Source organism: Macrotis lagotis, chromosome X (genome assembly GCF_037893015.1).
Source record: "Macrotis lagotis isolate mMagLag1 chromosome X, bilby.v1.9.chrom.fasta, whole genome shotgun sequence".
NCBI classification, from domain to species: Eukaryota; Metazoa; Chordata; class Mammalia; order Peramelemorphia; family Peramelidae; genus Macrotis; species Macrotis lagotis.
The window spans coordinates 72,954,818-73,097,783 of NC_133666.1; the positions used below are offsets into that span (position 1 = coordinate 72,954,818).

The following is a 142,966-nucleotide window of genomic DNA, read 5'->3' on the forward strand; positions in this document are numbered from 1 at the left end:
CCAAAGCCCTGGGCTGTCCTTCTCTGCCACCACAGACACGCAGACACACAGACACACAGACACACACACACACACACACACACACACACACACACACACACACACTCACACAATCGGATGGCTGTGCAGAGACATCTGCCCCCTCTCCTCCTCCTCCACAATTCTATTTACTCATCCTCATCCAGCCTCCTCTTGCCCTGCCGGCCCTTGGGCCCGAGCGCATCCTTACTGGCTATCCAGGCAGGTCCGCCATTTTGTGTGCAAACAGCTGAACAGAAAACCCATCCATGGATTCTCACTATTTTCTCACAGCCCCTTGGTGTTCTTCAATTTGCTCATAGTTAACAAAGCTGCAATATGATATACCTGAGAGCCCATAGTGTGTATTTGATTGTCATTTGGTGTTGGGGGGTGGGGGAGGGGAAAGGGAGGGCAGGGAATGGAGGGAGGGGACGGGTTGGGGGATGAGGTTTAAAGTTTAGCTGGCATACTTTAAGCCATCTGTACAGAGCCACATGGGGGTGGGGGGAAGGAGTGGGGGGCGGGGCACGCCAAGTGTAAGACTTGAGTTGTATTTAGGATTCAATAGGACTGGGGGGTTGATTGAAATGCAAAAAGTATTTCAGAAAGTCCACTTTGTAAAAAGACATTCACTTCACAGATGCTCTTTCCTCCTCGGATGAGACTCAAGTAGCATCCCATTTGGGCACATTCTCTCTGAGAGTAGGCTGCCCATATGAGCACCATTCGGAGGAGTGATCAGGAGGCCTCGGGCTTCTGGGTGCCCATTAGCTCCACCCCAAGTGTGGCCAGTGGAGTGGCAAGTCAAGGGGCCTGTCCTTTCCTATAACTCTCCCATGTGTTCTCATGGACCCAGGATTGCTTCCCTGGAAGCAACTGAGGCATGGCAGGCACATGTGGGAAATCCTCTCCTTGCACCATTTCTGTGGCCATTTTAAAGGGGGGTGGGGGTAGAGTTAAGGGCAGTAGGGAGCCCCAGCACCATTAGTGATGCTGGGGCTGTAAATTTAGTGTTAGAGATTGTAGCTTTGGAGAGTCAGTGCATGATACATACATCCCATTCCTCAGTGACCTTGTTGACAACTTTCGAAAAGGAAGTCTTCTCTTTTTCTCGTGTCCCTCTCCCCTCCTCCCCCATCCTGAGCCCCAGGCTGTCTCTGGCCATAAATTACAGATCTGAGACCAATCTATGTGGGCAAAAAACCAAAAAACATTGTGCAACAGGCCCTCACTGCCATTGGCCTCTTCCCCGGGCACCCTGGGATTGAAGGTCCCACTCCCCTTGATGGTAAACCTTGGGCAAGCTGAGCCACCTTTTGCCCTTTGATAAGATTGGAGGACTGTGCGTAAGTCCCGGATGTCATCCCTCTAGGCCTGGCCAGGCCTACGAGGGGCCCTTAGGAGGGAGCATCAAAGCTTCCAGACCTTTCCAAGAGCTTCAGAGGATCAGCTTGGCCTCGAGTCCTTCACGGCTCAGTATTAGGAAAGCCGATGGATGCCGACAATAGCAAGGACCTTGGGAGGGGGTGGAGGGAGGGGTCTGCTCTCTCTTTCCTGAACAGTCCTGTAACATGATTGCAGGTTTGTTTTCAAACATAGCCATTAGGAGGGGTTGGTTCTCCCTTTGAGCCACCCCTTCTCTCAACTGCAGACTACTGGAGCCTGGCCCCTTTTTGCCTCCTGTGGCCCAAGGCTTCAGTGTCTCTGTTTTACTAAGAGGGTGAAGGGTGGCTTTGGTCAGGGGTCTACAGCAGTTCCCTCCATACAATGTTGTGTTCCGATGCCAGTGGCCAAAAGGTAGACTCAGAGACCAACCAACATGGCCACTCTACCGTGGAGTTGCTGGGATGCGGGCTTTTGCTCACAATGTTTGTTCTTCCTCATCTTCTCATTTCTGTGTACATTGGCAAGGTGTGTGTAATGTCATTTTCCAAAAATAAAACTTGGTTTCCATATTTCTGACTGACAACCCCTCTTTTTCATCATTAGGCCCCTAATAGTAGCTAATGGGCCAGCCTGGGGGTCGGACAGTCTAACCCTGCCCCCCTTCATGGAGGAAGATGTTGAAGGCCAGTGGGTACTGTGACCCCTCTCCCCCCTCCCAGAGCAAGGTGTTGTGGTTGGCAGCCCCTGGGCTCCAGGTGTGCCCAGTGAGAGCTGGGCAGAAATTCAATGACTGTCTCTTTCCATGGACTGACTTCCCACTAAGGCCGGCCTTACCCACGGGAAGCTTTTCAGGCTCCAAGAAGGCCCCCTGGGCTCCCAGCTCTTCCTCCAACCGCCCCAGCTGCTGACTCTGAGTGGCATTGCCCCTCTCCAGAACCAAGCCTTCTTTCCCAAGGGAACATTCTGTTTTAAGCTCTCTAGACCCCTACATCAGAGAGAGCCCAGGCCAACAATGACACTCCCTCATGGTGAGAGGCCTGTCCTTGGAACAAGAGTAGTTATTTGGGGGGGTGGGGGTGGAAGGAAGTTATCAAATGATTGCTTAGTACCTGAACCCAGGACCAGGGAGAGGGAAGGGGCCCAGGCACACTCCAAGGACAATGCTATTTTTCTAAAAGCTAGGACAGGACAGTTGTGTGGCCCTGAATTCTGGGTTGGTAAACAGGGGGGGGCTGCTCTGTACTCTCTGGAACTGGCAAGGATTGCCATGATTTGTTCCTCCAGGCCCAAGGTTTTGTCCTAGGGGCCCCAGGAACAGAGAAGATGGTTGATGATGGGAGGGAGCCGCCCTGCATCATGACTGATGAAAGCGTGTGACAGTCAAGGCCATTTTAGAGCCAGAGGACCTGGGACTGAAGTTTAACTCTGCAGGGAGCAGCCTGAGAACTTGGGGCTCCTCTGTTTGTGCCTCTGTTTCTCCCTCCGTCAGATGAAAGGGTTGAACTCCATGACCTCTGAGGTGCTTTCCAGCTCTGTTTCCCAACTGCTTACCTAGGCCAGGGCCTCCCCCCTTCCCACCGAGCCTTCCCTGCCTCCAGCTTCCCCTCCAATGTGTCCTGCTAGAATTTTCCAAAAGTACTGCTATGGAGTAAAGGAGAGGAAGGTTACCACCCTGCTTATTGCCCCCCATCCCAGAGCAGTGCTCCCCCGTGGCCTCCCACAGCAAGTGACAGTCACCACACAGAGCCCCCAGGGAGGCAAGTAGCTGAATCCTCTTCATCTCAATTCAGAGGCTTCTCAATATACTTTCTAGAAATTGTATAGGGCATTGGCCTATTTCCCACAGCCCAGACATTCTACATTTGGGTAAAAAACCCCTTGCACAAATGTGGGAGAGGCTTGAGTCGACAGCAGTTCTAATGAAAAAGAGCTGAGAGTCGGGACAGCTAGGTGGCACAGTGGATAGAGCACCGGCCCTGGAGTCAGGAGTACCTGGGTTCAAATCTGGTCACAGACACTTAATAATGACCTAGCTGTGTGGCCTTGGGCAAGCCACTTAACCCCATTTGCCTTGCAAAAACGTAAAAAAAAAAAGAGCTGAGAGTCTTAGTGTACCCCAAGCTCAATGTGAGTCAGCCATGGAGGATACAGCAACCAAACTTGTGAGAACTTGCCCTGTATCCAAAGGAGCACCATTTCCAGAAGAGAGGAGACAGCAGCCATTCTCTCTCCTACACTGATGTAGTCACAGCTAGAGGATTGTGGGCAGGACCACAAAAGCTTAGAGAATGTCCCATGGAGGCTACCACAATACCAAAGGTTCCATTGAAGGAAGTGGGCAGATTTAGCCTGGAGAAGAGGCAGCGCAGATGTGAGGGATGCCCCCAAAAGGGAGAGGTTGCCTCAGCTTCCTTATTGGAAAATAAAGAGCAGGTCCCAGTTGGTCTCCTCCTCCCATGGCTCCCTTTGGCTCCCTGGGTGACAGGCCAGGGATTCCTTGCCTGGGCTTCCAGGGGATTAGTCCAACCCTCAAGAGAAAGAATCCCCTGGATGAGGTGAGCTGCTGAACCAGGAGAGAAGAGCTCACCAGAAGCTTCTTTCTGCCCATCCCCCCTTTCTCTCCCCTGTCCTAGGAGCTAGTGAGAGTTGCTCTGGGGATGAGTCTGGGAGCCCTCAGTAGGAGGAAGGTCCTTATTTTCCAGCTGGGTGATTGAGGCCCGGCATGGTGAGGTGCCTAGCCCCAAGTCACCCACACTTAGATCAAATACATGTCTCCCCTCCTCTTCTGCAGGGGGAGGGCCTTTGATTTGGTTTTCAGGGGCCACAGACAGCAGGTCTAAAGCTCCCTCCTTTCCCTGCTCCTTCTCCACCCCACAAATACACTGTTCCTAGTCCTTCCAGGCAGAACAAGGCTAACCCCATTCTTTTCCAGTCTTTCCAGTCTTTTCCAGTTTCCAGTTTCTAGACTCCTCACCCCCATTCTGTCATCTGATCACAAGACCACTCAAAAATCAACTGAAGGCACTGGATGGGTTTAACCTAGAGGGAGAGGAGACAGCTCTTGTGGAGTGTGAGTCTGATCTCCCCACCCATGGACTTGTTCAAGGTCACTCAGAGAGTCAGCAGCTGAGGCCAGATGTACCACGGTCTGGTACAAGATTTGGACTCCAGGACTTGCTCTACAGATATGCTGTGACCTTGGGAAAGTCCCTTCCCATTTCAAGGCCTCAGTTTCTCTGTACATTGAAAGGGATTCAGATCTGAGGCTTCATGACTCCAAGGGGAAGGATGGTCTGACTAAGTGGCCACCACACTGCCACTTAGTGAAAAGGGACTTGATTATCCCCAGGGGCCAAATGCTAACAGTCCTTTCAAACAATTCAAGAAGGAACAAGAGGGTGAGTGATTCTGGTTGGGGTCCCTCAGGCCACCTCGACTTGGGGCAGAGGGTCTGCAACCAAGGTTGAACCCAAGCTAGCAAAGTTGGATTTGAACCCAGCTCTTCTGCCTTCAAGCCTCACCCTCTTTCCCGTTTGCCAGGCAGATAGTCCAGGAAGCACAGATATGTTTTCTAGGGTTCCTGCATCAATACAGTCATCGATAATATGGCAGGAAAAGCTCCCCAGCTGAAGGAATGAGGAGAATCAACCCCATTCCAAACTAAGTGGATCAAAGCTTCCCAAAGTACTTTCTCTTTGTGTCTCTGACAAATACTCTCTTTGTCTCTGTCTCTGTCCCTGTATCTCTGTCTCTCTGTCTCTGTCAAACCCTGTCTCTGTGTCCATGTCTCTGTCTCTGTCAAACTCTCCCTCTGTGTCTCTGTCTATCTCTGCAGCCCTGTGTGTATGGCTGTCCTTTGCTCTCATCCCAACCAAGGGACAAAACTAAATCTCCACACAGGTCCATAAGCCAGTCCCCAGATCCAAATGATCCAAGCTGACCCCACAGAGGTTCTCAAGTCTTTGCCACGGGAGAAACACTCAGAGAAGAGACTGGAAATGTTGAGCCCAGAGAAGAGAAGGCCCCCTTCTAACCCTGGCCTGTGCCCCCATGCTCTGTTTATCCTGGCAAAGAACAAGAGAATTCCCCATCAGGCCCCCTCTCTCTCTCTTGAAGAGACAACATGGTGGAGAGGAGACAGGCAAAGCTAGAAGGAAGAAAAGCTGGGGCTTTAGCCCATCTCTGGCCCTGTCCAAGCAGAAGTCCCTCCTAGGGAGCCCATCGGGGCTTCAGGTTCGGAGACTATCTCCTGGGGCCATCTTATCCCGAACCCCCATTCTCCAGCCTCATGAACTTTAGAGCAGGAAGGACACAGAAATCCTACCCAGGTCAATGCCCACATTCTCATTTTCTGAGTACATAGAGGATGAGGGAATTGGAGCCCTTCATTAGCTGTATGGTCTTGAATAAGTCACTTCCCTCTGAGCCCTAGTTTCCTCCTCTGTAAAATGGGGAGAGTAATGGCCAGTACCCCAACCTCCTCGGGTTGTTGGGAGGCTTCCAAGAGGCTCTGGGGTTTGATTTGTTCTCTAAATGTCCATTAGCCCTTTCCTTCTTTCCTTCTCTCCCTTCCTATCTCTTTTGCTTGCTTTCTTAGCAGATCTCAGTCCCCAAGGCAGCTGGCCCAGCCCTGCCCCCAGCCAGGGGGGCATCCCAGTTGGCCCCAAGTCAAGAATGTTGGGAGGCAGGGAGGCAGGGAGGCAGGGAGGCAGGGACATGGGAACACGGGAACGCCTTCCCCCTCTCCCTTATGACTCAAGATCAATTCCTGGCTGCCAGAGCTGGACAACGGTTCCCGAAGTGGCTGACCAGAGCTTCCCCTGCCCTCAGAGCTTGGGTCGGCCCGAAGAGCTGTCCAGCTGCCTGAAGCCACCTCTGCCTCAACTGGGAAACTTGCCCAGGACTCTGTGCATTGACCTGAAAGCAGGTAAGGCCAGGGGGGCCCTGGGCAAAGAGCTGTCCAGCTGCCATCTGGCTCTCCAGGGGAGTCCCTGGGCCACTGCTGCTTGGCCAAGGCAAGGCTGCCCGGGGCCCTGTGGCTCCCGGGGCTGGGGGGAGGGAGAGTGATCACTGGGCCCCCCGCCAGCCCCGGCTCAATACTCAGCCTACTGCCAAAGGCTCGGAGGCAGGAGCCATCCACAAGTTGGCTGACTTGGAGTCTTTCCCGATCCTTCCTTTGGAAAAGTGAGGAGAGGCCACTGGCTGGCTGCTGAGGGCCTCCGTGAAGAGCAGGCCGACAAAAGGAGATGCCTCAGCCCCTTTAGGGGCGCAGCTAACCACTTAGGCCACTTGGCAGATCAGCAAACTGAGGCCCTGACAGTCATTTGCCTCAGGTCACCCGGGGGCTAAGTGGCAGAACCCCAAAGAGGGAAGCTCAAGTCGGTACTCCCCAATCCGCCCAACTTGCCCTGGGCCCATGAACTGAGCAGCCTCTTCTGCACTCCTGAGGCTTGGGGGGCCCTGCAAACAGGACTGGATCCTCCCTGCCTCCCCGCACCCACCCCCCACCGAGCAGTCCTCAGTTCCTGAGCCTGGCTCCTAGAGGCCCTCATCACCAACTTCCTTTCTCCCCAGTCACGAGGCTTAGAGGGGGAAGACCCTTCGGGATCCCATGCCCCCATGCTCCCGTTAGCTATACAGCCAGAGAGCAGACCCCCAAAGGATGAGGCAGGGCAGGGCAGGGCAGCCGCCTCCTTTTTGATCCCAAGCCCCACAGAGCCGACTCCCGTGACTACAAACTTGGAGCTCTCCCTCTCTGTGTCTCTCTCTGTCTCTGTGTCTCTCTCTGTCTCTCTGTCTCTGTCTCTGTCTCTGTCTCTCTCTCTCTCTCTCTCTCTCTCTCTCACACACACACACACACACACACACAATCTCTCTTTTTGTTTCTGTCTCTCTCACAATCTGTTTCTCTTTCATACACACAAAATCTCACACATACACACACAAAAAAACCACACAAACGATCTCTCTCTCCTCTCTGTCTCTCAGTCTGCCTCTTACAATCTGTCTCTCATAATTTGTCTCTCTCTGTGTTTGTGTCTGTCTGTCTCTCTCACTCTGCTGTCTTTGCCTCTCTCTCTCTCTCTCTCTCTCTCTCTCTCTCTCTCTCTCTCTCAGGTTTTTGCAAGGCAAACGGGGTTAAGTGACTTGCCCAAGGCCACACAGCTAGGCAATTATTAAATGTCTGAGATCAGATATGAACCCAGATACTCCTGACTCCAGGGCCAGTGCTTTATCCACTGTGCCACCTAGCTGCCCCAATGTCTCTGCCTCTCTTGTTGCTGTAGTCGGGTCTTGCCTCAATTTCTCTAGGGTCCCATTCTGCATCCTGGGACCGCCCTCGTGAGTGCCTCCCCCACCCGCAGGTTCCTAAAGCCTCTGGGAAGTCCCAGCAGAGCAAAGGCGGAGTATGGCAGGAACTCGGGGCATCTAGAACATGGGGTCTAAGTGAAGTCAGAAGTGTGAGGAGCGTAGTAGAACATACTGCAGGAGAAATAATTTTGGACCTAGAGCCACACAGTCTGAATTCAAATCCGGAACTCACTCCTCTCTGAGCCTCAGTTTCTCCAACTGTAAAATGAGTAAACTGACCTCTAGGGTCCCCTCTCTCTCTAGACCTAGGGCTCAGTAATGAATGAATGGAGCCCCAGCCCCTCTTCTCTCCAGCTTCTCCCACCTCCCAAGCTGAATTTCTACTTCTCCTCTGGAAGAGCCAAAGTCTGGGGTGGGGGCAGGGGGGGGGCACTCAGGAACTGCAAGCTCTGGTCATACTTGTTGCCCTTCAGCATCCCTAAGCTCAGTACTCAGGCAACAGGCTTCCTCCCATGGGTGCCCCAAGGGTTCTTCTTCCCCACCCCACCCCCAAGGGCTTTGTGTTCCAAGGACCAAGGTCTCTTTTCGAGGTCTCTTCCTCCCCTCCTCTTTGCCCCCTCCCATTTGTTTTCTCTGTTCCTGCTCGGAGAGCTCTCTTGGTGCCATTCCCCCACCACCTCAGATCCCTAGCTATGGATCTGTTGAGGTGAACCTCTCTGGGAAATCAGTTCCCCTTCAGAAAAGACTTGGGGTCAATTGAACCCTTTTCTGGCCCATTCCTAGGTGGGGGAAAGCATGACCAGACGAAATTCAGGGGCACCCAGGAATGCTTTCAAGGATCAGAGGAAGTTGGGAGAGCCCTGGATTAGAAGTTAGGGACCTGGTACCAGTTCGCAGCTCTGCCTCTCCCTAACTGTGTGACCTGGGCAAGTCACATCCCTCTCTCTCTAGGCCTCAGTTTCCTTATCTGGAAAATGAGGAATCAGGTTAAATGCTAGGTAAAGAAAGCCCCTTCCAGCTCTAAATTCTACAAAATCCCATCAAGTTTTCAGGTTAGAAGGGACCTCAGAGGTTTTCTGGTCTACTCCCTCAGGTTTCAGGAGAGGAAGTCATTTATTCACAATTCCATAGACTGGACATATGTTCAACATGACTGTAGCCATATCAGAGCACTCCCCATCAAGGGGAGAGGAGAGGGAAAGGAGGGAGGGGGCAAAATGGAACATGTGGAAAACAGTCTTTACATGTAATTGGGCAAAAAGAACAATTTTTTAAGAAAGACCTGGAAGGGTCTTAGAAATCATCCAGTCCTGTCCCTTCCTTTATAAACAAGAGGGGCCCCAAGTCAGGCAGCTAGCAAGTGACTGAGACAGAATTTGAAGCCAAATCCTCCGACCTCCATTGTCCTCATTCCTTGGACTCCAGTACCATCAAAAAGCCTGGCCTCACTCGGCTTGCAGGGACCAGGGCCAGGACAGGGGCTAAGCACTAGAGTTTCAGAGGGCCAGGGAAGTGGGGCTACACAAACACCAGCTGTTGTGGACACACACACACATACACATACACATACACCACAACATAGGCATGTACACATAACACACTACATACATCCATACACCACACACTCACATCCATACATACACACCTACACATACCAAACCATGTCACACATGTATATACTTGTACACCAGCTCAGTCTTGTAAGGAAACATGCCTCTACCTCCTAGGGTTAGCTCAGCAGGCCAATGGGGACAGCAGGACAGTTGGCAGCCAACAGCAGGGGGAAGGTCTTTGCTGCCTCTCTAGAGACCAGGCTGCACCACAGAATAGCTCCAAAGGCAGCTTTCCCAATTGCTTCTTTAGCTTCTTCAATGTGCTGGGTCTTGGCAACCTTGCCAAGTACAAAAAGTACCTGATTCAAAGGGTCAAGCCAAGGGGTGCCTTGGTTAATTAGCTATTCTGGTTTTACTGGGCCAGCAGCGGTCCAGACTGGTTTCCTGCACAAGTTAATTAGTCTACCTTCCATAATGATCATCATAATAAAAGCCTGCCCCAAGCATCTTCCTGAGACTGTAAATTGCAGAGAAGGTACCTGGCACATAGTAAGCCCTTCATGAATGAATGTGCTTTAAATATAATCTTATCATCCCCATTCTTTAGATAAAGAAACTGAGGCAAACAGGTTAAATGACTTGCCCAAGGTCACACAGCTAGGCAGTATTTAAGACTGAATTCTGAACTCAGGTCTTCTGACTCTGGGCCCAGACTCTGACCACACCAGGCAAACCAAGGGGCTGAAAGAATCTTTTATCCCCCCTTCCCCAGTGGGGGTGGGGGGAGGGGAGTGGGGGGGGGGAGAACACTGGAATTGGGTCAGAGAGATTAGGCAAGAGCAAGAGTGGAGAGGGGTGGGGCTTATATGTCCCCTGCCTCCTTCATGGTTGACTCTGACCAGTCACCAAGCCTCAAGGGTGGAGTCAGGGGATAGCCACTGTGGTCTAGTGCTGGTCAGTGGACAGATCTTGGAGACCGGGGCACAGATAAGTCACTTCGGCTACATCGGAAGCAGGTGAGAGGGCTTGGGAGAGGACTTTGGGTGAGGGTCTAAATGGTTTCTAATATTGCTTTTATTGAGAGTTGCCACTAATATTGTGTATGCATTAGCAATTATCTGAGAATATCAATCTAATCCTATAGACTAGAAAATAGTAATGATGCCGAGCAGATTTTCATTTCCCACTCCTTTGTGTCTAGAGCATTTGACAAGTTTAACATGAATGGGTCTCCGGCAAAGTCTCAATCTGAACCAATATTGAGATCAAGCAGTAAATTAGGGATCCCTTCAGATGGGAGTCATCTGGTTAGTGTGAAATTGCACGGCTAATAGAGAGGACCTACTCATTCAGACAGCTGGCTTGGACTCAGGTTAATCTAGCAGTACACTAAATTTCTGTGAGCTCTGGAAGGATTTGTGGCGATATGAACAAGGTCTCTCTTAGCAAGCTTGGCTCCACATTAACCACTTTGGGGATTTTAGCCCTGGCAGGACTAGACTATAGATGAGGAACTAGATCCCTGAAGAATGATTGCCACGGCCAATGGGATCCCAGAGAAGATGTAAATTTCACCTGTTTGGGTCTCCTGTGGGGATTAATAGGCATCAAAAGACCTTATTGTCGCTTCGGAACTATTTTAAAATAAGATGCATTGCAGATCGTCATCTTCAAAAGTTGTGGAAAAGAGCTTAGACAGAACTGGGCACCATTTGTCCAGGGAGGGCAGTTCTGTTCTCTCCAGGCCAGTCATTTAGTGTGACATAGGAACATGTTTGCATGCCTTAAACATCGGGCTCAATCTTTCCTATAATTTCTTATTTCATTTTCATGCTTCCCCTTATTGGTCAAAAAAAGATTATCAGCTGGCCTTGGCCGGCTAGTTTTAGCTGTGTTTCTTGCTCTTTTGAGACTACTTGCCAGTCTTCTAACTAGCGCCTACCAGATCGTTTGACTGGGAGCTGTGTGCTCATTTATTAAATAATACCTTTCCTGTGGGCGACATAGCTTCCCGTGTAAGTGGAGGATTCTGCAGTCACAAACTATATAGCACTGCACTTGGCCATGACTCCAGACCAACCTCTGGCCAGTTGCACACTTGAGTGAGTTTGCTCACATTGCTATTTAGCATTTCCCCCTTTTCAAAGTACATTATAGACATCTCAAATGAGTTTCCAAAGCCCCCCCCTTCTTTTTTTTACCTGGACTTAGGCTCTTCCCTACTAAGGGAAGACCCTCTCCCAATGCCCAACATTTGTTCGGTGTTTTCAGATCTTGGAGGATCGTCCAGGAGATTCATAGGTATGGTGACTTGTCAGCCAGCCAGTACCCACAGGGATGAGTTAGCAGCTCTTTGCCCCAGCTTCCAATGCCCCCTGCACAATACCAGCCCACCCTTCTTGCTCATTGTCTGCCTCATTCTTCCCCATCCTGAAGTGAATGTTGCTCTCATTCTAGTTGGCATCGCAGTCATGTTTTCTGGGGTGAAGCCCTTTAAAGGCCAGAAGTACCAGGAGCTCAAGAAGGAGTGTCTCAAAGAGCGGAGGCTCTTCGAGGATTCAGAGTTCCTGGCTGGGAATGAGTCCCTCTTCTTCAGCCGCCGCCTGCCGGGACCAGTGGAATGGAAGCGTCCCAAGGTAATGGCCTAGAGAAGTGGGAGTGTTGGTGGCACATCAGGGAGCCGCGTGACCCAGGAGGTACCGACTGCAGCCCAGAACAAAGTTAGGAAAGGAAAGAAACCTACCCCTGATTCTCTGTTCCCTCCCTCTTTTCCAGGAGATAGGGTCACGATCCCCAAAATGAATTCTCCTCACTGGCCAGTCCTCAAAGAGCTTCCTTCTAGTGGAGGAAGGGGGTGATCAAGCAATGGGGCCATGTTAAAAATGGCTAGCAGGAAACCCACCCCCCAGAGATCCAAATACATGATCACTGACCCTTAAGCATCAAATGGTCCAGTCCCACTGCCCTTCAGGAGGCAGTATGGTAGAATGTGTAGAGAGCCAGGCTTCGGAGCCTGCTTGTGACTGAGGGCCTCACTTGCCTCCTCTGAAGAATAAGGGCATTGGACCAGATACTTTTGGGGTCCCTTCTAGCTAAATCCTCTGAATGAAATCTCAGATTCAAGTACCAAATGAAAAAGAGTGGGTGGGCTGCTCCAAGTTCCCAGGGAGCCAGCATCAGGTTATTGAAGGGTCCACAAGTTTATGCCAGGGAGCTCCTAACTGAGGGAGGGCCTGTGATGCCAAGGAGGCCTGGGCCACACAGCCATAGGCTTCATGGCCAGAATAACAAGGGTAATGGCAGTGGCTCACACAGACAGAAGGAGCATTTGAAGTCCTTTGCATTCTGTCTCCTGCCAAAACCTGGAGCAGTAGGTGTTGCTAAAGAGATCCCATCTGAAAGGTCAAGAGGGAGGAGTGGACAGTGATATAATCCTTCCCTGGCCTCTCTGGAGGCAAAGCCCATCAGGGGCTTGCCAGGCCCCCAGCACATGAGCAGGGGTGGCGGTGAGTAGATGTACTGAGTGATAGGACCATGGGGGAGAGGCTGAGAGGGCGAGGCCAGGGGCTATCCAAAGGGAAGGGTCCAGCTTATGCCTAGAGCAACTTTGACCCAGATGGGCTGAAATATGACCTACTAGGGCAGTGGGTCTCCTTCCCATGCCCACCCCAGCCTCTAGGCCCAGGGACTGAGAAGAAATAACTATGGACTTAACTGCTGAGCCATCTACTGCTGGCTCCACTCAGTGTCTAGTGGCCTAGGCAGGGGCAAGGTTTAGTTAAAGTCCATTACTTAAGCCTAGGTCCAGACCCAGGCCCAGACTCCTCTTGACTACCTGCAACTGGGCCCAGGAGACAGTGGGAGCCCTCCCTGGTGGCTGTGGTCTGACCACCAAGCCTAGGGGAGGCTATAACTACTCACTGAAACTCCCTATTCTGGGCTCCAATCTCGCGGCCACAGATAGGAGACTGCAGAAGCCATGGAGTCAGACCTTCTCATTCACAGAGAAGGAAACTGAGGCAGCCCAGAGAGGGCAAGAGATTTAACCAGGACAGCTAAGATAGGAATCCAGCTCTTCTAACTCTAAGAGCAGGACTCTTTCCACTCTATCTTCTTTGGGACAACAGGGGTCAGAACCCAGGGCCCACGTCTAGTCAGCTGATCACTTTCCCAGGTTGTCCTTAGGGCTAGCCAGGACCCACTTCTCTTGCTACAAAACTTGAGCCACAAGGAATCCATTCCCTAGGCAAAAGCAGAGCCTATATCCCAGCCCTTCTTCTGATCGTCCCCTTCATCCAAGCCCCTCCCTCCATCTTGGCACTGTCACCACTGAAGAGAACACTGGAATCCTGTCATGGATCTCAAAGTCCCCACTACCTCCCACACTGCCTTGGAGCTGTCCCTTCCCACGCCATCCAAGGGGTCCCAAAGTCAGTAGTGGCTTCCTCCCCTCTTTTTCATCCCCCTCCTCCTCTAATCCTTGCCAGCCTAGCCCAAGTCACCCTCCATGTCACGCTTTCCTATAAGTTTTGCTGAGGGGGCTCCCAGTCCTCCTAGAAAGGGGGTCAGGTAAGAAGGGAGCAGGGCAGGCTGGAGAACCCACTGATCCTACATCCACTGTGACTGGGAAGTTCTCAGCCCAGTCCTTTGATCCCTGGGACTGGCATCAAGAACTCCCATTGGCAGCTGGGGAGAGGGGAAACTGTCCCCGTCAGAGGAGACGGTCCCTCATCAGCACCTCAGCCCAGGGTCCCACACCTAGTGAGCGTTGGGAGTGGGGGAAGAGGAGGACTTGCCCCCAGGCCACTGGATCTGGGACACCATGCTGCTTCTCATTAGATCAACAACCATAGGAAAGGGAGAGATGGAGGCTGATAGCAATAATAACAATGATCCTTGAATGCTGAGTTAAAATGTTGCCTTTCTTTGTGGGGAGGCTGGAGCTTGGCTCAGCCTCCATGTCCTTGGACACTGCTGAAGGCTGAGGGCCCTGGACAGGGCGAGGTTCTGCTGAAGAAGCCAGGCCAGACCAGAGGGAGAACATTCATTTCAGGGAGGAGCAGGGAAGAGAACATTCTGGAGGCGTGGGGGGATGTAGAGGCCCCCTTGCTCTAGTTAGTGCAAGGGCTTAGGGGGTCATTTCACGTCTCTGCCTTGGTGTCTCCCCCTCCCCTCTACCTGAACTATGGGGAAGCACACAGTGGGTGCTTAATAGACTTTTTTAATGAATCAAACATGTGAATAAGAACAAGTTAACATTTTCCCGATTTCAGAATATTGTCTTATTTGATCCTCCCAAAAACCCTGGGAGATAGCTGCTATTATGATCCGAATTTTACAGATGAGGAAACTGAGGCAGGCAGCTCCAGGGTCACACAGCTAGAAAGTAAGGCAAGATTTGAACATGTCTTTCTGAATGAATGAATGACTGGCCTGTCACAGAATGAATTCCCACAGAGGGCTCCTGCTCTCATTTGAACCCCTTCCCTATCGTTTCCTGTCTCTACCTGAGAGGCTCCATAAGAGGCACCTAGAGATCACAGGATGTACAGTGGTCAGGTGCCACCTCAGAGACCTTCATTTGAGAGAGGAGAAAACCAAGAGTGAGAGAAGGGCTGGCCTTGGCCAAGGCCATAACATGCAGAGTTGCGGCAGCTCCCTACCTCACTCGTATTCTGCCCCCATTCATCTGGAAGGAAGATGGACCAGTGTGTGAACCAAGGACTTCTTGAAGGCATGAATGTGAGAGGGTTGGAGAAGAGCAGGGGGGAAATATGGCAGCTCCCTGAGATTAGACCCTGGCCTGGCCTGGCCTGCAGCCACCAGGGATTACAGAAATACTGTTGAAGAGGAAGATCCTAGCTGAGGAAAGAGTACTCACTGTGTGCCAGGCCTGACCAGACTTAGGGGGACTATAGTGATCCCTCGGGAAGAACCATCCCCATTGGTCTAGGCTCCCCCAAACATATCTTAGGTTCATAGATTTAGACCTGAATGGAACCACAGAGGCCGTCTAGTTCAACAGCCTCCCACCCATCCATTTCACAGATGTGGAAATTGAGACCCAGAGAGAGGTGACTTGCTCAAAGACACACAGGTGGCTAATAGAGACAAGATTTGAATTTAGGCCCTCTCTCGCCCACTCCAGATGACCCCACCTCTCCAGAAGTTTGCCACTACAATCCCAGCACATGATATGCACTTAAGAAATGATTGGTCACCTGCTTTTAGTACTGACCAAGCAAAACTGTGTCTACAGATGACCCCCCCCAAAACTGACCTTCCCAGGAAGTTGGACTCATAACTTTGACCTCAGTATCACCACATTCTCACTAACCCAACACATGACCCTGGACACATTTCCCCTCTCAGCTCTTTATGTCTTGGTTTCCTCCTCGAGAAAATTTTCTTTTGATGAGCTCTAAAATCCTCAGCTCCTGAGCCTCAGTTTCTCCAGATATAAAAACAAGGGACTGGACTCCAATGGCCCTCCTGAAAGTTCTGAATCCTCTTACTCTCCATTTCTCTCTATTGGATGGGACTTCTCCCCTGGCAGCCTTGAGCAAGCAGCTCTGGCTTCCAAGAGCAAAGGTCACATTCTCAGTCTAGGATCTCATCCCTCCCACCCAAGTGGTCCTGAGGGTTTTCCATAATGGACCAAACCCACATGGTTGGCAAAGACCCAGGCTCAGGGAGTCCTCCCTCCTTCCCATCTTAGATGCTTCTTGAAAAAGTTGCCTCAGGTTTGGCCCCAGAGGCTGTTTACAGGCTCTAGGCTGGGGCTACTGGTCCCTATCAACTCCTTGGCTCCAGGCACAGATCCAACAGAGAGGCAAGAGGACATGGAACCTGCATCTTGACGTGTGTGTGTGTGTGTGTGTGTGTGTGTGTGTGTGTGTGTGTGTGTGTGTGGAGAGAGAGAGAGAGACAGAGAGACAGAGAGACAGAGAGACAGAGAGACAGAGAGACAGAGAGTCTGGGTATGTGTATATGAGTCTATGGGAGTATATGGGAGACAGAGACAGAGCCAGAGACAGAGACCAGAGTACAAAAGAGCCAGGGCCAGGGTTGAACAGAGAATGACTGAGCTCCATGGCCAGTGGGGAGCTTCTGGGGGAAGGTAGCCTGACCCTGGCTGCTGAGGCTGAGCCCTGGAGCTACCCTTAGCTCCCAAGCACCTGCCTTGGGCTCCATCTGCTTGTCCCTTGAGGATGGTGATGGGGTGAGAGATGACCTGAGGCCAAGGGAAGAAGGCATAATGAGCATCTGTCTGGGAGAGATTCCATCAACAAGGCCCAATGACACTGGAGAAGCTTCCTCCCAAGGACAGCTGATTGGCCCTCTTCCCCTTCATCCCCTCTTTCTTGTCATTAGCTCTCCCTCTTCGGTCTGAGCCAAGCCAAGCTACCTCCTGATAAGACTGAGAGTGGACCTGCTCCCAGAAGGCCCCCCGGCGGGGGGACATAAGCCTGGCCCCTCTGAGCTTCAGAATCCCCAAATGGTCAAATTAGAAAGATCCTCCAAGGTCCCCTAATCCAGCATCCATTTTACAGGTCAGCAAAGTAAGGCCCAAAGAAAAGAAGGGACTTGTCTTCCCTGATCTCCACACTCTTCCCCAAGCCCAGATAGGAGCACAACCAAAAAGCCTGGACGATGAGAAAGGAGGAAGGAGGAAGGGAGAGGAGCAGTCCCACTCAATTTTTTGACAAATCTAGCCACTGAGATGCCATTCCATGGCTTCTGGGGCATTAGCTGTTCACCCCTTTCTGTGACCTCTGCCTTGCCCCTAATCACCTACCCAGCTAGGCGTGCTACAACAGGGAGAACACAGGCCTCAGGAATTTTGGCTCCATCACTGTCCTGTTGTGTGACAATGGACAAGTCTCTTCTCTGGGCCTCAGTTTCTCCAGGGGAAATAGTAGCATTCACACCACAACCCTCTCTCTCTCTCACCTGTGTGTGAGTGCGTATGTTGCTCCCTCACACTCATTTACACTCCACTAGTCACTCACTCTCCCTCCCTCTGTCCTGTGCTCATCTCTGGGGAGACGGGGGTCCTCACCGGCAGAGACCACCCTGGGCCCAGCAAGGTGAGGCCTGGGCAGAGGTGAGGCAGCCAGGCCTCCTGTGCTAACTGCTAATGGACCCCCTTTTGTTGTAGGACATCTGCGACAACCCACACCTGTTTGTTGGTGGAATTAGCTCCCACGACTTACATCAAGGGAAGTTGGGGAATTGCTGGTTCGTAGCAGCCTGTTCTTGTCTGGCCCTCCAAGAATGTCTCTGGAAAAAGGTAATTAAGAGCTTTGGCCGAGGATCGGCATGCACGCCCATCAGGGCCCCTTCCAGCCCATCATGGGCTCCATCCCATCCCAGGGATGGGGACCAGCTGCTCTCTTCCTCTCACTGACTGGGGCTAAGTAGACTTGGGGGGAGGGGTTGGGGAAGAAAAACTGGGAGAAAAGTTGGAAAAGGCCCACATACCAAAGGCTGAGGGCCCTCAGGGACTTATGGGGGCGGCAGGAGTGGTGACTGAATGTGTGAGACAATGAGGGGCCTACTTGTAAGTGGTTCTTTGTAGCCTTGGGCTCAGCCCTGGTCTGGCCTTGGCCAGCAGAGTCATTTCTTGGCATTCCAGTCAGGGGGCCCAGAGCCCCGGCCAAGGTGGCCCAGAATGACAGTGATCTCCTCATGGGTACATTTGTATGGCAGAAGGAGGGGGTATCAGATGCTGAACTGCCAATCCCTTGTGTCCAGGTGATCCCCAAGTTCAAGGAGCAGGACTGGGATGCCCGGAGGCCTGAGAAATACGCTGGAATATTCCACTTCCGCTTCTGGCATTTTGGCGACTGGACTGATGTGGTGATTGATGACCGTCTGCCCACCATCAATGGGGAGCTGATTTTCTGCCACTCCAATGTGCCCAATGAATTCTGGAGTGCCCTGCTGGAGAAGGCCTATGCAAAGTACGCTCTTCTGGGAGGGAGGCTGGGCTGCACCCGGGCCCATTGGGTATATAGGTGCCCAGACACCTACATTGGAGCAGAAGCTGGGCAAGAGCTAAGAAACAAGCTCCCAGATGTCCAAAAGAGCAGCACCAGTCCCAACTGGCCTCTCTCCAGTTCCTTCACTTATGCAAGGGGCAACTGAGGCTCAGGAAAGGCAAGGGGCTCCACGTCATAGATCATGTGAGATGGAAAGAGACCTCAGATGCCATATACAAAAAAATAAAACAAAGGGCAGGCAGGGTTTAGCAGTGTGATTTTGGGACTCCTGGGCAGCTCTTCCTCCCCCTGCCATGGGGTCATGGGCACCCCAGCCTTGGAAGCTAAGGACACGGGGTCTGGCCTTCCTAGCCCAGTAGGGAATCCCGAGAATTAGGGAACTCTTGAGAGGATCCCAAATCCTGTCGGGAAGGGAGTCCGAGGCAGGGGCCAGAGTTACCGAGGCCTCCTGGGTAGGAAGGGGCCCAGGGGCCCAGCACCAACTGCCTCCTTTCCTGCCCTTGTGTCTCTCTCCTCTGCCTCCACCTTGCACTCCCAGGTTGGCTGGCTGTTATGAGGCTCTCGATGGCGGGAATACTGCAGATGCCATCATGGACTTCACTGGGGCTGTGTCTGAATCCATCAACTTGAAGAAGGGCAATTTCAGCAAGCTCCTCATGGAGCAGACCAAACTCTTTGAGGATATGCTCAAGGCCCACAGCAGAGGGGACCTCATCAGCTGCTCCATTGTGGTACCTACTTTACAAGCCCTCCAAGCCAGGCCTTCGTGAATGGATGCATGCATGCATGGGGGAGTGAATGAATGAAGTGACTGTGTGAATGAATGAAGTGACTATGTGAAGGAGGCAGGGTGAAGGGAGGACACAGCCCTGGCAGCAAAGAGCAGACATTCAGATACACAGCATAGGCCCCGAGGCGGGGGTAGAAAAGAGGGTCCAAAGTCATCAAGGAACACCATGGAAGTCAAGACAGGAAGCTTTAGGGAAGAGGTAGCTGGTACCCCCCCCATAGGGCCCCCAGGAACACCAGACCGAGGGATGCCCTGGGGAGCCAGCTTGGGGCAGCAAGGGCAGGCAGCAGGCCCTCTGGGGAGCTTGACCCCAGGCTCAGGCCTAGATCGACTGAGATAACGCTGGCTGCCACTCCCTTCTTTGGCACAAAGTAATCAGTAAGCATCAGACTGGCCTAAAGAGAGCTACTTGCTCATGCCAGGCTTCTGGATGCCACCCAGAAAGGAGCCATGCCCAGGCTGACAGCGGGAGGAGACCCAGAATGAGGCTGGCTCTGAGGGAGACCAGTCTGCAGAGGCCAGCCCAGAAGAGCAAGTCTCTTTCTCATACATTCAGAGTAGGAAGTCTGTGACCGTGTGTGTGTGTGTGTGTGTGTGTGTGTGTGTGTGTGTGTGTGTGTGTGTGTGTGTGTTTGTGTGTGTGTTTGTGTGTGTGTGTGTATGTGTTGTGAGAGCGTATATGTCGTGTGTGTTGGGGATGCAGTGGGGAGCATCAGGATGAGGCCTAACTCTCTGTGCCCTTCTGGGTTCTCTGGTTGTAGCCTGACCTTGCCAGTGACCGTCAAGGAATCACAGAGCAGGGCCTAGTGAAGGGCCACGCCTACTCTGTAACCGCCATACGCAAGCTGCGCCTTGGAGAACAGTTCCTAAATTTCTTCAGGTCTGAAAAATTGTTCATGATAAGGATGAGGAACCCATGGGGAAAGCGCGAGTGGAATGGGCCCTGGAGTGACAGGTGAGCTCTCAGCCCTGGGCCCCTAGGTCCTGGCTTTGCCTCAATGAGGCAGGAGAGAATCACAATTGCTCTTGTTTCTCCACCATTTTCCATACTACAAAGCCCTGGTCTCACAACACTCCCAGAATATAGGTGGCGCTGGTATTATTTGACCTATTTACAAAAGTGTAAACTGAGGCCCATGGTCATACCACTAGTAAAAGAACCGTTGTCTCTTGACTACAGAGTTCCAGATCCTGCTTTCTAAATCTCTCAAGCTTGCCCCCTAAAGCTGCCCATAAAGTGCCAAGTTCCATCACTTCTGCCCCTAGTGACTATGGGCTCCCTGAGAGCAGAAGATCTAGCTAATCTACCTCCTCATCGTCTCCAAGGCCCAGGGTCAAGGTCTTGGACGCAGTGGGGATTCTCTTGCTCTCTATTCTGTCTTGAAGCCCCTTCTGGCTCTGGCATTCTAGATGCTAAGGCATGGCCTTTGTGAGAAATGCATCAGCCCTTGCCAGGGATGAGGTCCAGGGAAGGAGTGGGTTCCTCCTCTTTGCCATGGGCTGATGGTGGAGTTGGCCCTGGATCTGATCCCTCCATTTTCTATCCTTTAGCTCTGAGGAGTGGCAAAGAGTGAGCGAAGCAGAGAGGAAGAGCCTGGGGCTCAGTGTGACAGATGATGGAGAGTTCTGGTAAGGGAATGGGGCCTGCGGGCCCAATTGCCTGGGAGGCAGAAAGATGGCACAGTGGACAGAGCCCTGGTCCTGGAGTCAGAAAGCCCTGAATTCAAATATGACCTCAGACACTTACTAGTTGTGTGATCCTGACTATGTCACTTCACCTCTGTGATTTGAACTCAGGGCTTTCTGACTCCAGGGTTGACCTCTAGTTGCTAGCCTACATTTATTTGCAGCTTTAAAGTTGGGAAAGCTCCTTAGGGACATTCCCACACAAGAGACTTTGTCCTTGATCCCATAGCTGGGGGGGGGGCAGGGAGGAAGGGGGTACCTTCTCAGCTCCAGACCCTCTGTGGGAAGGGTGAATTGGTGGGATCAGGGAAGACTGGAGGCTAGGACAACAGTGGGAGCCAGGAGAGAAGGCATAAGGGACTCAGCTCTAGGGCAGTGGATATGAGGCTGAGATGGAAGGAACAAGGCCTGGTCCCCTCCCCAGACCCCAGAGCCTCTCAACTGGTCTTGCCCCCTTGAGGCCCTTCCAGAGATTGTTGTTCCAGACCCTTCTCAGGAATCTTTTTAGAAATGGCCACTTCCTCTGAGCCTCTAGGCTAGTCTCATCCCATTACAGAGAATGACATGATTGAGTCCCAGCAGGGCCCAAGGTAAGGCTCAGAGTCAAGGTTTGCTGCTCCTGCTAGGGGAATGGGGACACTGAAGGATGGGGGCCATTCCCCACAGTTCAGCAGAGAGGAAAGAGTGTTTGGATTGGAATCCTGACACACTGATTCCTCCTTGTGTGACAAGGTAAGCCCCTTCCCATCTTGAGGCCTCAGTTTCTTTCTTTGTAAAATAAGCTGGTTGTACTAGGTACTTCGAATGATCTATCTTGGCTCTAGAAAATAAATAAGGAAATGCCCCCTCCCTCCTTTTCATAGCAGGGTAGGGGATCATGGCTATAGAATGTGGATCCATTCTCAGAAGTTCATAACAATGTGAAGGCGTCTATCCAGAAACAATTGTGTTGTTACAAAGGAAAAGGCAACAGTAGTGGCCTTTTAGGGAAAAAAAGAAGAGATGATTTGGGGCTTTCCAGAATCCTGGTCCTCGGGTTCTAGGATCCTCCTGAAATGTCCAGCATCTTCACTCCTTTCCTATGGTTCTCCTCCTTAGGATGGCCTTTGATGACTGGTGCAGCAACTTCACCGACGTGGACATCTGCCGCAATCTGAACACCTCCTTCTTCAGCATCCGCAAGACCTGGGAGAAGGCCACTGTGCGAGGGGCATGGCTCCATGATGATGACCCACTGGCCAACCGGGCTGGAGGCTGCTTCAACAACCGTGCAACATTCTTGCAGAACCCCCAGGTTTGAGCCCCATCTCCCAGCACTCTCCAGGTTCATGGGCCCTTCCTGGGTTTGAGTTGTCCTCATAGGCATCCTAGGTGCACCCTTCCTCTTCTGCATGGCCCACAGTCACCTTTGGGGTGATCTTCCCTCCTTTGCTCTTTGTTCTTAGGCCCACTTCAGGCAGCCTGGGGTGATCACTTGCCAAGGGCCCACCACTATTTCACTCAAGGTGACCGAGGAGGAGTCTGGGAGAAAATAGCCATTTGTATCCCCTGGTTCTGCAGGTCCTAAAGCTGGACAACACCCTTATAAGGCTGGGGCAGTCACCTGAGTGCCTGGGCCCTTTCAGCAGACTGACTTTTCTATTCCAGTGACCTGGTGGAGCAAAACCTCTTAAGTGGGGTGCCACCTTGCCTGGAGATATTCAGATTCCTGTGGGAAAAGGTCTAGGGAGGTCCAGAGGACCCCAAGCTCAACAGCAGCCAAGAAAATGACCACAGAAGGCAATACCCCAATGTGATCTGAAGCTACATTCCAAGAGGCAGGATGTCCAGAAGGGCCAAGTGGCAGGCCTCCATCCTCTGCCGTGCTCAGACTCCCCATGAAGTGCAATGGTCACTTTTTGAGGAAGGTCACTACAGAGGGAGAGCAGATTCAGAGCAGTGTGGCCCGTTTGGGGAAGAAACCAAAGACCAGGCTATGGGGGGGGAAGACAAAAGAGAAGGCTCAGGGAGCCATGTTAGGCTTGTCAGAGGGAGTGGGCCTAGGGGACAGAACCAGGAGCAGCCATGGGGGAGGAGAGGAAGGTGAACAGTAGGAAATCTGCCTCCATGATGGAGGGAGCTGTCAGTCCATCCCTGCACAGCTTCCCCTCTTAAAATGAAGGCAGGGCAGGAAGGGCCTGGCCCAAGCTAGAAGTTCAGAGGATTCAGAGCAGAGAGGGCCTTCAGTCCAATCACTTCATTTTACAGAGAAGGAAACAGAGACCCAGGGAAGAGAAGTAGCTTTGCAGAGGTGACCTAAATGGATCTTGGAGGCTGGCCCCTCCTCCACTCCAGTCTGCCTGTGACCTTAGCAGTTGCCTACATATATCTAGTGTGAAAACTGACCAAGAAAGTCCTTTTCAAGTTGGGATCCTCCCATGGGCCTTAGAGTACAGGCTGTCCACAGAGGCCCCTCTGCCTGCCCTCTCCTTCCCACCCCCAACATTCACACATACCAAAGGGAGAAGAGAAGATGGCCTGACAAGTTAGAGGCCAGATAGTATGATCCAGTCAGCTCGTGAGCAGGCCCAGGCCTGAGGAAGAGACCCTAGCTAGGGCTGCTATTGGAGGAGGGCATAGAGGAAAGATCTTCCTCATGGGGAGAGCTGGCTCTGAATGGGAGAGCTTCCTCATCTTGGGTGGGGCTTGGCTGAAGTTGAGAACCTCCGTGTTCCTTTGCCTCTAAGATTGTGTGACTGTGTCTTTGTTAGTGGGGTCCTCAGCGGATGTGTGGAGCCCAGTGTCCCAGTAGGTCCTGGGGACAGAGAGCAGTAGACAGATCCTTTCCCAGAAGACAGGGTGGATGGGTGGAGGGACAGGAGACAGGACACAAAACAGAATGTCCTGAAGGATGATCTAGGTCAGACACCCTCCTCCCCTCCAACCCCCTGCTTTTTTTGCTTACAAATTGCCCCCCATCTTTAACCAAGTTTTTGAAACTCCCCCAAGAGATTGTGGCCCATGATTCCATTTTCCTTGATCTCAACCCTTCTCTGCCCTCCTTTCCCTAAAGAAGAGGTCTAAAATTTGCTCCTGCCTTAGCCTTATTTATCCATGTACCCTACTAATAACTAGCAAACCCATCTGCCTGTCCCCCTGTCCGAGAGTCACCTTCAGCATTATTCTGGGGAGGGACCAAATGATTGCGTTTCAAGTTGACTGTGGACCTTGGCAAAGGCTCTGTCCCTCTCTGAATCTCAATGTTCCCCTCAGCAAAAACAATAGTTTGGGCCTGGATGCTCTCTAAAGGAATTCCCAGCTCTGACCTTCTTTGTTCTAAAAAATCTTCCTGTCTCTGGGTCTCAGTTTCTCCTACCCCCTAAAATGTCTGGCAACAGAGAAGAAGGACAACTGGGGCATTTGGCCTCTGGCTGTCTTTGCCAATACATGGGATTTACCCACTGGGTCCCAGGTGGGCAACTGGGTTCTCCAAGAGTACCACGCAAGATTTTCCCCAAGAGAAAGCAAATTTCAACTGGTTCCATTTCCCAGAAAGTCCATACCTGGCCATGCCAGTGGTCCAAGCCAGGAACCCCTTTCTGGTCCTGTGGATACTGACAAACACTCTTCCCCAAGTCTACCTTGCCATGGCATGAGGGCACCCCAGCTGCAGCAGCTCCTTGCAAGCTGGAAGGGCTTTGAGTGTTGGCCAAATGATGGACTGTCTGTCCACTGGCTAAGATCCAGTCTGACACAGTTTTGCGAGGCTCATCACTAGCATATCCTAAAGGGGACACACATTTTCCAGTCAACGCAACTCTCAGAGACCATCTGCAAAGTCTGAAGCAGCTAGACTGATGAGCTAAATGATTTCCTTGGAATCCTGTGATCTTGGTCTGTTCTCCTGGGCCTGGCAGCCTGCTGCCTCCTTGTTACATACATCTGCTCACAGGGACTACAAGAACAGAGTGAGACCACTCTCCCCCAGACTGACCCAGTGTTCAGCTGGGCTCGAGGTCTAAGCTGGGTATTCCAGACAGAATAGTTTCAATCACAAATTGAAACTGGCTCAGAATCCAAACCATAAAATGTCAGCCTGGTGGGGACTTTAGAGGCCGGGTTGTCCAACCTCTTCCTATGACAGAGGAAGAAATTAAGGCTCAGGGAGGGAAAAGAGATGATCACCACAAGTGCTATTTCTCAGAGACCCACTCCCATAGGACCTCCAAACAAGCCCTGTGAGATGAAGAATGCCATAGGGGAGAGTAGCCTCCAGAGAAAGTATACACAGCAAGTCAACTGAGAGCTGGGCCTGGGGTTCCTAGATCTCCTGGTTCTGGGGCCCAGATCCCCATGCCTGCATGGAGCTCTTTGAACTTGGTTCAGAAGCCACCAACTAAGGTGCCTCTTATTCATCTTTCCTCAGTATATCTTCAACGTCAAGAAGGAAGAGGACAAAATACTCATCTCCCTGCAGCAGCGTGATCAGCGCCCTTACCGCAGAGATGGCCGGGGAGACAACCACATCATTGGCTTTGAGATCTTTCGCGTAAGTGCCCTCTTGGCTACGGCCACTGTACCTGTTCTTCTGAGCCCTGGCCTGGGCCTAATGCTCTCTGTCCCTTCCACCAGGTGGAGCTGAATCGAGAATACCGCCTCCATCAGCTACAGGTCCAGGACAGGGTGGTGGGCTCCACCTACATGGACTCCCGCACCGTGTTTCTGAAGACCATCCTGAAGATGGGCCGATACGTCATCATCCCCACCCTGTTCCAACCTGGTGACATCAGCGAATTCATCCTAAGGCTGTACACCGATGTTCCTTCTGAGCTCAGGTTCTCTTCCACAGGGGCCCAACCATCTGTCCACCATTTTCCAGAAACTCATGGGAGCTCCAGAAGAGAAGAGCACATGGGGTTTGGAGCTAGTGGGCCCAGCTTTGGGGCCCAGCCCCCAGACAATAATCTGTGGACCTGTCAGCTTACTCCTTGGGAAAAGGGCAGGGCTACATGATTTCAAAAGTCCCTTGGAGCTGTCGATCTATGAAATTAGGCCTCAGCAAGGCCAATGAGCCAGTGGCTAGCAGGATTTTAATGCAGCATCTCCTTCCCTTGCAGGGAGCTCACTCTGGACAAGCCCACAGCTGGGTGCAAAAGCTTCCTGTGCGGCTATCCCAAGCGTGTCACCCAGCTGAGCGTCCATAGTGTGGAAGGAATAAATAGACACAACGCCTCAAGAAGTATGTGGCTTTGGGGGTGGGCAATGTAGACTCTCAGGATGGGCTTGGCATCCTGACAGCAGCCTGGGCAAGAACAAGGGGTTGACTGGTCCCATGTCTGAGGTGGGGTAGGCCAGGCCTCAGTGGAGGTGGGCCGGTGGGCAGCATCAAAGAGGAGGCTACTCTGGCCCTCAATTGCCAGCTTTACTACTCAGTAATGGTGGAAGTGGGCCTTTACATCCCCAAAAGACTTGTCAAGTGCTTTCCAGACATCATTTGTCTCATCTGAGTTTCACAAAGGCCCAGTAACATAGGTGCTACATGATTATACCCATTTCCTGGATGAGAAAACTAAGGGTCAAAGAGGTTAAATGACTTAAGCATAGTCTCACAGCTAGCAAGGATTGGAGGAAGGATTTAGAACCAGGGCTTCACTATATCACACCTGCCTCCCACTTACTAGCTGTGTGAACTTGGGTAAGGTAGAGCCTCAGTATCTTCCTCTGTAAAATGGGAAGGAGTTGGACTAGATTGTCTCGACAGTTTCTTCCAGCTTGGGCCAGCCTGGGGAGGGAAAGAAGCAGTTGGCATCAGAAGCCATGGACTAGGTGGGTGGCTGGGTGGCTGAGCTGCAGTGCCCTGCCTCTGGCTGCCATCCAACAAAGGGCAGGACCCACATTCAGAGGGCTGGGCTCTCTGCCCATGGTTTGCCTCAAGCCCTCTGGGGCCGCTGCCAATAACTGTGGCTGGAACTGCTGCTGGCCCAAGCTCCCTGGGGGATATGCACAATGGCCACCAGGCAGCTGCCCACGTGCTGTCCAGGCCTGGTGGCTCATTCTCTGCCAACAAGCAGTTTCCTTTGGCTGGGCTGCTGCCAGTGGCAAGGTCAGCTTTGTTTTGGCTAGTACCCAAGAATGGCAAGGTCTGGGGTCTAAGGGGGCAGTGGGTGTCTCTGGGAGTGTGGGCCGGGAAGCTTATGTTGTCAAAATGTGAGAGAAAAAGGGGTCCTTAGAAGCAACCACTGGGATGTTACAACAGAGGAACCTGAGGCCCAGAGAGAAAAAAAGGCCTTGTGGTCGAAGCTGAGTTTGGGGTACAGAAGAGGTTGGAGGATACAAAGTGAGGGATGATGACCCCCCTCCAAGGGCTTCCCCCCTCAGTGATGCCAGGCCCCCAAGGCAGACAGGTCATATGAGCCTTGTTTCAGATGCCAACCCCTACCTCATCATCAAGTGTGGGAAGGAAAGTGTCCGCTCCTCTGTCCAGAGAGAAACCTTCGATGCCATTTTTGATGCCCAGGCTATCTTCTACCGCAAGAATCTCAATAATCCCATTGTGGTCCAGGTGAGAAGGGCAGCCCAGGAGCAAGGGGCTGCAGGCAAGGGGTCAGGCAAAGCCCAAGTGCACCCTGCCAGGGTCAGGCCCAAATCCCAAAGCCTTCACACTCCCATCCCCCCCTCCAGTCTCTCACCTTCCCCAAGCCCTCCCATGCCTCCATCCTCATGTCTTCAGGTCTGGAACAAGAATATTCTGTGTGACCAATTCCTGGGACAAGTGACCCTGATGGGTGAGCCAAGTGACAGCCGGGAGCTGAGGACCATCCAGCTTCGGGGTATGGGTGCTCCTGATGCCCCACCTGTGACTGGGAGCCTCAGCCTCAAGATAGTGTCCACCGATGATCTCCTGGAGCTCTAAAAGCCTGGCCTCAGGCCTCCCTCTGGCACCATCGCTGGCAGAATCCTCTGCTTTATCTGTCAAGGGCCAGGGGGAGAAGAGATGGGGGGGAAGAGGGGAAAAGGGAAATGAACAGGGAGGGGGAGGGGAGGGGGAGGGAAAAGGGGAAGGGCTAGGGGGAAGGCAAGAGGGGAAGGGGAGGGGAAAGGGGAGGGCTAGGGGGAGGGGAAGAGGGGAGGGGAGGGAAAAGGGGAAGGGCTAGGGGGAGGGGAAGGGGGAGGGAAAAGGGGAAGGGCTAGGGGGAGGGGAAGAGGGGAGGGAAGGGGAAAGGGGAAAGGGGAAAGGGGAGGGGAAAGAGGGGGAGGGGGAGGGGGAGGGGAGGGGGAGGGGAGAAAACACCTGCCCAGTTCTGCTGAGCTGGGTTGGAGCTGTGGAGCAGGAAGCTCACTTCAGCTGCACTTCCTCATCAGCCACAAATCATCTGAGAAGCCCCCAATTCCTAGCAACCTGACTTCCTCTCTCCATGGACAGGCCAGCTGGCCTTGTCCTGGTGATGAGCAGAGCAAGCCGGGGGCGGGTTCCCCAGAGGCTTGGGGGACCCTGACAATAACCTAGCTTCCCTCTTCTGGCACTAACAAAGCTTGCTTGGAAACTGCAAGGTAGAGAACCAGGAAATACTATTATGGCCAAGCCTAGAAGGAAGGAAAGAAAGGAGCTTGAGGAAAGCTAGCAGATGCTCTTCAAGGCTTTGGGGGGCACATGAGAGGGAGATGGGAAATAATAGTACCACTGACATTTAACTAGAGCTTCTACACGCAGTGCCAGGGCTTGGCACTACTCCTACCAAGTCATAGCAGTCTTCATGGGTGCCATGTTCCAGGCAAGGCTGCTGCAGCCTAGAGAGACCAAGGCCAGTGCTGTGCATAAGGTCAAAGGCCCCAAACCATCCTGCTGCCACTGCCATTCGGTCACCTGGGGTGGGGGGGGCTATATTTGCAAATTAGTTTTAATCTCTTTGTCTTCAAGGCCCTGGGTTGTGGGAGGGGAGGAGGGACAACCTGATGGACAGGTAATCGGGCTCCCCCAGGGGCCTACATCACATCTCATGCCCCCCTGGGCTCTGAGGTTCTGGAGCCAGAGGAGTAGCAGCACGGCAGGCAGCCCAGCGGCAGGCAACCCAGCTGGGTTCCCCCTTTTCGTACATCCCTGCCCACCTCTTCCTCCTCAAATCCGGCCAGTGCTTTCTCACCACTATCCTGCCTTGTATTCAATAAAGAGTTAGCAATTCATTCAGCCTACTCTTTCCATGAGCATTTTTGAAGGGCCACTTGTCCCGGGGAAGAATCTGATCTTGGATTTGGTTTTGTGTCTCTAGGGATGGGCTGGGGGGGGGGGGGGCAGGACGAAGTTTGTCCCTGAGCCTGTGGGAAGAAGGGGGTACTCCAGAGTAAGCCTTTAAGAAGTATCTAAGAGGGGTGGCTAGGTGGCACAGTGGATAGAGCACCAGCCCTGGAGTCAGGAGGACCTGAGTTCAAATCCAGCCTCAGACACTTACTAATTACCTGTGTGACCTTGGGCAAGCCACTTAACCCCATGACCTTGCAAAAGCCAAAAGAAAAACTGTTAAGCATCTAAGAGACAGGAATTGAGGCCTCACAGCCAGCTAGAATGGACCTTTCTGCAGAATACCCCCTCAAATACTTGGAAAAATGATCAGGTCTGCCCCTTCCTCCCATACCCCCCACCCTGCTTTCTCTGCAACTTGGGAATCCCCTCCCCTAAATGTGATCCTCAGAACTGAGCACCACCAGTAAATGCCTGTACATTCCTTTAGGGTCTACTATGCGCCCGCCACTGTGCTAGGCCACTGGTGATCCAGAGATAAAAGGGAGATAGGTCAAAGATACAGCCATGGTCTGAGCAGAGCAGAGGATGATGGTAATATTCCCAAATATCATCATCCCCCATCTCCATGCAATCCATTGAGCATCTACGGATGTGACACTAACACATAACTGAATGGTGCCAATTCCAGTTCCCTCCTTTGCATATAGGCCCTTAGATGGTGGCCACAGAAAGGCATGGAGCAGGACAATGCACTAACCACCAAGACAGACAGATGGGATGAAATCTAAGCTCTTCATTTGACAGATAAGGCAACTGAGACCTGGGGAAGGCCAGACCCTTGTCCAGTGGCATATGGGAAATAAGACAGGGAGCTGTGATTGAACCTTGGGTTCATATTCCGCTTGCTTTCTACTGCCTCCCAATCAGTTCTCCCTACCTTGGCCATCGGTCAAAGGGATAATCTATTGGCAACAGACATGGCCAAGGTGGCCTTACACAATGCCTGCTTTGGATAAGGGCCCATGACAGCTGAGTTGGGGCACCCGCCCCCCACCATGAAGCAAGACTTGCTCTGGACTAGCAACCAATGAATGAATCCGCCCAGATACATTCTGCCCCCCCCACCAGTTTGAGTGTTAGAGATGGAATGGGCTTATTGGAAAGGCAGAGAGCCCCCCAACCACACACACACACACACACACACACACACACACACACACACACAAACACACACACAAACACACACACAAACACACACACACACACCACTCTGCAGGAGCCTCCTTCACCAGAAAAGCCCCCAAACCCTGGGAGGGGGCTCATCTCAGTCCCCAGATCTGAAGTTCTGGCCTCCACCAGGTGAACCAAGAGACTCTTTCTGGAACCAAACTGAGCGAGAACTGAGAGGACTATTCCACAAGCTTCCCTTGGGTTTTTTTTTTTTTTTAAGCAATGAATTAAAAGATAATCCTCATTTGTAATTTTGTAATGGGTGGGTAGGGCTGTAGCTCCCGGATTTGGCCTGAAGATGGTGATGTTGTCACACGCCTGAGAGTCCTGAGGGGAGAGGGCAGCTGGCTGGCTCCCAGTGTCTGGCAGCTGGCCTTCCCCCATGACCACAAGCTCCACCCCTGCAGCTGTGGGCAGCCTCCCAGGATCCACCAGCCCACCGGATTCCTGGAGGGTAATGCACCAGGATGCCCAGCCTCGACTTCCCCCACCCACACCTCAGCCAAGGCCACAGGATCCTGGCATAGTATAGTGGGGGAAAGCCTCACAGGGATTTCCAGGCCTGAGTTGGTCCCCCCCCCCACCCTCGGTCCTGGGGCTAATCTCAACGGCCAACTAATGTAAGCCCTCAGCTGAGCACAATTCTCTATCCCCCACCCCACCCCATCCTTGAGGGACTCATGGGAACCCAAAGACAATCTGCCCAAGAAAGAAGACTGAATTTGGAGAAGCAGCAGCTGGGGGGGATAGCATCATGGGAAACTGGAATTAGGATTGGGGTTCATAGACCCCCCCAATCAATTCACTTAATTGCCTCTGTTTCTTCATTTGTCAAGTGATCATTCTAACGCCCACGTCAGAAGGTTATGGGGGGTTCAGATGACACCCTATAGGCAAGGTGCTTAACTGATTAGCCTAGAAAATGTCAGTAACCAAAATCACAAGGGGGGGGGTGACATCAGCAGTCTGGGAGTCCAGAATCTCTTTCAGCAAGCATTCATGAAGTCTGTTCTGAAGGGGAGGCACTGCCACTGGCTGCCAAAGAGACAGGGAGATAGGTGAGGTTGCTTTCTGTTGGGCGGGGGGGGGTGGGGGGGGGGGGGGGGGGGGGGGGGGGGGGATGCAAATCTCAGAACCTTGCCAAAATGATCATTGAAAACTCACAGTGCTTGTGCTTGGAACGATAAATAAAATCTTGTAAGTTTTTTAAAAAGTGAACCAATCAGTCCCTGCCCTGAAGCTTCCATTTCCTCGAAAGGGCTTTTCTGAGACATCTGGCCAGCACTAGCCCAGGTTCAAGGGGCTTTAAGGGGCTGCCCATAGCTCCCCAGCCCCCACTGGGGCACTGACCTCTGCAGTCTGCCAGAGGTCATAGCACCCCTCAAAGTCAAAGGCATTCACCGGAAGAGTTGGTAAAAAAAAAAAAGTTAGCCATGGAACCTCTCCTGCATCCACTCTGAGTGGGCTTCCCCAGACATCCAGAGCATCCAGGAGAAGGGTGGACACACACAGGCTTCCTTACTTGAGACACACAGGGAGGGGACTGGAAGTTACCACCCACTTCTGACTCCACAGCCCTAAGGGGCCATGGATGACCTCCCCCAACCTTGGCCTCTGCCACTGGTGGATGCTAAATGAATGTCACTCTGAAGAAGGGTGGCCCATGGCCTGCCCTAGCTCGCTCAGCTGACATCCTTACCTAGAGCACTGTTACCCCCTTTCAGAATGGTCCGGGGTCTACTCCCTGGGCCCAGAGGGAGTCTAAGGCCCTCTGGGGTCTGTCAGATCTGAGTTCCAGTGGCAAGACTCTCAGAATCCTGGTGTCCCTTGCTGACTCTGTCTTTGTGGACACTGAGCCCCAGATGAGCAATGCCATGGGCTTTTGCTAATGGGCAGTGGGGATGGGGATAGAAGTGAAGTGAAGAAAGAACTGACAAGACCTTCAGTAGCGGGATTCTTGCTCTTTTGTCCCTGGCTCCAGGGTAGTGGAGTCCCCCAGACACCCCCCTCCGCCTGAGGTAGAGGAAAGGGGACTGGCAGGGCCATAGTCTGAGGTTCCCAGATTGTAAAGGGCATTCAACTCGGAGAGGTTCATTTCCATATGAATGGGCAAGGAAACCCATTGAGGGTGGGCCAAGATTGGGCCTGGTGAATAAACTCGCTTTGATAAAGGCCGTTTTCTACTCCAACAGTAAAAGCATCAAATCTGAAAGGGGCCACACCCTTACATCTCACGGTCTCTGTTACTTGTCCCAAACAGCTCATAATTTCAAAGTGTGTCGGGGGGAGGGACCTCAGTTGAGCAAGGATCAACCTCGTCAACCCTCACAGTATAGGGCACTTGAATGGAAGCTCTGAACTAGAGCTTCTTAGAAGCAGGGCTCGGGAAGGAGTGCACTCTTGGCATGGGGAACAGCCTGTGCAAAGGCCTGGAGGGAGGTGTGGGGAAGAGAAGGGTTGAAGATGACTAGGAAGATGGCACAGTGACATCACTAATAAAAATTGATAATTTGATACCACCTTAAGAGTTCACAAAGCACCTGTATCATTTCAATAGTTTCACTAGCATCCTATGAGGCAAGAACTACAAATGTTTTCCCCATTTTCCAGATGGGAAACTGAGGCTCAGAGAGGGAAAGCAACTCGCCCAGTCACATGGCCAGTGACCGTCAGCAATGGAATTTGACCCGGGGTCTAGCATTCTTCACTTTCTGTGTTGGGCATGTCGAGTTGGAGATGCTGATGGCATGTCCAAGGGACAGACATGGAAGCCACTTCTCCAGCCACGTGCACACACTGGAGGAACTTCACACAGGCTACAGTTGTGAGGCAAGGCATGGGCACCTCTTGGGCGGGCGGGCAGGCAGGCCGGCCCTGGGAGGTGGCATCACCTTCCCTGGCCAGAGCCAGGACAGGGGCAAGGCCAAGGCAGGGGCAAGGGGAGGAGGCAGCCCAGGAGCAACAGAGAAGACGACAAACAAAAAGCGGGCACTGTGCGGTTCAGGTCATTTTTATTCACAGGACTGGAGGTCCAAGCTTCAAACGGCAATATTGGTTACACTCAAGATACAGTCATGCACTAGCCATAGTCAACCTCCAGTGCTTCAAGCACAACGTCAAATAAGTTCACATTGGGATTGGCCCCTGCTCCCCAGCCCCGGCCCGCCCGCCTCCCAGCTGCCCGCCAGCCTCCTGGCACCATTGGAAGAGGGAGAGCAGGTCGTCATGGGACGGGACGGGACGGGACCAGACAGGACACAGCCAACTCACATTTGCGGATGAAAGGAGATCCCTAGCTCCCCGGACCCTTCCGAGCCAGGCCCCTCCAGGAGCCCCCTGAGCCATGTGGAAGAACTGGGATCTGGCTCTCTCTCAGCTGGGGGTACATTATACACTCAAGCCACTAACAAAGTACAGGATTCTGGGGCTGGAGCACATGGTCAAGGGGTAGCAGCCCTGGATTAGGAAGCAGAGGACTTGGTACTTGCTAGGTGACCCTGGACAGGTCCCTTCACCTCTCTGGGCCCTTGGTTGCCTCCTCTATAAAATGAAGGAGGTCCCTCACAGCTGACATCCCATGATCCTCTGCTCCCCATACCCTTCCCTCCCCCCTCCCCCCAGGGGCCACTGAGCCCAGGACAGGTAGGTATCAGCAGCATAGCAGGCTGGGGCAATGGCTCCCTTTGAGCCCTCTCCCCCCCCAGGCTGAGATGAGCCCCTTTGTTCTCAAGTCATGCCAGCCAGGAAGCCAAAGCTGAACAGAGCCTGGGCTGACCCCGTGTGGAGAAATCGAGACAAGTCTCCCCCAGACCAGGGCATGGCCTCACTTCCTGGAAGAGGGACAGAAGCTGCCCATGGCCTGCTACTCCAAACCAGCCCTCCCCCCCCCCACATACCCCCATGAGAAGTGAGGCCCCTCCCCCACTGATAACCAGCTAACCAGGCCTCAGTGGGGGTAGGCTAACTATCAGCAGATCAACCTATGGGGGCTGTAACTCCTCCCCCCATCCCCCCCATTCCCTCCATCCCCACCCCCCACCCCCCACCCTGGAGTTTTTACCAGCCTCATCAGGCCTGTGGCTCACTAGCAAACAGAAAGTCAACATCAGGTGGGGATGGCTACTGCCCCTCACTAACTGGGAGGCTGGATGGGCAAGGTCAACCCTCTAGACTACAAAGTTCAGTGGAGCTCACTCCTAAACCCTGACCTTGCATTTTTCTCCATTACCATACAAGCCAAGGTGGTCAAGCTCACTGGAAAGTCTAGGCAGCCCTCCCCGGAGCAGTGCTCTTCACCTCAGGGCAGCTTGGAATTTCCTTGCAATTGCTTAGGCTGGAAGACTGATCCAACATTATTCTATGACCCCCAATATTCCAAGGTCTAACTTGGGTGCCTCAGCATGGAGGAGGCATCATCTGCAGACCTATTGAAATGAACTATCGGAGCACTGTCAATGGACAGAGCTGGACAAGCTTCCCAGCCACCAAGGTTGGCTCAACAGAGGCTCATGGGATCAATCCTAAGGACAGTTTCGACAGAAGGGTCATTCCCATCATCAAGCCTCTTTTTAAAGGCCTCATTGATGGAGAGTGACCACTCATCCTTTCCCCTCTGCCACTTCAGTGCATGCTGGGAGGCAGATCCCATTCTACCAACCTAGGGCCTGATCATCATGGCTGAGTTACAAAGGAGGAAGGGTGGATTTTGCTCCCAACCCATCCTGACACAGGACATGGGCTACAGAATGAATATGGTGGCCACACAGTAGGGATAGCAGAAGTCATCCTTAGCGAGCTCCATCTTGGGAGGGTCTAAAGTGGTCGAGCAAAGCCTAGTCTACTCTTGGGAGATGGGTGCAGTCAACTCCCAGAAGACCCTGCACTTGGGATTCTTGATCAAGCATGGCTTCCCCAGTTCAGCATCCCTGCCTCCTTTGCCTAATCACCTGGCCCTGCCGACCCAGCCATGGAGGACAGCCCCTGTTGACTGACTTGGGTCCTTGCTGACCGAGCCTTGAGAGACAGAGTCCAGATGCACTGAGAAGGTCCCTCACGTTCACATCACTGGAGCCCTCCCAACAGTGTGCAGTGTTCTCCGGGGAACATTTGCTCTCAGTGAAGCTTTGCCAAGCAGATGACATCTTCTAAAGAGGTCCCTCACTCCTACAAATCCCAAAGTTCAACATGGGAAGCTAAATATCAAGGAAGCCCCATGTTCTCAAAAGAATGCAAATAGTGGATGAGCCAAAGGTCAATGGCTACAGAGGTGAGCAGGCTGCACAACAGCATCAGAGTTGGCTTGGACATGAGCAGCTAAGGAGCAGAGTGGAACCACCAAGGATACCAAAAAAGGAGCCAAAAAATAACCAGGCCAGTCCCGTCACAAGTACAAAAGCACCCAGATGGGCAGCCCGAACACCAGCCTTCAGAAGGTAGGGGATACTGCCCCCATGAGGGGTTTTCAGAAAAGTCATGGCTTCAAATGGCCCAAGATGACAAGGCAGTGATCTGTGCTGGTGGGGAGATAATCCATCCTACTGTCAAGCTTAAAATCATTTTGGTGAGTGAGCAGGGAGCACCCCCACCCCTACCACCCCACACACACACATGCGCGCACACACACACACACACACACACACACACACACACAGTCTTTCTAGAAACCCTGCCTGCTGTGCTAAGCTAGGAGCACTGCCAGCCCTTGGCGGGTACCTCAATGCAACACCAGCCAAACATGTTGGAGTGCCAGCAAGCTCCCTCTGCCAGTGTCATTTGCCATCTGCCAATGTTTACCCACTCAGCCTTCAGTCCCATGCCTTCACTTCTAGGGAAATCAGCCCCACTTGACAATCTGAAATTAGGAGACTAAGAAATGGGACACAGAGGTGACAGTGACCTTAGCACCATCCCTTAGCATGTCACCTGCAGATGGACCACCCACTTCACGTACCCTCAGGTCATAGGCTTGTGACCGTTCTCCCTTTCATCCTTAGGGTCCTGAAAACAGACCACACCAGTTCAAAGGATGAAGCACAAGTTTCTGAATAGCCAATGATCCTGGGCTTGCTTAGCCTGCCAATGGCCTCAGTGGCCAATAATGATCCTGGAAGACACAATGCATGTGCCAATCAGGATGCAGCCCACATCCCTAAGCCACCTGCTGAATAGAGGATGAAAAGAGGTCCAATCTGGCTGGCTGCAGTGTGGACCTCTTGTCTACCCCTCCAAAAAGAGCTTCAGTGACATCTGCTAGGCAACATGGTGTGGTAGAGCCCTGGACTTGGGTTCAGAATTCCTGGGTTCAAGTCCCTAACTCTGCCACTAACTTGCTGTGCATCCTTGGACAAGGTATTTAAACTCTGTGTGCCTCAGTTTCTTCCTCTGTAAAATGTGGAGCTTAGACATTTAATGTTCTCTGCCTCCCTGATTCAATCAGAACAAACAGCCCAGAAGTTGGCTTGTTACAGACATATCAAATTCCCAAGATCCTTCTGCAAAATAAGCAACTCTCCAATTCTCAGGAAAGTTGTGCAACAAGCTCATTCCTATTAGAGAAGGATGGGTGTGAAGACCAAATGGTAACACCGAATTAGCTCACCAGAAAAAAAAGCTGAATTAGACAATCAAAGAATAAATATTTGACTCAAGTCTTCATATCCGGCCAGTCAGTGGCCAATGAAAGAGTACAAGACACACAGAAACTGACAAGGACAGACAGGCAGGGCCCACCGTGATGGCCAACGGCAGACATCATGATGGCCAACCTGTGACTACTGCAGGAAAGCAACAACTCACTAATTCACAGGGAAACATCAATGTTCTTTTTTCTCTCAAGTCATCTGAGTCATCTCTATTGTGCTCCTCAGTCCTCTCTGACCCCCACCCCCACCCCACCCCCGCCGGCTGAGTCAGGATCCCTCCAAGGCATCAGGAGCTGAGAGGTCCTGGAGTCACAGAAAAGAGCCTAGCAAATACACCGGGTGTTAAGGAACTACAGAAAAAAGGTGCGGAAAGGGGGAAAAAGTCTTTGCCATATGGAGGAAGGGATGTTTAAACATGTTATATGCTAGCCCTTCAGCAAAATTTTGGCAATAAAAACAGCTTATCGGTAATACTTCTTAAAAATATAAGTAGCTGTCCAACACCATGGAAGGATGGGTCTACACAAATGGATGACTAGCAGAATATCTCTATATGCATATACATCCATTTGTCTGTTGGTAGAGCATACCATGAGATATGGGTTACCATTGGCTTCTGTGGCCCAGCAGTGTTCCAAAAGGGCCTTGGAGAACCTAGAAGAACAGCCATTCTCTACATGCAGTGACCTGAAGGATCACTGTTGCAGGGTCTCCATGAATTGTTCTTTCTGATCAACCCAGATCAGAGTTCCCCTCTCCCCTCCCCCCAAGGATAGCACACCCATCCTTCCATAGCAACCCAACAGCAACTTATGCCTCTATGGAAACAACTAGCATCTATCACTGAGGGATACAAATACAAATTTTCAACTGAAATAAAAATTAAGGCCTCTCATTAGCTCAAGCAGCTGTCTGGAAACTCCCTGGCCCATCCTATCCCCAGAGCCTAGTACACACACAGGCTGCTTCAAACAAGGGATAGGAACCACACGCTTTCTTGGTTTTAATGCTTCTCTACTTTGTATGTTTCCTGGGAGGTCAAAGTTCCCCAAACTTTCTTTCTATGTGGGAATTAGGGAACCAGAATCACCTCCCCAGGAGATGACAGACACCATGGGCTTAACCTAAACTCCCAACAGACAGTGCTTTCATTTCAGGGGATGGCTGAGTGTATGGCTACAGGGATGGATGGATGAAGGATCAGTCAGAGATGAGGAGATGGACAGGTGGGTAGATAGATGTGTGGGTGAATCATGACTGAGGAGAGAGAGAGAGAGAGAGAGAGAGAGAGAGAGAGAGAGAGATTGAAATCTTGGAAAACAGATATGTGAATGGACATATGAATGGAGAATAGATGGGACAGACAAATGAATAGATGAATGGATGGGTAGGATAGACAAATGAGTTAATGGGACAGTAGATAGGGGACAAATGGGTAAAAGTGCAGCAGAATCTACCCTTCTATCATGTCCAAAGTCAAGAAAAAGGCTAGAAGAATGGGCAAACAAGAAAAGAATTCCACCACAATGAGCTGTTATGGTGGCAGGAATGGTCAGGACCCAAATGCAGAAGAGGAGAGTGATTCAAAACATCTACAAGCAAAGATTCAGAGAAAAACACACCTTGGGCATGAATTTCTGAAAGAGATGAAGCAAAAATTTAAAGCAGAAGTTTTTAAAATATTTTTTCTAAATGGAATGATAGTGCTTGAGGGAAAAAGTGGGGGAAATGAGATTTGGAAGAGTTCATTGGAAAGGGAATGAACGGGCAGGTGGCTGGGCAGATCATGAATGAATGGGCTTATGGTAGGTAAGTGAGTCACGTGAACAAATAGATGGATAGATAGTTGAATGCATGACTGGCTAAGTGAGTGAGTGGATGAGCAGAGGTATGGTAGGATGGACAAATGGATAGATGGGGTTTTTTTGTCTTTATAACCTTACTTCTGAGCACAGTGCCTTGAAAAAAGTGGACCCTTGATAAATTCTTGTTTGTACCATTAATGGATGATGAATTACACATTGGGTATGTTAATTTGGGGAGTCCTTTTGAGTATGGGTTGGACTGCAGTAGAAGACCACTCAGGTATACTCCGAGTCTGGGATCCTGTAAGTGGATGGAAGGATGGACGGACACATGGATGAGGAAGCAGATGGGTAGGTGGAAGGATGGATTGATGGGTGAATGGGTGGGTAGATGGGGAAATGAGTGGCTAAGTGGATGAATGGATAGATGGCTTAGGTGAATTGGCCTTTGTAATGACAGGAAGGAGTCCACAGACTAAGAAACCCTCACTTAGCCCTTTACTTCCTAGTCTGAATTCAGACACAGTTAATTCCGATGCCTGATATACTACAAATCCTGAGCCTTCTTCAACAGAAACCATGAGTTTCAGGGGCTCAGAAAACTATGTGTCCAAACCTTTTCAAGAGGCCAATGAGCTAAAAAAAGAAATAAGTCCATTCTCATCTCTCCCATTCTCTTCCTCCTTCCCTTACTCCCTCCATCCCCACCTTCCAGGGAACCAGAAAGTGTGAGCAGCTGAGTCTTTGAGGAAAGACAATGACAGTGCCACCCATGCCTCAGTGGGGTTTTCAAATGAAATTGTTTTGGTAACTCTGCTGGAAAAGAGCAGATTCCCACGGAGGCAGGTGGGTGGGTTCTTAAAATTCAAAATGCTAAATGGGTGGCATGAGAAACCCCCTAACCTGAAACCTGTCTGGGAAGACCCTGGAAGAGGAGAGCAGTACCCCCATTCTCTCTCAAGGGCCTCCTTGATGTCCAGTTCTTAAAAGGACATGAAGTCAGTGGCAAAGATCCCGCTCTGGCTCACTAGCAAAGTAAATGCTAACCAGGTCTCTCCTCACCATATTTTTTCATTAGTAAAAAGAAAATGCACACATCATTGCCTTGCACACTTATTGTCCAAACAGAAATGATTTGGCCCAGACAGTGGAGGCTAAGTCCCTAAGAGCCACCACCCATGGAGGGACTCAAGAGGTAGCATGGAGATCTTTCTGGAGAGCCCCAGGATTGCCTTCCTGGGCAGCCCTCCAGGGTCAAATTCAGGAACAGGCTTGGCCATGTGAATCTCTGCAACCTTCTCCAGGTATCTAGGGCCATGGGAAGCCATGGGGGGCAGTGGGCAGAAAGGAGAACCCCAAAAACAGGCCTTACAAAATACACTTATCCCATCTTTAAAAACTAAAATACATGTGATGAGCTAACTTTCCCAAGCAGATGCAGATGGAGAACAAGACAAATAAAGTTGATCCAAGGAAGGAGGCCCCAAACTCTGAGGGGGGTGTGGGGTGAGGAGGCCAAGGGGAAGGGAAGCAGCCAGCTCAAGGGCTGAGGTCACAGATGAGGGCTCATTCACAACACACTCATTCTGCCTCTTTGGGGACAGCCAAGCCATTAATTTCTGTCCATCCTACTGCAGGCAAAGTGAGTGTGGGAATGGGAGCCAGGTGGGCAGATGGGCTGAGAACTGGAGGGGCCCTTTCTTCCTTCTCTAATGCCAAAGCAGACCAGACACTGGGAAAAGCAATGAGCCAGGCATTCAACAAGGAAGGACACGGGCGGCTGGCCCGTGATGGAGAGCCGCTCCTGGCTCTTGGGGCAGCTGGTGGCAACAGCCAGGAGATGCTTTCCCCTCCAGCATGCTGCTCAAAAGCCCCATGGTGCCCTGAGCTGACTCCAGCTGGCAAAGGGTTATGAGAGGAGAGAGAGGGAGGAAAGAGTCCATCTCTAGGAAGGGAGGCTCAGCCCCTCCCCCACCCCGTGCCTTATGTCCCTGACACCAGGGCCATCCAAATTAGGTTTATCTGTCTGTCTGTCTGTGCAGAAGCACAGAAAGTGAGGTCCTACTGAGTCTTGGGAGGTCCGGCTCTACACACGCCAGGGCCAGGGCGAGTGAAGGCCCAACCTCTCCTCACTAGCGGCTGCTGTTCTTAATCGCTTCTTTCGCAGCAAGGATCAGAGGAGTCAGACTGGAGAGAGGCTTGGCTAGTTTTAAAAATGGATGCTGCAATAAAAAAGGAAAAGACTGAGCATTACTGAGATGCCCCAGGCCATTCTGCAACAATGAAAAGCACCTGGGACACCAACTAACACAAGACCAGACAACCAGAGGCTGTTGGAGAGCTGGAAGGGACCTTAGAAGCGGTCTGGGGAAACTGAGACCTAGAAAGAGGAAGGGACTTGACCAAGATCCATGCACTGGGATTTGAAGTTGGCTCCTCCGACTTCCAAGTCAGCATCCTGGGCCATCTCGTGTCCTTAAGATTTCTAGGCCTTCCCAGGATTGAGCACCACAGAGCCCAAAGTTAAAGGGAAAGACCCTAACTTTCACTAACTCAAGAGTGGAGTCTCTTCAATTAACCAAGAGCCCCGCTCGGGACTTCCAAGCTTGGGGGCCTGTCTCTTCTCCTGCCTCATTCTTGTGGCCCCACTGAGGACTCTCTTCTCTGCTACCTACTTTGCCTCCTGCTTTTTGTGGATATCCTCCAAAGGTTGGCCATTAGGCCCCGGCTCTTCTCTATCCACCCTGTATCTACTCTCAGACTCCAACAATCCCACCCTGATGCATGACCTCCAAATCTATAGCTTGAGTTTCCATCCCCTATGTCTGGGCTCAACATCTCCATTTGGAAGTCCCGCTGCTGCCATGACTCAAGGTGTCCCAAACCCGACATCAGTTTCCCCTTGTGTTTGCTGCATTCACACGCAGAGGATTTCCTGTCTTGCACTCTTTAGTCCTGACCCTTTTGACCTCCTCCCTGTTGGCCTGGGCTAGAAGCCTTCAGGTCACTATATGCACTTTCCCTATTGGAGGCAAATGGCTGGCTTGGGAGAGGGTCCAGACAAAGCTATCAGTGATTAGGCCCCCAAATATGTGTTGACCACATGGGGGTGACTCCTGAGAGACTCCCTGAGCCACTGGCAGGTGGCCAGGGATTCTACTCTAGCAATATCTTTGGCTTCTGTCTCCTCGCTTGATCTGTGCGTTAACAAACAGAACAAAGGCCGCAGGCTTGGTGTGGCCTAGGCTGTGGCCTCTGTAGCTAGAGAACAAAGAGCTAGGTGGCAAAAGTCTGGTCACTGCAGGTGCCCCTGGAATCCCAGCAGGCCCCTGGCACTGGTATTGAAGTTAGGCTAGCCAAACATGAGAGTCTCAGCACAGTTCCCCAAATCTTTAAAGGTTTTATCCCTTGCCACTAAAAGGCCTCACTCCCAGAGATGAACTTGGAGAACAGTTTACATTCTCTGAGTCCCTAGGGATGCTGGGCACCCTGTGGGAAGTCTCCTTGGGAAAATGAAAAAAAATAGGGGACAAGAATACAGCACATAACTGGGAGGTAGGAATCCTGGCTCCTCAGGATGGCCATCCCAGGCCTGGCTCAAGGACTACATACATTATCCTCCTCTTTGGCAGAGGGTACAGTGAGGCATGGCGGGAAGAACTTGTTCTGGAGTCAGAGGGTCCTGAGCAAAAGTCTTCCTTCCTACACACATGACCCTGGGCCAGTCAGGTCTCCTTTTGAGCCTCTGTTTCTTCCTTATGAAATGAGGGGACTAGGCTTGCTGACTTCTACAGACATAGCTAGGGTTAATTCAGTGCTCCTGAGATCCTTTGATACTTTCTGGACCTCAATTTGCCCATCTCAGAAATGGGAAGCTGAGCACAATAGACTCTAAGAAGGTCTCTTAGGTGCCCTCCACCCCTTAGGTCCTAAACCCAGCTCCTGCCTAGTCACAAGTGAAGCTCAGAAGAGTCCAACAGAAGTTGAGGCTGCTGAGGCTCTACAAAATGGAATGATGGACAAATCACATCAGACATGCAGTTATTAGAGAAAATCCAGTCTGACTCCCTCCCTCCCCAGAGTAGCAAATGAATGCCTGCCAAGTGAGGGGAAGCAACCTGCCCGAGGTCGCACAAACAGGAAGAGGCCAGGCGAGGATTCCAAGGCAGGTCCTTGAACTCCTAGTCCAGGAGCTTGGCCACCATGCTGGCTCCATGAAAAGGCCAAAGCTTTTTCTAGGAACAGGGTCCCATTTTGCAAATAGAACCTCACCCAATCGATCCCTGAAGCGACAAGTGTCACAGATATGGCCCTGTGGAAAGCCAAGGCCCAGGGTCCCAGGCAAGCAAGAAGGCAGGCAAGGAGGTCCCGCCATCTTTCCCATTGCCCTTCTCTTTGTTTTACCTGCAAAAGCTCCTTGGCAGACCCTCGCCGGTCCACATCCATCTCCAGACAACGGTTTAAAAAGTCTCGGAACACAGGAGAGAGTCTCTCAGGATTCTGGAGCTCCGGGGTGCCATTAGTAGCTATAAGGTACAAGGCCTGGGCAGAGACAGGAACCAGTTAGGCAAGAGAGGCCCTCCCCTGTGAGGCCTACATTTTCCATGGGAGAAAGCCCAATGTGATTAGCCCCAGAGCCCATGGGTGACAAAGGGCCCTGGAGGTGGGCTCCACTATTTCCATTCAATCCACCAAAGGTTTAACAGGTACCTGCTGTTTACAGGTGCTGGGAAGACAAACAAACAGAAGCCCCCCCCCCCACTCCACCTGGTACCCTGTGGACAACACCTGTGATCAAGAGTCTTCAGCTAGGCTAAGCACTTCCTTTAACAGAAGAGAAAACTGAGACTCAGGGAGGGGAAGCGATAAGTCTAAGATAATGCAGTCCATATAGAGCCAGAATCCAAGCCAAGGCCCAGTATTTAGTGAGACCTAGGGCAGTGTGCAGGACAGGGCACAGGTGAGATGGAGGCGAGATGTTTGGTAAGCACCCCTCCCACCCTCTAAAGCCCTCCTGGTGCTAAGAGGGCTAGGTGGATCTTGGTGAGGGGCAGGCCTGGTCCTCTCCTCTCTAACAGTGGCCAGTGGGGGTACTGAGCCTGTTCCTGGGGCACGTTGCTCCCAGGACACCTCCTATGTGTCCCTGCTTCAGTCTCTAGGTTGCAGGAAAGAGAACCATCTAGCCACAGTTCATAGACAGGGCCTCTCGCTTGGGAGGAAGCTATGGGAACAGGGCCCTGAGGGATCCTCTCTGAATGACTTCCCCGTGGGCACAGGAGCTTACAAACATCAAGGCAAAGGCCCAGACACGGAGCCTGACTCTCTGGGCTTTCTCCCTGTTCCTAGCCCAGTGTGGCGAGGGTCGATGCCAACAAAACATTCAAGGAGTTATAGCTCCACTGGTGCAAACTTTCCCTCTTACAGCCTCTCCAAGTTGGAAAAGATCCTCCTCCTCCAGGAGTCGGTCCACCCCTTGGTCACGAGACCCATCTGCCACCATTGGGCCCAGACTCCAGGCTGTCAAGGCCCTTAGAGGCCATCTCGTCCAGTCCACTCAAATTAAGAGAAGAGAAAACTGAGACCAAGAGAAGGCAAAGAACTGGGCCATAGTGGTAGGCCTGGGAGAGTAGACTTGCTAGCTCTGAGGAAACTTCTGGACCTGAAACTGTTCAGAGAACCAGCCTTGGTTAGCATTGGCCCCAAGTGACCACCACCTACCTCTGGGGAGGGTGGCAGAATGCGGAAGTCTCATCCCACTTACCCGGAGCGGATTTTCATTCAGGTATGGGGGTTCGCCCTCCACCATTTCTATGGCCATGATCCCAAGAGACCAGATATCCACTTTTGGACCATAGGCCTTCCTTGTCACCACTTCAGGGGCCATCCAGTAGGGAGTTCCCACCATGGTACTCCTTTTGCTTTGTTCAGGGGTGATTTGGGCACAAAACCCAAAGTCCGCTGTGGAGAAGAGGGCAGAGTTAGATCCGGTTCTGCCTGTGAAATGGGCCTCACAGCATGTTTAGTTTGCTCCTCAGCAGGTAGCAGACAAGAAAGGGAGCTCATCCTGGGCCAAGAGAAGTACCATGGCCCAGTGGATACAAAAGCTACAAGAGGTGGGTTCAAATCCTATCACTGATAGACACTGACTGAGTGACTTTGGGCAAATGACTTAACCTCTCTTAGTGCTCCAGAGCAAGCACCACCTGCATTGGTTGAAATAATTCCCACACCAAAAGAAAAATCCCAGGCCCAGGCCCTGTTGCTCTCATTGCCCAGGTAAGATCTTGGAGCAGGCAAAGCCAGGGAGGCAAGTTGGCACCAAAAGGTGAGACTCTTGTCACTGACTGGGAAGGAGCAATGAACTGGTAGCCTCTGGCCCATCATGTTGATGATTGACCATTCCAAGGGCTCACTCCCTCAGGTCCCTTCTGGGGGGATCCCCATGGAGTTTGGCTCCTGCCAACAAACACTGTCTCTGCAGCAGGCCCAGAAGAATGAACTCAATGCCAACAACTCTCCAAGAAGCTAGGCCTCCCACAGGCAAGTCCATGGGCTGGGCCACCCTTCTTTGGGAAGAGTGGGAGATGTTTCTCACCTGAGATTTCCCTCTACCTGACTATTTACAGATGAGGAAACGAGGCCAGGAAAAGAGAAGGCTAGGAGATCCTAGATCAATGACTCCCCATCTTGTCCTTTCTCTTTATGGGGTTTCAGGATCCTCTCCCCAAAGGGAAAAATCCCAGGCTCTGAGACACTTAGTGTCACCAAGGAGACTGCCTAGTCAAAGGGAGATCAGGATGAACCCCAACTTTCTTGAACTAGAGACCCACACAAAGGGAGCTGTCCAAAAGGTCTATTTGTCCATGGAGCACCCAAACTCAAATTAGAGCTGCAAGGAAATTCCATGGGCAATACGAGGAGGCCAAAGAAGTCATTTGTGAAGAAGAAAACCTGTTATAGGACTCTGGGCTCAATCATAGCTCAGCTGCCCTGCTTGGCATGCACCAAGATAGGCCTGCTCTGGGAAGCCAGACACCTGATGCAACAAAAGTTGGCCAGCCCCACAAGTAGAGAGTGGAAGCACCCTGAGAGCAGACTCTGTTCCATTTTTATCTCTACTTCTCCACACCTGGTATATTATAGACACCTATTGAACCAGCAGGCTTAGAGTAGGGTACATGGAAATAGGCTGGAACAGTGCCCAGAGACCAAGGCTCCCCATCTGCCAGCTTCTCTCTTCTGATCCCTCCCTTTTTCTAACTGCTTCTTTACAACAGCTAGGGCCTCACCCCCAATGTCAGGAGTTCCCCAAGAGACCACCCACACACCAGGGGCACCTACTCAGTTTGACCGAGCCATCCATCCCGAGAAGAATGTTGTCACTCTTAATGTCTCTGTGGATAACTTGGTTTGAATGCAAGAAATCCAAAGCCTGAAGACACTGAAGTAAAAAACATCCTGTTAGTTAAAGGGCTGAGAGTACTTCCTGGGTCCCACACAATCCCACCATGCCCAGCTGGGTACCCACTGGAATCCAAAAAACCCCACCGCCAACCCCAGCCATGGCAACAGTGAGTGTATGAGAAATGGGGATGGGGTCTGGGATCTTCCTTGTAGCACCTGAGACCCCTGGCTTGAAAATGGTGGGAAGGATCCCCTGGAGGAGACTCCATGTTCTGGCATCCATGGTTGGTCCATCGGTCTGCAAGGTCCTCAGAGGCCATCATTTCCTGGGCCGAGGACTCCTCTAGCTTGAGGCCTCTTAATCTCTTACCTCTCTGCAGACAGCTGCTATCTGGCCTTCATCCATGCAAGTCTCCGTGACGACATCAGTCAGAGAACCACCAGCCAAGTACTCCATCACTACCCACAGCTCATCTCCTACTAAGTAGCTGTGAGGAGCAAAGGAAGAGATGGGGCTGAGTGAGTGGCCCATCACAAATCCAGGACAACTGGCACAAAGCTCAAAGAACCTATATTTCAATCTAGAATCTGCTCCTTAGTGTTTGTGGGACCTCAGGTAAGACACTTAACTTCTCTGGCCTCAGTTTCCTCATCTGGAAAAAGGTCTAAATGATCTCTCAGGGTCTTTTACACTGACAATCCATGTTTTATAACCTAGAATGATGCTAAAGACAAGATAGAAACCCAGATGGTCCAAGGAACAGGTAGTTATCCTCTGGATAAAACACAAAGAGTGAGGAGGCAACAGGAGAAAAGGAAGGTCAGTGTTCAGGGCTGCAAAAGGTCAAAGAATCCCTGGGAAGAGGCAGTGAACCCTGGCAGTGTAGACTGCCCATCTGGATAATTCTAGCTTTCTGCACAGCTCAGACTGCAAAGGGTCATGCCCCTTGCAGCTGGAGGGGAGTCTCCTTCTAAGACCATCTATAGAGTAGCAGGGGGCAAGTCTGGAGTCCAGAGAATGGATTTCAAATCAATGTGACTGAATGGGCAGGTGGTCTCTCTGCTGTTAACAAAGTCAAAGAGGCTGAGGTAGGCACTAGCCTCTCTTCTCTTGTGGGGTCTGGAGGCAGTCAGGTGTCTAGGCTGGGATTTAGGAACTAGAGAACTGACTGTATCATCACAAGAGACAGTTCGAGCCCTAGGCGAGGCCTGGATGTGGTGCTGAGATATGGCCAAGCTTGGCCCTCAAGGTACATTTGTCACTGGGTGGGTGAAGCTCATGTCCTAGGCCCTGCTGGGGTCTGGGGCCCCAGAATATTCTCTGTTCTCTTGGGGCACCAGCAGTCTAAGGGGGAGAGTCAGATGCTCAGATCCTCCATCTTCTACGTCAAATGAAAGAGTTGCCCTAGCTGGTCTCTGATCTTCCTGCTCTAAGCTCATGTCCTCACGATGAACCTAACGCAAGACCCCATCATCTTACAAAGATGGTAACTGGAGTCCAGGAGGAAGAAGCAACTGGACCAAGGGCTCCAAGCCAATGAGAGGCAGAGACAAGACTGGACTGGGCCTGAAACAGACAGACCTGACTCTGTTCCACTCCCGATTCTCCCCACCTGATGACCGTGCTATTCTCAGGGCCTCTGGCTCATGAGTCTTGGGCAGCATGTGGAACACCTTGCCCCACAACTATTATCTTTAAGTGTTTCCCAACCAGGCACTTACCTGGGTTCCCAAAGCAAAGACCATTCTGGGCCCTCTCCTGGCATGGTCCCTGGCAGGGTGAGCAGCAGGGACCAAGCCTCAGTCTAACTGTGTGGAAACTGTACTTGCTTGGTACATGGAGCCTTGGAGTGTTCATGGGCAATGAGCCTTCTCCCCGGGACCACCTTCACTCCCCTGTGCCCTTCTCTGGGACTGCCTGGAGCTCCCAACCAAGTCAGATTCAGGTGTGGTTAGGCCATCTCCTTTCTATCCTGACCTAAGTAGGTACACATACAGGGCAGGCAACCGGCTGCACCAGTCCACCCAAATATAGAAGGGGAAAATGAGAACCTAGATAACACAGGGGGTGGAGTCACCATGAGCTGGATTCGAAGCCCACCCCAAATTGCTACTGCTAGCTCAGACACTCTGGGGCGAGTAACTTCACCTGATGAAAACTCAGTGTTCCTCATTGATGCCCATAGCCCTTGCCTTGGAGGATGTTGGGAGGCTTGATGAGAGCTCTCTAGAAAGGGTGGCTATGGTCATGCCTGCCACCAGGCCTGCCCACCACCACAGCCCCCCTGCAGAGACGTGCTTACCTGTCTAAATAATTCACAATGTTGGGGTTCTTATTTTCCCTCATGACCAGAATCTCGTTAATAATTAATTCCTTCTTGGGCTGTTGCTGAAGGTTCATCTGCTTTATGGCCACCTGAGAGGACATTGGAGACCGAGGCATGAATGTGATCCAGGAGCCCCCCCCCCCACTAGCCTCTGAAATAATCCCAACATCTCTGGAGAGAGGGCCAAGGCCAGGTGGGTCAGGGCTTGGGGTGGGGGAAGACAAGTCCAGGTAGGCCAGAACTCCAGGGGGGCAAGGCCAAGTGGATTGGGGCTCCTGGTAGAGCGGTTGGATGGTAGCACTCACCTCTTGTCCTGTGGCGATATCCAATGCAGTATAGACAGTACCTGATGCTCTGCGGGGTGGGAGAATGGAGAAAAGAGCTCAATGAACGACCAAGGAGATGGAGCACAATTGTTTGTATTTCTGCCCCTTGGCAGGAAAAGGAGAGATTGAGAATACCAAGTCCTACTCCCAAGTCTTCCTTTAGCCTCAGGGATTGAAGGTATGAGGGTGAGAGGGAACAAAACTGGGACCACGGCCTATCCACTCCTGTTATCTGCACACCAGGAAAGTATTCCCAAAGCTGCTAGGTGAGCATCTCTTGAAGGCAGGCTCCTCACCTTATCTGATCTTTCTCCCTCCCCCTGTGTCCTCACACTCTGTCTCACAACATCCCTCTGGCTGGCACACTACTCACTTTACTGGGTGGACACTTACACCTCAGCAGTCTCTACGCCCCAGGACTGGACTTACTGCTTTATTGGTTACTTCAGTGTCAGGCCATGTTAAGAATGCTATTAGCCCTAACAGTCTGTGTGCACCCATAGCACCAGTCCCACTGTTCTCTCAACACTGTCAGAGCCACTGGGGTCCATGGGAACAAAAGCACACTCGCCATCCATTCTCTCAAGGGAGCCTCCCAGCAGCCCTGGCCTGCTATCCTTCAGTTCATGCCTTCCTTGCTTCTTCCTCTCTCTCTCCCACATCTAGTCAGTTCCCAAGTTCTAAGACCAAGCTGGAAGGGATCTCAGAAAATACCATTTTCCGAGGGAAGGGTCTGAGGTCCAGGATGGTGAAGCAAGGTCTCACATGGAATGTCTCAGGTTTCTGGCTCAATTCCAACACCCTTGAATCTCCCTATAGGTTATCTCACCTGTGCTCACCGAGTCACCGAGCTAGTTTAGACCCTCACCACCTCTCCATCAACAATTCCAATTCTTCTGTCTATTCTATCCTCCATCCCACTGCCAAAGTGATCATCCTAAAACCCAGGATTCACCAAAACACTCCCCAGCTCAAGAAGTTTCAGGGACTCCCTAATGCATCTGGTATAAATACATTGTCCTCCATCTGGCTCCCACTGAACTTTCTGGGCTAATCACCACCCTTGATGTTCTCAATTATCCAGTCAACCTTCCCCAGAAACAGTATTCTATCTCCTACTGACACACTTTTTCCTGGACCTGGAATGTTGTCTACTCTCACCTCTGCCCTTGGAACTCCCAGCTTCCTTCCAGGGGAAGGAACCACTTCCCTCATGTCTCCAGTGCTTTAGAGTACCCTGCTCAGAAATCACACTGGATTTATGTTGCAGACATCTTGGAGTGACATCCCTGTAGATGGAGCAGGGGGGAGGGGGCCCCCAGATGGAAGGTAATTTCTTTGAAGGTCGAGATGATTTGATTTATTGTGTTTTGGTGTCCAATGCCTGGCCCATAGTAGGCTGAATGCCCATTCTTAGGGTAATGCCACTGACTTTCCATATCCTGACTTTGTCTGGTTGGGAGGGTGGAGGGACACAGACAGGGATCATATGGGAAGAGCTGAAAGGGGAGAGGGGAGAAGTACTGATCCCTTTTAGTTGGAGGGTGGGGAAGAGGACTTGGGGACTACTGAGGCCTTTTATCTAGGCCAGGGCTGGGGAACCTTTGTTCTGTCAAGGACCATTTGGGTATTTCTAACATCATTCATGGGCTATATGTGGTTAAACAATTAATTCATCCCTAAAATGTTTCTAGATTTATTGAATTTCAAGTCCCTCCTGCGATTACTGTGGTAGTGCCAGGCTTTATATATGGAACCAGGTCAGAAGTTACCCAGCTCTGACCTAGGAAGATCAGGAAAGGCTTCCAGGAAAGCAGGGTGCATCTATGCCAGGCCCTGAAACATGGTTAGACTTCGATAATGGAGATAATGGGGGGAGGAGAGCTCCCTTCCCACCCAGAGGCCCCAGGAAGTAAGAGAGTAGGTGGTCACTAGCACAGGATGACTGAAGGCCAGACTCCCCCAGCAGGGGCCTGGTCAGAGTAGAGCTGGACACCAGTGTGGCCCGTCTGAGAACAGCCCAGGGTTTAGGGTGCAAAGGATCTCAGGGATCATCTTTTTATAGGTCAGGAAGGCTATGCTGGCCAGAAGTTGAGTTATTGAGCAATGGCTCCATGGTGTAAAGTGACATGTCTAGGGTCTCCTGGCTAGGAACTGACAGACCTGGGGGCTTCAGGTGGCCCAGGTGCTGCTAGTTATGTTCTCAGCACCTCCTCTGATGTCAGACAACCACCCCAGATCCCAACCCTCCAGAACGGCTGAGACTACTCCCTGCTGCCCAGGGGAGCCTACAGGAGCTCATCCCTTTGCAATCTCTAATAAATCACTCTGCTTTGCTCCCTGCTTTGCCCTCCAATTTCCTGCTGAGTCAATTCTGTGTGCATGGATTGCCCACTCCTCCAGTATCCCCTCTCAATGCATCACGTATACATGTCACACACATGCACACATGTGGCACACATGTACACAAACATAGCCCATATGATCCAGATGCCAAACTACCCGAGCTTTGGGCCCTGGTTTTCTTCAGGCCTGCATGTCTACCCTCCTGTCCTTCACCTGCTGATTTCTCAAACATCTTTAAAAGCCCAACTCCAATGGCACACCTCCTCCAAGAAGCTCTGCCTGCTTAGTCCCTATCTCCCACCCCAGCCTCTCTTCCCCAGCACCCACTCACCCACACACACACACACACACATACACACACACACATACACACACACACACACACACTCCCTCACTCACCCTTGGCCAATTTTTTCAAATCTCGTGTATTTCTTCTTGGGATCCCCAATGCTCACAATGCTTCCTAGGAGGGAGAAAATGGACGAAGGCCACAGGCTGGTCAACAGCACAGGGGAAGGAGGCCCCGAAACCCCTATGGGGCCACTGCCTGGTTGGGAGGGACCACCCGGGGGGAATGAATGCCTTCCTCAGGGCCTCAGGCTGCTCCTCTGGGAAATGGGAGCAATTGCAACCTGAGACAGATGGCTGCTCTACCCTGAGGGTGCCTTCACATCCCTTTGGAAAGCTGGAGGCAGGAGGCCTCATTTAGACCATGTCACCCTTGAGTGGCCCCCAGGGGAAGCACTAGGAGCAATGGGGTTAAAGACGCAGGCTCCATACAAGGGAAAAATGGCACGGGCTGCCTAGAAGGGTAGTGAGTTCCCCGTCCCTGAAGTCTGCAAGCAGAGGCTGAATGAGGTTACAGAGAGGAGCCCTACTCGGACTATGGGTTGGAATAGAGGAGGGCTAGCACTGAATGTGGAGTCAGAAGAATTGTTTCTCCATCCCAGCTCTGCTGTTTACTAGCTGTGGGACCTTGGGCAAGAGTGTTGGGGTGGCTGGATAAGGAGTTGAAGGACCTGGGTTCAAATCCTGGCTCTGCTGCTTACTACCTGTATGACCATGGACAAGTCACTCTACCTCTCTGAGACTCAGTTTCCTCATCTGTAAAATAAGAGGGTTAGAATAAATCAGGGGTCAGCAGACTACTTCCCATGGGCCAAATCTGGCCGCTGTCTGCTTTTGTACATTACTAACCAAGAATGGCTTGGACATTCGTCAATCAAGTTTGACTGTATTTGAAAATGTCCAAACCATTCTTAGCTTGCAGGCTGTTCAAAAGCAGGCAGTGGGGGGGGGGGGGGGGAGGGGATGTGGGGGGGGGCAAGGAAGGGGGCAGATTAGTTTGCTGACCCCTGAACTACATGATCTCTGAGGTCCCCTCCAACTCAACCTGTGGCCCTAATGACCTCTCTAGGTCTCAGTTTCCTCATTTGTAACACATCAGGGAGGTTGATTCTGTCTTGATATCCCACGACTCTGTGGTCCCTCTGGGCTCTCCCTCAGCTCTGGGAGCCAGGGATGCGACAGAGAGGAGAGTCAGAAGGTCCACCAAGGTAATGTGTTAGGATTCCTCAGGCCAGGTTACAGTAAGCTAAGTGACCAACTTCTGCCCTTCCCCACCCCCTCCAAAAGAGCCAGCCAGTCAGAGAAAGAGCCAGAGAGACAGCAGGAGGAAGGGCCAAGCACTCACTCAGCTTCTCTAGGATCTCCTCATCAGTCATCTTGGATTTCTTCCTCTGCCGGTCAGCATTCCGGTACAGAGTATTGGAGGGCGAGTTCTCTGCTGTAGGGGCTGAAGCCTCTTTTGGGGGAGTCACCGGCAGAGCAGCATCCATCACAGAACGGGTATAAATCTGAAAGACACATGAAACCCGCATTCAAAGAGAACTTTGAAAAGTGACTCCAGAATTCCAGGGCTGGGGAAAGAGAGGGCAGGGCATCCCTGGCTTTGGAAAAATCTGCTGACAACCAAGATGGTCTGAGGGTCCTTCTGAGTGGTGATCTAGGAGCCCATCAGCCTTCCTCCCACCTCTCAGTGGAGAGGTGGGAGGCAACAGGTGCAGAATAAGGCATGTATCCCCTAAGTTAATGGATTAGGTCATTTTGCTAACTTACACTTGGGAAGCTTTTGGGCAAGGGGAGGGGAGATAATGTCCATCAGGAAATGATCATTAACAAGAATACCAAGAAAATTTTTTTCTGAAGAAAGCTATGCTGGGTTAATAGAAGCCCTCCCACCCCCCTTCCCCCTAGGCCCTTGTTCCTAACTCTCTCCTCTTGTTCTGTTCTCTTTAGGAAATCCCTAAGTTCCAACCTTTCTGCCTTTGCCAAGCATTCCTGACCTGACCTGGCCTGGCCTGGCCTGGCCTGGAACTCCAATCCTTCTGGAATCCTTCCCAGGCTGATCCCTTCCCTTCTCTGAACATCAACACCAACAGAGTACAAGTTTGAACACCTACTGGCTGTGTGACCTTGGCAAAGTTACTTAGCATATCTTGGCCAACATCTCATATTTGTGCCCCATGACCCTGGGAGGTAGGTGACTCAAACATTACTCTCTACATAGCTCACATGAGGAAATGGAAGGTCTCAGAGTAGAATGCTAGGAGAGAATAACCCCCAAAGAGACCGACAGTTCACATTTGAGTGTGTTGGCGACCCCAAGTTGTCCCTCTCTTCCAGTAGCTCCTCCCAGTCCAGAAAGCTTCTGAGGATATGCCCAGCAAGGAATCAGGCCTTTATCCAAGGGTAAAGTTGGGGCTCTACATAGGATTGTGGTACCTCGAGAGCCAAGCATCTCACGGGGAATACCTCCCACAGGCCTCAATACACAGAAGGACTTTGCAAAGAGGGAACATCAGGACGGCTCTGGGTGACTTACAGATTTGGTGTGTTCCGGGCGTGGTGCAATTACAGGTGGGGGCTCATTCTCTTCCTCTTCCTCCTCCTCCTCATCTTCATCCTCTTCTTCAGATACCGGAGGAGCCAAGGGAGGTTCTGATGCCGTTTTGGTACTCTACCAATGTAAACGCTATCTAAATACTCAGGATGAAATCCTTCCCTAGCTTGCTTCTTCTAATGGGGGCAATGACACATTTCAACAGACATGCTGGCCCATAGGCAGGAATTTTTGTAAGTGGATTGACATGTCATTTTAACATTGGATTCAAAATAGAGAATCATAAAATATCGGAGCCAGAAGGGGCCTTAGAGACCCCCAAGTCCACCCCCTTCCCAATGGATGAATCCCATTCACCAATATGAGACACAATCTAGAGCAAGATTCAAAGAACTACCAATACCTAAGTACAATGAGGTACACCTGGTCTTTCACAGTTCATAGAATGAGAGATTGTCTGAACTGGCAAGGGACCTCCGAGACCCTTTAGTCCAACCACCTCATGTTCCCGAGGGGGCAAACTGAGGCTGACAAAAGGAAAAGATCTGTCCAAGGACACAGAGCTTGGGCAGCCAGGTCTCCTGACTTCTACTTCAGGGTTTGTTCCACTGCAACATGTGCCCAAATAGGACTTGCCCAAAGTACAGAGAGAGGCTAAATATGACAGAATGTTTGGAACAATTAGATAAAACAAATACCTTAAGGTAAAAGGGAATCTTTTTTTCCCAGAAGGAACAGCACAATTAATTGTCTTTGAGTTTAATAATGGCAAAGCTATTTGATATGGGAGGCAGCACCAAGAAAGCAAAGAGTCCTGGCCTGGGAGTCAGAAGACTCGGGTTTCTAATCCCATGTCTGCAACTATGGAACTGATCATTTCCATCTGGAATTATCCAATGGATAACAGCAACAAGAACTGTAATAATAACGAGCATTTTATAACACTTTCACTTCTCCTCCCTCGGCCTCAGTTTCCTCCTCTGTAACATAAGGAGGGCTGAACTGGAGGATCTCTGAAGGCCCTTCTAGCTCTACCATGTATTTCAATAGGCTCAACCCTTTGGGGCGACCTTCCCAGAAGTCTCACTCCTCCCACTGCATTCTGTGCTCCAACTAGACTTGGTCCCCAGTTGTTCCCAAATCCATCCTGGACTCTCCTATCTCTGTGTCCTCTATTCACTTATCTCCCCAGATGGTTGTGCCCTTCCTCTTTAGAGCTTCTGCTTTGCATGTATTTAATATCGTATATTCGAATTGTCAAAGCTTTATCTAATGAGAGCACTTGAAGTTTGCAAAGCATTTTGCAAACATTATCTAAACTGACTCTCAACAAGGCCACCAGGCAAGCACTATGGGCATTGTCATCCCCATTTTACAGAGGAGGAAACTGAGGCTCCAAGAGTTTGATTGATTTCATTGATACCCAAGGATACACTCCTAGGCAGTCAGGAGTGGGATCTGAACTCAAGGCTCCCCTGACTCCTGGCCCAGCGATCTTGCCTCCACAATCACACTGCCTCACAATCTGGCCTCTCACCCAACTTAGGGGTCTGCACATTGTTGTATTGGCTGAATGAATGAATGAATGAATGACATTCTGTCCTTCTATGAACCAGGAAAGGTCAGTGAGTGGGGGTACCTTGTCATACTTAGGTGTTTGTAGTTCTTTCAATCTTGCTCTTAATTGTGTCTCATATTAGTGAGCAGGATGCACCCATCATATCAGCAAGAAAGTGAACGAGACGGTCTCTCGAGTCCCTTCTAGCTTAGCCATCCTCTGGCCATATGGTTTGATTCCAATGTTTACCTGAGCCTTCACTCCCTCGGCAGCTGAGGTATCCAGGTAACAGAGGGAAGCTGGTCTTGGAATCAAAGTCTGCTGTGGATCATTGACAATAGCATCTTACCCCAGAGTGGCTGTCAGCCGCGGTTAATACACATTCGCCTCCTTAATATGGGCCCTGCTACTTGAATCCTGATTCACCCCTAAGAACTGAGTTATTGCCATGCACTGGGACTGTGAGGTTTGCAATGGACATCAGACACATGCAAAGATGTGAAGGGCTGGCATGGGGAAGAGGAATCAGGTTTGATCTGCTTGGCCCCAGAGGGCAGAACTAGTCCCCAAGGGGGGCCCCAAGTGGGCAGGGATGTCCAGAAATGGGCCAGCCTAGGCTGACCACCTATTGGGGATGTTCAGCCCTAGGTAGGAGGCTAGACTGGATGACCTCTGAGGTCCACTCCAACTCTGAGGGTCCTGGGTCCTATGATAAACAATGCAATAGAAATGTGAAACAAACAACGTGAATTTGTCAAATGGGCTCAAGGATGTAGGGCTCCATGTAAGAAATTGTACACTAAGTACACTAAGAGGGGATGATGGAGATGTGGGGTCCAGTCCAGATCTACCAGACTTGGTGTGGGACTTCAGAGAAGTCCTTTCTCAGTCTCTGAGCTCCCTCGATAAAAGGGGTTGGTCCCACCAGGAGACACTTGGGGCAGTAGGGAGGGTTGTACCATGGTGAACAGACCCACTTATTCAGTTCAACTGCTTCCCTTTATAATGGTGGGGTTGGAGCAGGGAGGTCCTCGGGGGAGGGGGAGCTTGTTGGAAAGGGTGTGATGTAAAAACATCAACCAGAAACGCCCCTAAAATATTGCAAGCTAAAATAAGGGAGTTGCACTAGTTGGCATCTAAGGTCCCTTCCAGCTCTGCCATTCAAGGTCTCAGGCATAGCAGGTCTGCAAGGTCTTCAACCCCTGGCTGAGAAATCTGGACGCTCCCAGGATACATGCCCCTGTCTGGGCCTTACAGACTCCCCGATTGCTAAGGGTTTTCCAAGCCCAGCCCTGAGGTCTTTGTGGTTGTCCACCTAAGATCTTTTTGCACCCATCCCCCGGCAGAAATGAAGATGAAATGGAACAGTTCCAGTGGGCGCTTACCGAAGGGTGAGCTGCTAAGTATCCATGAGCACTTCTATCTGAAAGGAGCAAAAACAAAGCAGAGACATCACTGAGTCCCTCTCCCCCAAAGAGCCCCTGATCCACCTCTGTAGGCTCCACTCAGGATGCCAAACCCAATACAATGGTAACCAAGCAGAGTTGCCACCTTATCTAGTGAGAGGTGGAGCAAAGGAAGGGGTAAGGATACAGAACAGATTCTTAAGAAATGATTTCTCTGCCCTAGAGAGAACCAGGAGTCATGGAGAGGTGTTAGATGGCAGAAGGAAGTTCTCTGCAGTGAAAGCTATCCCCAAGCAGAGGTTCGGGCTGCTGAGAGGGGAGGGAATGCTGTCTGCCCACTTCCTGGAACTGGGGTTGACTAATATGTCCACTTCAGTTTTCAGAGATGCCTGGGTCTGCTTGACCCCCCAGGAGGCCAGGTCACATCCAAACTTTCCTCACTGCATTACATATGCTAAGAGGGGAGGAAAGGAGTCCATTCTCTCCCTCTTCGGGGGCCAGAGCTGAAGCTAGCCAGCAGGCCCAAGGGCAGCCAGGGCAAACCCCAACTGAACCCACAGGACACCCACCAAGGGATCCAAGTCCAGCCCACTCTGCTTACTGAGCTCAGCTCTACCTAGAAGGAAATGGGCCTTTTGGCTAATGGCACCTTTCCCCCACTCCTGACTCCTTTTTTCTTCCTGAGTCAGTGTCAAGAGTAAGGTAGGGTCCTTAGGATGGAAGAGCTGTGTAGTAGTGTCTCTAAAAAGGGCACGCCCCACCCCAGAAGAATTAAGAGAACCAGGAGAGCTTTGCCAGAGTCGTGGCCAGTCATGGATTTGGGGAAGTGATGCTCAGGCAGGATTCCTGCCTCTCGGTAAACACACTTAGAATTAGAGGTGTCAGTCAAGGCCACAGAGGACAGGCTTCTTTCCCTTCATGAGGGTTATATTGAGGAGAAGGGGTCATCATTGGGGAATGGCAGTGATATGGGGAGGGTTAAAAAAGAATCAGTTAACACTTGAAAATGTTCTGAGAGCTGCCTGCCTACTTGGAGCACATCCCTGTCCAGGAGGACCTAAGGAAAGGGCCTCAGGAGAGACTCTGACATGTCCTCTTGAAAGAGAGACAGAAAGAAGCTGGATGCAACAGGCCCTCCTTCCTCTTGAGTCCGTGAGAGCGGGTGGGGCCCTTGCCCCATCTGTCTCTGTAGGGTGCGCATGGGGCCCTAAAGCTCAGTGCCTGCTTTGTGCACTGCACCCTTATCCCTCCAAAGGAAGGCCCTCAGCCATGAGCATCTTGCTTAGTCAATTGGGTGGGGGAGAGCTCACCTCCCCCCTCCACACATACAAAAGCAGTGCTGGTCACACCTGGGGATCACTCTCACTGCTAGTGGTGCTCTCTCCTCATTAGGCCCCCAAGTTTTCTCTGCAACTTCCCCCATTGCTTTTCAGCCCCTAGGGCTCTGAAATGGAGCCACAGAGAGGCGAAAGCATTCTAACTGAGGTGAGGTAGGCCCAGCAGTAAGGCCAGCTCCAGGAGGAGGAGGGGAAGAGCCCAGATTACTAAAGAGAAAGTCCCTTTGGCAAGCCTTGGAGCCATGCCTACTTGTGTCTTCCTTTTCCCAGGGTACACAGGAGCCCCAGTCAGGGTGCAACTCATCAGACTTGTCAAGGAGGGACTACTCACCTCCAGAAGTAAAGCTCATGTATTTCTGGTTGTTGACCGTCTCCTTGGAGTCGTAGAACTTGAGGACATCCAGCACAGCTTGAGGGTTTCTCTTCTGTTCCAGCTTGGTGATATTGGATGTCTGAAGAAGCCTTGCCCATTGCTCAGGGATTCCCTGCAGAGCAACCAGGGGGACTCACCGTTGCCGTCGTCATCGTCATCATCATCATTCTTGTCGTTGCCATGGCTCTCCTCATTGTGAACCCCACCAGCAGCAGCAGCAGCAGCAGCAGCAGCAGCAGCAGTAGCAGCAGCAGCAGCAGCAGCAGCAGCAGCCATTCCGAGAGAGAAAGAGCTCCAGGCTCCCAGAGGGTGGCCCAGCTCTGGGCACCTTGGCTCGGTTGGCTTGGGGACAGGGTGCAGGAAAGCCAGGGGGCAGAAGGGAAGCAAAGGGAAGCCCAGGGCAGGGGCAGGGAGTTCCACAGTGGTCCAGACCCCATTCAAGTCCTGCTCTTTGGCCAGTCCACCCCACCTTCCCTGTTTTCCCATCACCCCCTCCCCGCTCCCTGTTTCTGAACCCTCTTCTAACTCTTGTCTCAGGGCAATGATGGGGTGGGGTGAGGGGCCCAGGCAGCTCTGAGCTTAGAGTGAGATCCAGTACAGCCAAGATCAAAGCGATACTGAAAGCCTCGCGAGCTCTGCTCAGGGCAGGGCCACAGCAGGGCCACGGCGGGACCATGGCAGGGACAGGTGCTGACCCAGGATTCCAGCCCCTCAGCACACTGGACGAGACCTAGCCGGGCCACAGAAGGTTTGCTCTGCCTTGAGGGCTCTCAGGGTGGGAAGGGGAAGGAAGGGAGTGGTTCTTGGGGAATGACAGCGCTTGGGTTTGAGAAGAGCATCAACAACACAGGCTTGGAAACAACTCAGAGCTGCAAAGCGACTCAACTCAATTCAATAAAGAGAATTATCAAGCACCTACTATGTGCAGGGCCCTGGGCTCAGTGCTCGGTCTCCCCATCTGTAAAATGAGGGGTTCAGGGGTCAGAGGGGACCACCGAGGCCATCCAGGGCAACCTGTCATCTTACAGAGGAAGAAACTGAGGCCCAGAGAGAGAATCCTACCAGCGGTCAGCGGCAGGGTGCCAGCTAGAGGGCCCGACGGGGCAGGACTAAATCATCTTGGAGACCCCTGCCGGCTCCGCCATGCAATGACCTCTGACCCTGGAGCCACCTGTGCCAGGGAAGGAGGAAGGGAGTGGCAGGCACCTCCCCAGGGGGTAGGGTGGGGCAGGAAGGAGCACAAGGAGAATCCAGCCAAGCGACCCTGTGCTTCTCCAGAATCCAAGACTGTGGGAGCTCAAAGGCCGCTTGGAGATCGTCATGTGACCACGGAGGATTGGGGTCCCAGACCAGAAAAGCCACCACAGCCAAACAAAATCAAAAAAAGGAGCCACACCACTTTCCACTCTCTTGTCAACTAGGACATAGAGCTTCAAATCCTACCCTGATCCTTCTCTCATTTTCTCAGAGGAAATTGAGGCAGCAGAGACAGGCCCAGTGCCTCTTCTGCCCTGTCCCGATGTCATCTGACAAAGGGTCCTGGAGCCCAAATTGGGCAAGTGATTTGCCCCAAATTTCCCAGCTGGGAAGGCCAGTTCTCTGCCCACAGAGGCTCCCCAGGCCCTTTGCAGCTAGAAGATTCAAAACAAAACAACCAGCATCCGGAAGAACAGGATGTGTTCACACCACCAGTTCCCACCCGGTAGATGGTCTCCTTGGCAGGTGGAGCATGGAAACCAAAGTTTACGAAATCATAGCCACTTGGCACTAGCAGGGACACCCTCCCTCCCCACTAGAAGATATTCATCCATTCTTAGCTAAGAGTGAATCTCCTCTCCAGCATCCCTACCCTATCAGATTCCTCCAGGGACAGAGAGGTTGCTCCTCACATTTGAGTCCTGGTCATTCTAATGGTCACAGCATGCAGAAGCTGGCCTCTGGCTCTGTCCCTCCCACCTTCACCTCATAAAAGCAAACGATGGTTAAGCTTTCTTCTTTGGGGCAGGCCTTGCCAACTGTCCTAAGCCTTCTCTTCCCAGACTCACTAGGCCCAGTTGCCTTTAGCCCCACATGGCAAGGAGTCCGTAACCTCCCCAAGCCTGACTGCACTCCCCTGGACCCTCTTATAGCTCCTCAGCATCGCTCCTAAATTACAGCACTCCTTGCTATACAGGGGCTTTCTGCTCAGACCTACTCAGGGCAGGAGATGCCAAACCTCTGGCTCCCTGGGAACCTGGGCCTCTCTCAATATGGCCTAAGAGAGCATTAGCTCATCCATCTGACTGCCACATCACATGCTGCTGACTCCTATTCCACTTTCTATCCGAGTCCCCCGAGGCCAAATCTGGACTCTGTCTGGACCCCTTAGCAAGGTAGGATGGGGATGCAAAAGTCCCTTGGTGCTTATAAACCAGGCTATGGTGACCCTCATCTCAAAACAACATAGGGGGCTGAGGGGGATGTCTAAAGGCTCATTGTCCAAATGGAAACACCAGAGAGGAAGACCTTAGCGTAACTGCCTCTACTCAGCCAGGTCTCCAAAGGCAGAGAAGCCTCCTGCTGACCAAGTGATTCCACTGGCCCAGCCTGGCTACCTTGTCCTAGAATTCAAGGCCCCTCTCCAATGGGTTCCAAATCAGCTGTGTACATCATCACTCTAATTCATAAAAGTCTGCTCCCTATTCAACCCAATTCCTCAGCATCCCCTAACTGGAGCTTCCTCAGTTCTCTGACTCGACCTGATGGCAAGTGGCTCCTCCTTCCCTTGCCCTCTCCTCCACCTGAAAGGCTTCTGTCCCTCCTCCAATATTCATCGGTCACTTTGTCTGGAGCTCTCCTTTTGGCCCAGTCAACCTTCCACCAGACTTCAAAGCACCCGAGGAACAGGCCCTCTCTCATTTCTCATCTTTGTAACCCCAGCGCTGAGTACAGGGGCTTCCACACAGCAGGAGCTTCCTCCAGGTTCGGGGACTTGAATTGAGTTGAGCCCTAATGCCAGCACAGCTTCCCACCCTGTCGCCCCCACCAGCCCTGCTCAGACAGAGGAAGATCTTGTGGCTCAGTGCCAATCGTTTCCTGGGATGCTAAAGTAAGAAAAACCAGACCCCACCCCCCAAGTTAGGAGCCCATGAGTCCCTGAGTAAAGGTTCTGAGCTGAACTGGCAACTATTAGCTATAAGGCAGAGACCGGGCTTGACCAGACAGCTGGGAACAAAACTCAAGAGTAGGCATGACCCACAGTAGGATTTTAGAGTTCAAAATGTACTTTTGAGACATGATCTCATCTGAGTCTCCTGCTAACCCTGGGAGTCATTCTCCCCATTTTATGGAGGAAGGACTGAGGCTGAGAAAGGAAAACTAACTGGCCTGGAGATCGAAAGGCTCCAAAGGCTAGGTCTTCCTAGACTACCACTGTAGCCACCATACCCAACTGCCACCATTTCTACATGGCCATCCAGAGCATGCTCCTAACTTGAGAGAAGTCTGACCCTCAGAACTGGGATAATCCTATGAGTAGCCACAGGAGAGATGTCCAGGTCCACAAAAATCATAGTACCCCTCCCCATGGGGCTCCTGGTCCCCAAATGAGATCACCCAATGGAAAACTAGGCTTCTGAACTCCAATGTGGATGAATGAAAATCTGAGCTCTGACCCTTATTTGCCATGTGACTCTGGGCAAGTCACTCCCTATTTCTAGGCCTCAGTTTGCTTGCCTGTAAAAAGGAAAATGCTCAGTTTGCTCTCTGGGCTCAGGCTGTGGTTCAGACAGAGTACTCTCCAAATCTCCAGGGCCAATGAAATAAGGATTCTTCCAAGTGAGGGCCCTACCAAAGTAAATGGTAAGCAAGCTGGGGGACCAGGAGCATGGCAGGCCACTATCACCCAGTCAGAGGTCCAGCATCCTACAAAGTCTCTCAGAAAACCTTGGAAGGGTTATAAAGGATTGTACCCACAGCAGTCTGGGGAGGCAGGTGGGACAGGGATTTATTAGATCCATTTTGCAGCGGAAGAACTGAGGTCAAGTGAAGGGAAGTGATTTGCCCAGGACTCACACGGCCAGGAAATGGCCAAGGTCTGTGTGAAAGCCAGGACCACTGACTCTAGATGTCCTCCCAAGCTGCCTCTACTGGGCAACTGCAGCTGTCAGGCAGGCTCTGAGAACTAGAGAGGAAGTTGGGGGCCTGGCTCTGAGTTCTGCTCTGTCAGCTTCTACCTGAGGGGCCTAGAGCAAGGCTTTTACCTTCTCTGGACCTGTTTTCAGTTTTAAGCTAAATGACTTCTGAGACCCCTCTGGTAGTAAACCTAGGATTTACATGGTCCCTTCTGATTCAATCATGATCCCTTCTGATTGATTGATTCATTCTTTCCTGACAGGAAGATACCTGGCAGGGTCTAAAGATTTGTGTAATAATAATAATTATAATAATAGCTTTCTCATTTCTATACTGTACCCAACACCCCCAAGAGGTAGGTGGCATGGATACTATCTCCTAACAGGTGAGGAAACTGAGGCTAGAGAAAGGAAGGGACAAAGCATGCCAGGCTATCAGAGCTGGAAAGAATCTTCACAATCATCTCAACCATTTTTAATGTTTTTGGCACCTTCTCCTGTGTGGGGGATGGCCATCCAGACTGCCACCTCTGCCCCTGAAATCCTTCCCCTCCTACTAAGCTCAGCTTGGATGCCTTCCCCACCATAAACCTCTCCCTGATGGCATACCCCCCAGCAAGCTCTAGCATTCAGGTTACTCTGCCTGCCTCCTAGTCACTAGCTAACTTGGCTTATTATTATTATTTTATCATCATCATCATCATCATCATCATCATCATCCTCATCATCTAAAGGCCATGTCTCCACTCTCTTTTCAACTCTGTCTCCTCAGGTCCATTTTCCCTTGCCAGTCCTAGCACAGGGAGTGTTGCAAATTATAAGCACTTAATCAATGTGAATTGCATTGACCTCAGTTTACCATCTGGCCACTGAGACCCATTCTAGCCCTAAGTCCATTATAACAGGAACTAGGTCCAGAAATCCAGATCCAGACCAATGCTTGCTGATCTGGAAAGCAATTGCCTGCTTCCCCGGGCACCTCTCTCCTGTCCTACCACGCACCATACAAAGGTACCAGGCCTCAAAGTCATGCACCTTCTCCAATCTCGGCTTCTGTCTGAACCCCTGAAATAGCCAAGGAGGGGCCAAACTGTGTGTCAAAACTGACGAGAGGGTGGTTCAGTCAACTATAGCCCTGGGCAACTACCTGCTTTGGTCTGATCCATATGTCATATTTGCCAAGCCCTGGGCAAGAGAACTGTTCAAAGGAAAAGAGCAGGCAGAAAGAACAAGGGATTATGGGAGAGAGCTAGGGCAGAAGAAGGAAGAGTTGACCATGGTGGTAAAGCTCCCTTGTCTTTGGAAGTCTCTAGCTCCCTTTCAGGCCCCAGGAGTCAGGATTTGAGACTTGCAGGCTATACTTGGAGGCACTGGCAGAACATCAGAAGGGCGCAGAAGCGACAGTCATTTTCCTTGCCAAGGACAACTTTTGTAGCAGTCTACTTGATCTACTTGATCCCATCCCTTCTCAGCTATCTCCTGGCACCTTCAAGCCTGCAAAGGTCTCTTCCATCCTGAGGTGGGGTGGGGGTTGAGTTATGGAATCCATCACTTGGCTCTGTATTCCTCCAAGCCCTCATCCTCTGTCTGCTTGCCAAGTCCATTGCTTAGCATTGTCTATACCCCGCTGCTTTTATCCACTTCCACATCTCCCATTCACATCTCAATCCCTTTTCAACAAGGTCCCTGCCATCACACAGCCTAGAGTAATTTGGGGGATAAAACCATAACCTGGGCAGCTCAAATACACAATAATATGTGCTCAGAAAAGGGAGAAGAGCAGGACAATGGGAAGAAATTACTTACAGTGAATTCCCCAGTGACAGCATCAAACCCCACATGGATTGTATGCTCAAAATCAGAAGGAAGAGAGATCTCTGGTCTTTCCTTTTCTTTCTTCTTATTGGCTAGAGGAAGGAAAAAGAGAATGGCAAGGAGGTGACTGATGTCCATGGTCGAGTAGCAACACAAATTTATAGACATAGAGACTATGAGCTAAAAGAGGCCTTAGAATATCACATGGTTGAACATGGAATGTTCTCTATTTGTCAAGCATCATTACAGGCCTTCCCTTCCCCTACTTAGAGAGGGAATTCCTTGAGGACAGGGTCTGTCAAACCTTTATATTGTATCCCCAATATCTAGCAAAGTGATTCGCACCTAAGAAAGGGGTTTTCATTCATTCATTCTTTCTGCTTCTTCCTTCCCCTCCCCTCCCCTCATTCTCTTCTCCAGGTACAGTAGCTCATCACCTGCCAAGACCTCTTGATGAAGTTAGCTCATCCTGTGCTGGGTGTCTTGTGCCAAGGTATCATAGTGCCATCTTATCATGGTGGAGGTGGAGTCTTTCAGTTCAATACAATTTTATACTTGATTCATTCCCACCTTCTTGCCTGCCCAGACTCTAGTGGGTCCCATTTGAGTGGTTCAGCACATTAGCCGGCCTGCCCAGATTTGGCTGCTCCACACAGCTGATAAAGGGGCTAAATACAAATGAATCAAGCACCATCCCTGGGGCACTCAGTAGTAGTTGAGGAGGAGAAGCAGCAGCAAAAAAGGGGTCATAGTAGTTTTAGTAGCAGAAGTAGCAAAAACACTAGTTTGGGAGGCAGTGGAAAATGAAGATCTCAAAAAGAAGCAAGTATAATCAGGCTCATTGAGGCCACCGTGGCTCTCTCTTCATGGTTACAAAGTGATTTTCTGTCCATCCTCAAGGGATTACATGTAAGCAGCAGGTACCTAATGGCTGCTTGCTGCTTATTGAATTTACCCAAACACCCTATGAAGGAGATGGGGGGGAGGAAAAAAGGGGTCATCATGGAAGATGCAGAAGACTCGCCCTTGGTCCAATTGATTCTGCCCAGAGGACAAGAGCTGGAACTATTCTATTCAACAAGCATTTATTAAGCAGCCATTCAAGACCTCAGGGTTGCCAAAAGATCCTGGCTGACTCTAGTTTGTACCTAGTTATGTGCATGGTATCTCCCTCAAGGAGGACCAGGACAGGGTTTGGCTTTTCTTTGTATCCCTAGCCCTTAGCATGGTGCCTAAGGGTAGTAGGTTCTTATATTTTGTTATCACACACACACAACACTTTTTGAGCAAGATGGGTGTAGGTTTTTGCTCTCAAGTCTTCTAACATTTTAAACATCTACAATATTCCATTGCCTATTGTATTTATCTGGGTCCATGTCTTCTTCCCTGCCCACCTAGAAAAGGAACTCAAGGCAAGAACTGTGATTTATTTATCTTAATGTTTCCATTATGGTCTAACAAGGTGGTGCAGTGGATAGAGCCTGGTGCTGAGGATTTTCACATTTACCCATCCTGCCTCAAACTCTCTGCTGACCTCCAATCTCACATCACCAACTGCCTTCCAGACATCTCAAAATGGATGTCTAGTAGGCATTAGGCATGCCACTTTCTCTCCTGACAATGCTACTTCCTGATGCAGACCCTCATCACCTCATGTCTAGATGATTCTCCCTAGATGCTGGGGGAGGGGGGCAGTTTACCTGCCTCAAGTCAATCATTCCCCCTTCCAATTCACATTATATTTGACCACTAAGATGAATTTCTAATCCACTCTAATTAATAAACACCAGTGGCTCCTGATCACCTCCAGGAACAAATGTATTCAAAGTCCTTCAAGCCCTGCCCCCTCCCCTCCTTGTCTAGTCTTCTCCCTCTCTGACACATTCTCTTCTATTCAGTGACACTAATTCCCTTGCAGCTCTGTAAACAAGTCCCTTCATCTCTCAGCTCCAGGAACTCTTCTCTGGTTGTCCTCCAGGTCTGGAATGCCTCTCCCTTCTCCAGGTCTGAAATGCATTCCCTCTTCCACTCCAAATACTGACCACCCAGGCTTCCTTTAAGTCCCAGCGAAAAATCTCACCTTCTCCAGGAAATCTTCCCCAAACCCTCTTCATTTCAGGGCCTTCCTTCTGTTAGCTCTTTCCTATTTATCCTGAATATGTTTGTATGCATGTTGTCGCTTCCATTAGGTTGTAAGCTCTTTGAAAGGAGGGATTGTCTTGGGTCTCTTTTTGTAAGTTGGGCATTTATAAAGTAGGTAGGTGCTTAATATTTACTGATTGATTGAAATGTCTAATAGTGACAAAGAACAATAACTCTCCATCCTCAGTGGAGAAAACAGCTCACTCAGTCACTCAATCATCCCTTGTCCATAGCACAGAAACTCCAAAGGGTCCCACTGAGGCATCATTTGGCAGTTCTCCACCCAACCCAACTTCACCCTCAGGGTTTTGCATCTATTGCCTTTTTTCCCTCTCCATTCCTTCCTGTCCCACTCCTCCTCCTCTCGGAGGCAAGCTTTTCCTGCCTTCCAAGGTGTCAAGTCCAATACTCTCAGTCAAATCATGGGTGAATGGGAGAGGCCTCTAGGCACACCTCAAGGTCTTGCTTCCCCTAATTTGTATGCCACACACACACATTTGAAAACAGGAGACAATCAACTACTTGTGGTCTTCCTGTTTTACTATATAAACTGGTGTCAATTAGATTCAATCACATAAATGTACAACTCACAGTCGGGAATCCAATAGGAAAAACCCCATCATAATCACAACTCATTTTTCTACATTAGTCATTACATTCTACAAAGCACATGTCTCACAATAACCCTGTGAGGGAAGCAGAGTCAGGATTCTTCTCTTCATTACATAGATGAGGACATTAGAGTCTCTGACTAGAAAAGTGACTAGTAAAGGGGCCTGGACACTAAGAATCCACCTTGAGATTCAGACTCAGACCTTCTGCCTTGAATGCAGAATTTGAGCCCTTCTGGCACTCCTCACTCCCTCCTTGCCAAATCAAGTACCTCTACAACCTGAGGGCGAAAGTAGAGATTTAAAAGTTAATTAATTTTCAAGAAAGCAATGTTCATAGCAGCCCTGTTTGTGGTGGCAAAGAATTGGAAATCAAGTAAATGTTCTTCAGTTGGGGAATGGCTTAGCAAACTGTGGTCTATGTATGTCATGGAACACTATTGTTCTATTAGAAACCAGGAGGGATGGGAATTCAGGGAAACCTGGAAGCATTGCATGAGCTGATGCTGAGGGAGATGAGCAGAACTACAAGAACATTGTCCACCCTAACAGCAACATGGGGGTAAGGATCAACCTGGATGGACTGGCTCATTCCATCAGGGCAACAATCAGGGTCAACTATGAGTTATCTGCGATGGAGAATACCATCTGTATCCAGAGAAAGAGCTGTGGAGTTTGAACAAAGACCAAGGACTATTCCCTTTAATTTAGGAAAAAAACTGCTAATTATCTGATCTTGCTATCTCTTATACTTTATGTTGCTTCCTTAAGGATATGATTTCTCTCGCATCACACTCAATTTGGATCAATGCACAACATGGAAACAAGTAAAGACTAACAGACTGCATTCTGTGGGGGGGTTGGAGGGAGGGAAGTAAGATTAGGGAGAAAATTGTAAAACTCAAAATAAATAAAATCTTTATAATTAAAAAAAAAGAAAGCAATGATATGGAACAAGTCATCTGAAACGAAAGATACATTCTCTCAAAAAAGATTCCTAGAAAGGATATCTACAATTGTGTGTGTGTGTGTGTGTGTGTGTGTGTGTGTGTGTGTGTATGAGTGAAGTCCTCCCTCTCCTAATTCAAATGGGGTTTGAGCTCTGCCAACTTCTGTCCATCTGGACAGGCTTTGAATACAACCCATCAACAGTGACTGGTGAACCAGCCTAGCTCAGACCTGAGAGGCTCACCACTAGAAAGCTATCCTCAGAGGACACGTTTTTTTGGCCACAAAAACTCATGAAACCATCCACTGAGTCCTAACACTGACTGGCTTAGCATGGTGGAAGGCTCTTGTCATGGATCTTTTGAAATATTAAAGCATGTAACTAATGTGTTAAATGCTAAAAAGAGTCCAAAAGATGAGCTCTGGGGTTGCCCCCTAGAAGAAGCCTGCCCTGAACTAACCTGCCCAGACACACCTGAAAGAAGTGTGACTTGGCTACTTAACTCCTTGGAGACTTCAAGTGCATCCATTCCCCTCTCTGGGGAAGTCTCTCATCCATAAACAAAAGCCTTAGGGACCCTCCCAGCACTAAGATTTTTGAATTTTTCAGATCCATTTGGTCTGGATCTCTCCTTTGTCCATAACATCACCCTTCTGGCCAACTTTACATGTTCTTTCACTCATTGCTCATTCATTCACTCACCAAACTCTTATTAAGCAACCCCTTGGGGCAGAGTTGGGAACTGGGCTCCAAGAAGGATAAAAAAATGAAATAACTTGGAAAGCAGTCTAGCAGGGGGGAAGGGGCTTCATTCATCAAATTACCTAAATACTTACTTTGTATAGAACCCTAGAAGTTCTCAGAAAGAGATACAAAGTGTAGAAAAGACTCAGTCCCTGCCTTCAAGGTCTCATCTCCTAACAGCAGCTAGGAGGCAGTGTCAACCCAGACTATGATAGAGGCTAAGTGTGGCAGACACCATGTACAAACCCCATTCCAGAGGCTTGATGCTGAAGTATTCCTTCTGGGGGACAAGGTGTAACCCATGTGCTGATAACATTAGAATAATTATTACTCTCGGTTACAAGAAGATATTTAATTTGGGGGAGGGGTGCAGGAATAGAGTCATGAAGTAAAGATTATGAAAATAGGGAGAATGAAGAAAACACTAGTGTATTTGAGAAGTGCAAACAATATTTCTATGTGTGCTACAAAGGGAAAGGGTTTACTGGACAGGGAAAACAGGACAGGATTACTAAAGGACATAGCACTGGGGTTGGGTTTGAAATGATGGTAAGAAATTCCAAGGAAAAGAAGGGATGAAGGATATTCCAGACATGAGGAAGAGTATGAACAAAGACAGGAAAATGGGAGCCCCCAGCTCACAGAGTACTCTAGTGGAGAGGGAATGTGAAGCCCAAGGAGTAAAAGAATACTGGTGAACTCTGGGCATCAAGGTGCGACTCAAGAGTTTGGAGGGGCATGGTCACATCTTTACAGAAGGGAGGAAAGACTTAGTTCACTGACACATCTACATAATGATGCCTTCTATTGTGAGATTCTAAAGGGGTCCAAAACTTTCATTTCATTTCAATGTACATTAGCAAAACATTCAGCCATGTCAAATGTCTTATTTTTCCCCTGGCAGGTGATTTGTAGGGGAAAGATTTGTGCTGTTTTCTACCCAGGGGCCACCTAAGCCCAATTTCTCCTTCCTTACTATTATCTTTAGAGGTCTGAGCTCCCAGAGACCATCAGCCACCATATTCCCAAGTCTCCAATCAAATCGGTGCATCTTGGCAAAAAAGGTTAATCATTTCTGACCTACTGAGCTCGCAGATGAAGAAGAGAAGACTTGATGTATCCAGAAAATTGTAAAGTCATTGGATGGAAATGTATTGGGGAGGGAAGGGAAGAGGAACAGAAGTTGTAATAAGGCTAGAGAAGTAGGAGAATACCAGACTATGAAGAAATTGAAAAAGTCAAAAGGAGAATTTTATATTTGTGATGAGAAGAGTGAATCAATTAGGGAGTAGAAAAGAATTGCTGCAGTGAGTTGAGATTATTCACAGAAATTTTTAATGGACCTAGCTCTGTTCAGAAGCATATAAATAGAAGCAAAAGCTATAGATGGTGGAAGAAAGCAAAGTTGGAACTTGACAAGATGGACTCAGCAATAGGGCTCAGAGGACTTGAGTGTATAGAGTTGCAAGACAAAGAAAAGATGAGAGCTCAGCCAGTGAAGGGAGAGGGCCTGGGGACAAAACTGGGGGACAGAGGAAATGGAGGTCACAGGGAGGACAAAGAATAGAAGGAAAGCTGGAATGATAAAAACCTTATAAACTGATGAAGGAATTTCAAGAATATGGAGGGAGAACATTGTAAGTGATGGTGAAATCAAAGGTATGAGCATCTTTGGGTGTAGTCAAGGAGATCATGGGAAATGAGCAAGTTGGACAACTGGAAAGTTAGGACAGAAACAGAATCATAAAGAATGGCAGAAATATAACCTCCATTAAAGGAAAAACTTGCTAACACTGAGAGTTTCTCCAAAGTGGGGTGGGCTGCTCCCTATCACTCAAAGTCCAGAAGCAATATCTCAGTGATCTTGTTTAAACTTCCTTCCTGGGGTGGCTAGGTGGTGTAGTGGATAAAGCACCGGCCCTGGAGTCAGGAGTACCTGGGTTCAAATCCGGTCTCAGACACTTAATGATTACCTAGCTGTGTGGCCTTGGGCAAGCCACTTAACCTTGTTTGCCTAAAAACCTAAAATAAATAAATAAACAAACAAACAAATAAATAAGCTTCCTTCCTGCTTTGAGATTCTGGGGGGATCATAGGAGGCAGGTTTGGGCTTGAATGAAGCAAATGCTTCCTACTAATCAGAGGCTGTCCCACAATGCAATGGGCTGCCTTGGGAGGGAGAGAGTGTCCTATCACTGGAGGTGTTTAAGGAGGTCCTGAATTCAAATGTCAGGTCAGACTAAGTATGTCTGAGTTCCCTTCTTGCTTGGACAGTTTCAGCTTTGAAGACTTACAGTTCCCTGCTCCCTGCCAGGGAAATTCAGTTCTACCATTACCATCATGTCAGTGACAGAACCAGGCCCACAGAACAGAAAGGGAAGTCTAATTACCTTTCTTCCTCTTTTTAAACTCTTCTTTATATCCTGCCTCAGAGCAAAAAGCAAGGACCTGGCCTCCTCTCCTCCAGTGAGCTAGCTCCCCTTAAGGGACCAGAATTCTTCTTGGATGTCATTACATTAAGACCTTGTCTGCTTTTTCTCACAAGATTATAAACTCCCTGAGGGCAGGGACCATGGCTTCCCCAACTTTTTGCTTTCCCCCCTTTGCTAATTAAGAACCAAGTGGAAATGCTTAGTCTAGAGAAGAGATGACTTCGGGTTTAGGAACGGGAAATGTAATCACTGCATTCAACTATCTGAAAAGCTGGTCCTGAGATGAAGAATTAGGCTTTGTAACACTAAGCATTTAATAAATAGTTGGAGAATTAAGGAGTATATGCATCAAGAGTGCTTAGCGGGGAGATGTGGAAGCCATCTTGGAATGTCTGAAGGGCTGTAACTTTGCATCATAGGCCCAAGGATCTGTACCCCACAAGAGCCTCAGAGGCATCTGGCCCAATTCTTTCCAAAGGAGGAAAATGAGGCCTAGGGTGAAGGTTCTAAGTGGCAGAGTCAGGAGTCAGATGTAAAAGCCATTCTACCCCTTTCCACTGTGTCAGTTAATAAAGAATGTGCCTCCTTGCATACACAGTGCTGTGGCATCCCACATAGATGCCAGTTTCCCATTCTCCCTCCTCTATCTTAGGGATATAAGGGAATAAGCACTGATACATAACCTACAAGTACTGGGCTAAGCCCTTTTACACATATGATCTCACTGGAGCCTCACAACAACCCTGCTACTAACGCAATTGAAGCAACTGAAACAGACAGTTGAAGTGACTTGGCAAATGTCACTCAGTCAGGAAATGTCTGAGGCTGTATTTGAATAAAGGTCTTTAAAAATTTTTTTAAATAAATAAGTAAATAAAATAAGGGGCAGCTAGGTGGCACAGTAGATAGAGCACCAGCCCTGGAGTCAGGAGTACCTGAGTTCAAATCTGGCCTCAGACACTTAATAATTACCTAGCTGTGTGGCCTTGGGCAAGTCACTTAACCCCATCTGCCTTGCAAAAAAACCCAAAACAAACAAACAAACAAACAAACAAATAAATAAATGAATGAATGAATAAATAAATGAGTAAAATGAACAAAGGTCTTCCTGACTATAGGCCTAGGCCTTACTCAGCTACCACCCACTCACCTTAGACTTAGTACCCTCTAACAAAACCCAGAGAGCAGGGCCTGAGCCCCTCATGAGGCCAGCTCTCCTGTGCCAATCCTATTACTACCTTTCTTCCCAAAGCATCACTCACAGGCAAAGAGGAGTGCCCTGGATAAGGAAGAGGAGACACTGTAGTCTGGAGATGCTGAATTCATGTTTGTTAAATGAATGAATGAAAAATTCCCAGGTGGGGGGTGGGTTTCAGGCACCTTGCTCAGCCTCCATTGACCCAGCTCCCTCTATCTCATGCAGACCACCACCTAACAGGACCCTCCATTTACTGAGAGAATGGGGGAATGAAGAATCTGAAAGAGCACTGGATGAGAAAATTCCTCCCCTTTTCTGAGCCTCAGTTTATTCCTCTGTGAAGGAAGGCATTACCTTCTACCCTGATGAACTACGCAACCTGGGGCAAACACTTTCCTAGTCCCTGGGTCTCAGTTTTTCCACAAATTATCTCTGTTATCATCAAGATCTGATATTTTAGAAGTTGGAAAGAGGAAAAATAATTATTCTTATATAAGCAATGTTTGTTGAAGTGAATTCAGTTGAATCATTCCCTCATGAAATCTTTATAACAGGAAGAGAGAGGTCGATTACAAACTTTTGGGCAGTGGCAGACATGATTCCTGACTTAAATGGCAGACAAAGCCATCTGGAAGAAAAATTAGGATCCAGAGAACAGAAGGAGAACCCCTGCTGGAAGTTACAGGGGAGACAGATTCTGAATAGCAAGGGGCTGCCTTAGGAGAGAGCTGGCCTGCAGGACTCTAAGCAGAGGCAAGATTGGTAGCTGGGGGGGTAGGGAGATGATGACCCAAGGGCCTGCACAGTTCTCTTAGAGTCTGTGAGCTGCCAGCCTTGAAATCACTCACTGAATAGACACATTGACCCCAAAAGCAGAAATGCAAAGAACATAGAAAAATGCAAATTGAATACTGGCTAACCATGATTGCCAATTTGGTCCCTGAGAAGAGCTGAAGAAAGGTGCCTCACTCCCTCCACTGCAGAGGTGAAGGACTAAGGGTATAAAAGGTGGTACATGGTGTCTGTATTAGTTTAGTTGGCTTTAAAAGTTACTTTCTATTTAGTTATTTCTTGTTGGGAATGGCCCACAGGGGTGGGGGGAAAGGGTTCTATTCAGAAACAGATCTGATGCCAAAAAAAAGTTTTTTTTCATAAAAATAAGATAATTTTTCAAAGTATGCTATGGAGGGACCATAGAAGGAATCTTCATTTTGAGAAGGAGGAAACTCTGACCCCAGGTACAGAAGTGACCTGCCCAAGGTCATGCAGGTCCTAAGTCACAGAGGCATCATTCAGATTCAAAGCACTTTGTACTCTGTTCACGTTTCTATAATCATTATCTCCACTTTACATTGGGGAAAACTGAGGCAAGGTCCCCCTCAAAGTGTTAGAGACAAAACTGGTGCTCAAGGATGGTCCTTTTGTGTCTCCTGTGCCAGGTTTCCCCTCACAAAATAACAGAGCTACTCTCCCAGGTCAAATGCCAGTCTCTCGACCCAAGGAAACCTGGAAACCCAGCTACTCTCAGAAAGACAGAGAGTCATTTCCCAGGGAAGCCCAGACAGAACACAGCCACAGGCAGAGAAAAGGGATCAGCCACCGATACGTTACTTTTATCCCCTCCTCCAGGGAAGATGGATCGGAGCCGAGCTTTCTTGTTCTTCTCCTCTGGGGCCACGGGCAGGGGCTTAGAGGTGTGGTTCAGGGCTGAGGAGTCGCGATTGTTGCTGTTCATTCTGAGCGGAGGGGCTGGGGGCTTCTCCTCACTATCTGCACTGTCAGACATGGTCAGCAGGGATGGTGCTTCACAGCCTCCTAAAGAAAAAGGGGATGCACAGAGTTAGCCACGACAAGTCAGAGCACAGAATGTCAAATGTTAGAAGGGAAACTGAGTCACCAAATGCCAATGCTGTATGATGGGACCTAGAGAATGTTAACCTTCCTATCCCAAGACTTGGAAAGGTTCCTTCCAGCTGCTAGAGCTCAATGTATAGAAGAGGCAACTGAGTCGCTTAGAGGGAAGCATTCAAGGTGGCCACCTGGCTGAGTGGGTGGTCAGAATCTGAGCCGGGACTCCACTCAGCTTGTTCTTACTGGCATTTCACCACTTATCTGCAAACCCAGCGGAAGCGGCTGGAAGAGCTCTTCCCGCCGAGCCTGGATCCAAGCCTAGACACCCATAATCCTAATAAGAACTCCCAGTTTTATGGTTTACAAAGCACTTGACTCAAAATGAGCTTGCAAAGGTGGGGGGGGCAGCAGATTCTGTCTATCATTCACCACTGCACAGGAAAACCTGAGGAAAGGGCTTTGCCTAAGGTCACACAGAGACTAAGGACTGTCACCAACCACCCAACCCCAGCTACAGGGTCAACCATGGTCCAGGCCACCCCAGAACTGCAGAGCAGAGAGGGACTTCAGAAATGGCAGCCCAGCCAACCCAGCCTCCCATGATGAGGGAGGCCATTTCCTAGCTCTCAGCCCTTGAGATAGCCTCACATCCCACTGGACTTGGTAGCCCTTCTACCCACCTTGCTCATGGGTCTGTCATACTAAAAGGCTGATTCCTCTTCTGTGACCAACTTGGATATATTTGAAGACAAATCCTATAATATCAGACCCTAGTGAACTCATGCACACACACAGAGATGCACATAGACACAGACCACACACACACACACACACACACACACACACACACACACAGCCCCTCCCGGGCCCAATTGCCCTGCTCTGCCCTTCCCGCACTGCAGGTTCTCATCATCTGTCCAAAAAGGGTGACATGTGACCTAGGCCCACTATTCCAGCTAGGCTCTGACCAGGCCAGGTCATACTATAGCAATTCTCCCCGATTGCAAAGCACTTTCCATCCACCATCTCCTTTCCTCATGAAGCCAGAGCTGCTCCCTGGCCTTTAGAGCAGCCCATGTCCAGAGAGCTTCCTGGCCATGTCCAAGTTGGCCCAGATACCCTCAGAGGGTGCAAAGGGGCTAGAGAGGCACTGCCCTTTCTCACTATGAGCATGAATCATGTCACTTCAGAGGTAGTTTAGGGTCAGCTTAGGTTTTTGGCTGCTGTGTCACCCAGATAGCTCACTGTGAATCTGTGGGTACCTCAGGAGGAACCAATGCAAAACTTAGAGCATTTCCGTGGCAAACTTCTAAAGCCTCAAGAGCCTCCTGCCTTCAAATTCAAGCCCTTGATCCCACCAGCCTTCTCTAAATGACTTTGCCAGGCACTGAGCAATGAGCTGGGAACCCAGGGAGAAACCCAAGGAGTCCTGGCCACTTAGGAGCTGCCATGTCACTGAGGGCCACACCAGGAGAACAGAGACCTCAGCACATGTACCTTCCCCCTTTCCCACCCCCACCCCCTGCCTCACCCTTACTTGCACACATCCTGGGCCTTGGGATCAGCCATCTACTCAGCCGAAGTCACTTGTTCTTGTTGGCCTCTTTTGGGGCCCATGGCTCTAATGTTTGTATGCAGCCAAGGGGGGAATTCCATTCCACAGGAATGAGAAAGAGTTGTAATTTTTGAGTGCTCCAGGGTATCTTAGGAACCATGGAGGCTACACAATGTCCTTTTTTACAGAGGAGTCTGAGACCCAGAGAGATCCCATAGCCAAGGAGCAGCAGTGAGTTGAGACTAGAGGAAAAGCCTCTAGATCTCCTGACCAGTCAACTGGAGTTTTTTCAATCTAATCTATGGAATCGTTATCGGGATGCTAGAAGGGTCTTTGGCATCATCTAGGCAATCATTTGGGTTAGAGAAGGTGGCCTCTCCTCTTTGCCTTCTCTTCCTCCACAGGTTACAGATGAAGAAAAAGAAGATTCCCCCGTATGCTCCCCACTCTCAGAGTGGGAGAGGCAGCTCCAGGCTATAGCCCTCCAGTGACCCCAGACTCCTCAACCCCCCGGGGTCCCAGGCAAGATGGGATACATCCCTACCTCCAGGCAGAGAGCGTGGGCATCACCTGCCTCTTCCCCAGCAGCTGCAGAAAAGAGAGAGAATCCAGGGCCACCTCCTTCCTTCTCACCTCCTCCCAAGAGCCCCCACCGTCCCCAGCTGCCTCCATCCTTGGCTGTCCCCAGTGATGCTGATGTCACTGCCTCTCCACCCCATCATTGGCCATGAGCCCAGAGCCCAACAGGGGAGCCAAGCTGGGCCAAGGGAGAAGAACAGAGGAGGACAGAGGAGGAGGGAGGAAATCTAGGCTTGGTCAGGCCAAGCTACATGGGCCAAAACCATGAAGCAGCACTGCAGAGCAGAGCTGCAAACCACTCCCAGAATACCTAGGCTGCTGCTCCCCAGCATGAGCCTCTGCATACAGTAGGCACTGCTGCTTTGCTGGTTGACAGGGTAGGTTCACTCTCATAGGGCCCAAGGGGAGAAACTCCTAAGAATGCTAGCCAAGGGATTCCCAGAGGGCAAGGTCTTTCTCTCCTCCCTTCTCCCCACAGACCCCCAGCACAGGATCCCACACACAGGAGGGGCTGAACAAAGAATGAATGAAAGAATGAGTAGGAAAAGTGAGGGGACAAGAAACTGAGGAAATGAATGAGAGAACCACCTAAGAACAGCTTAAAATGAATGCTCTCTCCTCTGACCTTGGAAATAAAGGCAGGTAATACAAGACATGGCAAGGTCCTGGCAGAACAGAGCCATAGGGACTGTTAAGCACAGAAAGAGCTAAGATGGGGCAACCAAGTTAAGAAGGACAAAAAGGTCTCTCCTAGCACCACTGGGGAGGGAGGGAGGCGGCTGGGTGGGGGAGGGGGAGGGCAGTGATCAGAGTGACAGCAGAGGACCTAGCTGCTCACCTCTTACACTGCACACTAGCTCTACCAAGGACCATGGTCTTTGGAATGAAATGAACAGCTAGAAGAGGGCTCATTGGGGGGCTTGTAGGAAGAGAATCTAGTTAGTTGTTCTGAGTGGGCTCTGATGCTAAAAGAACTGGCAGATGGGATCTCTGAGCCTATTAGGGATCTGTGAAAGAGCATGGAGTACAGAAGAGGGGGCCCAGGTAGGGGGTAGGGAAGATGTCCTGATTCACAAAAAAAGGAAGAAAATGGGGAGAGTAAATTAGAAATCAGGGAGTTGGGCTGATTCCTGAAAAATCTGAGAAAGTATTCATCCACTTACTGAATGAGCATGACTACAAAGAGATCACTGAACACCTAGAAAAGGAAGTGATGGTCCCAAAGAGTCATCATGGCTTTGTGCTACACTGATCTTATTTCCTTTTTGAGACAGGATTACTAGATCAAGGAAATGTTGTCAATTTTAGCAAAGCATCTGATAGAGGGGTGGCTAGGTGGCACAGTGGATAGAGCACTGGCCCTGGACTCAGGAGGACTTGAGTACAAATCCAACCTCAGACACTTCATAATTACCTAGCTGTGTGGCCTTGGGCAAGCCACTTAACCCCATTGCCTTGCAAAAAAAAGCATCTGATAGAGTCTCTCAGGTTATACTTGTGGAAGGATCTGGCAAGTAGAATTGGGTGGAATCAAGACTGGTTCAATTATGAGATCCAAAGGGTTATTGTTAATGGTTCCCTGAAAGGATGTCTCTGAGGGAGATTTGTATTTTTATCAATGACTTGGTCAAAGGCAGGTGGCACAAAGCTGAGAGGGAGAGCTAAACTCAGGGGGAAAGATAGGATCTGGATTTTCAAGGTGACTGACTTCCTCAAAAATGAAGCCAAATCGAAGATCAAATGAAATATGGATCAATCTCAAGAGGTAATGTGAAGAGTGACTAGAGCCTTGTCATAGCTGCTCCTTGCCCAACAAGATATGCTAACTTCCTAGTGGGCTAAGGTCTGGTATATGTCTGCCCTCCTCCTCCCCTCTGCCTCCCAACCCCTTTGGCTGCCTACAGGTCTCAGCTAAAATTCCACCTTTGGAGAGCAGCTGTATGTTCATTCCAAGACCTTTTCTTTGCTGATTATCTCCAAGATACCACAGATACCTCTGCAGATATGTGGAGTTAGATGTTCTCAAGATAGAACTCTGCGTCTATATATTTGGTATATAAACATATAAAATAGAGATTCATATAAATACCTTTCTCTATTGGAGAAATATATTTCCATAGATGTCTCTAATAAATAAGCAGTTAGCTAGATAGATAAATAGACATCTAAATATTTTCTTTGCACGTTTGTTGGCATGTCATCTCCCTTATTCAACTAGGAGCTCCAGAACAGCAGAGATTTGGTTTGGTCTTTCTTTGCATCCACAGTACTTACGCTGCACACATGCAGAGAAAGAGGCTAATAAATGCTAGCTGCCCAATTGAAGAAGGAAAACTTGGGTTCAAATTCTGCCTTGGACACAAAGTAGCTATGGGAAAGTCATGTTATCTCTTCTGCCCCTGGTAATTTAAGACTAGTTACTGAGCTGCACAGCTAGGGGGAATTCACATGCAACTCCAGAATGGAAATTCTCCTATTTGAGTCCAAAGAATCAACCACCCAAATGTGGCTTTGGGGGGGGGGGGGCAGGGAGCACAGCTAAGGAATAATTTGTTTGAAGAAGATCAGGGCAGGGGAAGGAGGTAAGTTAGTGATCTCAACTCTATCAAGTTCCAAGATGAATCAATAGTGTAAGAATAAAGTCAAGAAAGCAAATCTGACCTTCCACTCCAAGAAGAGAGACCCAGAATGCAGGCCTAAAGCAGGGCCTGTTCTGTCCTGGTCAGAATCTGACTGGCCTATCCACGTGCCATGTGAGAAGGATATGGCAAAGCCAGAGAAAATCCAAGGGCAAGCAGCCAGAAGGGCCCTCCAGATCATGCAGTCTGAGGATGAGCAGAAGCAAGTGAGGGATGTTTTGCCTCAAGGAGCGATGATCCAGACAGGTCATGACAGGCCTTTTCAAGCATTTACATAGTGTTCTCAAGGGGAAACAGGATCAGGCTTTCCCTGTTTAGCCTGACAGTAGAACTAGAAGCAGCAAGTGGAAGTGGTAAAGAGGAAAAACAACTTAACGGAAAGTCACATCAAGTCAAATGAATGAGGGGACCAGACACTGGATACAACGAAATGCAAAAAATGACCCCTGCTCAAAGAGCTCATGGTCTAAGTGGGGAGACAATATTCAACCAAACATGTGGGAGTTTGGCTGGGACCTAAGGGAAGCTAGAGAAGCCAGGAGGCAAAAGGAGGAGGAGGGTAAAAATTCCACATATGGGCCCAGCCAGAGTAAATGGAGGGGAATAAGGCAGATGAAGACAAGTTGGGAAGGGCTTTCAATGGCAACTAGAGGATTGCATATTTGATCCTGGAGGGAATAAGGAGTCATTGGAGTTTTTTGAATAAGGACGAGAGGTGATATAGGGCTAGGTATTGCAAGGAAGAGGGAAAGAAATAATAGTAAAAGACTAAGATCAGAGAACAGAATTTCAGATGACAAGGGTCAAGGATACGAAATAATACATATACAATGCATTGCAAACCTTAAAAGGGTTTCCTTATCATCAATAGTATCATCCACATCAAGGATGTGATCAGCTCTATGTGAGGGAGAGTTGAAATGGAGGAGTATGTTATAGGAAATAAGTGCTCTGAAGAACTGGAAGGGCAGAGTTTGAGGGAGGTTGGGAAGGAAAGAAAGCCCGTGAGCCACACATGGCACTCACTGAGGAAGAAGCACAGTATTCTGGAGGTCAACAAACAATAACTACCAGCTTTTTGATTAAGACAGAAATGTGAATGAAATGAACCTCAAGGGAGGTGATTACTGAATGATCATGACAGAGGGAAAGTTTGGAAGAAATAACAGGGAGCAAAAACTATTTTGCCTGCTGCCCTCTCCATGGCTGGTGAATTGGGGAAGGGGAGGGAGTTATGAGGGAAAGTGTAGCCAGTGCTGGAAATCATGGCCAAAGATCATAAGGGTAAAGGCAGGACTAAGTGAGTCTTGGGAGATGGAAAACATGAGAAAGGAAAAGGCTTAAAATAAAAGTGAAGTTTGTCACCTATGGGGAAAGTAGTCCAGAGAATGGAAATGGGATAAAGAAAATCTTCCTGACAACTGATGCTACCCCAAAGTGAAATGGCCTGACTCAGAAGCTGGCAGTGCTCCCTTTATTAGAAGGGATGGGTGAACAAGTTTCAGGTATATTGTAAAAGATATCCTTTTCCAGGAAAAGGCAAGCTTCGATGACATCTGAGATCCTTCTGAACTCTGAATTTCTATGACCCTGTGAAATCCTTTAATTTCTGAAGTCTGCTGCCATTCACAAGTTGCTCTGTAGCCCTCTACTGTACCATTGACAAGGTCATCTATTGTTACTACATCCTCTACAATTTACAAAACTCAAGCACCTGTGCACATGCTTTCATGCTCTCTCTCTTCCCCTCTGTCTATCTCTGTCTCTGTCTCTGTCTCTTTGTCTTCTCTCTCTCTCTCTCTCTCTCTCTCTCTCTCTCTCTCTCTCTCTCTCTCTCTCCTGCTTATAAAACCTGACATTTACAAAGTCCTCTTTGATTTACAATGCTGTCAATGTGCTTTTAAGTATATCTTTTTAATGTCAAAAACTAAAGAAAAACAGAAGTAAAGTGCTCCAGCTATCCAGGCCAGAATTTCATAAAATGAAGCCAATACAACCAGTGTGAATTCTGGTAAACAGGCTCAAAGCTTCCCATTGCCAGGAGAAGGACATACCAAGGAAGCTAAGCCTGGGCTCTAATAAACAAACCTGAAGCCTGCAATGACTCAGAATGAGGATACTCATTAGAACTGAAATAAGAGTTCTGGAAGACAGAAGTAGAAGGAAAATTATCAACTTACAACAGAAGGCAGAAAACCTGAGCCAAGTAGTAGGAGCCGTGAAAAACAAACATTAGTTCAAACTTGAAAGACAAAAAAATTGCATGATATCTTTCAAAAACAGGTGACCCAGAAAACAGATCCATCAGAGAATTTAAGAATCACAGTACTTCCTTGAAAACCAAACAAAAAGCCTGGAGGATATCAAATGTCAAGAAATCATAAAAGAAACCTACCCAGATCTATTAGAAACAGAAGACAAAGGAATAATAGAAAGAATTCACCAATCACCTCCTAAATAAACCCCAAACTAAAGGAACATCATAGTCAAAATTCAGAGTTTTAAACTTTTTCAAAGAAAAAATGGCATATTCATAGATATCTTATTGTCTGATCTTGTAATCTCTTAGACTTTTTCTCTCTTCCTTAAGGATATGATTTCTCTCTCATCACTTTCAAGCTGGATCAATGTACAACAGGGAAACAAAGTAAAGACTGACAGATTGCTTTCTGTGGGGGGGAGGAAAGTAAGATGGGGAAAATTGTAAAACTCAAATAATATCTTTAATAAAAATAAATTTTAAAAAAATCATATACCTACTACAAAGGAGGTAAATTCTTAGAATATTGTATTCTAAAAGGCTCACAATCAAAAATAACTTACCTTCACAAACTGAGTATAAAACTACAGAAAGGAAAATATCCTTTAATAGAATACAGGAATTTCAATAATTCCTGATGAAAGAGTTTATCAGAAACTTTGAAATGCCAACACAAGGGTCAAGGGAAAAAGACTAAGAAATAATGAAGTATATTTTAATTTAAGGGAGAAGACACAAAAATATCTTCAGAATCCCACTTCTTCAAGCATCACAGATAAAGAAATATAAGGAGGTATCAGTGTGATTTTGCTCTGTTTTATTGATTTTAGGAAAGAAAAGAAGAGGGAATTTGCTGAAGAAGAGGGAAGAATCCATTAAATCTTGTCATTGGAAAATGCAAGAGTTTGTGATCTGAACTGAACAAAGGAGGACTGAACACATGGTGTAGAAAGACATTATGCTCCAAGGGGAAACAGGAGGAGACTGGGGGAAAGCTGAAGCTGGAAGACAGGCTTGGGGAAGGAAGAGTCATAAGCAAGATAAACTTCATCTTTGAAGTGTGGAATGGAAGGGAAATAATGAATGGAAGAAATAAAGGAGAAGAAAAGAATGAAACATAGAAGCAAAAGTAAGAGGGGAAGGAAGGGAGGAAGGAAGGAAGGAAGGAAGGAAGGAAGGAAGGAAGGAAGGAAGGAAGGAAGGAAGGAAGGAAGGAAGGAAGGAAGGAAGGAAAGAAGGGAGGGAGGGAGGGAGGGAGGGAGGGAGGGAGGGAGGGAGGAAGGAAGGAAGGAGGGAGGGAAGGAAGGAAGGAAATCAAAAAGTATTACTATGGAATGGGAATAGAAAGGAATATCTCAGCTTTTATTAACTGTAAACAATAATTTTGGCACACAAACTGGGCCTGGTTCTAAAACTAAAGGCTCTATGAAAACCAACTGTTAATTACTGTAATGTTTTTTATCCAAATTATTCTATTAGCAGTCACTAGAAAACATCCTTGGTAAGCTATACAGCATCAAGGGCCTGAGTTCTCTTGCTAAAAAACCTCATAATCAGGTAGAAATGTTAAACACATCCTTTTCTGACCATAATGCACCAATAAGTATACCCAATATAAGGCCACTAAAGAAATTATTAAAAATTCAAAGACTACTTAGTCCCCAAGAATTGGAGACTTAATCCTATAGAATTGTTAACAATATGAAACAATTCATAATTTCATCAAATAAAATGACAATGGAATAACATACTAAATTGGGGCAGCTAGGTGGTGCAGTGAATAGAGCACCGGCCCTGGAGTCAGGAGTACCTGGGTTCAAATCCAACCTCAGACACTTAATAATTACCTAGCCATGTGGCCTTGGGCAAGCCACTTAACCCCACTGCCTTTCAAAAAAAATACTAAATCTTGGAGGATGCAGTCAAGAGATCCTTTGGGGAAAATGTGGAGATTTTAATCACTTTTATTCAGAAGAGAGAAAGAACACATAAATTGAACTTATACCAAAACGGAACAAAAACTAAAAAAAAAAAAAAACCTAAAAAAGTAAGAGAAAAATTTAAACTAAATACAAATAGAAATTCTTGAAAATCAAAAGGATAAAATGAAAAATGATCAATAAAACTAGAAGCTATTTTTTTTAATTTTTGCAAGGCAAATGGGGTTAAGTGGCTTGCCCAAGGTCACAAGCTAGGTAATTATTAAGTGTCTGAGGCCGGATTTGAACTCAGGTACTCCTGATTCCAGGGCCGGTGCTCTATCCACTGCACCACTTAGCTGCCCCCTAGAAGCTATTTTTAAAAGCTAAAAATTATTAATATGATTTTTTAAAAAGGAAAATCAAATTTCAAATATAAAAATAAAAAATTTCACAACACATGTTGTGAAGAAATAAAGAAAATTACTAAAAATTATGACATCCAATTATATGCCAACAAAGTTGATGACAACTGAAATGGATGAATATTTATATAAAATATAAAATATGCAAAATAACAGGAAAAATAGATAATTAAAATAATCATCTCAGAAAAAAATAGGACAAACCACAAAGGAACTTCCAAAGGGTAAAAAGCACAACTAGTTATATTAGCAAGTGAATTTCACCAAACTTTCAAATGAACAATTAATTACTATATTATATAAATTGCTTGCAAAAGCAGGAAAAGTAAAGATCCTACCAAACTCTTTAGAAACAGATATGGTCCTGATGCCTAAACTAAAGAGAAATAATGAAAGAAAATGATAGACCAATATCTCATTAATACAAAAATATTAAATAAAATGTTAGCTAAGACAGTAAGCAACATATTAAAACAGATGCTATACTACAACCAGGTTGGATTTATGCTAGGCTTGGTTCAATATAATGAAAAATATGAACACAATAGTACATATGACAACAAAAAAATATGCAATTTTTCCAATAGATGAAAACAATTGATACTTAAGACACCGTCAAGAAAAAAAAATCATTTTTTTAGAACTTCAGGACACTGATGGGACCAATTAGGTCTCGAGAGGACAATGATGAAGCAGGTGCCTACCTCTTGGCAGCCGTGATGACGGCCTAGAATTTGTTGGAGCTCCCTCTGTTTATTAGAGAGGTTTTTGTTTATTTATTTTGAGAGGTGAGCGTTGGGGTGGTGATGGGGATAGTGATAAAGCCAGCATAGTGTTGAAACTACTGGGTTAAATTTAATAGCATGACAAAGTAAAGCTGTACATAATAGACTTTTTTTCATATACAATCTTATTCTTTGCATGTGAAAATTGCTCATGCTAACTGATGTCCATAAAGTTCAGAAAAATCTTTAAATAACCATTTCACAATGTATAGCATGGAAACAAAGTGAAGACTAACAGACTGCCTTCTATGGGGGGGGGTATGAGGAGGGAATTAAGATTAGGGGAAAAACTGTAAAATTCAAAAATAAATTAATTAATTAAAAAAACCATTTCAAAAAATGGTTACAACCTTGTAAAAAAAGATGGACAAGGTTTGTGAGTGGCAGAGCTGAGGAGGCAGAGCCAGCAGACATGGGCAAAGCTTTCTGCAGCAGGTAATCAATGCCCTTTAAGATTTATCAAGTTCTACCATCTGTATCCAGAAAAAGAACTGTGGAGTTTGAACAAAGACCAAGGACTATTACCTTTAATTTAGAAAAAAAAATTAATATCTTATTGTCTGATCTTGCTCTCTCTTATACTTTATGTCTTCCTTAACGATGTGATTTCTCTCTCATCACACTCAGTTTGGATCAATGTATACCATGGAAACAATGTAAAGACTGGCAAATTGCCTTCTGTGGGGGGTGGGAAAGTAAGCTCAGGGGGAAAATTGTAAAACTCAAAATAAATAAAATCATTATAATTCAAAATAAAAGAAAAGAAAAAAGATTTATCAAGCCCTCAGCTATCTTCAAAGCCCATGACCATACACACACCATTTCATCATTGACAGGGGTACAAACAGTTTAAGGGCAGTTAGGTGGTATAAGTGGATTGAGTAGCTAGAGCACTGGGTCTGGAGTCAGGAAGAACTGAGGTCAAATCTGACCTCAAGACACTTCTGAGCTGTGTGACCCTGGGCAAGTCACTTCATACTGTTTGCCTCAGTTTTCTCATCTGGAAAATGAGCTGGAGAAGAAAATGACAAACAACTGGAATATTCTTGTCCAAAAAAAATCCCAAATGGGGTCATGACTGAAAAATGACTAACAAAAAAAAATATATAGTTTAGTGAGCCAACTCATCAATGCTCTTGGAGGCACTATGTGTGATCTGTTGTGATCCCAACTACGAAACACTATAATTTGAAAGGTCTTTCCTTCTCCAGGCCTCAATTTTCTTTTCTAGAGGATAGACATTAAGGAACTAACTCTCAAGTCTGTAATAGGAAAAGCCGCTATTTTCTGAACCTCAGTTTCCTCTACTAAAAAAGAGACAAGGGTTAGACTCAATGTGCACAACAATTCATTAAGGCACTAATCACATCCTCAATATCCTGTGTGATAAAAACCTTCTTTATTTGGGAGAAGTGCTCTCTGAGCATTTTGAAAAATCCCTATCCTACACCTTTTTCTAAGAGGTCCTTTTTTACCTTGCATTTATAACACTTTAAGATTCATAAAATACTTTTCACCTACTGTATCCTCATGACAACCCTGAGAGGTGGGGGCTATTGTCACCCTCAATTTACATTAAGGGAATTGAAGTAGGCAGAGGTAAGGTGACTTGTCCAGGGTCACAGGGTTAGACATTGTCTAAAGCAGAATTTGAACTCAGGTCATTGACTCCAAGTTCAAGGCTCTGGTCATTGTAATCTTCAGTACTTCCAAGCTAAAACCTTCTCTGACTCAGGTTTATTAATCTAGTACCTACTCAGCCAAGTGCAGCATATTTCTTTCTATGCAGTTACAAAAAGAAAATGAGCAAGAACCCACCCCTCCCTATGAAGGGCAAAATGACTAAAACTTAGCTTGAAGCACAGCTTCTGGCAATGACCTCACTCTTCATCCTTCCTCCTTCCACCAGAGATCAGGATGTAGGCTGCCCCCATCCTAGGATGGCAGCTTTAATGGTTCTTGATTTCAGTCTTGACTCCCTGGGACCTTAGGGCACTTCATCCATCTGAGGCTCCAGAGCCTCTGCTTTTTATCCATAATGGTAGGGTGGTACCAATATTTTTTCCCAAGATTCTTTGTTTCAAATGTCTATTCTTTGGCCTTACTTCTAGTCTCTGACGAGGAGTATCTTCTTTAAAATGAAGGGATTGGATCTGCTGATCTCAAAGATGAGGGTGGGTTGGTTTTGCTTAAGTATTTTTCTTTGTTAGAAGGGAAGGTTTACAGGGTTGGGAAGAGAGGTTGCATATTAAGAAAAACAAAATGCAAAGGAATCCTCCCTCCAATTCTTTCTTTTAAAAAACAAATATTTTAATGAAATTACCATATTGGAGGGGCGGCTAGGTGGCACAGTGGATTGAGCATCGGCCCTGGAGTCAGGAAGACCTGGGTTCAAATCCGGTCTCAGACACTTAATAATTATCTAGCTGTGTGGCCTCGGGCAAGTCACTTAAGCCAATTGCCTTGCAAAAATCTCAAAAAAAAAAAAGACAACCATATTGGAGCATATGATTTCTTAAAATCAAGTACTCTTGCCTGGGAATCCTGGAATCCTGGAATCCTAAGAAACTTTCCCATTTGGGGCATGAATTTCCCCTTAAGAAAAAACAAACTGGGCTATGCAGGATACTGCATCATCAGCTAGCAGTCTGGGTCAAAGAGAAGGCTTGGGAAGGGGGGTAATTTTACCAACATAATTTCTGACAGATAAACAAAAAGCATTAGGTAATAAAGCTTTAATTTGAAAATAACTAGATTGCATATGGACAAAAATATTTATATGAGCACCTTTCACACTGGCAAAAAAATTGGAAAGTGAGGAGATGCCCATCAATTAGGAAATGACTGAACAAGTTATGGTATATGACTGTTATGGAGTACTATTGTTCTTTAAGAAACCATGCTCAGGGGCAACTAGGTGGCACAGTGGATAAAGCACCAGCCCTGGAGTCAGGAGTACATTATATTAATGTATATTAATTATATACATTATATTATATATTATTATATTAATAATATAATATTGATATATTATTATATATTATACATTATATACATTATATTAATGTATACATATATATATATATATACACACACACACATTATATTAAAGGTTTAAAATGTAAATGCAAAGAATAACCAACACCACTAAAAACAAATCTGATGCTGAGTGAGAGAAGCAGAACTAGAACCAGGAAAACATTGTACACCCTAACAGCAACATGGGAGTGATGATCAACCTTGATGGACTCACTCATTCCATCAGTGCAATAATCAGGGACAATTTGGGGCTGTCTGTGATGGAGAATACCATCTGTATCCAGAGAAAGAACAGTGGAGTTTGAACAAAGACCAAGAACTATTACCTTTAATTTGGGAAAAAAAAAAAACCTGATATCTTATTGTCTGATCTTGTTATCTCTTATACTTTATGTTACTTCCTTAAGCATCTGATTTCTCTCTCATCACACTCAATTTGGATCCATGTATACCATGGAAACAATGGAAAGACTGGCAAACTGTTTTCTGTGGGGGGTGGGGGGAGAGAAGTAAGATAAGGGGAAAATTGTAAAACTCAAAATAAATAAAATCTTTATAATTCAAAAAAATTAAAAATAAAATAAAAAGCAAGTCTGAGATTATAATTAGGTTATGGATTTAGACCTGGAAGGTGGAGTTCAACCTCTTCTATAGATTAGGAAACTGAGGCACAGGGCTATTAAACCTGACTTTGAAAAAGATGACAGAATGTGCCAAGGCATGGGTCCATGGAGGCAGATCCTGGCATGCACAGTGAAATCCTTGATATGCTAATGCAACAAGCTCAAAGTCTACAAGAGCTGGGTTTAAATCCTCCTTCAGGAGGCTTAGGAGTTGTGTGATTCCAGGAATCTCCCTCACCAAGGTTATAAGGATCAAATGAGAAAAAAAAAGAGGTTGAGCATTCTGCAAACCTTAGAGCATGATACAGATGCAAAACATGATTATTGTCATCATCATCATCTTATACTGGGTAACTTTTCCAAACTGCCTCTTTTCCATTGCTTATTTATTCTTTCTTATATGGGATGAATCTCTGGATAAGGGAAAGGAAAGAGCTATATTCAGAAATGACAGTGATCTGAATGTATAATCAATAAATTTCATTATCAGAAAATTTAAAAATTATATTGATATCATGATCTCTAAAGATCCCCAACTCCAGTCCTAACCACCTGTTATCTTGAAGTTTCATTCATCTCTAAGCCCTAACTTATTTCTTTAAATGATGAGCTATTTGGACTCCATTATTCCTAAGTTGTCAATTGTCAACCAGGCAATGTCTTCCAAAGTCCTGCCACTCTGTCCCCTCAGTTTCTTTCCTTTTAATGACAGGGTTGATCTGAGTAGTGTGGGAAATAATGGGAATTCAACATAACACTGGTACTCATTCCCTTCCTGGGCTTAGCTTTCTACCTTTAAACAATGACATATTTGAACTTTGAGGTTGCCTGATGATTGAACTGGATCATCCCTTCCAAGACAGCCACTCTCTGGTCCTCAATTTACTTCCCTTTAAAACACATTTAGACAGAAGATTCTGGAAAGCCCTGGATCTAGGCTTGATTTCCTGTGATCCTGAGGACAGTCTCCTATCTGTATTTCCAACTCCTCATCTCTTGAATTAGGAAATATTTATCTGTAAGGTTCTAATGGCCATGATATTTCCCTAAGGTCATTTCTTTCTTTTTTTTAAGTACTTACTAATATTTTCTGGTTTCCCATCACCTACATTTCCAGCTAGAACCACCCAAGAACCTACTCCTTGGAGAGCCTTCTTTTATAATAAAGAAAAAAAAGGAAGAAAACATTTTAGCTAAAATAATCAGCATATAAAAAAAATCAGACTTGTGTGCAGTGGTTCAGACCCATGGACCTGCCACCATCACTTAGGCAAAGGAGTGGGGAGAGATGGCTATTTGTGGCCAAGTCTGAGTATTTTAGTCCCTTAGTAGTCCATTTGTATTGTTTTATGGTTATTCTTTCCATTATTGGGTAGAAAGTAGCCCTGATTCTGCTAACTTCATTTGGAATCAGTTCATCGACGTCCTCCCATGCTTCTCTGCATTTCCAATACATGTCATTTCTTGCAAATGAAAGCATCTCTGAGGTACCACCTCACACCTCTCAGACTGGCCAGTATGACCAGAAAGGATAACGATCAATGTTGGAAAGGATGTGGGAAATCTGGAACACTAATACATTGTTGATAGAGTTGTGAACTCATCCAGCCTTTTTGGAGAGCAATTTGGATGTATGCCCAAAGGGCAGCAAAAATGGGCATACCCTTTGATCCAGCAATACCACTACTGGGTCTATACACTGAAGAGATCATGAAAAAGGGTAAACACATCACCTGTACAAAAATATTCATAGCGGCCCTGTTTGTGGTGGCAAAGAATTGGAAATCACAGGGATGTCCATCCATTGGGAAATGGCTGAACAAATTATGGTACATGTTATGTTAACACTATTGTTCCTTTAGAAATCAGGAGGGATGGGATTTCAGAGAAGCTTAGAAAAACTTGTATGAACTGATGAGCAGAACTAGAACATTGTATACCCTAACAGCAATATGGGGTGATGATCAACCTTAATAGACTCGTTCATTCCATCAGTACAATAATCAGGGACAATTTTAGGGGATCTGTCACGGAGAATATCATTTGTATCCAGAGAAGGAGCTGTGGAGTTTAAACAAAGACCAAAGATTATTACCTTCAATTAAAAAAAAAAGTTGTCTTATGTACTATATAATTTTCCTATCTCTAATATTTTATTTCTTCTGCAAGAATATGCTTTTTTCTCTCAACACATTCAATTTTGATCAAAGCATAGCATGGAAACAATGTAAAGATTATTAGATTGTCTTTTGTGAGGGGGAGAGAAGGGAGGGTGGGGGGAATTGTAAAATTCAAAACTACAAAAAAGATAGGTGGAAACTACTATTGTATATAATTGGAAAACAAATTAAATATTTATTTTAAAAAATCACTTCTTATAGTCATGAAATTCCTTTTAGATTCATGTAATATGTTGTATTTAGTTTTCCCCAACTGATGAGCATCTAGGATACTTACAACTCTCTGCTACCAAATGTACTGCTATAAATGTTTCTTTTCACCCCCAACCTTGGGGAATATACCCAATAGCAGACTCTAGGTCAAAGGACATGGAAGTTTTTGTAAAATTCCTAGCATATTTCCAAATTACTTTTCAGAATGATTCACAAGTATGGCAACAATACATTAATATGTTGACTTTTCCATGACCCTCCTAGCACTGAACTGACTATTCTTTTGACATTTTGGCCCAAGTGCCTGGTGTGCATGATGTGAGGTGGAAGCCCAGGATGGTTTGGATGTGCATTCTCTCACTATCAGTGATTTGAAGCAATTTTCATATGGTTGGTAGTACTTCGCAGTTTTTCTTTTCAGAACTGCTTGTTCCTATCTTTGGACCACTTACTGTGGTAAGGATTTTTGTGGTCATACATATTTCTTCTGTTAGTCGTCTGCCTATCTATCACAGTCAGTTACTTCCTTTTTGAACATACTTGCATCAATTTTTTTCATGCAAAATCTTTGTTTTCATATAATCAAAACGGAAACTATTTAAAATCTATAATCACTGTATTGGTTTATTTAAATGAGGACAACAGACCATAGTCTTCTTTAATATCTGTCTGAGTTAGGGCCCAAGAATCCCTTCCAGCAAGGAGCCATTTAGATCCCATAGTTTCTAGTTTCCCATAGCTTTGCTCATTTTTACTGAAAGGATCACAGCCGGAACTCCAGACCTCATTGTAACCTCGGTTTAAAGTGATGAGAGTGATGCCAGAATTACCAGAGGTTTTGTTCAACTCCTAGACTAACAAGAAGTCTCAGTTGGGATTGAACGGTTTTCTTAGAGAATCAGTCTTTTAAAAGGCATAGTTTCAAAATTATCTGATCCATTCCCTGAGATCCTAGACTCCAAAGATCTCAAACATTCAGGGCACCTTGGTTTCACTCCCGGACAAGGTTTGGCCTGAGGGTCTGGAAAAGCCTTGAATAAACACCCCTGCGGGTTTTCTTGAGTATCTAGTCTGACAAGGCATGATTTGCTACAGAATACCTTTGTCAGAACTATAGTTTCATCCTTTAGGAAACGAAACGTTTGGAAACAAAAGTTCAAAATGATTTGATACTTGCCCTAAGATTATTATTTTTTTTTGGCCCAAACTCAAACAGGCAAAGCCACCATTTCCTTTCTTTGAGAAGACTGAAAACTCCAAGGGAAACTTGTGGCCACCCCAGGACTTTTTTCTAGCCCTGAGAACAAGGGCTGCCAGGTATCTGCCCTACTCCTAGTCTCAGTTTAGCTACACGGGTATGGAAAATGCATCCTAGCCCTGATGACCCGGTATTACATTGAGAAGCCAGGAACTGCCCGGATGCAATGGTTCCTAAAATGACAATGACTCTGCCTGGGATCATTTTTTTCATGATTCTGGTTAAATGCAGTAGAGGTAGGAGTGACTGAAGTCTGCTCTTACTGAGGCATATTGGAAATACTACAAATCAGAGCTTGATTTGCTGTTTGGTTAATTGTTTAAACTGAAAAATGTAATTGGAGAAAATGATGATTCAGAGTCCCCCTAAAGATGTGCCCTCTATGTATTTTTCCTTAAGGGAGATGGTTGTTAAATATTTACCAACATACCTCCAAATGGAAGGATTACTTAGTCACTGTAGGCCTGGATGGCCAATGTGACTATCATTTCTCTCTGTTGATTTGTCTTCTTCGGATCTATCAATTTCTCCTTTAGGGAATGAGGTCTTTGGAAAGCAGTTTCTGAATTACTTGATCCCTTTCCCTGGCGATTTTTCTTTCCAAACGCTAATCACTCCAGGTCTCAGTTGGTCTCTTTTTAGAAGATACCTGATGAAAATATGATCTCTAAAGCCTTTGATTCTAGACCCAAGAACAAGGGGTACAGGTGGTTTATTCCATTTCTAGCCTCAGTTTCCCTGAGCAATGACTATCTATGCAGTGGTCCTCACCATGACAGTCAATATTCCCTCTTTGTTCAAGCCTCTGGAAATGTAGGATCACATCAAGGAAGGCCCCAGAGGGTTCCCTGGTTGCTTGAATTTTTAGTAATACATTGCCTGGCAACATTTCTTCCTAAATGTTACTGGCCCAAACAAAGAAACTCAGTTTCCCTATGGTTGGAAGGAATTCCCTGGTTAGTAAAGTATCCCCAGACAGTCAAGAGTCTATAGTGATTGTGATTCTCTTAACCACAGTTGTGCTTTGGGAAACCAGAGTTTCTAAGTTACCTGATCCTTTACTGGCATTTCCTTCCAAATTCTAATGTTTCAGGACCTCAGTTTCCCTTCCTTCAGAAGAAACCTGGTAAGTCCTCCATATGGACACTGATTTCATCTCAGAGAACAAAGGTTTGGAGTATGTTTCCTCTACTCCTAGCCTCACTTTACCTAAGTAAATATATCTCGAAAATGACCCCAGCCCTGATACCCAATATTCCTCTTTTTTGCATTTCTTTCAGAGCCCAAATCATTTCTAGCCAAGAGCTCTCTGGATCCAAGAGTTTCTAAGACAATTAATGCTTAGCAAATCCGATTTTTTTCCAAGACATTCTCCCACCTCCTTTTTTTAAGTTACTGGTTGAAATGGATGATTTCCCTGGTTCCAACCCTGAAGTTTTCTTCACCATTAATACCTTCACCTGTGCTGGTCTCCATCTCCTCAAGTTCTTTTTTTGTTTTTCGTGTTTTTTGGGGGGGGAGTGGGCATTTTTTGCGAAGCAATGGGGTTAAGTGATTTGCCCAAGCCTAGGTAATTATTAAGTATCTGAGACAGGATTTGAACTCAGGTCCTCCTGACTCCAAAGCCAGTGCTCTATCCACTGCACCACCTAGCTGCCCCTCCTCAAGTTCTTTAACCAGTAGAGTTTCAGCCAATAGCATGTCTGAAGTATGGTGCTCCCCATGCTCCCATTTTCCCACACTGGTTGACACAATTGTCCCTTCTTTAAATGACTGGCTTGGCAATCCCAGCCTCCAAAGGCCCTGACTCCAACTCTCATTCCTCAAGGATATAACTAAGGGTCAGCCCTGGTGATCTCTAAGCCCCTGATTCCATGGGAGTCTCTGATCTCTTTGGCTTCTGGTTTCATGAAGAGATCTACACCTAAAACCTATGTCCCTTCTGGGTCCATTTACCTCTCTTTAAATGATGAGAATGAAGCCCATAATCCTCCAGTGATCTGATCCTAATACTGATTATCTGGGATCCCCAGCATTTGTACCCCTCTGAGTCTGAGTTTCCTCCTCCAAACAAGGAGAAGTTTGCAAAGGGCCCAGATTCATTCTCTGTGCTAATTACTTCTAATATTTTCTACCAGGTTCTTCCCTTTTCCCCGCCATGTTTGTTTCTCTATAAATGAGTAGACCCAGACTTCTACAGGCCCTGATTTAAACCTGATTTCTTGTCTCCTTGAGTTGTTTTACCTTTGCTTGGTTGGGCACAACAGCCAACGGGCCAGTATACTGTTTTTGTCTTCTACAACTTCCTGCCATCAAGAGATGCCAAAGAAAAGCCATTAGTGTTATAGAGTAAAAGCAGTTGCCTTGGGTCATTTGAATGTCTTGTGAGGATAAAGATGTTTGAAAAGTCAGTCACTCTGCTTTCTGAAGATACCTTCTCCATCCCCTCTCTCCTTAACCATTTGGTTCCTTCTTGTTGCCTGCCCTAATCTCCCCTACTTAGCTTCCTTCTTCTCAAGAGGACATCTGGGAAGCACTCCAGAAACGCCAGGGGAGAAAATGTTGTGACAGCACCTGTCTTGTGACCAGCATGGGGGTTGTCTACCACTGATGCTCGATGTGGACCCTCAAGAACCCCTGAATAAATTCAGCAGTTATTACAAGAGGCAGTCATTACAGGGAAAGTCAAACATCAGCAAGTGAATGGAGGGCATCAGGCAAAGACCTTTCCCTACACCTTTTATCTTTGAGACTAAAATGATTAGGAGCCAATCAATCCTCTACTAATATGGCCTCTAGAGACACTGAGGAACCAGAGACAGCACAATGAGTTGGGGTACTGATGCCTTCAGACCTCGCTGAAAATATTGGGCAACCCGCATAGACCCACAAATCAAAGATGACACCTTTCATTTTCATTTTCATTGTATTTTAAACGTCCATTCGAAATACCTAATCCTTTTGGGCCATGAAAAATTGTGAAAGATATTTTAGTCTTACACTTATGAGAAAATGAGTTAAGGGCATTATAAACCACCACAGGAATTTTCATACCTCTTTGACTAGAAAGAAACCTAGACAAGGCAACCAAGGATATATTTTTTTGGTACTGAGCTGGTGGTCCAATGTTGCTCACCCCTGCCCATCCACTGGACTACTGAAGCTTCCCTTGAGCACAATCTCCCACTTACCCAGATATTCCAGATGTTTTTGTAGCCACATGGAGCTCCTCCTCTTCCCTACACTCTGAAGTCAAAGTGAAGCAACTGAGTTACCCAGACCAGGGTTTTTCTCAGAAGTCTTTTTTCTTCATTGCCTAATTTCTTTTTTGCCTATTGGGATTCCCTCTCTCTGACCAACTTGGTGTGTCCCCTTGGCCTCTCAGTGCCGATTAGGGTGGTATCTGGTGGTGCCTGTAGTAGTTGGAACTGCTCTGAAAGCCAACTGCAAATATTCCTGTGTGAGGATGATGACCTTCCAGTAGATTGAGAGCCAGATCTCCTTCCTGGTGAAGGTATTCTCCTATGCTATTGTTTCAATGTAGGGTATAGAGTTCCTGAAATATTTCTTGCTTCAATTTATCATTATTGCATCACATGAATAGGGGATGCTATCTGTACCACTGCTTGCTGAGCCAGCTTGCATTTGAACTCCACAAAAGGAATGTCAAAACCTTAGAAATGTATAACATAGTATAACATAAAGGAAAACATACAGGAGATTGCTATATCTAGGAGCAAAAATCAATGGAAAAAATAAAGATACTGTAAGAGGCTCAAAGGCTGGTGTTAATGACCACTAACAGGTAAAAGGAGGTGATGATGATCTAGTCTGTTTTCTGGAAACTGTCCTAAAAGCTGATCATTCAAAACTTCCTGGGGTAATGTAAGTTGAGTAAGCAGAGTACTTGGGAACCTCTCTCAGAAGAGGAGGGTTTTCTCCAGGAGTTTGAAACTGCCCTAAGGTAGTGGAAGTTTGCCTAAAAAGATTTCAAGGTCACAGAGGCTGCTCAGGCTAGGTTTCCCCACCCCCAAGGGTATCTTTGGAATCCAAATTAAGAATCTTCTCAGGAAATGATCCTTCTTGCCTCCCTGGAAGCTAGGATTGGGCCACAAGGTAAGGGGATGCATAAACTGCCTCCCCCTGGATTGTGCCTCTTTCCAGTTCCCAGCACAAAAGGGAGAGGCCCCCCTGACTTTGTAATGCAAATGGCCAGTCCACAATAGAGGTGACAGACAGACAGACCGAGACAGAGGAGCAAGAAAGCAGGCAAGGCTGGACTGATCCAAGTGGACAGAGGTCTGCTCTAGACAGGGAGCTGGTATTGAAAAAGAAGAGAGAACTAATTTACAAGCAATTGTGAGAAAGTAAGATTGATGTCAGGGCTGTGCCTGCAAAGAGTGTATAGCCCAGAGAAGTTGGCTTTCAGCTGGCCCCAGAAAATCTTCTCAGTCATGGGCCACAGAAACAAGTCAAAAAAGAGCCCCCACCATTGCCTGCCCAGACTCAATGGACCACAGAAAGTCTGCAGAGAGATGGAACAGTGCACAGGAGAAGCAGAGAGGAATGCCAAATTGCTCCAGAAATGAGCACACTAGACCCACCCAAGGTTAACATGGGTCCATTCGCCCTGGGTTCACAGGATTTCAAGTAGGGGTGTCTATGCAGATCAGAGATGCAGTGTCTAGTTGAACTTCAGTCATGTAACATTTGAGAAGGAAGCTAGCTAGGACTCTGGAAGTTGCATGACAAGAACCACCCACACCCATACTTGGGCTACACAGGAGTGACCCAGAAGTTCATTAAGGAAGTTGGTGTCTGTGGGGTTGAAATGGATCGGAACTATCTCCAACCTACCCAAAGTATCGCCAGAATATTGCTAAGACTAAGAAGGTAGGACATGATACCTGAACCCCTACACTACCTAGTATCCATGCAGCCTGGACAGGAGCTCACTTGAAGATAGAAACAAATGGCAGCAGAGTCCATCATACAAACACAGAGTTCTCCAAAGAAAAAGGGCCAGGTTGGAAAAGCTAAGCAGGAGGATGAGCATGCTCCCAGCATCTGAGTGGGTTGTGCCAACTTTCCCAAAAGATGTAAAGGAAGATTCCCACATCTACAATGGCAGATCTCAAAAACCCTATGAAGAAACTGCCAGTTAGTAAAACCAAATGCATTGTTCCTACAGAGGGATGGAGGGAGAAAGAACTACTGAATCTGAAGAAAAATCCAATGATCCTGGATGCCATGCCAAAAATTCAAGCTAGCCAGCCAGTGGTTTTCAGTATTAGACATGGGCAGTTAATCCTAACAGTGGTAGGGGATGCCAAGAAGACAGTTTTCATCTCCCCAGTTGAGTGTGTCCCAAGAGGCATCTCCAGAACTGCCCCTTGTCCAAAGACTATAGAGAAGATGGTTGAGGAGATAAACTAAAGGGAAGGTGTTGATATCATTGGATGGCCTCATTATCTTTGGAAAAGCACTGGGAGAAGAGAAGCAATGATACAGCAGTATGTTGGCTTGAAGCAGTGTGTCTGAGGGGCGGCTAGGTGGCGCAGTGGATAAAGCACCGGCCCTGGAGTCAGGAGTACCTGGATTCAAATCCGGTCTCAGACACTTAATAATTACCTAGCTGCGTGGCCTTGGGCAAGCCACTTAACCCCATTTGCCTTGAAAAAAAACTAAAAAAAAGAAGCAGTGTGTCTGAAATGGACTATTGACAAAGGCTATGTAATTGTCCATCAAGATGGCAGCACTGGCTTAAAGCTATGTGCCAAACCTTTGAGACTTAAGTCTTGGTGAGTATTATTGCAAATTTTTAAAGAACTCTTGCTGTTTCTGAAACCCTCAAGGATCTCACTCACGGATAAACTCACTGATGGAGAATCAGGAACATAAGGGGAAGGTAGAGGTCCCTTTGATATAAACTCTCAAATTTTTCCAATATCCTTGTAATGAAAAATATGAACAAGTTTTTAAAGCCCTGGGTTTTAAAAGTCCTCACCCATACCCAGTGTTAGCTTATGAAGATTCAAGCAAGTCCTTTGTCTTTGTGGCCACAATTTACAAGCAATCTTGTACAAGGAGAGTTCTGGTAATCTGAAATAGAATAAGATTTAGTAACAGCAGCAGACCAATGGAAAGCTATTTTGCATCAAGGAGGGGGAGAGATAGAATAGAATAACTTGCCTGTTTATAAAAAAAGTTCCACAAAAACTATTAGACTGCAACTGCCTATGACTGTCATTTAGGGAGAGAGCTGGACTCCACAGTGATGGGAGTGATGGACAGTCAGCCAATTAGATTCTGAAAAGATGATTCACCAGTTGCAAAGAGAGGGTCAAAATTAGATAACTGAAAATGTGACAATTCAGGTGAGAGAGTCAGTGTGCACTGTCATCTCCCTACAGTCAATCTCAGCCTGAAGGAGACCTCATCCATAGCACAGGTAAACTCCAAACCTCTAGACCAGCTCCTTTTCTGCCTGGTGTTTCATTTAGTTGAGTGTAGGATGCCCCAAAAGGCTAAGAGTTTGCCAGACCCAGGCCCAGGTATGGGATTGCAGTATGGGTTTGAGGATGCTGATCTTCAGCCTAGATGAAATATAGACAGAAAGGTAGGTCGAGGACCTGGAACCACCCCGTTGACCACCAGTCCAACTTAGAGTGATGCTGGGGAAGTGGCAAGGAGAACAGCTTTTCTGACTTCCCAGTTTTTAATGTTTCCTTGCTTCTGTGTCAATAGTATGAATACACTATTATTATGTGTGGATGTAACATTACATATGTAATGAAGATATTGAATCACCAAATGAGATCTGTCAAATAAATTCACTGAACACATTGTTGGCATGGATATTATGCAACTGGTCGCATGGGCAATGTATCCAAGATGTTGGCATGGATTGGGATTTTTATCATGATGGTCATAAGATATCTCTCTACAGGTGTTCAAGTACACCTCTAGTGATTTCGCCAGGATTGAAAAATCTTTCACTGAGGGGAAAAGTATCACCTCTACCTGGTCAGGTGATTCTGCACTTTCCTCTTAGGTCAGTGAAAACCAGGTGACTAAACTCAAGCCATTTGAAGTAAAAACAGCTGATTAAGTGTGACTTTCTTATGGCACAATACAAGGGAGACATCGTTCTTTATAGAGGAAGGCACCAGAAATGAATTCCTGAAAAAAATATTCTGTTGCCAAAGATACCGAGATAGTGCCCATCTGGAGCCCTTTACAAAGAGAGGGATGCCGCCACTTCTTGAGGAAGCCCATTCCCCTTGGGCCCAGCTCTCCTTTTGGGGACAGGTTTTCTGAAACCTTTGCAGTTTTCATTCATTGGGTCAAACAGGCCAAAGCTACTCAAGTTGCCACTCAGGGATCATCAAGCTTACCTCTTTACGACTCTACTTCCCTGAAACAAGAGGCATACAGTCCAAGATTATCAGATGAGACTTTTTTGCCCACTCATCCTACCAGACAACATCACCAGAGGCACCTTGGGTTTGCAGTCCTCAAAACCCACCCAGGTCTTTTCCAGAACAACTGTTGTCTAATCAAGTCTCCTCCATCTTGTATTTGTGAAGTAATTCAAAGAAACAAGAGTGAAAATCTCAACCAATATGGACGGTAGGGAAGTTGGGTAGTACCCTGCAACAAGTGTGATGTTTGTGTCTGTATCACAGCTTAATGAATGAATGGACTCAGAGGAAAATGAAGAGACTGGAGGACCACTTCTCCATATTCCAGATTGTTAGGGAGAATGAAGGGCTCCTAAAGAAAATAGTCATGAGACTTCAAATGGAGGAAAATGGATTTGGGGGTGGAAAAAAAAAGACACTTGATTCTTGCCTGGATGTTGAAAGAGTGGGCCAGAATTAGCCAGAGGAGAAACGGAAGGAAAAGTCCAGTTGGATCTGAAGAGAAGAGAGCCACTTGTCTTCCCAGGAATATTACAGTGGAGCCCCAGAAGCTCGCAGGGGAGATCTCCAGGAAGGTGCAGAGAGACAAGAGGAGAATAGTTGGTGAGTCCCTGCTGCTCAGGGGGATAAGGCAGCTATCTGTTGTCTTCCTGAGGCACAGATCCAAAAGCATTACAGAGAAGTACCCAAGACTTAGTCAATTGGAAGAAAGCTACCTACTTAAAGTGATCCACATGGGCTCCCAAACCACCAGAGTCCACGAAGTTAAGGCTTCAGACAGACAACTGAAGGGAAAGTGAAGACACACACAGAAGCCACATTCATACCTTGACATTTGAAACTAAAATCCAGTGATCATTCCCTACCTTTGGGAAATGCCAAAAACAGAAGGGGAAGGGGATTCAGAACTCCTTTTAAAGACAACATTCTAAATTTCAGTTTCCCTATAATAAAGAGTTTATTTCATCTGCATGTGAATGAGCAATTCTTTCTTATCAGACAAAGTTTGAAAAGAGATTGTAGTCCTCCTGCAGGGATGAGGGCATGAGCCAGGTTAATTATGAATTAAATTAGACCAAAATTAAATCAGACCAATACCCAGGTAAGGCAACTAGTGATGGGGATAGTCTGAATATGTGTGTGGGGGGGGGGGGGTCCAAATAACCTACACCTGCAACTAGAAAAGAATGGCACCCTTCTTCCTTAAAACTGCTACCATGTAGTTTACCCAGATAAAAATCTTGGAGTAGCCCAGTCTTCTATGATCAAAGGGGCAGCTAGGTGGTGCAGTGGATAGAGCACCGGCCCTGGAGTCAGGAGGATCTGAATGCAAATCCAGCCTTAGACACTTAATAATTGCCTAGCTATGTGACCTTGGCAAGTTACTTAACCCCACTGCCTTAAAATAAATAAATTAAAAAAATTTTCTTTGATCAAGTGGGCATTTGATGTCCATTATCTCTGATGACCCCAACTCTTAATCTGTGCATTCCTTCCCAAATGTTCTCTCCCTCTAGGCCTCAGTTTCCCTCTCTTTAAAATTGTAGGGTAGAAACCAGTGACAATGAAGTGTCATACTTCCATTCCTTTTCCCCTTTGAGCATTAGTTTCTTTTTTTTTTTAGATTTTTGCAAGGCAAATGGAGTTAAGTGGCTTGCCCAAGGCCACACAGCTAGGCAATTATTAAGTGTCTGAGACCCGATTTGAACCCAGGTACTCCTGACTCCTGGGCCAGTGCTCTATCCACTGCACCACCTAGCCACCCCTGAGCATTAGTTTCTTTATTTGAACAATGGACAAAATTGTCTAAGGGTCCTAATTCCTTCTTTGAGGTTTATTCCTAAAAGCCTACCTCTCTAGGACTCAGTTCCCCTCTCTTTAAATGATCATGTCAGACCTGATAATCCCTTAAGGGTCCTGGTTCCAAATCTGATACCCCAGGATCTTCAGTGTTGTCCTCTCTCTGGACCAGTTTCACTTTTTCTAAACTGACAGCATTAGACCCAGTTGCTTCTTAGGGCCCTGATTCTACCCTGATGGGCTTTAAAGACCAGGCTCCTGCTCTCAACTCCTGTGATCCCTCTCTGGGCCTCCAATTTCTTCATCTGCAGAGTGAGGCAATTTCTCTAAGAGGACTGATTCCATCTTTGAGACCTTCCTAAGTGGCTTCCCCATTTCCTAGCTTGAATTTTCTTCTCTGGAAAATGGCAGGGTTAGCATCCTGCTCTTAAATCCTATATGACCAAGTCCTTTTCTGTCATTGCACCTCAGTTCTCCTCTCTGTAAAATGAAGAAGTTGGACTCAATTGTCTCTGACAAGTGCAATCCTGAGCTCCCCACTCTGGGCCTCAGTGATGGCAGGCTTGGGCCGACCCTCCTCCCCCATAATTGGCTGGACTCAGCTTTGTCGAGAGCCAAGTCTAGGGATTGGCTAGGCTGGTGATGGGAGCACTACAGAGATGCCTGGAGTTTCGGTTGTCCTGACAACCCCTCAGCAGGACCTAACGCATATGCATGCGTGTGTGTGTGTGTGTGTGTGTGTGTGTGTGTGTGTGTGTGTGTGTGATGGGAGTGTGAGAGACAGAGAGAGGAAGAAAGAGGACGGGAGAGAGAGAGAATGGTCTCCATGTGTTTATGTGTCTCAGATGCCAAGAACCACCTAGACTACAGATTATTAGGGACAAGCAGCATGTCCCCTTCCCCAATTCCATGTTCTTCATGGGAAAGAAAGTTCAAGTATGTCATTGTGAGATATGTCATCCAGGCAAGGGCAAGGAGGCATAGGACAACAAAGTATCAGAGCTGGAACCAGGACCCTTGTGGGGCATCACACATTTTACAGAGCGGGGAACTGAGACCCAGTGAGAAGCTTCTTAACCAAGATTAGGTGGTGGAAGAGCCAGAATTGGAAGCCAACAAGCTCCTTTCTCCCCACAAGTAATAATAATTATGTCCTTCATTCTTGAAGAAGATCATGACATCAGGGAGGTGATGCCACGATAAGCACATGAATTTCATTGGAGTGAGGGGTGGTGCCAAGTCACCAGCCTCACTTTCTCTTCCAGAACCATCTGGGTTCAGTGGCCAGACAGGAATCAGGACAATTGGAGATGGCCCTGGATGTGAGGCAATCAGGGTGAAATAACTTGCCCAAGGTCACACAGCTAGTGAGTACAAATGTCTGAGGCTGGATTCGAACTCCCATCCTCCTGACTCCAAGGCCAGTGCTCTGTCCACTGCACCATCTAGCTGCCTGTTCTTTGCTTTCTCACAATCGTCATCCCCACTTGAGAATTCATTAATTGAACTACTGGTCAAAAAAGGGCATGGAGTCTTCCAGAGCTATCCCAAGTTCCCTTGGTCAAGGAAAGAAGCTGAGCCTGAGACAAGCTTAAGGCAAATTTACCTTGACTCTGAGGTTAGGATAATAGTCATGATGGGGAAAATGAACAGGGACTGGCTCCAAGGGGAAAAAGGAAGGGCCATGAAAGAGAGGTCAGAGGTTCCAGGACTCCCAAAGGTGCAGTTAGCAGATGACCTGGTCTCCAGCAGATGAAGCCTAGCCAGCAAGAGATGGGATGAGCTCTTGTGTGATGTCCCTTCCCAGCTCAATGAAACCCTCCAGAGGGACCTTCTCTCAGAGGAGTAGTTTCTGCAGTCCATGGAGCTTCTGGGATTCAGGGACTGATTTACTTGAACAAGGAAAAATTCTTTAATTCCACTGAATTGGACCCAACATTTCTCCCCAGTCTCAACCTTTTCTAAAGAGAGCTCTCCCTTCTATCCTGGCAGCTTCCCCACTAGGCTAGGAAAGCACCTTCCATTTTACCTGGTCCTATCACCCCTGCATATTTTACAAACAGGGAACCTGAGGCCCACAGAAAGGAAGTGACTGATGTCAGTGCTAGAAGGAACATTAGAGGTACTAGAGGTCACTGGGAGTTAAGGAGACTTGAGTTCAAAGTCTGCTTCATACACCAAATGTGACCTCTCCTAGCCTCAGCTTCCTCATCTGTAAAGTAGGAATAATAGCACTTACTTCAGGGGCTTGTAGTCAGGATCAAATAAAAAACATTTAAATCCCTTCACAAACCTAAAACCTATTACTGTTCAAACCTCCATTTTAGAGATGGGAAATGGAAGGCCCAGAGAGGGGAAAAGGACTGACTGGAATCTTAGAGCATCAAAGCTGGACTGGAGTTCCAAAATACGCTAGTTCACCCTTTCCTCATTTTACAGATGGAAAAAGGGAGGCCCAGAGATGGGCAGAAACTTGCCCACAAATCAGTGGTAAATCCAGAAATGGAGCCTGTCTCCAGAGGGCCCAGCCCAGACCTCTTTCCGGGAGGCTCCCAACCTGCCTTTAGCTTCTTAGAGAGATCAAGTAGCTTGCCTAGGGTTGATGGTCAGCTTTCAAAGCCAGGCCCTTCCAGCTCTGCCATCCCAGGATCCAGAACTTTCAGGAATTCATTGCCCACACACACATACAGTACCCTCTGTCTCCCTGTCTCTCTCTCCCCCTCTACTTGCCTCTCTCTCTCTCTCTCTCTCTCTCTCTCTCTCTCTCTCTATCTCTCTCTCTCCTCCCTCTCTCTGAGAAAAGCCTTTCTTCATTGATTCAAAGAAAAGAATTCCCCATCAAAGCAATCCCAGTCCCAAACCTCCTTTACAGGATACACCTCCACACCTCTTTCCTAGCACCCAGTGGGCTGATAGTGGTAAAGGTTTGAGGTCCCAGTGGCCCTCCTTACCTTGGCTAATGGGTCATTGTATGGCCTGGAGCAAATCAGTCCCCCACTTGGAGCCTCAGTTTTCTATTAGATTAAACTAATAGCACTTGTGGCCTCTACCTCAAAAGGTTATGATGAGACTCAAATGAGACAATACATAGTTAAGTGGGGTACCAGGAGAGCTACAGAAAAGTAAGTTACTGGTCCTCCTTCTCCTCTTTCTCCTCCTTCCCTCTTTCTTTCCCCCTCTCCCTTCCTTTCCCCCTCCCCCTTCCTCTCCTCCCCTTCCTTTCTCCCCATTCTCCTCCTCCCCCTCCTCCTCCTCCCCCTCACCCCCTTCCTTTCTCCTCCTCCTCCTCCCCCTCTCTTTCTGCCCCTCCCCCTCCTCTTCCTCCCCATTCTCCTCCCCCTCGGCCTGGATCCCCCAGGTTTGTACTGCCCTCCTTTTGCACTCCTCCCCCAAGCTAAACCCTTCATTTCCTTCCCAGCACAGTCTAGACATCACCTAGGTCAGGAAGTATTCTCTGCAGCTCCCAGATTCAAAGGTTCCTCCTAAATTTTCAGAGTTCTTGGGTTGGCCTTTTTGCCACCATTCTGCCCAAGTCCCCATCAGCCAATTCTCCAAATACCCACTGTAGTAGAACGTTAAGTTTCTTCTAGACAAAGGCAAAACTGGATTTTTTCATCTCACTGGCACCAACTGAATTTAACTCTAATTATTGCCCTAGTCCATGTAATGGCACAGTGAGGCAAAAGCCCAAAGTGACAGAGCATCCAAATGAGTCACAAAAATACTTTGATTCAAGGCCCACTCCAAGTGACAGATCACTTGGCACCATGGGACTCTGCCTCAATTTCTTCCTCTGAATGGCCTAAGGACCCTTGCATCTCTGACGTTCCATGATCCTAAGTCCCTTTCCCCTACCTAGGCCTCAGTTTTCTCATCTATAAAAGAAGGAAGTTAGGCAAGAACAAAAGTGTCAAATTCAACAACAGGTATGCCACTAAATCACTACTAGAACTTTATTAAAATGCAACTGGGGGGTAGCCTTGGATTCAAGAGAACCTGAGTTCAAATCCGGCCTCAGACATTTAATAATTGCCTAGTTGTGTGACCTTGGGCAAGTCACTTAACTCCATTGCCTTGCAAAAGAAAGAAGAGAAAAACTGCAATTGGGAAATGTTTTAACAAAGTACACAATGCCATACAACACAGATAACGTTAGTTTGTGGTTTTCTAAATCAATATGCTTCAGATTTTGATCTTAATAGGCTAGATGATCTCTAAATCTTTCTAGTTCTGCCAGCGTGTATACATTCACTTAGTCAATTATTTGTCCAACAAATATTTCTTAAGTAGCAGCCATGTGCTTCCTAATGGCAGAGTTCTATGGTGTTGGGGGGGAGACAAAGTATAAATCTGAATCTAGGTCCATCAAGAAGGGCAGATGGCACCACCTACAGTGTGCTTAGTGCAATGCTAAGCACTTTTTATAATGGTAGCTTTTGGTCCTCAGAGCAGCCTTGAGAGGTAAATGTTATTCTTCTCATTTTAGAGCTGAGGAAACTGAAGCAGGCAGAGGTGAAGTGACTTGCCCAAAGTCACACATAGTTAGTAAGAGTCTGAGAACACATTTGAATTCAGGCCTGTCAGACTCCAGGTCCAACACTCTATTCACTGAACTACCAACAACCTACCAGCAAGAAAAAGTTCCAATTCATCAACCCATCATTCCAAACTCTCTGAGTTGCCACCACAGCATCTTTCTAATCTTCTGCCATATTATTTTTAAGGACAACATAGCCAAAGTGGACAAGTTCTCATTGAGCTAGAGTGTCTTTGTCAGCTTCAGGGAGTGTGACAAACTTGGTGGAATGTTGGGGGTGGAAGAAGGGGAGATGGGAGGAGAATGGAATAATCAGTTCTGATTTGGACAAGTTGAGGTTTGAAGAGCCTCTGAGACACCCAGTTCAAGACAATGGGACTGGGCAGGCAGCTGTCAAGGTGAGCCAGTTCTGGAAAGAGATGAGAGATTAGAGGTACCAGTACCAATAATTGAGCCCCTGGGAGTTGATCAGGTCACCAAGAAAGAGAATACAAAGTGAGAAGATGACAAGTGGTCCCAGGACCAAGCCTGAGAGAACATTCATGCTTGAGGATTTGGTGGGGGGAAAGAGTCCCAAGATCATGATTCAGCAAAAGATAGACTGGGAAGAGGGCAACCACTGACCCTAGAAGCCAAGAAAGAAGAATCTGGGGGGGGGGCCGCTGGCAAGGGCAAAAGCTACCCCCCACAGAGAAGCCAAGCAAGATGAGGAGAGACCCAAGACCATTGCATTTACCAGCTAAAGTTAACAAGATTGACAATCTTGGAGAAAGCAGATTCAGTTGAGTGGGGCCAGAAGTTCTGATCACAAAGGATGGAGTCAGAGATTTCTACTAGTGTTTGGCACACAGCAGGTGCTTAATAAGAGTTTCCTGACTAATAAATCGATTGGATGATTGATGGAGGAGTAAATAGGCTATGAAGAAGCAGAAGCCTTTCTGGGAGCTTAGATGCTTAATATAGGAGGCCAAAGGTAGAGGGTGCATGAAGATAAAGTAGGGTTTTGAGGATGAGGAGAGTCCAGAGAAGGGAAAGGATAAGCATTCATTGTTTTCCCCACAGTGCATGGCTAAATTAAGGGAATACAAATATAGCCTGAAAGAAAGGTGGCCTTCACCCTAAAGGAGCTTCCATTGTAACGGAGAAAGACAACATGGAAAAGGGATCTGGGTGGGAGGTATAAGGGCCCCCTGGAGATCTTCCAGGCTACTGGGTCTCTGTGGAAAGTCAGAAGAGGAGAGCAAAGAGGAATGACAGAGTGAATATGGTTGGCCTAGGCAATTTCCTTAAAATGGAGTTTCTAGAGGGGTGTAGCAGCATAGGCTTCTAATCCCTACTCCAAGAGAAGCTGGTTTTGGTGGATTGCTTGAGCTCAGGTGTCCTCAGCTACATGGGTTGAGCTGATGAGGCATCTACACTAAGTCTGGCACTAATATGACAAGCCTCTGGAAGTGGGGGGTCATCATCAGGCTGCCCAAGGAGAAGAAAACCAGCCAATTGTTGCGAGTGGGAAAAATCAACACTCCCATGCTGACCAGGCAGTTCACTTCCAGGCTGAGGGAGATGGGGAGACTCGATCTTTTTTTTTTTTTTTAGGTTTTTGCAAGGCAATGGGGTTAAGTGGCTTGCCTAAGGCCACACATCTTTTTTTTTTTAATAAAAGGGAGATTGTAGAATTAACTGACCAATCAAAAGGAGTCACAGGGGTGGAGTGATCTTCCAAGGTTACTGAGATGCAGTGATCTAGGGTGAAAAGTGGGAAGGCAAAAAATGTCCAGAAAGTAGAAAAAGTAGAAAACTGAATCTATGGAGGAATAAAGAAGAGTAGATTTGGGGGGGGGGGGGGTTGCAAGGCAGTTAGGTTAAGAGACTTGCCCATGGTCACATAGCTAGGTAATTTTAAGTGTCTCAGGTCCTACTGACTCCAGGGTCGGTGCTCTATCCACTGCGCCACCTAGCTGTCCCAAGTGAGCAGATTTATAGGCAACTAGAAAGGAAGCAGGCAAGAGAGTTAAAAAACAAGAAAGGGAGTGTCTGAGGGAGCAAACTCCCAGAGCAGATGGATAGGGATGGGTTCAAGGTCACAATTAGAGGCCCTGGCCTTGAATAGGAGATGATAAAGAAGTGTTGTAAGATGGGGAGAAGTAAACAGCAAGGATCATGGCCAATGTCCTCTATTTTGTTCTAGTAAAATATGAAGTTCTTTGCTGAGAGGGAGGGGGGAGAGGAAGGGTGTGGAAAAACTTGAGAAAAAAAGAGTAAATCTGGAAGATGCACTGCAGGAAACATAATACAGTGTTCATAATGGAAGGAGAAAAGGACTCCATTTTTTTAAAGGATGGAGGAATTCTAAAAGAATCAGAAACTATAGACCAGTCAGATTGACTTCCATTACCTGCAAAATTCTAGAACACTCCTCTGAGCATTTAGAAGAGCCAGCCTGGCTTCATCAAGAACAGGTTATATAACCACCCTTGGATCTAGAAATACCACTACTACATCTGTATCCCAAAGAGATCATTAAAAGAGAAAAGACCCACATGTACAAAAATATTCAAAGCAGCTCTTTTTGTAGTGGCAAAGAACCAGAAACTGAAGGGACATGCAACAATGGAGAATGGCTGAAAAAGCTGTGGTATGGGAACGTGAGAGTATTGGTGTTCTATAAGAACTCATAAGCAGGCAGATTTCAGGAAAACCTGGGAAGATTTACGTGAACTGATGCTGAGTGAAGTGAGCAGAACCAAAACCTCGTACAGCAACTGCAACGTTGTGTGATCATCAACTAGGATGGACTCAGTTCTTCTTAGCAGTTCAGTGATGGAGGACAATCCTAAAGACTTGTGATAGAAAATGCCATTTGCATCCAGAGGAAAAAACTGTGGAATCTGAATGCAGACCAAAGCAGACTATGTTTACTTTTTAAAACTGCTTTTATGTTTTTTTCTTTTTTTCCTCCCTAAGTTTGAAGTCTTCTTTCACACATGTGTACAAATACAACCTATATCAGATTGTTCACTGCCATGATGTGGAACTCAACAGCTTGCAAAAGGATGAATATCAAAAACTGTATTTGCATGTAATTAGAAAAAATTTTTTTAAAAAGAATAGGTTATGCCAAACTAACCTGTCTTTGAAGACAGGGTTTCTAGTCTGAAAGATTTGGGTAACACTGCAGACACAATACACCTAGTTTTAGCCAAATATTTGACAAAGTTTCTTATCCTGTACACAGGATAAAGATGGTGAAATGTGGGCTAGAGGACTGTACAGTTAGTACAAAGAAAGACCAAGACCAAGACACAGAGAGCAGTTACAAAGACAATATCCTAATAATGTCTGAGGTCATACCTTTGTATCAGGCCACATCTGAAATCCTGTGTTCAGGTACGAGTACCAAATTGCAGGAAAGACAAACAGTAGAGGATGAACAGAATACTGAGAAAATTGGAGAGCACACCACAAAAAGAGAAGTTGGAAGAAGATGGGATGTTTTAGCTTGGAAAAAAAGAAGACTGAAGGGAGACATGAGAGCTAGATTTTAGTTATTTTATTTAACATTTTTGAGGGTTTTTTTGCAAGGCAAGGGGGTTAAGTGACTTGCCCAAGGTCACACAGCTAGGTAATTATTAAGTATCTGAGACCATTTTGAACTCAGGTTCTCCTGACTTAAGGGTCGGTGTTCTATCCACTGCGCCACCTTGCTGCCCCTAGCTAGAGGTTTTTAAGGAAAGGCTGTTAAGGATACTATTGGTCACAAATGGTTTGGCCAAAACCACTGGAACAATTGGAAAGCAATCTGGGAGACTAAGCATAGTCCGACATTAGAGAAACTCCAAATGGGTACATGACAGATATAAGCAGATTACAAGAGAAAGGAAGAAATTATAAGATCTATGGCTTGGGGAATAGTCCATGATCAAACAAAAGATAGAGATCACAGAAAGTGAAATGGGCAGCTTTGATTACAAAAAAATTTCAGTGTTTCACACAAGCAAAAATCATTGCACCTAAAACTAGAAGGGAAGCAGGTAAATGAAGGGGAGGAAGTCTCTGTAGCAAATTTCTCTGATAAAGTACCATTTCTAAGACATAAGGAATTTAATCAAATTTATAAGAATAAGTCATTTCCCCAATTGAGAAATGGTCAAAAGATATGAACAGGCAGTTTTCAAAAGAAGAAATTCACACTACCAATGACCATAGGAAACAATGTTCCAGATCATTAATAATTAGAGAAATACAAATTAAAACAACTGTTGAGGTTCCAACAACTCAATCAACAGGCAAAGGTGACAAAAGGGGAAAATGACTAAAATAGAATGGGTACATCAAATTCACTGTTGGTGGAGTCATTCTAGAAAACAATTTGGAATTATGTCCCTAAGGTTATTCAACTGTATATGCCCTTTAACAAGGTAATAATTACAAGACCTATATGCCTCAAAGAGCTCAAAGAAAAAAGATAAGTATTCATATGTCCAAAATGGTTTATGGTCACTCTTTTCATAATGGAAAATAGGAAACTAAGGAGGTGATCATCAATTGGGGTATAACTGAAATTCTGGAACATGTATGTGATGGAATGTTATTGGGCTGATGAAGGGATGGTTTCAGAGAAACCTGGGAAGACTTGTATGAATTCATGCAAAATGAAGTCAGCAGAACCAGAGAACAATTTCGACAATAATAACATGGTCAAAACAAACAACTTTGGAAATACTTAGGAACCCTAATCAACAAGGACCAAGCACAGTTCCTGAAGGCTCCAGCTGAAGCTAGAGAGGTGACCAAACTCAGGGTGATTGAGACCTTCTTTGTTAGACAAGGACAATGCAAGAATTTGCTGTGCTTGAAGTTTCAAGGGTTCGATTTGTCTTTTGGTTTTGCTTTTGTTTTTTTACCAGTAGGAGTGGAAGAAAGTAAAAAGATGGATTTGTGTTCATTGAAAAACATTTCTTTCTCCAAAGAAGAGAAGGGTAGGACTAACAGATTTAAGAGCTTCCTTCCGATTTGGGAGATTCTGGGACTTAGCTAAAGTCACATGGCTAATAAGCATTGGAATTGGAATTTGAACCCAAGTCTACTTCTACCTTCAGGGCCAATGCACTTTCAGTCTGGGTTAAGCTACTTTATTTATATTACACACACCTAGCCTGGACAGTAGGGGATGCAGAGTTGCATCAGCCCAAAGGGATTCTGCTCTACCCAACCACACAGAAGCCTAAATATGAGGAGTAGCCAGATTCAGGCCTCCCTTCCCCGCCCCCCCCCAGCCCCCAGGCAGGGCCTCCATTCTAGTGATAATCAACAGCACTGCCACAGGGCCTCGTAGGACAATTAGAAACCAGGGGGGCTGGGGGGGGGAGGGGCTGGGCAGCCAGAACCGAGCAGATGGCGGTCTTAGCATAAGAATACAGCTAGCAGGGAGCCCCCAGTTCAGGCTCCCCTAGGGCCCCTCCCCTTCCCACACTGGCTCCGTCGGCCACCTGCTGAACTAGGCTTTCTTAGACCCATGGAGCTCATCAATTTTTCATTCCAGCCAAAAGAACTGTCTCCTTTCTCCCCAGCTAAGACAGTGAAGATACCCCAAGCAGCCCCTAGAATTGTTCAGATGATCAAGAATAATGATATCAGCCTCAATCTCCAAAGGATCAAAGTATCCTAGGATTAGAGTTGCCCCCCCCATTTTATAGAGAGGGAAACTGAGGTCCAGAATTTGGAATCAGAGAATGTTAGAACTAGGAAGGACTAGAAAGTCAACCTAATACAAGGTTCACTCCTCCCTAACAAAACAGACACACACACACACACACACACTCTTTGTGGAAAGGGAAAAGGGACTGAAGATCACAGAATGCTCTCAGAGACCATCTTCTTTACTAGAACTGCCCATTTTATAAATGAGCAAACTGAGGCATCAAGAGGACAGTCCCTAAATCGAAACCAGGCCTATGGAACCTTTCTCCAGGGCTCTTCACAACTCTAGCCTCCCAGATAGGGATGGGGACAACAGCAATAACAACACCGCATCCTTGGAAGGATGCATCAGATCCTCCCCCCTCCCAGTTCTTATTCAGGGTCTCCCATCACTTCTTTCTCCCAATGTACCGAAGGCCTTCCCCTAGGTCTTCTGACATTTGGTAAAGAAACAAAGAGAGTTCTCTGGCACTTTCAAGTTTACAAAGCACTTTTCTCCCATCAACCTTGTGGAAGAGGCAGTACAAGGATTATACCCATTTCCCAGAAGATAAAAATAAGGCTGAAAAGAGAAGGCACTTGCTCAGGATGAAATAGTTAATGAGTGTTGAAGTCAAGGGAAGAAAGCTGAGGGTCTGCCTCTCTGGCAGGTTGTGCTGGGAAAAGTCCAGGTAAGAAGAGGGTAAGGGGGGAAAAGTATTTACCCAAGGTAACCTAGCAGGCGAGAATCACAGGCAGGAGCAGCCCTGCTGCTTGTCCTCCCCCTCCCCCATCATCACCAACCTAATTCATTGGGACCTTCATCATCTCTCACCTGAAAGACGTTTAAGGTCTCCGGGTTCATCTTTCTCCTGTATAAGCTGTCTTAGTTACCTTCCTCAAATCCTGGTCTATTCACACCCTTCCTTCTATGACTTATTATTGCCCACTGGATAGTCTGCACTCCTCTGCATGCTTCCAGCCTCCTTCTCCAGCCTTCTCTCCCAAGGTTCCCCAACATCAAGTTAAAGCCTAGCTAAGTTGGATCAATGCTCAACCACCCCAGCTCTTTTCTACCTGGTGACCTCCCTCCCCAGCAGAAGCAACCGCTGGCCTCTTCCAAAGTCCTTAGAAGTAGGTCTCTTACATGTAATCTGCTTTGGGACAGAACTAGCTTGGTCACTGTCTTATCTCCCCCCCACCCCTAAGATTTCCTGTGGAAGGAACCCAGTCTCTAGAATTGAGGTTGGAACTCTGTAGGCATGGAAAAGTTGAAATTGAGGAACAAGTGAGTGACAATGAGTGAGGGAGTGAGTGAATGAATGAATGAGGGAGTGGATGAATGAGTTTATAAGTCCGTGAATAAATGAATGAGAGAGGGAATGAGTGAATGAAAGAACAAATGCCTAAGTGAATGAATGAAGAAGGAGTAAGTGGATGAGTAAATGAATGAGTGAGCAAGTGAGTGAATTAGTAAATGAATGAGTGAGTGGGTGACTCAAAGCAGGAGTCCTTTGTGGCTCCATCAGAGCTGTCCAGAGGTAGGTGGGTTAGGGTTCCCAGTTCCGGAGCCATTAACTCCCAACTTGTGGTTTGGCTGAGCCCTCAGTTCGCCAAGCCTGGGCCCTCAATGGCTCAGAGCTGAGACACCAGCAGGGCTTCCTCCCTGGTCTTCAGGGAGCCCTCAAAAGGGATGATCCTCAAGTGTCATCATTCTCCAACCATCATTCTGAGGCTAGAAATAGCTCCAAGCCAGGCCAAATGTTGTCTTCAATCCCCAAACAAGCAGCTTCTTTTCCTAAGAACAGCCTCCTCCTTCAGCCTGGGATCTCCTAGAGAGGAGACCCTGGAACTACCAAAGGGAATGGTCTTTAGAATATTTAGAGCTGGAAGAAAGCTTAGAAATCATTCAATGTAATAGAAAGGGGAACTGAAGCCTGGAGAGGGCAAGAGAACTGAATCCAGCTCCTAATTTTATAACTGAGGAACTGTGGGAGGTGTGGAAGCTTTGTGGGTTTGAGATGGTTCTTATGGAAGAATGAAACTATGTGTCTGCCTTCCTCTTCCTGGGCCTCAGTTTCCTTGTAAGTACTAAGTCAAATGAAGAGTTGCAATGCACTGAAAAGGACAAGGGAAATCATAGCCCTGATAAATCTTTTCCCACCACTATTCCACACATGGCTGGAGGCAGAAGGTGATCAAGAGCATTAATACTTCCATTTTATAGAAAAGAAACCTGAGGTCCCCAAAGGCCAACAAATACCAAAGGCACCATTTGAACTCAGACCTTCCATCTTGAAGATCAACAACTTTGCCGATATCTCATGTTGCCCACAGCTAGATATGGGTAAATTTCCCACCCTTGCAGTAACCTACAAATCTATGTTCATGAAACTATGTGGGTCCTCAGAGAGCAAACCCAACCTTCTTATTTAAAAAGGTCGGGGGGGAGAAATTTTTCATTCTAGAAGGACAGAGATTCTTAGCCGAAGTGGCCCAATGAGTCAGTGGCTGAAGTCGGTCTGGACCCCAGGTGTTCTGACTCATCCACTCAGTGACTCAGAAGTCAAGGAGTCCACCAAGCCTGCCTCCGCCCCACCCCCAGCACTTCATAAGGAGACAGTGAGGCAACTAGACTTGGAAGTCAGGTCTCCTACCACCCAATCAAGTCACTCAGCCCAGTTTAACTGGTGGGATGGTCCGGGGAAAATGGAGAGAGAGAACTGCTTTTGGAATCAGAACCATAGATCTTTAAATGAGCTGTGTGACCTTGGACAAGTCATATGATCCTTTGAACCCTTTCCCTCTTCACCAGTTGGACTAAATACATGGTGCACAGAGCAAGGCTCTCAGAGTATCACACCCACACGGGCCTTCCCAAACCAAGGAGCCCTGAGAACTCAGTCTCCCCGGGACTGGAAGTTCGTCCTGAGATACCTAAACTGGACCTGCCTAAGATGTCAAGCACATGTGGATGCTAGTGGACAAAAGGACCAGAAAAATGGAGCCATAGATAGGAAGCTGAACAGAACCTGGGGGATGAACTGCCCCCCCCCCAGAATCCCAGAGCTGGGAGGGACCTCCAAGTCAGAACTCACAAGAGCCGACTTCAGATGTCTGAGTTGTTCTCTGAACCCCACTTCTCCCATCTGGAGTCCTGGGATCTGCTCAGGGGATCTGGAGACAGAGCAGTACCCAAGTCACCCAATCTCTCGACCCCTGGAGCTTCCAAGGAGGGTGCTGGCTGGACTGTTCCAGTCCCTTCCAGATCTACCCCCTACCCCTAGTTCTGCTGCCTGGGGCTAAGCAGAGGCAGTGGAGTGGAAGGGTCAAAGGCCAGCCAGAGGGAAGTCAAGTGAAGGCCACAGCCCTTGCACAAAGGTGGGAAGGGGCAGAGTCAGCATTCAAACTCAGCTCTTCTGACCCCCAGTCCAGGAGGGCGGGCTTTCGGAGCCATTTCCAGCCCGGTCCCCATAGCAGCCCTTCCAGTCCTCGAAGCCCCCGATTCATCCCCAGGAGAGCAGATGTGTCCGGGTCCAGCCCCCAGCCTTGGCTGGCCTGGCCTCCGGGCCCCTCCTCATGCCGATCGCCCTGCCCTGGAGCCTCTCCAGCTAAGCCGGCGGCGCCCTCCTCAATGGGGCGGCCAGGAGGGGACCCGAGATGCCAGAGAATCAGTGGCTCAGGGCAGGCCCCCCCAATGTTCTGGACTCTGCCTCTGTTGAGCGCAGGGACCCCCTTTCCCCGCGAGCCTGCAGGCCCAGGCTCCCCTCCCCTTGTTGGTGGATGTCCTCCCCGCCAGCGAGGCCAGATGGGAAGAGTTCGGGGGGGGGGGAGAGGCTGGGGCAGCCCAGCTCCGGGGGGCTGGGGGTGCCCTCCGTTGGGGGTGTCGGGGTTCCCTCCCGCCCGGCTCAGCCCCACGCACACCCAGACACACAAAGGCAGGCCGGCAGCCTCAGCCCCGGCCGGCGGCCACCCGTCCGCGGTGACAAAGACAGCCGGGCGGCCCCCGGCCTGCCCCCCCCCCGACTCTGCGGGACCGCAGCCGGCCGGCTGGGTCCGTGTTGGGGGGGGGGAACAAAGCCGGGAGCGGCCACACGTCCCCCCACGCCCATCCCTCCCCCGTCCCCGCAGCAGCCCCGGCGCTCTCCCCATCCCCCCCCCCCCCGACGGCCAAGGTCGCGGGCGGCCCGCCCCCGGCCGGCCCCGGGCGCCCCTGACCTGCCGCCGCCGCCGCTGTGGCCGGGCCTCGGCTATCCGTCCGGCCCCGGGCCGCTCCTCGGGTCCCCAGGGGCAGTGCCCGGAGCTGGCTGCGCTCGGCAGGGGCAGCAGCAGCAGCAGCAGCAGCAGCAGCAGCAGGAGGAGGAGGAGGAGGAGGAGGAGGAGGAGGAGGAGGAGGAGGAGGAGGCTGCTCGGGGACCGAGGGGAGGGGACCGCGGGGAGGGGGAGAGCAGCAGGAGGAGGAGAGGAGAGCAGAAGGGGGGAGGAGTGAGTGGCGGGGAGGCGGGAGCCAGAAGAGGGGAGGGGGAGAGGGAGCTGGAGGAGCAAAAAGATGGAGAGGACTCCGGGAGGAAGAGAGGCTGGAGGAAGGAGGGAGCCCCAGCGGCCAGGAGGATGCTCCCAGGCAATGGGCCAACCTGCTGGGCGGCGGCGGCGGCGGCACCACGGGCACCGGCACCACCGCCCGCACCGGCACCACTGGGACTGGGCCTTGACTTGGCCAAGTGCAGTGGCTCAGCCTGGCTCAGCCTAGCTCAACCTCAGTTTCTTCCTCAGTTAAAAAAAGGGAGGGGGAGGAAGAGGGGGAGGAGGGGAGGAGGAGGGGGCCTCTACTAGCTAATTGTCAACTAGGCTCTAAGCTCTAGTGATCAATAAGAAAAGCTAAGGCCTCTGGGAGTTCCCAGGAAGGATGGAGGAGCCCCGTTGCCCCTCCCCCAGCCCCCAAAACTTCAGGGTTTGGTATCTGAGCTCCCCCTGCTGCCACGAGAAAGCATTTTCAGACCAACCGAGTCATGCCTACTATGTGCCAAGCCCTGAACAGTCCAACATCAGCCAGCCACTCTGCTCCATCCCAGCAGCCATGTCGTGGAAGCTTCTGGATGGCCAGGGTGCTTGTTACCAATCCCTCTTGACTCCTGCCAATGTGACCTTGGGCACGACCTTTCCCTGAGTAGAAAATGAAGGCTGAGGTCTCCTGGTCCTGCCCCCCTCCCCCTCCTCCCCCCACTGCCATTCTACCATTCCATGCTGAGGCTTGATGTCTGTCCATTCCCTGCTGACTGGGTATGGAGAATCACAAGGTCTAGCCTAGCATCCTCTTTCCCAGTCACCACCCCTGCCGCCTTGGGCAAATCCTTATTAATTTCCTCATCTATAAGCCTACAGAGGACATTGGGGGAACCTTACCAGAAAGGAGGGCTTAGGACTTTTACCACCTGCCAGTGATATGGAAAGGACAGGTTTTATTATCCTTGTTTTACCAAGGATGAAACTGTGGCACAAAGGGACAGAAATTTGTCCAACATCACCAAGGTAAGCAGGGACAAAGTCAAAACTGGAGCCCAGGGCTCTGGAATCCTACGCCCATTTTCTCTACTTCCCACGACGCCTCTGTATTCTGAAGTAGATTTCACAATTCAACTCAGAATTTCTTGGGTGCCTAATTTCCTCACCTGTAAAATAAGGATAATAGTACCTGGAACACCTCCCTCACAGGACTGCTGGGAGACACACCAGAGTTAGGACATATAATGTACTTCAAAACCAGTTTACAGCAAACTGGGTCATATACTTTTCTGTCTCATGCAAGGGAGAAGATATGGTCCCAGTCCTCAAATGAGACATAGAGCATCCTTAGTGTGCAGGGGATGTGATGGATAAATCCCTGGGCCCAGAGTCAGGAAGCCATCATTTCCAATCCAGTTTCAGAAAATCCAGCTGTGGGACCTCAGCCAAGTCATTTCATGCCTGCCTCAGTTTCTTTATCTGCAAAATGGGGATACCAGTAGTTCCCCCCCCTTCCAGGATTGTTGTGGGATCAAAGGAACTCATCACTCTGGGTCATACCAGCTCTTCTTATCCAGTCAGAGTAATCTTCTCACTGCCTTCCCTGTCCCTATTATCCCTGCTCAAAAACCTTCAGTGTTTTCTCCTGGCTTCCAGAATAAACTAGAATGGCCTTACTCCTAAGGGCATAATCAGGTCTTGGCCAAGCTGGCTCCCACCTTCACTGGCCAGTCCTGGGATAAAACATTCCCTCTACCCACAATGGGTTCCAGTCAAAATGAGTGCCCCAGCTATTCCCCAATGTCCTGGTAGCTCCCCCTCAACAGTTGGTGCAGTAAGCCAAGCTCAGAATGGGCTTCCCCACCCCCCAGCTCCACCTGCTGAAATCCCATCCTTCTCTGCAACTGGTGTCTCTTTCCCCACAACCCCCAACTGGAAATGATCTCTTCCTGCTCCATTCTGGCGCCATTGTTGTACTAAAGGTGGCAATTTGTATGTATAGCCTGAGGGAAGGGCTGTGGTTTGGGATGGATTGGGTTTTTCCATTGCCATGTCCTCTGCCCCTGGGTTAGTACTTGGCACATAGTAGGTACATAATAAAGAATATTTTTTCCAACATTAATTCCATTTGAGTGAAATTTGGTCAAAAATATTACAAACACAAGAGGTCTTGCAAGTGGTACAGAAAATCCTGTGGGAAGGCTGAGGAGTTCCAGCTGGTATGTTCTAAAATTGGGGCTGGGACTTGAAGAGCAGCTACAGACCCAGAAGTAGCTAGAGAGGCCAGGAGAGGAGAGGAGGCTGGGAAAACACTATGAACCCAAAAGTCAAAGTTCTGTGAAATCTAGGGATTGTGTGTGAAGCTCTATGGGATGCCCCAGTGAAAGGTGTCCAGCCTCTAAGCTGGAGGAGTTACCTATTAAGGGGTGTGTGTTATAGCCCTCTTCTGCCCAAGGGTAGAATGTGATGGGGGCAGTGGAGAAGTCTAGCTAGAGTGCTCCAAGTGTGCTGAGTGCAACAGAGAAAGCTGGCTTCCTTCCTTCTTGCACCTAGGTGGGACTCTAGAGGAAAGGGAATCTTCTCAGGTCAAGATGAAGAAGGGTGTCATGCTAGGCATGAGGATCCTTGAGAAGGTGCCAAGGAGGAATAGGGCAGAAAGAGATAGTGTCTGCAGAAGGAGAGGAGGAGACAATAGATGGGAAACAAAGGCGAGCTAGTAAGGAACCACCCGCAAAAAATCACCTTAACCACCTCAGTCCCTTGTGGCAAAATGGGGACTTGGAAAGCTAGGCCAAAAACAGTCTTTACCAGCTCTCAGATGGTCATGTCTCACAACAACTCCAGGAAGCAAGAGCTCTCATCTGTCCCCACTTTACAGGTGAGAAGAGGGTGGCAAACCAAGGTTAAGTGACTTGTCCAAGATCACAGAGGCTTCCTGACTCCAGGCCCAGAAGAGTCTGACAAACTCAAGTCAGAGAGTCAATTCCTTTGGTTTAACTGCTTTTACTATATTACAAGAGAAGGCTCGGGGTTGAAAGGGCACCTAGAAAGGGATTACATCCAGAAATGAGTGATATAAAAACAAAGGACATCAATCAAACATTTTAAAATTCCACCCTCAAAGAAAAGGAAGGCTGACTTTTATTTATCAGCAGCATTCGCCGTCTTCCCCCTGAGTTTTGTTGAGATTTATTGACTGTTGTCTTCACTGACATTGTTCTTTTGGATCTTCATCCCTTGTTACTCAGTGAAGATACTTCCAGCCACTAGGGTCCTAATGTAAGTTTGAAAGACAGTCTATCAACTGATGGTAGTGTAGACCCAAAGAAGAGGAGAGCAAACTATTGGCCATTCAGAGCTATATCTAGATATATAACATGGGGCTTGTAGAGGGGAAATAGAATGAAGGAGTAATCACAAAAATGACAATAGGAAAATGATGAGAAAGTCACAGAAGTAACCACCAAACTCCCCAAAGGGGAAAAACCAGTTAGGGATACAGAATGATCTCTTGACCTCTACCTGTGATCATTCCATGCAAAGGGTTTATAGATCCACTATAAAAACTTTGGTGGTCATTAATGGCTAATCTCCACTGGAAAGGAATTCTCAGAAAACAATTGAATTAAAAATGAAATTAAGAGTTGGGATTTTGTTGTAGGGTGGAACAATAGATAAATCATTAACTAACTTGATTTTTTTTCAAAAAACAAAACTAAACTAAATTACCAGTATCAAAAATTTAAGAAGTAAATTTACAATCAATGAAGGAAAAAATAAATTATTAGGAATTATGTTGTCTGATCATTATCCAACAAACTGACAATCTAAATGAAACAGATGAATATTTACAAAAATAGAAAACACCCAGATGAACCAAACAAAAAATAAAGGATGTAAATAATCTTACCTTAGAAAAAAGAAATGTTACAAGATATAAATGAACTACCAGAAGGAAAAAACCTCAGGACCAAATAGATTTACAAGTGAATTCTACCAAACATTTAAAGAACAATTAATCCTAATATCATATAAACAGTTTGACAAAATAGGAAAAGAAGAGGTCCCACCAAATTCCTTCTTTGAAATAAACATGGTCTTGATTCCTAAACCAGGGAGAATAAAAACAGAGAAAGAAAACTAAAGACCAATATCCTTAATGAATATTGATATAAAAGTTTTAAATAAAATATTAACAACATATAACACAGATTTTATATATATGGGCCAGGTTGGACTCATACCAAAAATCAAAAATTCAGGTTAGTTCAAAATTAGGAAAACTGTAAACATAATTGACCATATTAATAAGAACAAAAAAGCATGTGATCATATCAAACAAGATACAACACTCATTCCTGTTGTAAAAACACTAGAAAACATAGGAATAAATATAGCTTTCCTTAATATGATGAGTAGTATCTATCTAAAACCAAGAGCCACCCTTGCAACTGTGAGAAACTAGATTCAATAAGATCAGGTGTAAAGCAAGGATGTCCATTATCACCATTACAATTCAATATAGTGGGGCAGCTAGGTGGCGCAGTGGATAAAGCACAGGCCCTGGAGTCAGGAGTACCTGGGTTCAAATCCGGTCTCAGATACTTAATAATTACCTAGCTGTGTGGCCTTGGACAAGCCACTTAACCCCATTTGCCTAGCCAAAAAAAAACCTAAAAACAAAACAATTCAATATAGTGCTGGAAAAGCTAATCACAGTAATAAGAAAAAGAAATTGAGGAAATAAGTATACACAAAGAAGGAACAAAATTATCGATTTTTGCAGATGAGATGATGGTTTACTTAAAGAAGTCTGGAGAGTCAATTAAAAAAATAATTGAAACAATTAACAACTTCAGCAAAGTTGCAGAATATATAATTAACCTGCAAAAATCATCCGTATTTCTGTATGTCATCAACAACAAAATCCAGCAGGAAGAGATAGAGAAATTCAGTTTAGAATAATTACAAACAGTATAAAATATTTCAGTCTACTTGCCAAGACACATAGGGGTACTATATCAACACAATTATAAAACCCTTGTTACACAAAAAAATCCTAAATAACTGCTTCTGGATAGGCTGAACTAATATTAAAAAATTTCAATACTACCTAAAATAATGACTTATTCAGTTCCATAGTTATCAAACTATCAAAGGATTACATATGGAACTAGGAAAAATAACAAAATTCATTTGGAAGAACAAAATGTCAAAAATATCAAGAGAACGAATGAAAAAAAGAAGGGGAAAAGAAGGGGGCCTAGTAGTACCAGATCTCAAACTAGTTTAGGAAGCAGTTAATTCTCAAAACAGTTTGGTATTGGAGAAAGTGATCATTGGAATAGATAATGTTCACAATCCACAGAAGCAAATAGGCATAATAGCCTAGTGCTTGAATAAACCCAAAGATCTCAGCTATTGGGGCAAGAACTCACTTTTCAATAAAACCAGTTGGAACTTGTAAAGCAGTCTTGCATCTTACTTTCTTGATAGGGGGATGGGGAAGAAGAAAGAATAGTTCCAATTTTCATTTGAAAAAAATAATACAATTTAATTTTTAGAAGGCTCTCTACATGTATGATATTTGCAGAATTTCTCCCCAGCATGAATGAGTGCTAAGGAATGAGGTTTGCCAGCAGTTTTTCCCATATTTATGCCATTTATAGAGTTTTTCATTGCTAGGATGTCTCCAATGCTGTTTAAGGATTGAGTTCCCTCTGAAAACTTTTCTACATTCATCACATTCATAAAGTTTCTAATAGGGCCTGAAGACTTTCCCACTTTCATAGCATTCAGAAGATTTTTCTCCAATAAAGATTCAAAGATTTAGAATTAACTCTAATGTTCTCCTGAAGGTTTTCCACAGTTTATAAGATTTCCCTTAAGTATGAGCTTTCTGATATTTAATAACTAGAAACTGATGTTGAATAACTATTAACTGATGTTGATAATTGAAGAGGGCTCCATTTCCACATTTATCACATAGGGTTTCTCTTCATTGAGGATTGTCTAATATTAAATTAGTTAAGATACATTTATGAAGGATTTCTCCACATGCATTGCATTCTGCTTTGTATTTTCATATTTCAAATAAGATCTGAACTATTCTTGAATGCTTTCTTTATTTTGAATTTTCTGATATTCAATGAGAGCTAAGGACCCTCTAAAGGAGTTTCTACACTTAAAATCATTATGGGTTTCACTTTGCTCAGAAAGAACATATGAAAGAGCGAATCATATAAACCAGTCCTATAGGCTCTCTTCTTTAATCGGGAGATCCCATAAAGTCATCTTCAGGTATAAAAGAAAGTACCAACTGACCCTACCTGGTCCCATGTTCGTGACAATGAAGTTCTCTCCCCGTGTCCTTTGCAGTCAGTAACATGGTTGAAACCACTCTCCTGGGAAGGAATACATTGTAGTCTCTTTCCTGTGAGCATTTTCTGTGGCAGCTCAAATTTGGTCTCACTTGGAGTGGCTCCTTCAGAGTGAAAATGGTCCTGAGAAGTCTCCACATTTGGAGGTGGCTCCTTGTTCTCAATCTCAGACCCTCGATCTGGAAAAGAAAAAGAGATACAAAACAAATATTCTCAAGGCTGAAAGAAATAAAACTTCATATTAAAAAAAACACAACACAGAAGGAACACAACCCCACACAGGGAAAGACTCCTGAGGACCCCAGACTTGCACAGTTACAGCTAGCCTCCACCATCAGAAGGTCCTAGATAAGCAGGACCTAGTGCCACCAGTAAAAACTCCACTTTTTTCCCGTTTTATTTATAGGATTCAGCAAATCTTGACATGGAAGGAAAACTGGTGCTGTTCTCAAGGCTATAGCCCACAAATAAAGACATAGGAGTCAAGAGAAATATGAAAGGTAAATACATTTGAGTAATCCGTCCCCATAATATGTCTCCTTTGCAGGCAACAGGATGGCAGGAAGAGGGTTTGAACATGGTAGGTAAATAAAAGGGAAGAACCCAAGGAAAAGTGCAATGTGTTTACTTTTCTCCCCTTTCCATTCTCTCTCTTAGGTATAGCTGGGATGTAGAATGTGGAGGATAATATAAACAATGATAACATTTTAGAGAAAAATCACTTTGAAAGACTTTAGAACTCAGATCAATGCAATGATAAAACAAAGGTCCAAAAGAATAAAGTTGAACCACATCACTCCCTTCTGACCTCTTGAGAGGCCAGGTTTAAAATACAAAAAGCTAGATTCATATATCATATATATATATATATATATATATATATATATATATATTTATGTAGATGGATACATGTATTTCTTTCTAACATGACCAGTGTAGGCATTTGTTTTGCTGAACTATGCAGCTACATATTGAGGGCTTTTTTAAAAAAATCTGCTTAGTGAGGTGAGGTTGAAATAGGAATGACAGATTAATTTTTTAAAGGAAAAAAGAACATTTATATAATGCTAAATTTATTTCATATAATTTATTGCTGCATAGTGGTACTACTGTAAATTAAAATTCAGGCACAGAACCACACTGCAAAAGAGAAATGATGAAAATACATAGCATTGTCTTACTACTAAAACAGTGTTTCAGGGTCCTGCCTTGATAAGGTAGGAGTACTATTAATATTACTGTTACTAGGAATGAATGGAGAGTATTTTATTTCCAGAAAAAAAATGTATTAACTGTGCAGGATGAAAGGGGACACCATTTGTGTTTTTATCTCTTTACATTGCTAAGATGCGTATGTTATATAATAAAAGAAAATACATTTTAAAAGAAAGAAAGTGGAAGAATCTAAGATTGGGGTCTAGGCAAGAGAAACAGAAAAAGTGAAGTGGGGAAAAAGCAAATTGTATCAAGTATAGTGCACTGGTGCTGAGAACCCCCACCATTTCCCCCACCATTCCCTTCTGTGTTAGGGTTAGAGATTAGGATGGAGGGAAATATACCGGTAACAAGCATAACTGTCAGTGTGATGAACTCACCCATAAAATGGAAGAAGATAGCAGAATGGATTAAAAAGCATAATCCAACAATAGTCTATTTTTTTATAAAAGGCAGAATTTATTTATTTTGAATTTTACAATTTTTCCCCTAATCTTGCTTTCCTCCCCCCCATCCCTCACAGAAGGCAGTATGTTAGTCTTTCCATTGTTTCCATGGTATACATTGATCTAAGTTGAATGTTATGAGAAAGAAATCATATCCTTAAGGAAGCAAAATTACATAATAAGATAATGGTTTTTCCCTAAATTGAAGGTAATAGTCTTTGGACTTTGTTCAAACTCCACAGTTCTTTCTCTGGATACAGATGGTATTCTCCATCGCAGACAGCCCCAAATTGGCCCTGGTTGTTGCACTGATGGAATGAACAAGTCCATCAAGGTTGAACATCGCCCCCATGTTGCTGTCAGGGTGGACAATGTTCTTCTGGTTCTCTTAATCTCACTCAGCATCAGTCCAGGCTTCCCTGAATTCTGGTTCCCTCCCGGTTTCTAATAGAACAATAGTGTTCCATGACACACATTTGCCACCATTTGTTAAGCCATTCCCCAAATGAAGGACATTCACTTAATTTCCATTTCTTTGCCAGCACAAACAGGGCTGCTATGAACATTTTTGTACAAGTGATGTTTTTACCCTTTTTCAGCATCGCTTCAGGGTATAGACCCAGTAGTGGTATTGCTGGATCAAAGGGTATGAACATTTTTGTTGTCCTTTGGGCATCATTTCAAATTGCTCTACAGAAAGGTTGGATGAGTTCACAGCTCCACCAACAATGTATTAGTATCCCAGATTTCCCACATCCCTTCCAACATTGATCATTGTCCTTTCTGGTCATATTGGTCAGTCTGAGAGGTGTGAGGTGGTACCCTAGAGATGCTTTCATTTGCATTTCTCTAATAAATAGTGAATTAGAGCAATTTTTCATATGACTATAGATTGCTTTGATTTCTTCATCTGTAAATTGCCTTTGCATATCCTTTGACCACTTGTCAATTGGGGAATGGCTTGTTTTTTTAAAAATTTGACTGGGGGCAGCTAAGTGGTGCAGTGAATAGAGCACCGGCCCAGGAGTCAGGAGTACCTGAGTTCAAATCCTGCCTCAGACACTTAATAATTACTTAGCTGTGTGGCCTTGGGCCAGCCACTTAACCCTATTTGCTTTGAAAAAAAAGATTGAACTAAAAACAATTTTGACTCAGTTCTCTGTATGTTTTAGAAATGAATCCTTTGTCAGAAATACCAGTTGTAAAAATCAACAATAGCCCATTTAAAAGAAACACACTAGAAACATAAAGACTTCCACAGAATTCAGATAAGGAGCTGGCGCAAAATTTGTCATGCCTCAGGTGAACCCCCCCAAAAGCAGAAATCATAGTAATTATGATCTCAGACAAAGCAGATAGACATCTATACAAATAAGGAGGATGGGGTAGGGGAAAGAAGCTGACACTGAAACTTTACTCACATCTGAATTGATCAAAGGAGGAAAGAATAGAAATACATTTCACTGAACAAGGAAATAGGAGGCAAAAGGGGACAAAGTAGAAGAGAGAATTATAGAGAGGACAGATTAATGAAGGGATTAGTCCTAAGTAAAACAGACTCAATGTACAAAAGATTTTGTATATTTTTAAGATGGCAAAGAATGGGAATCTGAGAGGGCATCCATCAATTGGAGAATGAACAAATTATGGTATATGAATATGATGGGCTGCAGTAAATGATGAAAGGACTGGTTTCAGAGAAACCTGAGAAGACTTGTAAGAAGATTGATGATGCAGAGTGAACAAAACCAGGAGAACATGGCCAACAATAATGTTGTTATGCTTGACTATGTATGTTTGTAATCTGGGGTTTTAATTTTCTTTCATTCTCAATTGAGAGAAGGGTCGGAGAGGAGGGAGAGAAGGAAGATTTTTGCTGACTGAAGAAAAAAGATAATTTTAAAAAACAGAAACATAGTCATACCCCCAAAGTTCAGCAAGTCCTGAAACAATCATAGGACTCGGTGCTCTAAAGGACCTCAAAGACAGTCTAAGACAAGTAAATAATAAGAATCATTATACCCATTTTACTTCCCGGCGATGAGAAATGACATACTTAGGATCATAAAGACAGCAAGGCACAATGGCTGGATTCAAAGCTCCTCCACCTTTACAACTCAAGCCAACTTTTTAATACCCTCTTATAATGCAGCTCTCATTTTGCAGAAAATGAAACTGAAAAACAGAGAAAGGGAATTTGCCCAATTTTGAGATTCAAACCCAGGTCTCTTGATTCAGAGTCCAATGTTCTTTCCAGTACACCCACTCTGTTCTTCTGAACACAGTTATGCCAAGAAAATACTAAAGAACATATGAAGGCCCCAGAACATTGGAATAATTTCCTCAGCATCAATTCTGGGAATATATTTCTTGCAGTTGTACGGTAAAGTACAATGAAAAATCTCAATGTTGATCCTCAGTAATTTATTCATGAACAGCTAATGATATAATTATGAAACTAATGGAGCAGAAGCAGTGTGACATGAAAACAGTACCCAACTTCCCTTCTTGTAGCACTTACCCCACAATAGCCCAGTAAGGGAGGGAGTACAAGGATGATTAACCCCTTTATAAAGAGGAAAATACTAGGACCTAGGAAGGTTGAGTTTGTCTATTAATGCCCCTACAATCTGGCTCCCAGTAAGTAGCTAGGTGACACAATGGATAGAATGCCTGGACTTGAAGTCAAGAAGACCTGAATTTGAATCCATCCTCAGACACTGTGTATTTGTGTGACCCTGGGCAAGTCACTTCATCTTGGCAACAACTCTATTCTCTCTGCAAAAAAAAAAACCCAAATAGGGTCAGGAAGCGCTGGACACAACAGAAGAACTCGACAGCCATAGCTACAATGACAAACTGACTTGAGGCAAAGGTTCCAATCCAATCTCACCGTACTCTTCTGGATTACTGGAGCAGTAATGTCAAACTCAGATAGCAATGGGGGCCACTAAATGGCATGAAAAGATGCCTGCAGGCCACACATTGACTTAGAAAATCTCCTGTTAACACTTTTTGTTTCATTGTATATTTATTGATCTTATTAAAACTTTCCCAGTTACATTTAATCTGGTTCCTTGCTGTACTGGGAACAGGAAACGTTAAAGTTCACGGTGTTTTGCATCTCTTCCCTAGGGGACTTTGAGTCTCTTTTTTGCCTCTAATCTTCAGTCATACTTATCTGTGTACATGCTCTACAACCCCCTCCCCAGCCCCTATCCATCACCCTCTGAGAGCAGGGCTCTCTTGTTCTCTCTTTTAAATATTTGTATCCCCAGTATGTAGCACATAAGGGGGAATTAATACATCTTTGTTGGGTTGTACTGAATTGAGTTAAAGGATTTCACCAAGATTTCCCAGCAAGGTTGCAGAGAAAACTGAGACTCAAACCCAGATTTCATGCCTCTTAGCCCTTCATTCTTTTCCTCATATCATGCTCAATTCCCTCCCTGAATGAAATCAAACATGAATTCATGGTAGGAGACCAAGCCAAATCCAAAAGATCAGGGCTAAGGATGCCTTTGATTGAAAATAGGCAATGGGTAAGTCATCCACAAGTCATCTTTGACTAACTGCTCACCCTTTCCATTGCCGAATTTAAAAATGAAAAGCTAAGTCAGTATATGACAAGAATGATTTATACAGTCAAATTCTTTCACTTTGTAATGCAGCATACACTGTGAAATAATCTGTCACTTGGCTTTACTTAAATGTTTTTCTTTGTTATAGTGTCTCCTCTGACACTGTCATCCCTGCTTCAGGTTCTCATCACCTCACACTTGGACTACTACAATAACTGGATGGGGGAAGGAGGAGAAATGTGTGTGCCTCAAGTATCTTCCCACTCAGTTCCATCCTCCATTCAGTCCCAGAAGAAGTGATTTTCCTAAAATACAGGTCTGACCATGTCATTTACCTCTTCCCTCATTCAATAAACTCCACTGGTTCCCTATCACCTTAAGGAACAAACAGAAAATCTCTTGCTTGGTTTTCAAAAACCCTTCAAAACCTAACCACCTTAGCTGTGAAGTCATCCAACCTTTCTGGAGAGAAATTTGGAACTATGTCCAAAGGGCAACAAAAATGTGCATCCCCTTTGATCCAGCAATGCCACTACTGGGTCCATACCCTGAAGAGATGCTGAAAAAGAGTAAAAACATAACTTTTACAAAAATATTCATAGCATTCATAGCATCCCTGTTTGTGGTGGCAAAGAATTGGAAATTAAGTAAATGTCCTTCAATTGGGTAATGGCTTAGCAAATTATGGTATATGTATGTGATGGAACACTATTGTTCTATTAGAAACTAGGAGGGATGGGATTTCAGGGTAGCCTGGAGGGATTTGCATGAACTGATGCTGAGTGAGATGAGCAGAACCAGAAGAACACTATACACCCTAACAACAACATGGGGGTGTTGATCAAACTTGATGGACTCACTCATTCCATCAGTGCAACAATCAGGGACAATTTGGGGCCGTCTGCAATGGAGAATGCCATCTGTATCTGGAGAAAGAACTGTGGAGTTTTTTTATAACTTGTTTTTTTTTTTAATTTTTAATTTTTTTCTTTTTTTGTACTTTTTAAAAATTTAATATTTATTTATTCTCATTTTGTACAATGTTTTTATACATTAATAAAATATTCTTGTTTAAGAGTAAACAAAATACCTCCTCCCCCCAAAAAAATATAGACTCGCTTGAAGAATAAAGTAAAGGTGAGAGAGAAAAAAATTAAAATTAAAATTAAAAAAATAATACTAATAATTGTAGGTATGGACAGGTGGCGCAGTGGACGGAGCACTAGCCCTGGAGCCAGGAGCACCCGAGCCCATATCCGGCCCCATACACCCAATAATCACCCAGCTGTGTGACATGCAAGCCACCCCAACCCCACTGCCCTGCAAAAACCAAAAAAAGAAAAAAACCCAAAATAAAATAAAATAGTAATAACATTAGGGGTGGCTGGGTGGCAGACAGAGCACTGGCCCTTGAGCCTGGAGCACTCGGGTCCAAATCCGGCCTCAGAAACCCAACAATCACCCTGCCATGCGACCCCAGGCAGGCCACCCAGCCCCATTTGCCCTGCACCCCCCTAAAAAAAACAATAATAATAATAATAAATGTGTTTCAGTTTGTATTCCAACACCACCAACTCTGTCATGGGTGGATCACATTCTTTATAAGTCCATAACAAAAGTTACTTCCATATTTTTCCACCGTTGCCATTGCTGATCGCAACTCCCTCCTTTGGTATTTCTCCACTACCATGTACTATATTTTCTCTCTCCTTTCACTCTGACTCTGCTGTAGGGTAACTGAGTGGCACAGCAGACAGATTCCTGGTTCTGGGGCCAAGAGGCCCCGAGCCCCCATACCACACCTTAGGCCCAGCATCCACCTGGCCCTATGGTCCCAGACAGGCCTTCCAATCCCAGCCCACATTAAAACCATGAGCTTATCCAGAGTGGGGTTGTAGAATTAATCCATAGACCTGAACTGGGAGCCTGCAGTTGAGTAACCAGGGCACGGGGGACAATTAGGTGGTACAGTGGATGGAACACTGGTCTTGGAGTTAGGAGGACAATTCAAATCCATCCTCAGATATAACATTTACTAGCTATGTGACCTTGGGCAAGTCACTTCACCCTGATTACCATACATCCAGGACCATCTCTGTCATTCTGATTCCTATCTGGCCACTGGACTCAGATGGCTCTGGAGGAGAAAGTGAGGCTGGTGACTTAGCACAGCTCCCCCCTCACTCAAATCCCATTCATGTATTTGTCATGGCTTTACCTCCCTGATGTCATGGTCTTTTTGGAGAACAAAGGATAAACATCAAATCAACCAGAGCAAGGACCAAGAACAAGCCAGGATTCTGTTACTCAGCATCTATATAACCTTCCAGGAAGTTGACAGGGGCTGGGGCAAATAATTGTGTACGGGAGCTCTAAAGGGCAAGTTTGCAGTTCTCTCTCACCCAGATTCAAAGCAGGATCAGGAGATTGCAAAGCAATCAGATTTCTCCATAGGACATGTAGAAATTAATATGTCTCCAGCCTGAGTCACTCCCAGGATCCTTGAAGAATGAAACTCTTAATATATAAATAAAGCAGCAAGACCTAAAATAATTCCAAACAAGACTAAGAAAGACCCGGACTATAGGACGTAAAGGTAAACCAAAAAAATCACAATAAAGAGGTATTTTGGAGTAAGGGTTACAGTTACTACATCAAATCCTAATCCCTGATCACCTCAGCTAAGAACTTTGCCTCCTACTTCACTGGAAAAATTGAGGCCATTACAAAATGGATAATTTTGACTACATAAAATTAATAAGGATTTGCCCAAACAAAAGCAATGCAACCTATAGCAGAAGGAATACAAAAAGCTGGGAAACAATTTTTACAGTTAATATTTCTGATAAAGGCCTCATTTCTAAAAAAAGATAGACAACTGAGCCAAATTTATAAGAATCTTAATTGCTGCTATGGGGAGGGAAGAGGGAAGGGAGACTGGAAAAAAAATGTGGAACTCAAAAAGTTGGCAAAAGGATGAATGTTGAAAACTACCTTTGCATGTAACTGGAAAAAATTAAAAGAAAAAAAAGAAATTGAGATGATTTATGAAAAGCTCTCTCTTCTTTCTTCCTCCTCATTTCACATCACTCAGATGCCTTCTGCCATTATTTCCTCCTTCATCTCTGTCTCACATGAAGAGGTAGCCCTTATCTTTGCCTAGTATAACTTACTATATCTACCCTTGCTCCCTTCTTATCCTATCTTCTCCAACAGATTGCCCCACTTACTAATCTTTGCTCCATGTCTACTGGTTGCTTCCCTATTGCCTACAAACATGCCTAGAACTGCCCCATATTCAACAATCGTCACTTGATCCATACATCTCCACTTATTATAATCTTCTATTTCTTCTTCCTCTTGTGGTTAACTATTTGAAGCTGTCAGCTACAATTAGTGCCTCCATTTCCTTTCATCTCACTCTTTTTTTTACCTTTCTGCAGTCTGGTTTCTGCTGTCATTGTTCAGCTAAAATATTTTCCAATTCCAATGATACCAATGTTCTCTTAATGATCTTTTGTCAATCGTCATCCTTTCTGACTTTGCAGCCTTTGATATTGTCAATCACCCTCTTCAGCTTGATACCTTCTTCTCTGAAGGCTTTTGTGACACTATTTTCTCCTGGTTTTTCTCGTACCTGTCTGCCTATACTTAAGGCTCCTTAGCTGGATTTTTAATCTTTTAATTTTTAATCTGAACACACCTGCTAACCATTAGTGTCTCTTCTAACTCTGCTTTAGTCTATTTTCTTTTGCTATGTCCCATTTCTCTTGCTGATCTCATCATCCTCCTTGGATTCAAATTATCATTTCTATGCAGATAATTCTAAGATCTATTGATGTGACTCTACGTTCTCTTCTAACACATCTCCAACTGTATAATAAACATCTCAAATTGGATGTCTTGCAATTGAATTTATCTTCTCCCTAAAACCCTCCCCTATTCCTAACTTCCCCACTATTGTTGAGGATGCCTCCATTCTCCCAGTCCCTATTTGTCCTCAATGTCTCCTTTTGTATCATCCCACTATATACAATGTGTTATCCAATCTTTTCAACAGTGATCTTTATAACATTTCTCATCTATAGCATCTTCTCAACTCTAACCCTGTCTTTAGTGGTGCAGGACATTATCACCTCAATAGCGCAGTGGTTGTTTTGCTTGTCACAAATCTCTCTCCCACTACAAATCATTTTACCCTCAGCTGATGATTTGATCTTCCTAAAGTGCAGGTCTGACATATTACTCCTCTATTTAATAAACCTTAGTAATTTATTATTGCCTCCAAGGTCAAATATAAGGATTTGCCCAAACAAAAGCAATGCAACCTATAGCAGAAGGAATACAAAAAGCCAGGAAACAATTTTTACAGTTAATATTTCTGATAAAGGCCTCATTTCTAAAAAAAGATAGACAACTGAGACAAATTTATAAGAATCTTAAGTCACTGGGGGCAGCCTGGTGGCACAGTGAATGGTACACCAGTCCTGGATTCAGGAAGACCTCAGTTCAAATCCAGCCTCAAACACTTAATAATTACCAAGCTGTGTGTCTCATCCTACAATTTCAGCCTTATACCTTGCTTCTTTCCAAGTCCTCTATGATCCTGACTTCTTTGCTCTTTCTCCATTTTCTGATTGCATTTTCACTGGTGTTCCCTATGCCTAGAATTTCCTCCTTCTTCATCTCCACATCCTTGCTTCACTGGCTTCTTCGAAGTCTAATATACTTACTGCAAGAAGCATTTTCCAGTTCTTTTTCATGTTTGTGCCATCCTTCTGAGATTATTATTTCCAATATATGTAGTCTGTATCTTGTGTGTACCTAGCTGTTTGCATGGTGTTTCCCACATTAGAGTGTAAGGTCCCTGAGCAAAAGGACCATTTTAATCTTTCTTTGTGTCCTCAATGCTTAGCATTGTGTCTGACATATAGCAGGTATATAATAAGTGCTTGCTGACATGTGGAGCTGGGAATGGCCACAACTCTGAAGAAGGGAATAGTTCTGCAAAGCTTATTCTGGCCAAAAGTTCAACTAGGATTCTTTTTTTTTAGGGTTTTTTTTTTTTGCAAGGCAAACGGGGTTAAGTGGCTTGCCCAAGGCCACACAGCTAGGTCATTATTAAGTGTCTGAGACCGGATTTGAACCCAGGGACTCCTGACTCCAGGGCCAGTGCTCTATCCGCTACGCCACCTAGCTGCCCCTTCAACTAGGATTCTTGAAAGAAATGGAACTGGATATTAAAAAATAGATTTTATAAACACAATGAGATCTCTCCTCTCGGGGAATGAACTGGAGAATCAATGACAACACTGGAAGAAAGACTGAGGAGAATTAACAATTTAGTACAAGGGTTAGAAAAAACCTTAGTCAAGTAGTTGCCTCTGGGGCGCTAGGTGGCGCCGTGGAGAGCGGCAGCCCTGAAGTCCGAAGGGCCTGAGTTTAAATCTGCTGTCACTTACTATGTGTACGCGATGGGTGACCCTGGGCAAGTCACTTAGCCCCGCAGAACCACACACATACACAAAATCCTAGGACTTGCTTCCCTGAAAATTAGAATGGAGTGAACAGAAATGAGTGATTAAGAAATTAAAATAAATCAAAAGACTGGAAAATAAAATGAATTATAAATTGCTTCTTACAAAAAATGATTGACCTGAAAATTAGGTCTCGGAAAACTCTATCAATTCATAGATAGAGAGATCATAGGTATTATCAGCCATCTCCCTGCTCCCTCTAAGAACCTACCGTGCTATGTTTTCAGCTCTCATGAATGCAACTATCAGCTGTACAGAGATGACACCAAAATCTCCATGTTCCGCCCCTAATTGATGTCTTCTCTAAGTCTTCCTTTCCACAACTACCAAATGGATCATTTTCAAGCATATTTCACCTTCTCAAGAAACTTCAGTAGCTCCCTCCTGCCTTTAGGATAAAACCCAAAGTCATTTGACATTTAAATTAAAGACTTTCCCAATCTGGCTTCCAGCCTGACTTTCCAGGCAGATTACTTATCTCTCTTCCCTTCCCCCTTCTCTACTCCCCCCCCCCCAGGGTGTTGTCCCCTGATGGTCCCTCTTGGTCTCATCTTTGCCCAGGTGAGAGCTCCTTGTCCAAAAGGTTCTTCCTCCTTTGCACTCTCCCTATACAGCTCAGCTCCAGGGCTCCCCCTTTCAAGAGACCTTCCTGGAACTGTCAGCGGCCGCTCCCACAAGTAGCCTGCATTTCTTTGGGAATCACCCTTGTTAGCTGTGGGGCGTGTATCCCCCCATTTCTGGAAGCTTCTTCGAGGCAGGCACTGGCACGCAGTAGGCACTTGATATGCTTGTCCACTGGGAAGCCCCAGAGTTGGGCAGATTATGTGGCCTGGAGTTTACAGTAACAACAAAAACTCCCGCCTTCTTCTGGTTGTAGTCTCCATTCCTCTAGCCTAAGTCTTTTGGGGGGGCGGGGGGCAGGGAGAGAAAAGAGCCTTATTCATGAGCGCTGCTTGTCAGAGCTGAAAGGGACCTCACTTTACACACGGGGGAAATCAAGGCGGGGGAAGCCACCGGCCAGAGGTCCTCGCAGCGGGAGGAGGGGCTCCAGCTCTCCCCTGCCGTTGCCTCTCCCTCCAGGGTCTCCTCCCCTCCTCAAGCCGGGCCCCAAAGGGGGCCATTCTTTCTGCTCTGGCTCCCTCCCAGGCTAGCCTATCGCTGGGCCAGTCCGTGCTGTAGCCCGTCTACCGGAAGTGCAGCGCCAGGGGGCCGCTCTAGGAAGCCCCGGAGGCCATTGGAGTCGGTGCTTCTCAGGGAGGTGGGTCTCCAGAACTGGCTCCGCCCCGGCCAGCCCTCCTGTAGGCTGCGCCTGCGCACTAGCCGGCCCAGCCAGGTTAGGAGATGGATGCTGGAGGCCAAGGCATGTCTGAGTGCCCCAGCCGCGGTTGTTGGAAGCGGAGCTGTCCACTGCCCTCGTCTTCCAGGAACCACGGAAGCCAACGTCTCCCTTTGGACAAAAGGGGGCTCAGACTTGCCCAAGGTCACCCACTCTCAACCCCCCCCACATCCCTCAGCACACATGCTGAGGCCTTTCAAGGTGGCTGGAGAGCAAGGAGGCCCCAAGCATTTGCTTAATATAAATTTAAAATCCGAATCCCTAGTTTTGTCATATGAACATTTTACATCCCGGAGGGAGACAACTCCCTTGTGGAAATCAATTGTAAACCTAAGAGGATAACGTGAGCCGGGGGCACTGTGCCATGCTGACCAGTGCACTTGGGGCCTCCTCCAGATTCTGTCCAGGCTCTTCTGGAAGGCCACACTGAAGCAAACCCATGGGCCAGAACCCACAGTTCAGTGGTGCTTAGCAGATTGGGGTCACGGGACTAATAAAAATGTTGGTCCTTCTTTCTTGAAGAAGACCGTGACATCAGGGAAGTGATGCCATGGTGTTCACATGAATTGAATTCGAGTGAGGGCATCTGTGCTAACACATCAACCTCATGTTTTCCTCCAGAGCCATCTGGAATCCAGTAGGCAGATAGGAATCAGGATGACTGGAGATGGCCCTGGATAGGATGCAGTCAGGGTGAAGTGACTTATCCAAGGTCAAACAACTAGCAAGTATCAGTTGTCTGAGACCAGATTCAAACTCTCATCCTCCTGAATCCAAGGCCAGTGCTCTCTCCACTGCACTGCCTAGCTGCCCTGGGCATGGAGATAGTCTTTGAAGGAGTGTATACTCAAAACATCCCACTTGGAGAAATATTCAGGGGAAAAGGAAAGATCCCTTAGGGAGCCCCAATAATGAGATAATCTTTACATTATTAACAGCTCACATTTATATAAGGTACATCACTATTTATAAAACATTTTCCTCACAACAATCCTGTGAGGTGAGTAGTAAAACTGTTATCCCCAGATGAGGAAACTGAGGCTCAGAGAGGCAAAGATATTTTCACACAAGCTAGGAAGTGGTTTAGGTCACATTTGGAAACAGACATCATGACTCTCTATTGAAGGTTCATTCCCTATACCCCTTTTTCCAGATCTAGCAGGTTTTACTTGCCCTTCCCCTCATCATGTTGCCTTTTCTTATATGCCTGGGCAGACCAGACCCTTTTGTGGGGCATCAGAATTCCCTCTAAGTACTCTTTTTAGACCTTAAAGCTAAATTTGAAATTCTCAATTCCAAATCCTTCGTTTTACCAATGACAAAACTAAGGGGTAAGGATTTGATTTGCTCAAGGCCTCAGGTTGTCAATTACCCAACAGGGGTCCCAGGCCACTTGAGTCCCAATGACAACAGCTCTTTTCAAAGTTTTTTAAATAAAACATCTAATTTGATCTTTAAAAAAGTGAGTACCATAGCTATTATCCCCATGTCACAAATATGGAAACTAAAGCTCAGATTAACTGACTTGACCACACTCAAAATAGTAGCTGACAGAGGCAGGATTTTTGACTCAGGGTCCAGTTCTTTGTCTTAATAAACCCTGCTCAGTCACGCACCTAAGACTTGGACACCTTGCACTTCATTTTGCCCTTCATAAAATAAAGGGATTGAGTCATCTCTAAGGTCCCTTCCAGCTTTGACATTCCATAATTCTATTCTCTCTACCTATCAGTAGTCTTCTCTTTAGTAATAAATCAACCAACACTAATTAAGCACCTACCCTTGCAAGGTCCTGTGTTTGGCAAAGGGAATATAAAGATACATAACCCAGATTCTCTTACTCTCAAGGAGCTTACAATATTACTAAAGACACAAATATCACAAAAATCATACAAGGGAGAGTGAAACAAGTGCAAGAGAGACGTGCAAGCCAAGTGCTAGGAAGAATCTGAAGCAAAGATCACTAAAGGAAGGCTTCATGGGAAGAGAGGAAAGGGCTGAGGCCACTTCCCAACCCATTACTGTGCTCTGGTCATCCTCCCTACCCCCTTTCAGGGAGTTCTCCTCAGTTTTAGCCTCAGCTGCTTGACTGCCTTCTCCCCAGTGAGAATTCCCTAACCCCAATGAACCTAGATTATGTATCCCCATCACCACCACCTTCTTCTCTACATTTAGATATGCATCATCTTATAAATGTTTAAGATACAAAAGTAGATGTTTAAGATACAAAAGTAGACACTTAACAATTAAGTCATGAGTCAAGATAAAGCAAAAAATTAAACTGGGCTAGATGCCTCAGAGGGTCCTGGATGTGAGGATAGAGGGGGTCAGTTGATCCCCAGTTAGTAGGGTTATTTCCATCAGAAAGTTGGGACACAGGGTGTTCCAAAGAATGCTCTTAATTTCCCTCGAAGATTGGGGGACCTCTGAAAATTATTCTTATCTGGGGAGCAGAAAATTGTCCCTGAAGTTGGACTCTGAACTCTAAAGGTTTCTGCCTACATACGGCTGGTAGACCAGGGCTCTTTACCCTCTCTAATAAAACAGATTCATGTGCTCTACGTGGATGGTTAAGGACAGTATTGTTTAAAAACCTCATCAGCGTAAGAGAGATGCTGAAAAGGACAAAGGGCCAGACCATGTCTAAAAGAAACACCTCTCTCCTCCTACTCTTTTCTCTTTGGATGCAGCAGACAGCACAAGTGATGAGCAATAAGAAATTCCCTGGGGTGTCCATGCATCCTTTTCCATTTTGGTCCCTGACCTGAGAGGCCATTCTGAAAGCTAATAAAGCCAGAGATGACTCATAGTAAATGTTAATTTTCAATAGTCTTGTTCCCTCACTCTATAATATTGATCAATCATGCAAACAACAAGGAAGTTATGCAGACTGAAACCCTGTCCTCAAGTTTCTAACATGGACAGGAGATAGTAACACCCTGAAAATTAATCTCTGTTATGAGTCCTCTGGTGTCGAATGAGGCTTGAATTTCGACAGAAGACTTTTTCACATTTGTTGCACTCATAGGGCTTTTCTCCACTGTGAATTCTCTGATGCTGAATAAGGTCTGAGTTCTGCCTAAAGGCTTTCCCACATTCATGGCATTCATAAGGTTTCTCATCACTATGAATTCTCAGATGCTGAACTAGGTCTGACCGGGTCCTAAAAGCTTTCTCACATTCATTACATTTAAAAGGTTTCTCTCCACTATGAATTCTATGATGCTGAATCAGATCAGATCTCTTCCTGAAAGCTTTCCCACACTGATTACATTCATAGGGTTTCTCTCCACTATGAATCCTCTGATGCAAAATAAGATCTGAGCTCTTCCGAAAGGATTTCTTACATTCACTACATTCAAAAGGTTTCTCCCCACTATGAATTCTGAGATGTGGAACCAGGTCTGAGCACCACCTGAAGGCTTTGCCACACTCATTACACTCATAGGGCTTCTCTCCACTATGAATTCTCTGATGTTCAATAAGGCTTGAGCTCCGGCTGAAGGCTTTGCCACACTCATCACATTCATAGGGCTTCTCTCCACTATGAATTTTCTGATGGTTAATGAAAGTAGAGATATCTCTGAAAGCCTTCCCACAAGCATTACACTCATAGGGTTTCTCTCCACTATGAATTCTTTGATGTCGAATAAGGCTGGAGCTTCTACCAAAGACTTTGCCACAATGACTACACTCATAGGGCTTCTCCCCACTATGAACCCTCTGATGCTGGATAAGATCTGAGCTCTTCCTGAAGGCTTTGCCACAATCATTACATTGGTAAGGTTTCTCTCCACGGTGAATTCTCTGATGTGAGACAACATCGGAATACCACCTGAAGGCTTTGCCACATTCACTACAATCGTATGGCTTCTCACCACTATGAATTCTTTGATGTTCAATAAAGTATGAGCGCCGGCTAAAGGCTTTGTCACATTCACCACATTCATAGGGTCTTTTTTCATTAGTAACATTCTGATGTTTCAGAGACTCTGAATTCTGTCCAAAGCTTTTGTCAAATAAATCACATCTCTGGGATCTTTCTCCTATAGTTTCTATGCAACTTGTATCAGGAGCTGAGCTCAGATCACAGCTTTTTTCACACTTGGTATCTTCATGTCCTCCTTCTTCTTTAGGAACCCCCCCTTGGGAGAAAGACGTGGGGTTGAAGCCACTCTCTTGGGAAGGGGGACACTGTCTCAGTCTCATCAACACTATACTTCCCTTCTGCTCCTCTAAATTATCCTTACAATCACAGGTTTCTTCAGGTTCAGGCTCCTGGGGAACAGTCCTTTGCAGTCCTGCCCACAATATACCCTTGAATTCATCATCTTCAGAAATTTCCTGCTTTGGAATAACCTCCTTGTTTTTGGTTTCAATCCCATGGTCTGAAATGAGAAATAGAAATATGGATATCCTTGCCAGGTAAAAGGAATCAGCTGATCTGAAAGAGGAAATAGAATAATCCAAATACAAATGACCACTAAATGTGCCTGATGCCCTTTTAAATCAGAAGGAAGATGGGAAAGTACTGGAAATAAATGAGAGACCTACCTAGGTGAACAAAGAGAATGAGGGAAAGCCTTTTGAGAAGAAAAAAAAATGTGACCAAAGTAGAGAAGGCAGGAATGAATAAGAATAGCAGAAAAGAAGCAGGAAGCCGGAGAAGAATAGACTGATGTGACTTGGTATGAGTGGGACCAAACTGTCTTGGAGGTCCTTTCCAATCCTGGGACTTGGGAAGGTCCCTCTGAGAAATGAGGAAGTTATATTCAGATATCTCTTTGGTCCCTTCTAATTTTATGGTCTATGAATCTATAAAGCTGAGAAAGGATGGATGAAAACCTATCCATGGGGGATACCAGGAACATAAGCAATCATTTGAGGAAAGACATAATAACAAAAGGAAGAGAAGAAGAGAAGGCATTCTCTTCTTTGTCAGGTACCAAGACACCCAGGATTGGGCAAACTTGAGGAAAGAAAACAAACAAAAAAATTTACTACTGCTGCCTCACCAAAAAAAAAAAGAGTGGGAAGGGACTACTTCTCTAAGTTCCCTCATACATACCTAAATGCTACTGCCACAACTCACCTGGATAAGCACCTTTCAGGACTTTTCTGTCCTCCATTCCCTGAAGGTTCTGTATGCACAGCCTTTCACTTCTATCCATCTGAGAAGGAAGATCAGCTTTTGAGACTGGAAACCCTTCAAATGAGAGAGGAAGTTGGGGGACGGTGGTTTGGGTTAAAAACAGAGAATTCTCCCAGAATTCAGTGCTAGCACCTGGATATGCCAGCGTGTAGGAGACACAAAGGAGAAAAGGAAATTATATTAGAAAGGTCATCGAAGGGAGGAGAACAAAGTGCCCTCCCATGTGGGGTTTGGTGACTGTATTAAATAAGTAACCTGATTACTGGAGGGTAAGGAACAGCTTCTGCTAAGAATATGACGTATCAGGGACAAAACATCCCTCCAGGAGGTGGGCTGGGCAGGTTCACTGATGGCAAAGTCACAAAGTGAGAAATGTTTCCACATTAAAAAAAAGTTGTCAGGGCGGCTAGGTGGCGTAGTGAATAAAACACCGGCCTTGTAGTCAGGAGTACCTGGGTTCAAATCCGGTCTCAGACACTTAATAATTACCTAGCTGTGTGGCCTTGGGCAAGCCACTTAACCCCATTGCCTTGCAAAAACCTAAAAAAATAAAAAAAAACAGCTGTCCATTTTCACTTCTGCTAGATCAGGCTTAGCTTCTAGATATGAGACTCTAATTGCCCAAAGGGAGTGGTATCTCACTCCTTGGGCCTAAAGTCAATGAGGTACTTCAGAAAACTACAGAAAAAAGGAGATCATCAAAAAGTTCATGAGAGGGGCAGCTAGGTGGTACAGTGGATAGAGCACTGGCCCTGGAGCCAGGAGGACCTAAGTTCAAATCCGGCCTCAGACACTTAATAATTACCTAGCTGTGTGACCTTGGGAAGTCACTTAACCCCATTGCCTTGCAAAAAAAAACCTAAAAAAAATTCATGGGATGAATTACTTCTTTATGAAGTCAGATAAAAAGATGAGTGCTTTCTCAAAGGGAAAGAGTGAAGAATGAAGACAGAGGAAAGGCTGGTGCAAACCTCCACAATCATGATGTACACGATACAGTATAAATGTCAACATATACTGGGAGAGAGCATGGGAGGCACATTCACAGATCATCCCAAACTATCCTTTGCTGGGACTAGTTTCTTCCTACCAATGCAAGTCAGCACCATCTCTGCAATTTAGTTTTTAAAGCTGTCCAGAGCACTGACAAGTGATGGGACTTGTCCAGGTTGACATAGTCAGCATGGGGCAAAAACAGGACACATACCCAGATCTTCCTGGTTTCCTCGAAGCCAGCTCTCTAACCACTACAACATACTTCCTTGAGTGAATTGTTTACAAACAATAATTTTTCTTGGACCTTTCACCCCTTGTTTTATTTTGGGGGTTTTGTTTTTCCTTTTTTGGTTTTTGTAAGTCAATTGGATTAAGTGACTTGCCCAAGGTCTAAGTAATTATTAAGTGTCTGAATCCAGGTTTGAAACCCTGTCCTCCTGACCAAGGCTGGGGCTCTATCCACTGTGCCACCTAGCTGCTCATACCTCTTGCTTTATAACTAGCATAATGTATGAAGGTATTCCTTTCCTTCATCATGGCTGTGATAATAATTACTATAATTTAAATAATGCCTCATGATTTACAAAGAACGTTATCTCCATTCTATCACTGGACCCTCACAAGAACTAGGTGGTACTAATATTACTTCCATTTCACAAAGAAGGAAACTGAAGCCTGAGCTTGAGTGATCTGAATTCTGCTCCTCTGACTCAAAGTCCTCCTTGCTGCCTTTGTGACCTTGGGAAAATCTTTTTCCTTTGAAAACTGAAAGGCTTAGAACTAGAGGCCCTTACTGGCCCAAACCCAGATTCTCAAAGCTTTCTTACAAAGTAAGATGCCTTACCAACAACTGCCCCATGGCATGTGGTTGGTCCTCCTCAATTCTTACCCTCCTGATTTAAGGAAAAAGACTTTCTTTAGGCAAAGTGAAAGAAGTCTTGGATACCAAACGTTGGAGAAAGAGTATAATGGAATAATACATAGGATAAGAGGTTTAGAATTGGAAGAACCCCCAGAGATTATCTAGTGCAACCTCCTCATTTTACAAGAAACTGAGTCCCAAAGAGGTGAAATGAAGGTATATTACAGAGCTGGGCTTTCATCTTAGCCCAGGGCAAAGAATACAGAACTATTCATAAATATGTCTTCAAAAAGATATTTTTAGATGAGACTGCACCCTCTTATTTTTATTATTGGTCACACACATATATAATGCTTCATATTATCAGAGAGCACATCATATAGACTATCTCATTTAGAACTCCCCAGGGCATGGACAGGCAGTATCCTAATGTGGAAAAGCACTGAATTAGAGGCCAGAGGAAGAGATTCAAATATCAACTCTGCTACCCAATGACTGTGGAACCTTCAAAGACACTGGAATTGCCTGGACCTCAGTTTCCTCTTTGGCAAAATGGAAGAGAGATTTCAGGACTTAATTAGTACAAATCATATGAATTGTCCAATTACCCTCATTTAGTCTCATTTTACAAATAAGAAACCACCTAAGGCTCAGAGGAGTCCAAGGTTATACAGTCACTGCAGGTCTCCTGACTCTAAGTCCAGAGGTCATTTAAGTATACCATAGCATCTTTTCACAGGTACTAGGCAGCTAACAATTCTAGTAATGAGCTAACACAAAGACATGGTGCCTGTGCCTGGCTCTCAAGATGGGAACAAAAAGGCTTTCCCTAAATGAGCTGAGTCTTGGAGTATAACTTTGACCTGCCCAAGGGTAAATGTAGTAAAGAGCTATTTTTTTTCAAGGGTCTTTATCTTTTCCAACAGATTTAAATCTCATTTTCATCAATATTATTATTATTAATCATGCATGTATATAGTACTCTGAGATTTACAAAGCAAGTCTTGTGCATTATTTCAGCTGATCCTTACGACAGCCCAGAAGGGTGGAGAGTTCAATAAGACAATCTTCATTTTACAAACAAAATCTCCGAAAAGCAATGAGCCCTTTATGGGATAGTGAGGAGAGATGAAGTGACATCCAGGCAGAAGAGGTAGCAAAAGAGAGAAGGAACTATAGGTTACCTGGGGCTTGGTTGCTGGGGACATGGCTGCCATCTTCCATTGTCTTGCATTCCCCATCTGGACATAGGGCGAGAACCTAGGAAGTAAGTAGGGAAGAAAAAGAGAAAAAGAAATCACCAATAAGTTTTACTTTGTAAGCTCCCCAACAAAAGAATCCTGGCATCTCTCCCTCTCTCCTTTTGTCACTTGCCTGGGAAGGACCTACATTGTTAGAACTCTCCATCCTCAGGTCCCTGTATGTGCTGGACCCTAAGGCATTTCCCCTCAAACCAGAGTGGAGACCACATCAGATCTGGAAGCCAGAACGACTCCTGTTGGGGAAGAAATAAGTCAGTGACTTGTACTGTAGACAAGAGAAAGTTCCCAGAGTTCCATCCCA

At 46.8% G+C, this 142,966-nt stretch overlaps 3 protein-coding genes across 5 annotated transcripts; 1 reads left to right on the forward strand and 2 right to left on the reverse strand.

Annotated features, from left to right (window-relative positions):
* The first annotated feature begins 6,126 nt into the window (after positions 1-6,126).
* On the forward strand, positions 6,127-27,751 carry CAPN6 (calpain 6). 2 transcript variants are annotated; one of them, XM_074201000.1, is made up of 13 exons: positions 6,127-6,334; positions 11,730-11,908; positions 17,434-17,565; positions 18,030-18,238; positions 18,816-19,008; positions 19,829-20,022; positions 20,619-20,696; positions 21,852-22,047; positions 25,159-25,281; positions 25,365-25,567; positions 25,850-25,971; positions 27,158-27,294; positions 27,463-27,751. In XM_074201000.1, the coding sequence occupies exons 2-13, from the start codon at positions 11,744-11,746 to the stop codon at positions 27,643-27,645; spliced, it is 1,935 nt and encodes a 644-aa protein (XP_074057101.1). In that variant the 5' UTR covers positions 6,127-6,334; positions 11,730-11,743; the 3' UTR covers positions 27,646-27,751. The 2 variants fall into 2 exon arrangements, with proteins under 2 accessions (XP_074057101.1, XP_074057102.1); XM_074201001.1 differs by lacking the exon at positions 6,127-6,334 and adding an exon at positions 10,196-10,288.
* Positions 27,752-38,100: 10,349 nt separating this feature from the next.
* On the reverse strand, positions 38,101-115,692 carry PAK3 (p21 (RAC1) activated kinase 3). 2 transcript variants are annotated; one of them, XM_074200942.1, is made up of 17 exons: positions 115,614-115,692; positions 74,241-74,444; positions 64,545-64,645; positions 59,546-59,584; positions 58,585-58,738; positions 56,896-56,933; positions 55,760-55,831; positions 53,935-54,069; positions 52,744-52,906; positions 51,450-51,513; positions 48,684-48,732; positions 48,355-48,467; positions 46,422-46,539; positions 45,989-46,088; positions 44,409-44,605; positions 43,052-43,189; positions 38,101-40,869 (listed from the first exon to the last, which is right to left on the reverse strand). In XM_074200942.1, exons 2-17 carry the CDS (start codon positions 74,413-74,415, stop codon positions 40,780-40,782), a joined length of 1,746 nt encoding a protein of 581 aa, XP_074057043.1. In that variant the 5' UTR covers positions 74,416-74,444; positions 115,614-115,692; the 3' UTR covers positions 38,101-40,779. The 2 variants fall into 2 exon arrangements, with proteins under 2 accessions (XP_074057043.1, XP_074057042.1); XM_074200941.1 differs by lacking the exons at positions 55,760-55,831; positions 59,546-59,584.
* A 19,580-nt stretch (positions 115,693-135,272) lies between these two features.
* Positions 135,273-142,874, reverse strand: LOC141500605 (uncharacterized). Its single transcript, XM_074203942.1, is given in 5 exon segments — positions 135,273-138,781; positions 139,486-139,599; positions 142,588-142,663; positions 142,778-142,834; positions 142,836-142,874. Coding segments are annotated over 5 exon segments (1,728 nt in total). The 3' UTR covers positions 135,273-137,339.
* Between the last annotated feature and the right edge of the window lie 92 nt (positions 142,875-142,966).

Excerpts from the sequence above, each read along its gene's own strand:
- PAK3 (XM_074200942.1), bottom strand. The coding sequence starts at position 74,415 with ATGTCTGACAGTGCAGATAGTGAGGAGAAGCCCCCAGCCCCTCCGCTC. Across the intron at positions 59,585-64,544 it reads CTGTCACTGGGGAATTCACT|ATGGGGAGACCGAGCACTGA; the intron begins GTAAGTAATTTC and ends CTCATTTTACAG. Across the intron at positions 55,832-56,895 it reads ACTTAGCAGCTCACCCTTCG|CAGACTTTGATTCCAAGACC; the intron begins GTAAGCGCCCAC and ends AATGATCCACAG.
- CAPN6 (XM_074201000.1), top strand. The coding sequence starts at position 11,744 with ATGTTTTCTGGGGTGAAGCCCTTTAAAGGCCAGAAGTACCAGGAGCTC. Across the intron at positions 17,566-18,029 it reads AAGAATGTCTCTGGAAAAAG|GTGATCCCCAAGTTCAAGGA; the intron begins GTAATTAAGAGC and ends CCTTGTGTCCAG. Across the intron at positions 22,048-25,158 it reads CATTCTTGCAGAACCCCCAG|TATATCTTCAACGTCAAGAA; the intron begins GTTTGAGCCCCA and ends ATCTTTCCTCAG.